The sequence below is a fragment of the Scyliorhinus torazame genome, chromosome 1, assembly GCF_047496885.1.
Source record: "Scyliorhinus torazame isolate Kashiwa2021f chromosome 1, sScyTor2.1, whole genome shotgun sequence".
In the NCBI taxonomy this organism is placed as follows: Eukaryota; Metazoa; Chordata; class Chondrichthyes; order Carcharhiniformes; family Scyliorhinidae; genus Scyliorhinus; species Scyliorhinus torazame.
In genome coordinates, this window is record NC_092707.1 from 99,034,934 (window position 1) to 99,160,187 (window position 125,254).

Below are 125,254 nucleotides of genomic sequence, written 5' to 3' on the forward strand. Positions count from 1 at the left end.
CCCGCTGGCGTCGCCGCACTCGCATGAGACGGGGGTGTCATCTCCCTGGTGCCGGATCTGGGTCTGTCCCTGTCCCGTGGCCGCCCTGGATCGCCCCGGGGGTGCGTCGTATGCCTGATGGGCCGGGTCGCTCCCTGTCCCGTGGCCGCCCTGGATCGCCCCGGGGGTGTGGTATGCCTGATGGGCCGAGTCGCTCCCTGTCCCGTGGCCGCCCTGGATCGCCCCGGGGGTGTGGCATGCCTGATGGGCCGGGTCGCTCCCTGTCCCGTGGCCGCCCTGGATCGCCCCGGGGGTGTGGTATGCCTGATGGGCCGGGTCGCTCCCAGTCCCGTGGCCGTCCTGGATCGCCCCGGGGGTGTGGTATGCCTGATGGGCCGGGTCGCTCCCTGTCCCGTGGCCGTCCTGGATCGCCCCGGGGGTGTGGTATGCCTGATGGGCCGGGTCGCTCCCTGTCCCGTGGCCGCCCTGGATCGTCCTGGGAGCGGTTGGCATCCACGGGGACGGGTGCTTCGACGTTTGGTCCTGCAATACACAATACAGCATGCATGGTTAGACACGCAGACGGGGATCGGGGCAAGGGTAATATGGGGGAAGGGGAAAAGGGGGGCAGGCCATGGGAGTGCTCACTTGGTGGTGAGCCCCTGACCTCTGCATCCGCAACCTCCTGGTCCTCGGGTCCGCCTGTAAGTTCCAGGGCCCTCTCCTCATGGATGGTGAGTGGTCGCAGTTCGGGTGGACCCCCTCCGGTCCTCTCCGCTCCCGGTTGTTGTGTGCGCGCTTCTCCTGTGGTGGGCGGGTATGTGGCAGGGATAAAGGGCAACAGTGTTAGGCAGACACATCCATGCGGACCAGCGGTTGTGTGTATGTTGGCAGAGGTTCACAACCCATCCTGCCACTGCAGCCTGCATGGGTGAGTGCAGCCATGTCAGTTGCACCTCGGGCTGTGCCGCACATCGGAGGTGGGGGGGTACTCACCTTGGCTGCCCTGACTAGGTCATTGACCTTCTTGTGGCACTGGACGCCTGTCCTTGCTTTTACAGCCACGGTGCTGACGGCCTCTGCCACCTCCCTCCACAGGCGCCGGCTGAGGCGTGGAGCGACCCTGCGGCCGTGTCCGGGGTACAGGGCCTCCCTCCTCTGCTCCACTGCGTCCAGGAGCGCCTCGATGTCCCGCTCCTGGAACCTCGGCGCTGTGCGGCGGGCGGCCATTTTGGTGGGTCTCCGGTGGGGGGGGGGGCATCTTTTGTGCTGCGACGCCGCGCGTCCGTGACAGGTGATGCCGTCGCGAATGGCGTCATGCCGCTGCTAGCCCATTCTGGGCCGGAGAATTTGCGACGTTTCAGGGGGCCCGACGCCGGAGTGATTCGCGTCGTTTTTGGAGCCGGGTTTGGGCCATCGCGCCGATTATCAGAGAATCCCGCCCCTCATCCATAACCTTGTAAGAGTATTGTGTGCAAAGGCCTTTCCAGCGCTCTATCATTCAGAATAGGGAGTCGAGAGGGGCTAGAGGGGAAATATGGCAGACATGCTTGCTGCTGGATTTCACCCAGAGCGAATAAAATCTCTTGTTTCTTCATCCACCACCAGCTAGACTCATTGTCGCCCCCTCCCTTCTTTGTACTGGTGAATTTAAATAGCAACTGGTGGAATTTAGGGCAAGGGAAGCTGGCCAGTTTCAATCCCGGCCCTGGGTCTCTGACTGTGTGGAGTTTGCACATTCCCCCTGTGTCTCACCCCCACAACCCAAAGATGTGAGGGGCACGGTAGCACAGTGGTTAGCACAGTTACTTCACAGCTCCAGGGTCCCGGCTTGGGTCACTGTCTGTGCGGAGTCTGCACGTTCTCCCCGTGTGTGCGTGGGTTTCCTCCTGGTGCTCCGGTTTCCTCCCACAGTCCAAAGATGTGCAGGTTAGGTGGATTGACCATGCCAAATTGCCCTTAGTGTTCAAAAAGGGTAGGTGGGGTTACTGGGTTATGGGGATAGGGTGGAGGTATGGGCTTAGGGAGGGTGTTCTTTTCCTAGGGCCTGTGCAGACTCGATGGGCTGAATGGCCTCCTTCTGCACTGCAAAATCTATGATCTATGTGCAGGTTAGATGGATTGGCCAAGCGAAATTGCCCCTTAATTGGAAAAAAAAAGGAAATCTTTGTTGATTGCCTTCAAAACCCACCATTTGGTTCACTAATACCTTATGGGGAATGGAATCTGCTGTCCTTACTTGGCCTGGTTTGAAGTGACTCCAGGTTCACTCTGCAACAGCCTTCAAGGCAGGTCAGGGATGTTTGCCTTTTCCAGTGGTGCCCACATCCCATGAAATAATCACGAAAGGAAGTCCTCTCCCTTTCTCAGCCCCCTATGACTATAATTAATGAAGGCTCAGTCAGATGTCTTTATAACAACTGAAAAGGAAATTCGCTCAGGCGCCTCCCCATCCTGCTGTTGTAGCAATGCTCAGATTTCCTGCCTAGCAGCGGTGGGCCCCCTCTGTGGGGTAGAAATAGTGATGTGGGTCCCAGGTTCAAATCCCACCATGGCAGTTGGTGAAGTTTGATGGCATGGTGGCACAGCGTCAGCAACCTGGGTTGAATTCTGGCCTTGGGTAACTAATTGACTGTGTGGAGTTTGCACATTCTTTCTGTGCTGTGTCGGTTCCCTCTGCGTTCTCTGGCTTTCTCCCACAGGTCAAAGATGTGCAGCGTAGGTGGATTGGCCATGCTAAATTGTCCCAGGGTGGGGGATTGGGCCTATGTGGGGTGCTCTTTCAGAGGGTCGGTTGTGGAAATATTGATTTTTGGCTAAATATAGCCAAGGCATGATGGGATATTTTGCCATAATTGCAGTGCACTCAGAAAACTTCTAACAAGGCAAGAATAATAGTATTCACGACTCCGAGGGTCCCCTTTCCTGTGTATTGTCGTGTCACTTCCTTATCTATGTCCATCTGTTTCCATGATGTGCAGATGCCGTTGGACTGGAGTGAGCACAGTAAGATGTGTTGCTCTTTCTAGCTTTAGTCTCTTTGCTCTGTTTAGGTCACCTTTGCTCATGAGTCGCCAGGTATCTTTATGATACCGCCACGTGGTTCAAGTTCAGGTTATGATTAATAACACAGCACACCGCTTAGTAAGGATTAAAACAACGGTCATTTATTATATACAACAAGCAATATTAATACCCTGATACTACTTTCTACACCTATCACTACTGGCCAATACTTAACTTAGGAAGAGCCCACCAGGTCAGGGAAACGAATGGCTTGTCCAATCAAATCTGGCCCGCGGGATTCAAAAGGCTGCTACAGGTCGGTGGCTAGGTGTCTCTACCGGGTAGCGATCGTTGGATTCAAACTTATACTTGCCGGTGGCTGGTCTTGCGAAGGTCTCGAGCAGGCGAAGAGGAGAGAGAGCGAGATCTGAACTTGGACCTTCACTTTTATAGGGCCCAGGGGCTTCCCGCCTCCCGGGGCGGCCCTTGACCCTGAGTCCCAAGTGATTGGATTCTGTCCCCAATCTCTGGGGTCGATGTGTCCAATGGTGAGGCGATTCCTCGATCGGGGGGTGGTCGCTCACCTGTCTTTGTTTCAGCCACTGCAGGCGCCGACGGGTCTGGCCCGGTACTCAATTGCTAATATGTTGCAATTGTTCCCGGGGATAGCCGATTTAACTGTGGATGTCTGAGTTGATTAGGTGTAAACAGTCCTGAATGCAACTGCGGATACCTGGGTTGATGGGCTGTTGATAGCCCTGAGTATCGATCTGGGCTACGCTCCCAGAGCTGAATATGCAAACCTGTCTGCAGCTGCCTGCTTGTGTCTTCTTGGCTGCTTTTCCCAGCAGTCTTTCGGGTTAGCCATTTTAAACTGGGTTTTGGCCAGATTAATTGGAACGCAGCCATTTTACATGGCTACAGATGTCTTACAACACAAGGCTAAAGTCCAACAGGTTTGTTTCGAATCACTAGCTTTCGGAGCACTGCTCCGTCCTCAGATCTGTTTCCACACATTGTCACACGCACATAGGCATGTATTGAGTGCATCCTGGCACTGCAGGGGGTCACTATTTGAAGTGAAATAAGTTCTTTTAGGATTTTAAGCTGAGAAAGGGTTTTTTTAGGCGCCAAGATTCAAAGTCGTGTGGCACTTGTTTATTCCAGTGTATAAATATCCCAGGATTCCCGCCCTAACCCTTGCTTATGTGCTGTAACTTATAGCAACCCATCAGCTGAACAAAAATGAACTGGACAAAATTGGAACGGATATATTCCATTTTAAAAGGACATGCTGTACAATAAACAGAATCCATGTCTGCAGGCAGACAGCAGAATATACTCCTGAAGACTCAGAATCATCTGATAGGAAACAAAGCAGGGCCATGAACCATGACAGGACCAACGGAAATATTATGCGGGAAGATCCAAATGGCCCGAATTCACTCCAAGAGAAACAATGGGATGTAAATCAGTTTGGCTGTGGCCAGACAAAATCGCACTATACTCATGGAAAAACGATTAAAGTTGTCCCCAGCATCCACTTGAGCCATTTTCAAGAGATCAGCAGTCTCCGGAGTGACATTATGGAACCATCAGTTACATCCTGCCAGCAATTAGCAGGCCTTTGTCCTGGAACTCACCTGTGGGAGGGGCCAGTCACTCCATTCAGGTTTTTGCCCTTAAAAATACAGGACTCAAGGCTCTCGCACTCTCTTGCTTTGTGCTCTCATCACCTACTACGAGGCTGCTACCAGACCACAAGACCGAAGGAACACCAGGACCAAGGCCCAGCAGCCAAACGGACCAGTCATTTTTGAAGAAGAGCCAGAGACATCCGTGTCGGTGAGTATACTCCCTCAGCCCACAGAAACTCCCAATTAGGTTAGATTGTTGAGGTTAGGGTGGGTGAGTGGATATATATATGTTTGTGTGTGTTTAAGTAAATCTGTGTAAAAGTAAGAATTTTTGATATGCCGTTTAGTTTCTTGCTTCCCATAGTATTTTTATAACCGGTGTTTGTGTGGTATAGTCTGAGTTGTGGAGGGCCTAACTTAATTGAATAAATTATTTATTTTTAAATCTATCATTGTTGTAGTGTGATGAACGGTTATTGTATTACTGTACCCTTATCATCATGTAACGTGATGTCCCTTTAAGACTGGACTTGGAACCCTGGGGGACTCCGCCTTCAACTCCGCCCACCTGGGAGTCGTATATAAGGGGCCGCCTTGCAGGCGGCACCCAATAAGCACCCGTCTCGGCACCAGGCTAGTTCTTAGCTTATTAAAGCCTTCTTTACCGTTTTACTCTCTAGCGTCGTTATTGAGGGTACAACAATTTAATAAGCTAAACTACATCAGGATGGACGCAAGCCTAAAACCAGAGAAGCTCAATCTGGAACCACGGACACCGGAGGCAAAGGAAATTTTTCAATACTGGCTCCGATGCTTCGAGGCCTACCTGGACTCCTCAGAGACTCCCATCCTGGGGCCACGCAAGCTGAGCCTACTCCACGCTCGGGTGAGTCACAGAATCTCCGCCACGCTTGAAAAGGCGACCACCTACAATGAGATGGTCGAGATACTACGCAAGCGGTTTGTCAAACCCATCAACGAGGTACATGCACGGCATCTGCTCTCTACCTGCCGGCAGCTCTCGGGGGAAACACTCAACGAATTCGTAGAAAAACTCACCGCGCTCGCCAGGAACTGTAATCATCAGGATGTGACGGGAGAAATCCATATGAACCTGCACATCAGAGACGCTTTTGTATCCGACATCCGCTCGACCTACATCTGGCAGCGACTACTCGAAAATGGGGCAAAAGACATCCAGGACACGCTAACGTTCGCCACCTCCCTGGAAGTGGCCCGACATAATTTAGGCACGTACCCCACGGACCCTGCGAGCCCCCCTCGGACTTCCCCAGACTCGGCCACGTTATGGGCCTGCGCCGCACGGCGATCAGCCCAGACTGGGGGCACACCGTGCTATTTCTGTGGGCAGGTCCAGCACCCACGCCCACGCTCCCCAGCCCACTCCGCCGTCTGCAGCGACTGCGGGAAGAAGGGGCATTTTGCGAGGGTCTGCCTGGCCTGGCCCAAGGGCCAGAAACACAAAGAACAGCAGGCCCGAAAATCAGGCTCACAGGCCCGCGGGCCTCGCAACGCGGCTGCGCATCGATCCGACATGCCCCCTTCTGACGCATCATCTGCCTTGTGCGAATCATGGGGGCAGCCATCTTGGCGGCGGCGATCTTCTCGACCCGACACGTGCGACCAACGGCGGCGGCCAGTTTACGAATCCGACTCGGCTGAGGATTCGGACTACCCGCAACTTGGAGCGATCACCCTCGACCAAACGTGGCCAAAACACCAGCAGAACTCTATGATGCAGGTCCAGGTCAACGGGCGCGACACTCCATGCCTTTTCGACTCCGGGAGCACGGAGGGCTTTATTCATCCAGAAACAGTAAGGCACTGCTCCTTGCGCACCCATCCCATGATCCAAACCATTGCCCTTGCATCCGGGTCCCACTCGGTCCAAATCAAGGGGTATTGTATTGCAGATCTCTCGATCCAGGGCGCTGAATACACCTGTTTCAAACTGTATATCCTCCCTCACCTCTGCGCTCCCCCTGCTGCTCGGACTGGATTTCCAGTGCAGCCACCGAAGCCTGACACTGAAGGTTGGCGGACCCTTGCCCCCCTCACGGTATGCTGCCTTGCGACACTGAAAGCCGCACCCCCCTCTCTATTCGTGAACCTCACTCCCGACTGTAAGCCCGTCGCCACCAGGAGCCGACGGTACAGTGCCCAAGACATGACTTTTATCAAGTCAGAGGTCCAGCGTTTACTGGGAGAGGGGGTCATTGAGGCTAGCATTAGCACCTGCAGAGCACAAGTGGTGGTAGTCCGGTCCGGGGAAAAGAAACGGACGGTCGTGGATTATAGCCAGACCATAAACTGCATCACGCAGCTCGATGCGTAGCCCCTTCCTTGCATAGCAGAGATGGTAAATCGGATGGCCCAATACCGGGTATTTTCCACGGTCGATCTCAAATCCGCCGACCACCAGCTCCCTATCCGACCAAAAGACCGCCCCTATACTGCCTTCGAAGCAGCCAGCGGCTCTTCCACTTCCTCAGGGTCCCCTTCGGTGTCACAAATGGGGTCTCCATCTTCCAGAGGGTGATGGACCAAATGGTGGACCAGTACGGCTTGCGGGCTACATACCCGTACTTGGACAATGTCACCATCTGCGGCCATGACCAGCAGGACCATGGCGTGAACCTCGAAAAGTTCCTCCAGACCGCCCAAGCCCTCAACCTGACCTATAACAAGGAAAAATGCGTTTTCCACACAACCCGGCTAGCCATCCTTGGCTATGTCGTGGAAAACGGGGTCCTAGGTCCCGACCCCGACCGCATGCGCCCCCTTAAGGAACTTCCCCTCCCCCCAGCCTCAAGGCCCTCAAACGGCGCTTGGGGCTTTTCTCCTATTACGCCCAGTGGGTCCCCAAATATGAGGACAAAGCCTGTCCACTCATAAAGACCACGATATTTCCCCTGTCGACTGAGGCCTGATCGGCTTTCAGCCGCATTAAGGCCGACATCATCAAGGCCGCTATGCACGCGGTGGACGAAACTATCCTTTTCCAGGTAGAGAGTGATGCATCAGACATCGCCCTGGCTGCTACCCTCAATCCGGAAGGCAGACCAGTAGCGTTCTTCTCCCGGACTCTCATCGCCTCCGAGATTCGGCACTCTGCAGTCGAGAAGGAGGCACAAGCCATTGTGGAGGCTGTGCGGCACTGGAGGCACTACCTAACCGGTAGGAGGTTCACCCTCGTTACCGACCAATGGTTGGTAGCCTTCATGTTTGATAACCCACAACGGGGCAAAATAAAAAATGATAACATTTTGAGGTGGAGGATCGAACTCTCCACCTACACGTACGATATCAAGTACCAGCCAGGGGAGCTCAACAAGACCCCAGATGCCCTGTCCTGCGGCACGTGCGCCAATGTGCAGGAGGACCGCCTGCAAGCCATCCACAGTGACCTCTGCCACCCGGGGGTTACCCGGCTCGTCCATTTTATCAAGTCCCGAAACCTACCTTACTCAACCGAGGAGCTCAAGGCCATGGTCAGGACCTGCCAAGTCTGTGCGGAGTGCAAACCGCACTTCTAACGGCCAGACAAGGCTCGTCTCGTGAAGGCCTCGGGGCCCTTTGAGCGACTAATTGTGGACTTCAAGGGCCCCCTCCCATCCACCAACCGCAATGCTTACTTCCTCACCATCATCGACGAGTTCTCCCGCTTCCCATTCGCCGTCCCCTGTCCCGACATGACCTCGGCCCCGTGATAAAGGCACTGCACAGCATCTTCACCCTGTTTGATTTCCCTGCTTATAGCCACAGCGACTGGGGTACATCGTTCATGAGCGATGAATTGCGTCAGTACCTGCTCAGCAAAGGCATCGCCTCGAGCAGAACGACCAGTTATAACTCGCGGGGAAACGGGCAGGTGGAGAGGGAGAACGCGACAGCTTGGAAGGCTGTCCTTCTGGCCCTATGGTCGAGAAGTCTCCCAACCACCCGCTGGCAGGAGGTCCAACCCAATGCCCTACACTCCATTAGGTCGCTCCTCTACACAGCCACGAATGAGACCCCTCACAACCGCTTGTTTGTCTTCCCCAGGAAGTCCACCTCCGGGGTCTCGCTTCCACCTTGGCTGACGGCTCCGGGATCTGTTCTTCTCCGGAGGCACGCGAGGAGCCATAAAACGGACCCCCTGGTCGAGAGGTTCCGATTACTATATGCGAACCCCTGATATGCCTACGTCGAATACCCAGACGGCAGGCAAGATACTGTTTCCCTGCGGAATCTGGCACCTGCTGGTTCCCCCGCTACAGACGCCCCCTCCCTTGCGGCTCTCCTGCAGGATCCGGCACCCACTACTTCCCCCCCCGTCCCCTGTCCCACTCCCCGTCGGTGGACACCGACCGCGCGCACCCCCTAGCGCCCCCCTCTACACCCCCCGCCGGGGCCGGCACCACTACACCCAGCCCCAGCTATTTCCCCTGCGCCCCGAGCCCCTACCCCGACCTGGACCAAGGCTCCGACCACCGTGCTTCCGGGCGTACCCTCAACTAAGACGTCTGTGTCCACCGCACCACCGCCCGAGCTGAGGAGGTCGATGAGGACGATCAGACCACTGAAATGAATGGACTTGTGATTCCACTTCACCCCCGCCGGACTCCGTTTTTTTAAACAGGGGGTGAATGTGATGAACGGTTATTGGATTGGATTGGATTGGATTTGTTTATTGTCACGTGTACCGAGGTACAGTGAAAAGTATTTTTCTGGGAGCAGCTCAATAGATCATTAAGTACATGAGAACAAAAGGGAATAAAAGAAAATACGTAATAGGGCAACACAACATATACAATGTAACTACATAAGCACTGGCATCGGATGAAGCACACAGGGTGTAGTGTTAATGAAATCAGTCCATAAGAGGGTCATTTAGGAGTCTGGTGACAGTGGGGAAGAAGCTGTTTTTGAGTCTGTTTGTGCGTGTTCTCAGACTTCTGTATCTCCTGCCCGATGGAAGAAGTTGGAAGAGTGAGTAAGCCGGGTGGGAGGGATCTTTGATTATACTGCCCGCTTTCCCCAGGCAGCGGGAGGTGTAGATGGAGTCAATGGATGGGAGGCAGGTTTGTGTGATGGACTAGGCGGTGTTCACGACTCTCTGAAGTTTCTTGCGGTCCTGGGCCGAGCAGTTGCCACACCAGACTGTGATGCAGCCTGATAGGATGCTTTCGATTGTATTACTGTACCCTTATTATCATGTAAGGGATATCCACTTTAAGACCGGGCTTGGAACCCTGGGGGTCTCCGCCTCCAGTTCCCCCACCTGGGAGTCGTGTATAAGGGGCCGATTTGCAGGCGGCACCCGTCTCGGCACCAGGCTAGTTCTTAGCTTATTAAAGCCTTCTTTACCGTTTTACTCTCTAGCGTCGTTATTGAGGGTACAACATGTAGTCTCATCTTTCTTTCACTGTCCCCTGTGGTTGAGTCACAATAATTGCCAGAACATAATTCTGTAGTCGAGGGCCCAAAATGAATCCGAGCACCTCGAACACACTCACTCAAGAAAGGCTACTGGTTAGGGATAAACAGTGGTCCCTCTTTCTCTCTCTCTTGTGAAGTTGCACTAGTGTGGCACTTCTGGGTGACATTTTACCATCAACAGGAGAGAGACTCACACAGGCGTAGGTGGCAGTCAAGGTAACTGGCGTGGCATAAGGACAAACCCACTGGTTAGGCATAAACAGTGAGACTTGTTCCCTCTCTCTTGCAAAGCTATCCCAGTGCGACAATTTCGGGTTGTGGTTTCAATATCTGCAGGAGAGACACTCACAGTTATCTGTGGCACCCAATACCAATCTGTTGTGGAGTAAAGGAAACCCTTTTACAATGCGGTTTCTCCTTGCTGCAAGTAAATTAAATTAACTATTGATATTAACCTGTATTTTGTTGTCTGATTCTTACTCGGAGTGGGATTTTCAACACGGTGCAGACTCAATGGGCCGCATAGCCTCCTTCTGAACTGTAGGTATTCTCTGATAAGTCTAATGATGACCATGAAACCATTGTCAATTGTTATGAGGACGCATCTGGTTCACTAATGTCCTTTATGGAAGGATAAATCTGCTGTCCTTGCCTGGTCTGGCTGACTTGTGACTCCAGACCCACAGCAATGTGGTTGACTCTTAACTTAACTGTCCTCTCTCAAGCTGCTGTATCAGGCCCCTGTAGCGAGTGTGTCCACAAACCGGCTAAGGTCAGAATATTTCAGGCTGCACCGGGGGACGAGACAGGGGTGTCCCCTGTCCCTGTTGCTGTTTGCGTGGCAATTGAGCCGTTGGCCATTGTGCTCAGGACTTCGGGGGATTGGAGAGGGCTGGTGCGCGGAGGGGAGGAGCACCGGGTCTCCCTCTACGCGGATGACCTGCTGTTGTATATTTTGGACCCGTTAGAGTTGATGGGGGAGGTCATGCAGATCCTGGGGGACTTCGGGAGGTTCTCGAGGGAGAAGTTGAACATGAGGAAGAGTGAGCTGTTTGTGGTCCACGGTAGGGGCCAGGAGGAGAGACTGAGGGAGCTCCCGCTCAGGATAGTGGAGAGGAGCTTTCGGTACTTGGGGATACAAGTGGCCAGGAACTGGGATGCCCTGCACAGGCTCTAGTTAACCCGGCTAGTGGAGTAGATGGAGGGAGAGTTTAAAAGGTGGGATATGCTCCCGTTTTCCATAGCGGGACAGGTGCAGACTGTGAAGATGACGGTTCTCCCCAGGTTCCTCTTCGTATTTCAGTGCTGCCCCATTTTAATCCCCAAGTCCTTCTTTAGCGGGTGAATAGAATTGTTATGGGATTTGTGTGGGCAAATAAAACCCCGCGAGTCAAAAGGGTATTTTTGCCGGGGGGGGGGTGGCGGACTGGCTCTGCCGAACCTCTGCAGTTATTACTGGGCGGCCAATGTGGCCATGATCAGGAAATGGATGATGGAGGAGGGGGTGGCGTGGGGGCGGTTGGAGGCGGCGTCATGCAGAGGCACCAGTCTCGGGGCACTTGTCACGGCTCCGCTGCCGTTCTCGTCGGCGCGATACACCACTAGTCCGGTGGTGACGGCGGCACTGAGGATCTGGGGGCAGTGGAGGAGACACAGGGGAGAGGGGGGGCCTCGGTGTGGACCCCGATACGGAATAACCACAGATTTGCTCCGGGTAGGATGGATGGGGGGGTACCAAGGCTGGTATAGGGCAGGTATTAGGAGGATGGGGGACCTGTTTATAGATGGGGTTTTCCCCAGCAGGTGCTGGAGGAGAGGTTCGGCCTGCCCCTGGGGAATGCGTTCAGGTACCTTCAGGTTCGGGACTTCCTTAGAAAACAGGTGGGGACATTCCCGCGGCTGCCCCCACGTAGGATCCAGGATAGGGTGGTGTCTGGCACCTGGGTAGGGGAGGGGAAGGTGTCGGACATATATTAGGAGATGCAGGAGGTAGAGCAAGCCTCAGTGGGGGAGTTGAAGGATAAGTGGGAGGAGGAGCTGGGCGAGGAGCTGGATGAGGGCCTGTGGGCCGATGCCCTGGGCAGGGTGAACTCCTCCTCATCAGGTGCCAGGCTCGGGTAAATCCAGTTTAAGGTGGGGCATCGGGCGCATATAACGGCGGCAAGAATGAGTAGGTTTTTTGGGGTGGAGGACAGGTGCCCGAGGTGTGCGGGGAGTCCGGCGAATCATGCCCATATGCTTTCGGCATGCCCGGCGCTTAAAGGATCTGGCAGGGGTTTGCAAGGGTGATGTCCAGGGTTTTGGACGCTCGGGTGAAGGCATGGAGACAAAACCCACCTTGTTCCGTTTTTTTTTTAAAATTCTGTTTGTAAGTAGTTTCATTGTAAGCTTTGGGCTATGTTTATTGTTATTTTTTATTACTATCTGTATTTCTATTTTGTTGTGTAAAAGCGCTCATTGGAAAACATTTTTTTTTTTTTAAACTTAACTGTCCTCTGGAATGGTCGAGCAAACCACTCAGTTCAAGGGCAATTAGAGATGGGCAATAAATGCCGGCCCTGCCAACAACGCCCACATCACAGGAATAAAGTTTTTAAAAAGATGAAGCAGCTTTGCGTTTTCTCACATACCGTTCTCATCAAAATTTTGAGATCCAAAGTAGTAGATCATGAATCTGGTTACACCTTTAATGCTAGAATGGTTTTCATTCAATACATTCAACTTTGGCTGAAGGTTTCTCAATCAAGGTGGTAGATTTGACTGTTACTGAGTTAACAAGTTCAATACATTAAGAACTGAAGGTGGTATGAGCAGCAAGACCTAGGCTTCCAATATTTACAGGAGGGTGAAAACAGCCAGCAAATGAGGCTTGGGAGGTAAGCTTCCACGGCACCATGCAAACCCACGGCCTCTACCACCTAGAAGGACAAGGGCAGCAGATGCATGGGAACACCACCATCTGCAAGTTCCCCCCCAGCCTTTACTGTCATTGGGCCAAAATCCTGGAACTCCCTCCCTAACAACGTTGTGGCTGTACCCATGCCACATGGACTGTGACGGTTCAAGAAGGCAGCTCCCCACCACCTTCTCAAAGGCAATTAGGGATGGGCAACAAATGTGGGCCTAGCCAGCGGCGCTCAGATCCCGTCAAAGAATGCATTTTTTTAAAAGCTCAGCAATTGGGGCTTCAGAAAGTGAGAGCTTATCGGGGCTAGAGTTTAATGATTGCTGCAGTGGAGAGAGATGGGGAGATGGTGGTAATGTCACTATGGTGGTGATGTCACTAGATGGTAATCCAGAGGCTTAGCCTAAAGCTCAGAAGAAACAGAACCACGGCAACTGGTGTAATTTAAATTCAGTTGAGAAATGTGGACTACAAAGCTAATCACTAATCTCATAATTTTATAGCCATCATTAAGTGTTGTAAAAACCCATCTGGATCACTTTAGGGAAGGAAATCTGTCGTCCTTACTGCGATCTGACACTAGGCCCACAGCCATGTGGTTGACTTGTGACTGCCAACTGAAATGGCCCCAGCAAGTCACTGAGATGTTCCAAACTGCTTCATGAAAGGATTAAAAAGTAGATGGAGCACCCCACATTAACCTAGGTGCCGGAAATCCAGCTCTGTCGACCATGCAAAGTCCTCCTTACTAACACCTGGTGCTTTGTGCCAAAATTGGGGCGCTGACTCACAGACTAGTCAAACAACAGTCTGACGTAATCACATTCACAGAATCATACCGTACAGATAACGCCCCAGGCACCATTATCACCATCCCTGGGTATGTCCTGTCCCACCGGCAGGACAGGCCCAGCAGAGCTGGTGGCACAGTGGTATACAGTGGGGAGGGAGTTGCCGTGAGACTCCGCAATCTCGATGCCATGAAGTCTCATAGCACCAGGTCAAACATGGACAAGGAAACCTCCTGCTGATTACACGCACACCCTTCCGCCATGATGAACATCTCATGGAAGAGGCACTGAGGGTGGTGAGGGCACGTCCGGGTGGGGGAGCCTCAATGTCCATCACCAAGAGTGGCTCGATGGCCCCACCACACACTGAGCGGGCCAAGTCCGGAAAGACAAAGTTGCTCGACTGGGTGGTGAGGGAACCAACAAGGGTGGAAAATATCTGCTTGATCTTGTCCTCATTAATCTACCTGTCACAGATGCACCTGTCCATGACAGTATTGTTAGGAGTGAACACCAGGGGACTTCCGGTTGCGGCGATGACCAGCTAAGCCGCACGTTTCGGCACCTTCCGTTTCAACGGACTTTTGGGCTCTTATCGGGAGCCCCAACAGAAATTCTTTACGGCCAAACCCAGTGTGAGGTGACAAAGGAAGAAGCCCCCCCGGGTGTGGATGGAAAGAAGCGATAGTAGTGGCCAGGTTGCGGAGGATCCTCTGGAGCAGCGGCAGAGAAGAGAAGGGAGAAGCAAGATGGCGGCTGAGGGAGCCCAGATGGTATGGGGCCCGGAACAGCAGGAGCTCCTCCGACGATGTGTGGAGGAGCTCAAGAAGGAGGTGCTGGCGCCGATGTTGCTGGCGATTGAGGGATTGAAGGAGACGCAAAAGACCCAGGCGATGGAGCTCCGTGGAGTGAAGGCAAAGGCAGCCGAGAATGAAGACGAGATACAGGGCTTGGTGGTGAAGACGGAGACGCGCGAGGCACTACATAAGAGGTGCATAGAAAGGCTGGAAGCCCTGGAAAATAGCTCGAGGAGGAAGCATCTAAGGATTTTGGGTCTTCCCGAAGGGACAGAGGGTGCTGATGTTGGGGCGTATGTGAGTACGATGCTCCATACTTTAATGGGAGCTGAGGCCCCGACGGGCCCCCTGGAAGTGGAGGGAGCATACCGGGTCCTCGTGAGAAGACCAAAGGCAGGGGAAACACCACGAGCAATAGTGGTGAGGTTCCATCGCTACAAGGACAGGGAGATGGTCCTGAGATGGGCTAAGAGGACACGGAGTAGCAGGTGGGAGAACGCGGTGATCCGCATGTATCGGGATTGGAGTGCGGAGGTGGCGAGAAGGCGGGCGAGTTTCAATCGGGCCAAGGCGGTGCTCCACAGGAGGAAAGTAAAATTTGGAATGCTGCAGCCGGCAAGACTGTGGGTTACACACCAGGGCAAACACCACTACCTCGAGACGGCAGAGGAGGCGTGGACATTTATTCAAGAAGAGAAGTTGGACTAGATTTGAGGAATTGATGTTTGGAAAGAAGTAGCGAGGTGGTGGCAAAGAAATGCAAAGGGGGGAGAGGGGGAGGGTTTATCTGTAAAAATGTTAGACGGGAGAATTTTTCTCTCGAGGGGGGGGGGGGGGACACGAAGAAATGTGGGCGCCGGTGGGGAAGGGGAAGGGAGCTGCGCCACTAGGGGCGGGGCCGAGAGGGAAGCGCGGGGGGGTTTCCCGCGCTATGGAAATTGCGGCGGGAAAAGTGGGCGCAGGAAGGAAGGGGGCCTCACACACAGGGAGGCCAAGGGTAAACAGGGGAAGCCGAGGTCAGCCAGAGTTTGCTGACTCCTGGAAGCAATATGGGGGGAGCAATCAAGCTAGAAGGGAATTAAAAAAGGGGATGGCTAGTCAACGATGGGGAGGGGGTAAAGGGCCCCCCAACCCGGTTGATCACGTGGACCGTGAGAGGGCTGAATGGGCCGATTAAGAGGGCAAGGGTATTTGCACACCTAAAGAGACTGAAGGCGGATGTGGTTATGCTTCAGGAGGCGCACCTGAAATTGGCGGATCAAGTCAGATTAAGGAAAGGATGGGTGGGACAGGTATTCCACTCAGGCTTAGATACGAAAAATAGAGGGGTGGCAATACTGGTGGGGAAACGGGTATCGTTTGAGGCTAAGACCATAGTGGTGGACAGTGGGGGCAGGTACGTGATGGTGAGTGGCAGATTGCAAGGTGAGGCGGTGGTGCTGGTGAACGTATATGCCCCGAACTGGGATGACGCGGGTTTTATGAAGCGTATGTTGGGGCGCATCCCGGACCTAGAGATGGGAAATTTGGTAATGGGGGGGGGACTTCAACACGGTGCTGGACCCAGGGCTGGACCGGTCCAGATCTAGGACCGGGAGGAGGCCGGCAGCGGCCAAGGTGCTTAAGGGGTTTATGGAGCAGATGGGAGGAGTAGATCCCTGGAGATTTGCTAGACCGAGGAGTAAAGAGTTTTCCTTCTTCTCCCACATCCATAAGGTATACTCCCGGATAGACGTTTTTGTCCGAGGAAGGGCGCTGATCCCGAAAATGGTAGGAACGGAATATTCGGCTACAGCCGTTTCTGATCACGCCCCACATTGGGTGGATCTGGATCTAGGAGAGGAGAAGGAGCAGCGCCCACTTTAGAAATTAGACATGGGACTGTTGGCGGACGAGGGGGTATGTGGAAGGGTGAGGGAATGTATTGAAAGATACCTAGAGGTCAATGATGATGGAGCGGTCCAGGTGGGAGTAGTATGGGAGGCGCTGAAGGCGGTGGTTAGGGGGGAGCTGATTTCCACAGGGGGAAACAAGAGGGTAAAGAAAGGGAGAGACTGACTGGGGAGATTCTGAGGGTGGATAGGCAATATGCGGAGGCCCCGGATGAAGGGCTATACAGGGAAAGACGGAGACCACAGACGGAGTTTGACCTGCTGACCACGGGTAAGGCGGAGACGCAGTGGAGGAAGGCACAGGGAATACAATACGAATATGGGGAAAAGGCGAGCCGATTGCTGGCCCAACAACTTAGGAAGAGGGGGGCGGCGAGAGAGATCGGAGGAGTTAGGGACGGGGCAGGAAGGATGGAGCAGAGAGCGGGGAGGGTGAACGGGGTGTTTAAGTCATTTTATGAGAGGCTGTATAAGTCCCAACCCCCGGAGGGGAAAGAGGGAATGATACACTTCCTGGACCAGCTGGAGTTCCTGAGGGTTGAGGAGCAGGAGGTGGCAGGTTTGGGAGCGCAGGTTGAGGTGGAGGAGGTGATTAAAGGAATTGGGAACATGCAGGCAGGAAAAGCGGCACGGTGGTGCAGTGGTTAGCACTGCTGCCTCACAGCTCCAGGGATTTGGGTTGAATTCCGGCCTCGGGTGACTGTCTATGTGGAGTTTACACCTTCTTCCCGTGTCTGCGTGAGTTTCCTCCCACAGTCCAAAGATGTGCAGGTTAGGTGGATTGGCCGTGCTAAATTGCACCTTCGTACCCAAAAGATTAGGTGGTGTTACTGGGTTACGGGGTGGAGGCAAGGGCTGAAGTAGGGTGCACTTTCCAAGGACCGGTGCAGACTAGATGGGCCGAATGGCCTCCTTCTGCACTGTAGGGATTCATGATTCATACGCGTTTAATTGATTTAATACCATCCCTCAGAAGGATGGGGTGTGATTGAGGAAGCTGGGCCTGTAGTCTATAGAATCATAGAATCGACGGTATGGAGTTGGGCCCTTCGGCCCAAACTGGTCCATGCCAACTAAAAGCCCATCTAAGCTAACCCAATTTGCCTGCATTTGGCCTATATCCCTCTAAATATTTCCTTTCCATGTATCTGTCTAAATGCCTTTCAAATGTTGTCAATGTCCCTGCCTCAACCACTTCCTCCAGCAGCTCATTCCACATATGTATCACCCTCTGTGTAAAAACATTGCTCCTCAGGCTCCCATTAATTCTTTCCCCTCTCAACTTAAACCTATGTCCTCTAGTTCTCCATTCCCCAACCCTGGGAAAAAGACCGAGTGCATTCAACCTATCATGTCTCCCATGATCTTGAACACCTCCATAAGATCACCCTCAGTCTCCTACACTTCAGAGAAAAAGTCTTAGCCTGTCCAATGTCTCCGTATAACTCAGTCCCTTGTGACCTGGCAACATCCTTGTAAATCTCTTCTGCACTCTCTCCAGTTTAATAACATCTTTCCTATAGCAAGGCAACCAAAACTGAACACAATACTCCAGGTGCGGCATCACCAAGGTCCTGTACAATTGTAACATAACTTCCTAACTTCTATATTAATGCCCTGACTGATGAAGGTCAGTATGTCAAAAGCCTTCTTCACTGCCCTATCTATCTGTGATCCCGCCTTTATAGAACCATGCACCTGAAATCCAAGATCCCTTTGTTCCACAAGACTCCCTAAGGTCCTACCATTCACCCTGAAAGTCCTACCTTGATTTGACTTTCCAATATGCAACACCTCACACTTATCTGTATTGAACTCCATTTGCCATTTCTTGGCCCACTTCATCAAGAACCTGCTGCAATTTTTGATAACCTTCCTCACTATCTACAATACCACCTATTTTAGTCATGATGTGGAGATGCCAGCGTTGGACTGGGGTGAGCACAGTACGAAGTCTTACAACACCAGGTTAAAGTCCAACAGGTTTGTTTCGATGTCACTAGCTTTCGGAGCGCTGCTCCTTCCTCAGGTGAATGAAGAGGTATGTTCCAGAAACATATATATAGACCTATTTTAGTGTCATCCACAAACTTGCTGATCATGCCTTGTACATTCTCATCCAAATCGTTGATATAGATAACAAACAGCAATGGGCTCAGCACTGACCCCTGAGGCACACCACTAGTCACAGGCCTCCAGTCCGACAAGCATCCTTCCACCATTACCCTCTGCTTCCAACCATTAAGCCAATTATATATCCAACTTACCAGCTCTCCCTGGATTCTAACTAACTTCTAGAGTAGCCTACCGTGTGGAACTTTATCAAAGGCCTTACTGAAGTCCATATAGACTACGTCAACCGCCCTGCCCTCATCAACCTTCCTGGTCACTTAATCAAAGAAGTCTAACAAATTTTTAAGGCATGATCTCCCATGCACAAAGCCATGCTAACAAATCAAACCCTGTCTTTCCAAATGCCTGTATATCTTATCCCTCAGAAACCTCTCTTGTAACTTACCCACCACAGATGTAAGGCTTACCGCTCTATAATTCCCACATTTTTCTTTGCAGCCCTTCTTAAATAAGGGCACAACATTTGCTACCCTCCAGTCTTTGGTACCTTACCTCTGGCTAACGATGATTCAAATATCTCAGCCAGGGCTCCTGCAATTTCTTCTATAGCTTCATGCAGTGTTCTTGGATATGCCTGGTCAGGGCCAGGAGATTTATCCACCTTCATACATTTTAATACGTCCATCAGCTCCTCAACTGTAATGCAAACTGTCTCCAATATATCGCCACTAACCTTCCCAGGTTCCCAAGTCTTCATGTCTTTCTCCACAGTAAACACAGAAGAGAAATATTCATTGAGAACCTTGCCCATTTCCCTGCGATTCCATGCATATGTGTCCATCTTGGTCTTTGAGAGGTCCTATTCTCTCTCTACTTATTCTTTTTCCTTTAATATTCTTGAAGAATCCCTTTGGATTCACCTTAAACCACTCAGCCAAAGTTACCTCCTAATTTCCTTCTTAAGGTGAAGGAACCCTTCGCGAGCAGTGACCACAATATGATAGAATTTACCTGCAGTTTGAGAGTGAGAAGCTGGAATCAGATGTAACGATATTACAATTAAATAAGGGTATCTACAAAGACGTGAGGGAGGAGCTGGCCAAGAGTTGATTGGAAAAGGAGCCCAGCAGGGAAGACAGTGGAACAGCAATGGCAGGGGTTTTTGCGGGTTATTCGGGAGGCACAGCAGAAATTCATCCCACGGAGGAGGAAACATGCTAAGGGGAGGACAAGGCACCCATGGTTGATGAGGAAAGTCAAGGCAGCATAAAAGCTCAAGAAAAAGCTTACAAAGTGGCAAGGATTAGTTGGAAGCCAGAGGCTTGGGATTCATTTAAAAGCGAGCAGAGGACAACTAAGAAATCAATAAGGGGAGAGAAGATGAAACATGAGTGCAAGCTAGCTAGTAATATAAAAGAAGATAGGAAGAATTTCTTTCAATATATAAAAGGTAAGAGAGAGGCAAAAATAGACATTGGACCACTGGAAAATGTGGCTGGAGAAGTAATAATAGGAAACAAAGAAATGGCAGACAAACTGAATAGTTACTTTGCATCAGTCTTCACAGTGGAAGACACCAGATGCCAGAGCTCCAGGAGAACTGGGAGGCAGAGGTGAGTGCAGTGACCATTGCTAAGGAGAAGGTTCCAGGGAAACTGAAAGGTTCGATGGTGGATATGTCACCTTGACTGGATGGACTACACCCCAGGGTCCTGAAGAAATTGTGGACGCATTGGTGGTGATCTTTCAGGAATCACTGGAGGCAGGAATGTTCTCAAAAGACTGGAAAGTGGCTAATGTAACACCACTGTTTAAGGAGGGAGGGAGGCAGAAGACGGGAAATTATAGGCCAGTTAGCCTGACTTCGGTCATTGGTAAGATTTTAGAGTCTGTTATTAAAGATGAGATTGCGAAGGACCTGGAAGTGCATGGTAAAGTAGGACTGAGTCAGCACAGCTTTGTCAAAGGGAGGTCATGTCTGACAATCTGTTGCAGTTCTTTGAGGAGGTAACAAGGAAGTTAGACAAAGGAGAACCAGTGGACGTGATTTATTTAGATTTCCAGAAGGCCTTTGACAAGGTGCTGCATAGGAGACTGTTAAATAAGTTAAGAGCCCATGCTGTTAAGGGTAAGATCCTGGCATGGATAGAGGATTGGCTGACTGGCAGAAGGCAGAGAGTTGGGATAAAGGGGGCTTTTTAAGGATGGCAGCCAGTGACTAGTCGTGTGCTTCAGGGGTCTGTGCTGGGACGACAATTTTTCACAATATGTATTAATGATCTGGAAGAAGGTACTGAAGGCACTGCTGCTAAGTTTGCAGATGATACAAATATCTGTAGAGGGACAGTTGTATTGAGGAAGCAAGGGGGCTGCAGAAGGATTTGGACCAGCTAGGAGTGTGGGCAATGAAGTGGCAAATGAAATACATTGTGGAAAAGTTAGGCACTTTAGAAAGCGGAATTTAGGCATAGACTATTTTCTAAATGGGGAAATGCTTAGGAAATCAGAAACACAAAGGGACTTGGGTGTCCTTGTTCATGATTCGCTTAAGGTTAACGTGCAGGTTCAGTCGGCAGTTAAGAAGGCAAATACAATGTTAGCATTCATGTCAAGAAGGCTATAATACAAGACAGGAATGTACTTCTGAGGTTGCATAAGGCTCTGGTCAGACCCCATTTGGAGTATTGTGAGCAGTTTTGGGCCCCGTAGCTAAGGAAGGACGTGCTGGCCTTGGAAAGGGTCTAGAGGAGGTTCACAAGAATGATCCCTGGAAATGAAGAGCTTGTCATATGAGGAACGGTTGAGGACTCTGGGTCTGTACTCGTTGGAGTTTAGAAGGATGAGGGGGGATCTTATTGAAACTTACAGGATACTGCGAGGCCTAGATAGAGTGGACGTGGAGAGGATGTTTCCACATAGGAAAAACTAGAACCAGAGGACACCATCTCAGACCAAAGGGACGATCCTTTAAAACAGAGATGAGGAGGAATTTCTTCAGCCAGAGGGTGGTGAATCTGTGGAACTCTTTGCCGCAGAAGGCTGTGGAGGTCAAATCACTGAGTGTCTTTAAGACAGTAAGAAGTCTTACAACACCAGGTTAAAGTCCAACAGGTTTGTTTCGATGTCACTAGCTTTCAGAGCGCTGCTACTTCCTCAGGTGAATGAAGAGGTATGTTCCAGAAACATATATACAGACAGATTCAAAGATGCTTGACAATGCTTGGAATACGAGCATTAGCAGGTGATTAAATCTTTAAAGGTGACTAAATCTGTAAAGATTTAATCACCTGCTAATGCTCGTATTCCAAGGATTGTCTGGGATCTTTGAATCTGTCTATATAAATGTTTCTGGAACATACTTCTTCATTCACCTGAGGAAGGAGCAGCGCTCCGATATCAAAACAAACCTGTTGGACTTTAACCTGGTGTTGTAAGATTTCTTACTGTGCTCACCCCAGTCCAACGCCGGCATCTCCACATCATGGGCGCGATTCTCCAACCCCCCACCGGGTCGGAGAATCGCTGGGGGCCAGCGTGAATCCCGCCCCCGCCGTGTCGCGAATTCTCCGCCACCGGAGATTCGGCGGGGGCGGGAATCGCGCCACGCCAGTTGGCGGGAATCCCCCGGCAATTCTCCGGTCCACGATGGGCCAAAGTCCCGCCGCTGTCAACCCATGCCAGCCGGCGTGGATTGAACCACCTTTGGGACGGCTGGACATGGCGGCGGGGTGGGCTCCGCAATCCTGGGGGGGCGCGGGGCGATCTGGCCCCGGGGGGGTGCCCCCACGGTGGCCTGGCCCGCCTGGCCCGCGATCGGGGCCCACCGATCCGCGGGCGGGCCTGTACCATGGGGGCACTCTTTTCCTTTCGTCTTCGCCATGGTCTCCACCATGGCAGAGGCGGAAGAGACCCCCTCCACTGCGCATGCGTGGGGATGCCGTGAGCGGCCGCTGACGCTCCCGCGCATGCACCGCCCGGCAAAGTCATTTCCACGCCAGCTGGCGGGGCACCAAACGCCTTTCCCGCAAGCTGGCGGGGCGGAAATCAGTCCGGTGTGGTCCTAGCCCCTCAAGGTGAGGGCTCGGCCGCTCAAGATGTGGAGACTTCCGCACCTTTGGTGCGGCGCGATGACGGACTGATTCGCGCCGTTTTGGGCGCCGGTCGGCGGACATCGCGCCGATATCGGAGAATCCCGCCCCATGTCTTTTTTTTAAAATATATTTTATTGAAAATGTTTTCCCAAACAACAATTTTTCCCCTCTTACAAAGCAAACGCAACAATAACAATACAGAAAATTTTTAACAAAACACAAGTAACAAAACCCCGTTATCTTTTGACCTAAACTAAACTAAACCCCCCCCCCCCCCACCCTCCCCCTCCCCCCCCCCCCCCCCCTTCCCCCTGGGTTGCTGCTGCTGGTCATCTGTCTTCCCTCTCACGTTCCCCTAGGTAGTCGAGAAATGGCTGCCACCGCCTGGTGAACCCTTGAGCCGATCCTCTCAGGGCAAACTTTATCTGCTCCAGTTTCATGAACCCCGCCATACCGTTTGCCCAGGCCTCCAGTCCGGGGGGTTTCGCCTCCTTCCACATGAGTAGGATCCTGCGCCGGGCTACTAAGGACGCAAAGGCCACAACATCGGCCTCTTTCGCCTCCTGCACACCCGGCTCTTCCGCAACTCCAAATAGAGCTAACCCCCAGCCTGGTTTGACCCGGGCCTTCACCACCTGCGAAATCACTCCCGTCACTTCCTTCCAATACCCTTCCAGTGCCGGGCACGCCCAAAACATACGTGCGTGGTTTGCCGGGCTCCCGCCACACCTCCCACATTTGTCCTCCACTCCAAAGAACCTGCTCAATCTTGCTCCCGTTATGTGTGCTCTATGTAGCACCTTAAATTGAATCAGGCTAAGCCTGGCGCATGAGGAAGAGGAATTTACCCTGCTTAGGGCATCAGCCCACATACCCTCCTCTATCTCCTCCCCTAGTTCTTCTTCCCACTTTCCTTTTAGTTCGCCCACCGACTCCTCCCCCTCTTCCCTCATCTCTCGGTAAATCTCTGACACCTTGCCCTCTCCGACCCACACCCCTGAAAGCACCCTGTCCTGTATCCCCTGTGTCGGGAGCAATGGAAATTCCCTCACCTGTTGTCTAGTAAACGCCCTCACCTACATATATCTCAAGAAATTTCCCCGGGGCAACTTTTACTTTTCCTCCAATGCTCCCAAGCTCGCAAAAGTCCCATCTATAAATAAATCTCCCACCCTCCTGATTCCCAACTGGTACCAGCTCTGAAATCCTCCATCCATTCTTCCTGGGGCGAACCTATGGTTGTTCCTGATTGGGGACCCCACCAGGGCTCCCCGCACCCCTCTCTGTCGCCTCCACTGTCCCCAGATATTCAATGTTGCCGCCACCACCGGGTTCGTGGTAAACCTTTTAGGTGAGAACGGTAGCGGCGCCGTCACCAGCGCCTCTAAACTCGTCCCTTTACAGGACTTTCTCTCCAGTCTTTTCCACGCCGCTCCCTCACCCTCCATCATCCATTTACGTATCATTGCCATATTGGCGGCCCAATAGTAATCGCCCAAGTTCGGTAGTGCCAATCCTCCTCTGTCCCTACTACGCTGAAGGAACCCCCTCCTTACTCTCGGAACTTTCCCTGCCCACACGAAGCTCGTGATGTTCCTGTCTATTTTATTAAAAAAGGTCTTGGTGATTAGTATAGGGAGACATTGAAATACAAATAAGAACCTCGGGAGGACCATCATCTTAATTGCTTGCACCCTGCCCGCCAGCGATAGAGGCTGCATGTCCCACCTCTTGAAGTCCTCCTCCATTTGTTCTACCAGCCGTGTCAGATTAAGTCTGTGCAAGGTTCCCCAGCTCCTAGCAATCTGAATCCCCAGGTATCGGAAGTTTCTTTCCACTTTCCTTAGAGACAAGCCTTCTATCTCTCTACTCTGGTCCCCTGGATGTATCACAAATAATTCACTCTTCCCCATGTTTAGCCTATACCCCGAGAAATCTCCGAAGCCCCTCAAAATTCGCATAACCTCTATCATCCCCCCCCGCTGGGTCCGACACGTATAACAATAGGTCATCCGCGTATAACGAGACTCGGTGTTCTTCTCCCCCTCTAATCACCCCTCTCCATTTCCTGGAGTCTCTCAACGCCATGGCCAGAGGTTCAATTGCCAACGCGAACAACAATGGAGACAGCGGGCATCCCTGTCTTGTTCCCCGAAATAGACGGAAATACTCCGATCTATGTCGGCCTGTAACTACGCTTGCCATTGGAGCCCCATAAAGAAGTCTAACCCAGCTAATTAACCCGTTCCCAAACCCAAACCTCCTTAACACTTCCCATAAATACTCCCACTCCACCCTATCAAATGCCTTCTCTGCGTCCATTGCCACCACTATCTCTGCCTCCCCCTCCACTGGGGGCATCATTATCACCCCTAATAGTCGTCGCACGTTAACATTCAGTTGTCTCCCTTTTACGAACCCTGTCTGGTCTTCGTGCACCACCCCCGGGACACAGCCCTCTATCCACGATGCCAGTACCTTTGCCAACAATTTGGCGTCCACGTTCAATAATGAAATGGGTCTATAGGACCCGCACTGCAACGGATTTTTATCCCTCTTCAAAATTAACGATATCGTCGCCTCCGACATCGTCGGGGGTAGAGTCCCCCCTTCCCTGGACTCATTGAACGTCCTCACCATCAACGGGGCCAACAAGTCCACATATTTTCTGTAATATTCCACCGGGAACCCGGGGCCTTCCCTGCTTGCATGCTTCCCAGTCCCTTAATAACCTCGTCCACCCCAATCGGTGCCCCCAGGCCTACCACCTCCTGCTCCTCCACTTTCGGGAACCTCAATTGGTCCAGGAACTGCCGCATCCCCTCCTCTCCCTCTGGGGGTTGAGACCTATACAGTTCCTCATAGAAGGTCTTGAACACCTCATTTATCTTTCCTGCCCTTCGCACCGTGTCTCCCCTTTCGTCTCTAATTCCTCCTATCTCCCTCGCTGCTGCCCTCTTTCGCAATTGATGAGCCAACAGGCGACTAGCCTTTTCCCCATATTCATACCTCCTCCCCTGTGCCTTCCTCCACAGTACCTCCGCCTTTCTGGTGGTCAGAAGGTCAAACTCTGTCTGGAGTCGTCTCCTCTCCCTGTACAATTCCTCCTCCGGGGTCTCTGCAAATTCCCTATCCACCCTTAAAATCTCCCCCAGTAATCTTTCCCTTTCCTTGGCCTGTTTTCCTTTTGTGGGCCCCAATGGAGATCAGCTCTCCTCTGACCACCGCTTTTAGTGATTCCCATACCACTCCCACAGGGACCTCGCCGTCGTCATGGACCTCAAGGTATCTCTCAATACATCCCCGCACTCTTGCTCACACTCCCTCATCCGCCATCAGTCCCACATCTAATTGCCAGAGTGTTCTCTGCTCCCTTTCCTCTCCTAATTCCAGGTCCACCCAATGTGGGGTATGATCCGAAACCGCTATGGCTGAGTACTCAGCTTCTTCCACCCTAGAGATCAACGATCTTCCCAAAACAAAAAAATCTATCCGGGAGTACACTTTATGGACACGGGAGAAGAAGGAAAACTCCCTAGCCCTAGGTCTAAGAAATCGCCATGGATCCACTCCCCCCATTTGGTCCATAAACCCCTTAAGTACCTTGGCCGCTGCCGGCCTTCTTCCGGTCCTTGAGCTGGATCTATCTAGCCCCGGGTCCAGCACCGTATTAAAGTCCCCTCCTAAAATCAAGTTTCCTACCTCCAGGTCCGGTATACGCACCAGCATCCGTCTCATAAATCCCGCATCGTCCCAGTTTGGGGCATATACGTTAACCAACACGACCTCCATTCCCTCCAGCCTGCCAATCACCATTACATATCTACCTCCGCTATCTGCTACGATGTTCTTTGCTTCAAATGCTACCCGTTTCCCCACCAAAATGGCCACCCCTCTATTCTTTGCATCCAATCCTGAGTGGAACACCTGTCCCACCCATCCTTTCCTTAACCTAACTTGGTCCGCCACCTTTAGGTGTGTCTCTTGGAGCATAACCACGTCTGCCCTTAGTCCTTTCAAATGCGCGAGCACTCGGGCCCTTTTTATCGGTCCGTTCAGGCCTCTCACGTTCCACGTGATCAGCCTCACTAGGGGGCTACCTGCCCCCCTCCCGTGTCGACTAGCCATTACCTTCTCTAGGCCAGTCCCATATCCCGCCTCCACGCTCCCGCTCGCTCCCCCAGCGTCGCACACCATCCCCACCCACCCACTCTTTAGCCATTTCCTTTTGGATTTCCGCAGCAGCAACCCTTATGGCGCAGCTCCCTTTCCCCTCCCGCTCCCCTTCCCCATTCTCCAACTATGTCCCGTCTTTCCCCCCTCACCGGCGCCCACATTTCCCCAATGTCTCCCCCCTTCCCAATTTACTTCTCAATTAACTTCAACCATAACATTAACAATAACATTTCCTGCAGCGTCAGTCCCTCAGTTCCGATCCAATTTCTCTTCTTTGATGAAGGTCCACGCTTCCTCCGCCGTCTCGAAATAATGGTGTCTCTCCTGATACGTGACCCATAGTCTTGCCGGCTGCAGCATCCCGAACTTCACCTTCCTTTTATGCAACACCTCTTTGGCTCGGTTGAAGCTCGCCCTCCTCCTCGGCACCTCCGCACTCCAATCCTGGTATACCCGTACCACTGCATTCTCCCATCTGCTACTCCGCACCTTTTTAGCCCATCTCAGGACCTCTTCTCTATCCTTAAGGCGGTAAAATCGCACGATTATCGCCCTGGGTGGTTCTCCCGCTTTTGGTCTTCTCGCCGGAATCCGATTTGCCCACTCCACCTCCAAGGGGCCCGTAGGGGCCTCAGCACCCATCAGTGAGCTCAGCATCGTACTTGCGTACGCTCCACAGTCCACTCCTTCCACACCCTCAGGGAGACCCAGTATCCGAAGGTTCTTCCTTCGCGCTCCATTTTCTAGGGCCTCGATCCTTTCAGTACACTTTTTATGAAGTGCCTCATGCGTCTGTGTCTTAACCGCCAGGCCCAGGATCTCGTCCTCAATATCTGTCACCTTCTGCTCCACCACGCGGAGCTCTGTCTCCTGGGTCTTTAGTGTCTCCTTGAGCCCCTCAATTGCCTGTAGCATCGGGGTCAGCACCTCCCTCTTCAGCAGCTCCATGCACCGTCTCACAATTTCATCCTGCTCAGGCCCCCATGTCGCCTGCGCTTTCTCCGCCGCCATCTTGTACTTCTCTCTTTCTGACCCTTTGGTCGACGATTCCTCGCGCTGCAGCCGCCGCCGCCGGTTTTTTCCTCCTTCGTTTGGGGGGGAATCCCTTCTCACACACCCCACACCGGGTTGCGTCGTCAAAAAATTCCCCGTTGGGGCTCTTAAAAGAGCCCGAAAGTCCGTCGGAGCTGGAGCCGCCGAAACGTGCGGATAGCTAGGCATCACCGCAACCGGAAGTTCGCCCCATGTCTTTAAGAAAGAGATAGATAGGTTCTTGATTAATAAGGGGATCAGGGTAATAAGGGGATGAGAAAATATCAGCCATGATTGAATGGCGGAGCAGACTCGACGGGCCGAGTGGCCTAATTCTGCTCCTATGCCTTATGGTCTTATGAGTATACTCCTGTATCCCCTGTACACCTCCAAGGAATCCCTTGACTCCAGCTGCTTGTACCTAAGCCATGCCTCCTTCATTTTCCTGGCCAAATCCTCAATATGCTTTTGTCATCCAGGGTTCCCTATTCCTACCAGCCTTGCCCTTCACCCTAATAGGAACATATGGACCCTGAACTCTAGCTGTTTCACTTTTAAAGGCCTCCCTCTTGCCGGAGGCCCCTTTGCCCTCAAACAAGCTACTCCAATTAGCCCTTGCAAGAGCCTGCCTAATTCCATCAAAATTTGCCTTGCCCCAGTTTAGAACTTGTACCTGTGGACCAGTTTTATCCCTTTCCAAAACTATTTTAAAATGAATAGAACTAAGTTCACTTGCCCCAAATTGTTCCCCGCACCATCACCTCAATCATTTGCCCTGCCCTATTTCCCAAGAGTAGGTCAAGCTTTGCCCTTTCCCGATTAGGACCCTCCACATAATGCCTGCGGAAACTTTCCTGAACACACTTAACAAAGTCCATCCAATCTAAGCCCATAATGCTATGGAAGTCCCAGTCTATGTTAGGAAAATTAAAATCCCCTACTCTGACAACCCTATTACTCCTGCAAGTCTCCCCAATCTCCCTGCATATTTGGTCTCTTAATTCCGGTTGACTATTTGGGGGCCTACTCTCTTACAGTTTTGAAGAATGAATGGTGAACTCATTGAAACTTCAAAAATTCCTGGAGGGTTGATGTGGGTAGGAGGTTTACACTGGCTGGTGGGCCTAGAATCAAGGGACAGTGTCTCAGAATAAGGGGCAGGCCATTTAGGACTAAGATGAGGAGGAATTTCTTGAATCTTTGGAATTCTCCACCCGCGAGGCCTGTGAAAGCTCAGTCCTGAGCCTATTCAGGACAGAAATCTGCAAAATGCCATTAAGGTAGATGATCAGCCATATTCTAACTCAATGGCATAGCAAGTTCAACGGGCCAAATGGCCTACTCCTGTCCCTATGCTTCTATGTATCAGATCACTCATGTGTCATGAAAAATATACTCCAAAATCAAGCTCAGCCATATTGGAACAGGAACAAGACAAAAGCATAAAAATAAATGAAGGACAACAAAAGGCCACTCAGGTTACCAAGCTCAACTCTCTATTCTTCCAGTTCATCAGTCTTGTCCATAACTAACTGTCTTTTAATTGACTATCTTACAATGTGGAATAAAGCCAAACGTTTGCCAATCTTTGAGAGAAGATGTTTTTTTAATTCAAATTTTACTCATTTAAATTTACAACCTCCATTGGCTTAAAGTAATATTCAGGGTCCACCTCACCTTTGCCACTCCATATTTTACCAGATCCATTTTCTGTGGCCTGATGCCAGGGAATCAAGACCACAGGTGGAATTTCTCCTGAATTGCACTAAATGTAGTATTTATCACATCAGCCACAATGGCGGGATCGTGTCTGAACATCCGCTTCTTGTCTCATTAATTATGCACGCACGGGAACTTCCGGAGGCGGTCATGGAGTGAGTGGTCGCACATTTGTGGCTCCTGCTCGAGGCGGAATTATTTGGCCCTTGTTACCCATTCATGGGTGTTTGCTGGCTCAAAGTACAGGAACAGATAGAGCTAAGGATTTGCCTTTGGGTGGGCATGTCTCAGCCCTATCAAACAAGGAGTGCAACTGTAAAGGGGTAACAGTCAGAGCAGGAGCTTTCGCAAAGTGCGACAGAAGGAAAGGTGGCAGGGAGCTCTGTGATGTCGTTGTCCGCTCAGTGGTCCACAGAACAGTTGATGGAGTTTTTGACAGCCAAGTTCCGGCAGCAAAGGCAGGAGGCCTCTGAGGACCTGGCTAAAGTAGAAGACCTAATTCAGGCAGCCATCGAGAGAATAGAGCAGAGATTGGAGGCACATAGTGTATCGCTCCAAAGCATGGAAGAGTCAGTGGTGGACCACGAGGACCAGTTGGCTTCGTTGGAGGCAGAGGTCAGGCTGGTGGCGGAGGGCCAAAGGAAGCTGAGGGAGAAGGTGGACGATTTGGAGAATCGGTCAAGGAGGCAGAATCTCCGGATTGTAGGGTTGCCCAAAAACATTGCGGGAATGCAGGTCGCCAAGTATAGAGCAAGCAGGTTTGGGAAGCTGGTGGGGGAGGGAGGTCTTTGGCCAACTCCCTGAGGTAGATCGAGCTCACTCAACACTGAGGAGGAGGCTGAAGGCAAGGGAGCAGCCGAGGACGATGGTGGTATGATGGCAGAGATATCTGGGCAAGGAGAAGATTCTGTGGTGGGCGAAGGAGATGATAAAGTGCACCTGGGAAGGCAATATGATTTGGATCTACCAGGATCTGGGTGCAGAGGCTGGCTAAGCGCCGGGCTGGGTTCAACATGGTCAAGGAAGGAGTGAAGTTTGGAGTGCGGTTCCCAGCCCGGTTGTGGGTCATGTACCAGGGCCAGCAGTTCTACATGGACACGCCTGAGGAGGACAGTAGGTTTTTGTGAGACCATAGACTTGGGGACTTGTAAGAACTTTGCACTATTGCGATACCAATAAGGGGAATGTTGGCATTTTTTGGCCGGGTTGAATGTTGTATCATGTGGGTTATTGGGTATAAGTGGGAATGTGGAGGAGTGGGTACAATGGATTGGGTTGGGGTTTGGGAGAAGGCAGTTGCCTCGGTTGGGGGCCACCATGCTAGCGGGTAGGCTAGTTAACGGGAGTGAAGTGGGGGACATATCTGTTGTGGGGGGGGGGGTTCTTTCTCTTTTACTCTGTTCGGGATGGCGGGGGAGAGGGGATGTTGCTGTCGTGGATGGACTTGGTGTGACACAGTTGCTTAGGGGCTGATGGTGATGGCAGCGAACATCTTTGGCAGGCCCTAGGAGGGCGCAGGGTGTGGACCTGGGGGAGCTGGTTAAAGCGGAGATATGGCTGATACAGGACCGGATTTGGCCACAATTTTCTACAGTGGACCAGATCCAAAGTTCCTTGCAAAAACCAGATTGCCGTTTTTACATATGTTGCCTTTCACCAAGTCGTGATATTTCTTTTGGGAAGCTTGTCATACCTCTACCCTCCACCCTAAATTGGGGTACACCAGGTCTAACTGAGTACGAAGGGACAATCCAGTAATAGCTCTGTTAGTGTGACCCCAGTAGTAATATCAGGGGTGGTTTTGTACGAAAAGAGGAAATTAGCCAATGTCAGCCGCAATGGCCTACTTGGTTGTATTTTCATTGCAGATTTAAAAGTTTGCCCGCTCTTTCTGCCAGGCTCTTCTAGGCCAGGTACTAAGGGGCTTTTTGAATGTGCTGGATGCCATTAGTCTGCACAAAATGTTGGATCTCCTCCCCTGTAAAAGGTGTGCCATTATCAGAAATCAATAAGTTTGGAAGGACACGAATGGCAAAAATGCGCTGTAATGTTTCGCTTGTGGCTGCTGTGGTCAGCACTGCTGCCTCAAAGCTCCAGGATCCCAGGTTCGATTCCTGGCTTGGGTCACTGTCTGTGCGGAGTCTGCACGTTCTCCCCGTGTCTGTGTGAGTTTCCTCCGGGTGCTCCGGTTTTCTCCAGTAGTCCAAAATGTGCAGGTTAGGTGGATTGGCCATGCTAAATTGCCCTTAGTGTCCAAAAAGGTTAGGAGTTACTGGGTTACAGGGATAGGGTGGGCTTGGGTGCTCTTTCCAAGAGCCAGTGCAGACTCGATGGGCCGAATGGCCTCCTACTGCACTGTAAATTTTATGATTCGATTGTTCTATGATTGTCGACCCCATTTCCTGGCCATCCAGCCACTTGGAGTGGGCATCCACCAGTATCAAGAATATTATTCCAGTGCAGCATGGTGGCGCAGTGGGTTAGCCTTGCTGTCTCACGGCGCCGAGGTCCCAGGTTCGATCCCAGCTCTGGGTCACTGTTCGTGTGCAGTTTGCAAATTCTCCCTGTGTTTGCGTGGGTTTCACCCCTACAACCCAAAGATGTGCAGGATAGGTGGATTGAACATGCTAAATTGCCCATTAATGGGAAAAACATGAATTGGGTACTCGAAATTTTTAAAAAAAGAATATTATTCCCCCGAAGGGGCCAGCAAAATCAATGTGTCCTGGTCTTCCATGGACCTTGTCCATGGAAGACCAGGCCACACCCATAGATGCATTTGAGCAGCAGGTAGCAAGGTTTACTGTGACACACAGAAGTCACACCAGGTTCTCAATAGCCTCATCTTTGACCCCACACTTGGCAGTTGTTCCTGGGAGGTGGGATCAATCGGTCCTTGGACCCTAGATCTCTGGTCTATCTTTCTGAGGCTCTTTTTCTGGTCCTCCTCTTATCATTGGGTAGCCTTGAAGAATTGTCTCCCTCAAATCCAGACATTCCTCCAAGTAGGTCTCTTCTGAGGAAGTGTTGTGGTGATCTCTGTAGGTGCAGGCACACAAGGGGTTAATGGGTAGATAGCAGCACCACATGGTCACCAGAGGGCTGGACCAACAGGGGTATAACGGTGTTGCTCTTTTTAGCCTTAGTTTTATTAGCTCTAATTCTGTCACCTTTGCTCACGAGTCGCCAGGTATCTTTCTGATACCGCCACGTGGTTCAAGCTCGAGTTATGATTAATAAGTCAGCACACCACTGAGTAAGATTGAAATCAACGGTCATTTATTATATACAACAAGTAATGCTTACACAATAATCCTACTATCTATGTAGATACCTACCACTACTGGCCAATACTTAACTTTAGGAAGGGCCCACCAGGTCAGGGAAACGAAGGGCTTATCGAATCGGATCTGGCCCGCGGGATTCAAAAAGGCTGATACAGGTCGATGGCTCGGAGTCTTTATCGGGTAGCGATCGCTGGAGTCAAACTTACTGTTTCTTTGTTGATGTTCTTGCGAAGGTCTCGAGCAGGAGAAGAAGGGAGAGAGAGAGCGATCTGAACTTGGCCCCTCACTTTATAGGGCCCAGGGGCTTCCCGCCTCTCGGGGCGGCCCTTGACCCTGAGTCCCAAGTGATTGGACTTGTTCCCAATCACTGGGTTCGATATGTCCAATAACGGGGCGATTCCTCGATCGGGGGGTGGTCGTTCACCTGTCTTTGTTTCGGCCACTGCAGGCGCGACAGGTCTGGCCCGGCATTCAATTGCTAATATGTTGCAATTGTTCCCGGGGATAGCCGATTAAACTGCAGATGTCTGGGTTGATGTGCTGCTAATGGTCTTGAGTATCGATCTGGGCCGACTTCCCCAGAGCCGAATACGCTATTCTGTCTGCAGCTGTCTGTTTGTGTCCTGTTGGCTGCTTTTCCCATCAGCCTTTTCGGTTCGCCATTTTAAATCGGGTTTTGGCCAAATTAATAGGGAATCAGCCATTTTAGGTGGCTACAAAGGGCAGCCACACGGGGTCTCTGTCTCTCTCTCGGGTGTGCTGTGAACAGGGAAACATCAGAATCACATAGGTAGTTAGTGGAGTTACATTCAGCTACAATTGTTAAATCTTGTTATCCAATTCCTAGTTCCCATGTTAAGGTAAAGAACTCACGCATTAATAGTTATAGTTACTCAATAAACCTTTGTTGTTACTACACGAGTTTGAGTCTTCTTCAACAAGATTCAGAGGACCTTACCATCAGCCAAGGATTGAGTAACACGTGTTAGCGACCACGCAGGTAACACCACATGGTACCAAGGAGTGTTGGCCTTAACAACGAAAATAGAAACTAGCTAGCTTAGGTACGACAGACAAGAAAATAAAAAATTTTAAAAACTCGGATAAGATATTCGGCCAAGGAATGCATCGCTACACTCGGATCTCTCGGGCACAAACCAGTAAGATGGAATCACTTCCAGAACACCTCAGAACCTCTGGTAATCTCCAGTACAATTGGAAGATTTTCCTGCAACAATGTAATTTGTTTCTGGAAATTAAGGACATGACTGCTGCGCCAGATTTAAAAAAAATAGCATACCTCTTAGCTGCGGCAGGGAAACCGGCCATGGCGATATATAACTCATTTACCTACGCCAAAGGGGAGGACAAGAATAAGTGGGACACAATTATAAAAAAATTCGATACCCATTGCAAATCGGAGGTGAATGAAACATTTGAACGCTTCAAGTTCACCAGGCGTATACAAAGACGAGGAGAATCATTCAGCAGCTTTCTCACTGACTTAAAGCTGCTGGCCCAATCCTGTAATTATGAGACCCTCCGTGACTCCCTCATCAGAGACCAGATTGTCAGTGGCATTTCTGATGAGAGACTCAGAAAATCTCTCCTTAAGCACAAAAATCTTGATGTTGAAATGGCTACACAACTATGTGCTGCTCATGAAATCACTGAAGCACAATATCACCAGTTTACTGACCGGGACCAAGGCCTCCACCACGAGGTTGGAGCAGTCAAAATGGTGGCCCAGGCTTCTCGAAGGCGCTCCTCCACCGGCAATCCCGCGCGCTCGAATCTGCAAGTGGCCCACACACATGCGCAGTTCGCACGGAGACTGGAACCAGCTGAGAACGCTACTGCGCATGCGCGAACGTGCCAGGGCGGTGTCATGACGTGTCATAACTGTGGACACGCCCACTTAAAAGGGCAATGTCCAGTTTATGGCAAACAGTGCCTGAGGTGTGGAAAGTACAACCACTGTGCCTTCAAATGTCGAGCTGTGCTACAGATGACTTCCATGGGACAACAACTAAGACCCTGCGACGTTCGGAACGTGGCATCTATGGACCGCCAACCAATATTCAGTGATTACCTGTCCAAAAATGCTGACCTTGCCTATGATGACCATCATAGAGGGGACCATTTAAAAGGTCGCTGTCTGTGGTGAGGTGAGTACAGATTAACTTGCTTGCCTTGCAGGTCAGCTGTTGAGTTCGGGAGTGAGAGCTGGGACCTTAGAATCAGCGCGGGAATTTGAAAAAGCGCGGGAGCTGCGAGGCAGAGGGGACCGTTTAAAAGGTCGCTGCCTGTGGTGAGGTGAGTACAGATTAACAACTTACTTACCTTGCAGGCCAAGTCGATTTCAGCAGGAGCGGAGCAGGCTAGTCCATTTCAGCGGGGGCAGTGCGGAAGTGATTTCTGGGAGGTAAGTTTCTCCTTTAAATTTTTTTTTTAATTCTAGTGTTTAAGGTGGGAACAGGAAGTCGACCCGCGGATTTCTGGGAAGACCCTCACCAATAAATTCTGGTGGAGAGGAAACCCGAGACACTACACCTGTAGTGTCTCCCACCCGCCCTCCTCCTCTAACCTAATAATAAAACCCTTTCGTGTGAGGTAAGTACCATATTTTATTATTGTTATTAATAATTATTTTTTTTTAATATATAAAAAAAATTTAATTTAGTTGTTAGCCAGATCTTGGTAGAAAGTTAGAGGAATGGCAGGGAAGGGAGTGCAATGTTCCTCCTGCAGGATATTTGAGGTGAGGGATGCCGTTAGTGTCCCTGCTGATTTTACCTGCAGGAAGTGCTGCCATCTCCAGCTCCTCCAAGACCGAGTTAGGGAACTGGAGCTGGAGTTGGAAGAACTTCGGATCATTCGGGAGGCAGAGGGGGTCATAGATAGCAGCTTCAGGGAATTAGTTACACCAAAGATTGGAGATAGATGGGTAACTGTAAGAGGGACGGGGAAAGAACAGTCAGTGCAGGGATCCCCTGCGGTCGTTCCCCTGAGAAACAAGTATACCGCTTTGGATACTTGTGGGGGGGACGACTTACCAGGGGTAAGCCATGGGGTACGGGCCTCTGGCACAGAGTCTGTCCCTGTTGCTCAGAAGGGAAGGGGGGAGAGGAGCAGAGCATTAGTAATTGGGGACTCTATAGTCAGGGGCACAGATAGGAGATTTTGTGGGAGCGTGAGAGACTCACGTTTGGTATGTTGCCTTCCAGGTGCAAGGGTACGTGATGTCTCGGATCGTGTTTTCTGGGTCCTTAAGGGGGAGGGGGAGCAGCCCCAAGTCGTGGTCCACATTGGCACTAACGACATAGGTAGGAAAGGGGATAAGGATGTCAGGCAGGCTTTCAGGGAGCTAGGATGGAAGCTCAGAACTAGAACAAACAGAGTTGTTATCTCTGGGTTGTTGCCCGTGCCACGTGATAGTGAGATGAGGAATAGGGAGAGAGAGCATTTAAACACGTGGCTGCAGGGATGGTGCAGGCGGGAGGGATTCAGATTTCTGGATAACTGGGGCTCTTTCTGGGGAAGGTGGGACCTCTACAGACAGGATGGTCTACATCTGAACCTGCGGGGCACAAATATCCTGGGGGGGGAGATTTGTTAGTGCTCTTTGGGGGGGTTTAAACTAATGCAGCAGGGGCATGGGAACCTGGATTGTAGTTTTAGGGTAAGGGAGAATGAGAGTATAGAGGTCAGGAGCTCAGATTTGACGTCGCAGGAGGGGGCCAGTGTTCAGGTAGGTGGTTTGAAGTGTGTCTACTTCAATGCCAGGAGTATAGGAAATAAGGTAGGGGAACTGGCAGCATGGGTTGGTACCTGGGACTTCGATGTTGTGGCCATTTCGGAGACATGGATAGAGCAGGGACAGGAATGGATGTTGCATGTTCCGGGGTTTAGGTGTTTTAGTAAGCTCAGAGAAGGAGGCAAAAGAGGGGGAGGTGTGGCGCTGCTAGTCAAGAGCAGTATTACGGTGGCGGAGAGGATGCTAGATGGGGACTCATCTTCCGAGGTAGTATGGGCTGAGGTTAGAAACAGGAAAGGAGAGGTCACCCTGTTGGGAGTTTTCTATAGGCCTCCAAATAGTTCTAGGGATATAGAGGAAAGGATGGCGAGGATGATCCTGGATAAGCGCGAAAGTAATAGGGTAGTTATTATGGGAGACTTTAACTTTCCAAATATTGACTGGAAAAGATATAGTTCGAGTACATTAGATGGGTCGTTTTTTGTACAGTGTGTGCAGCAGGGTTTCCTGACACAGTTTGTTGACAGGCCAACAAGAGGCGAGGCCACATTGGATTTGGTTTTGGGTAATGAACCAGGCCAGGTGTTGGATTTGGAGGTAGGTGAGTACTTTGGGGACAGTGACCACAATTCGGTGACGTTTACGTTAAGGATGGAAAGGGATAAGTATACACCGCAGGGCAAGAGTTATAGCTGGGGGAAGGGAAATTATGATGCCATTAGACGTGACTTGGGGGGGATAAGGTGGAGAAGTGGGCTGCAAGTGTTGGACACACTGGATAAGTGGAGCTTGTTCAAGGATCAGCTACTGCGTGTTCTTGATAAGTATGTACCGGTCAGGCAGGGAGGAAGGTGCCGAGCGAGGGAACCGTGGTTTACCAAAGAAGTGGAATCTCTTGTTAAGAGGAAGAAGGAGGCCTATGTGAAGATGAGGTGTGAAGTTTCAGTTGGGGCGATGGATAGTTACAAGGTAGCGAGGAAGGATCTAAAGAGAGAGCTAAGACGAGCAAGGAGGGGACATGAGAAGTATTTGGCAGGAAGGATCAAGGAAAACCCAAAAGCTTTCTATAGGTATGTCAGGAATAAGCGAATGACTAGGGACAGAGTAGGACCAGTCAAGGACAGGGATGGGAAGTTGTGTGTAGAGTCTGAAGAGATAGGCGAGATACTAAATGAATATTTTTCGTCAGTATTCACTCAGGAAAAAGATAATGTTGTGGAGGAGAATGCTGAGCTCCAGGTAAATAGATTAGATGGCATTGAGGTACGTAGGGAAGAGGTGTTGGCAATTCTGGACAGGCTGAAAATAGATAAGTCCCCGGGACCTGATGGGATTTATCCTAGGATTCTCTGGGAGGCCAGGGAAGAGATTGCTGGACCATTGGCTTTGATTTTTATGGCATCATTGGATACAGGAATAGTGCCAGAGGACTGGAGGATAGCAAATGTGGTCCCTTTGTTCAAAAAGGGGAGCAGAGACAACCCCGGCAACTATAGACCGGTGAGCCTCACGTCTGTAGTGGGTAAAGTCTTGGAGGGGATTATAAGAGACAAGATTTATAATCATCTAGATAGGAATAATATGATCAGGGATAGTCAGCATGGCTTTGTGAAGGGAAGGTCATGCCTCACAAACCTTATCGAGTTCTTTGAGAAGGTGACTGAACAGGTAGACGAGGGTAGAGCAGTTGATGTGGTGTATATGGATTTCAGCAAAGCATTTGATAAGGTTCCCCACGGTAGGCTATTGCAGAAAATACGGAGGCTGGGGATTGAGGGTGATTTAGAGATGTGGATCAGAAATTGGCTAGCTGAAAGAAGACAGAGGGTGGTGGTTGATGGGAAATGTTCAGAATGGAGTTCTGTCACAAGTGGAGTACCACAAGGATCTGTTCTGGGGCGGTTGCTGTTTGTCATTTTTATCAATGACCTAGAGGAAGGCGCAGAAGGGTGGGTGAGTAAATTTGCAGACGATACTAAAGTCGGTGGTGTTGTCGATAGTGTGGAAGGAAGTAGCAGGTTACAGAGGGATATAGATAAGCTGCAGTGCTGGGCTGAGAGGTGGCAAATGGAGTTTAATGTAGAGAAGTGTGAGGTGATTCACTTTGGAAGGAAAAACAGGAATGTGGAATATTTGGCTAATGGAAAAGTTCTTGAAAGTGTGGATGAGCAGAGGGATCTAGGTGTCCATGTACATAGATCCCTGAAAGTTGCCACCCAGGTTGATAGGGTGGTGAAGAAGGCCTATGGAGTGTTGGCCTTTATTGGTAGAGGGATTGAGTTCCGGAGTCAGGAGGTCATGTTGCAGCTGTACAGAACTCTGGTACGGCCGCATTTGGAGTATTGCGTACAGTTCTGGTCACCGCATTATAGGAAGGACGTGGAGGCTTTGGAACGGGTGCAGAGGAGATTTACCAGGATGTTGCCTGGTATGGAGGGAAAATCTTATGAGGAAAGGCTGATGGACTTGAGGTTGTTTTCGTTAGAGAGAAGAAGGTTAAGAGGAGACTTAATAGAGGCATACAAAATGATCAGAGGGTTAGATAGGGTGGACAGTGAGAGCCTTCTCCCGCGGATGGAAATGGCTAGCACGAGGGGACATAGCCTTAAACTGAGGGGTAATAGATATAGGACAGAGGTCAGGGGTAGGTTCTTTACGCAAAGAGTAGTGAGGCCGTGGAATGCCCTACCTGCTACAGTAGTGAACTCGCCAACATTGAGGGCATTTAAAAGTTTATTGGATAAACATATGGATGATAATGGTATAGTGTAGGTTAGATGGCTTTTGTTTCGGTGCAACATCGTGGGCCGAAGGGCCTGTACTGCGCTGTATTGTTCTATGTTCTATGACTCCTACGGTGGGGACACGATTACAGTAACAGAGAAACCGGACTTCCGGTTGTGGCTATGCGGAGCTAAGCCGCACGTTCTGCATCTCCCGCTTGGAACGGACTTTTGGGCTCTTTTCAGGGCCCCCAACGGCATTTTTCCGACATTTCCTGGTGTGGGAAGAAGACTGCAACATTCCCCCGACCGTGTATGGCTTGGACCAGGAGTGGCGACTAAAAAAGTGGCGGTGAAGCCAAAGAAAGTGCGAGGGAAGAAGAGCAAGATGGCGGCGGGTGGGGACCAGGCAGCATGGATGCAGTGGGTGCAGGAGCAGCAGGAGGTTATTCAGCACTGCTTCAGGGTGGTCAAAGCAGACCTGCTGGATCCGATGAAGGCTTCTATTGATAAGCTGCTGGAGACCCAGACGGCCCAGGGGATGGCGATCTGCGAGGTCCGACAAAAGATCTCAGATAACGAGGATGAGATCTTGGGCCTAGCGGTAAAGGTGGAGGCGCACGAGGCGCTCCACAAGAAATGTCAGGAACGGTTCGAGGAGATGGAGAATTGGTCGAGGCGGAAGAATCTGCGAATCCTGGGCCTCCCGGAGGGGCTGGAGGGGTCGGATGTGGGGGCCTATGTGGTCACCATGTTGAACTCGCTGATGGGAGCGGGGTCCTTGCAAGGGCCCCTGGAGCTGGAAGGGGCCCATAGAGTGCTGGCGAGGAGGCCCAAGGCCGCGGGCGGTGCTAGTGCGGTTTCATCGGTTAGCTGATCGGGAGTGCGTACTCAGGTGGGCCAAGAAGGAGAGGAGCAGCAGGTGGGAGAACGTGGAGGTTCGAATATATCAGGACTGGAGCGCGGAGGGGGCAAAGAAGAGGGCCGGGTACAACCAGGCGAAGGCGGTGCTGCACAGGAAGGGGGTGAAGTTTGGCATGCTGCAGCCGGCGCGTCTGTGGGTCTCCTACAAGGACCAGCACCATTATTTTGAATCCCCGGAGGAGGCGTGGGCCTTTGTTCAGGCCGAGAAACTGGACACAAATTGAGGGTCGGTCTGGGGGGGTCGGGTGTGGGGATGGTCGGGGATTGTTGTTGTTGTGTTACATTTTCAGGGGGGTTCTTTGTTCTTGTTTATTTTTGGTTCGGTGTGGGTGGTTAGGGTGGGTTGGGCACTGTTTTAGTTGGGTCTGTTGGGTGGGCTCTTGGAGGGGGGGCAAGTAAACGGAGTAGGGGGTGGATGGCCGGTACGGAGGATGGGGCCCCGAGGGGGAGGGGGAGGCCCGAGACGGGGGTGAGGGGACTGGGCCTGTAAAAGGAGCTGCGCCAGAGGAGGCAGGGCCAGGGCGGGGAAGTGCGTTTTTTTTCCCACGCTTGGGATGGAAGGGGGAGGCGGAGAGCCTGCGGGTGGGTAATGGAGGGGGAGGGGAAGTCCCACAATGGGAGGAGTCGAAGGAGAGGCGGGAGCGGCCGGGGTCAGCAGGCGTGCAGTGGGGGAGCAATGCAGCTAGGAAGGGTCCCAGCTGGGGAGGGGGGCGGAACCGGGTTGCTGCTGGTATGGTCAAGGGGGAGCTGGAGCGAGTAGAGGGGGTTGGGACGGGTTGTCTGCCGCCGTGGGGAATGGGCCGGGTGTGGGGTGCGGGCGCGTGGCTGGCCGAGGAGGGGTTATGGCTAGTCGGCGGGGGAGGGGGGCAGGTAGCCCCCTGATCCGGCTGATAACCTGGAACGTAAGGGGACTGAATGGGACAGTTAAGCGGGCCCGGGTGTTCGCGCACCTGAGGGGGCTGAAGGCAGATGTGGTCATGCTGCAGGAGATACACCTGAAGGTGGCAGACCAGGTAAGATTGAGGAAGGAGTGGGTAGGTAAGGTGTTTCATTCGGGGCTAGATGCCAAAAATCAGTGGGTGGCGATCTTGGTGGGAAAGAGGGTGTCGTTCAAGGCGTCGAGCATTGTGACAGACAATGGTAAGTGGTAAGCTGCAAGGGGAGAGGGTGGTGCTGGTCAACGTGTACACCCCGAACTGGGACGATGCGGGTTTTATGCGGCGCATGTTGGGTCGGATCCCGGACTTGGAAGTGGGGGGCCTGATAACTTTAACACGGTATTGGATCCGGCACTGGATCGCTCCAGGTCTAGGTTGGGTAGGAGGCCGGCGGCGGCTAAAGTGCTGAGGGAGTTTATGGACCAGATGGGAGGGGTGGACACTTGGAGATTTGCAAGGCCAGGGGCTAGGGAATTTTCATTCTTCTCGCACATTCATAAGGCCAATTCCCGGATCGACTTTTTTGTTATGAGCAGGGCGCTGATAGCGAGAGTAGAGGATACCGAGTACTCGGCGATAGCTGTTTCGGACCACGCCCCGCATTGGGTAGACCTAGAGCTGGGGGAGGACAGGGACCAGCGCCCATTGTGGCGCTTGGAGGTGGAGCTGTTGCCAGACGAGGAGGTGAGCGAGCGGGTCCGAGGAAGCATAGAGAGATACCTGGAGGCCAACGATAACGGGGAGGTCCGGGTGGGGATGGTCTGGGAGGCGCTGAAGGCGGTGGTTAGGGGAGAGCTGATCTCCATCAGGGCCCACAAGGAGCGGAGGGAGCAGGGGAGAGGGAGAGGCTGGTGGGGGAGATGGTGAGGGTAGACAGGAGATATGCGGAGGTGCCGGAGGAGGGACTGCTGAGCGAGAGGCGTTGCCTCCAGGCCGAATTCGACCTGTTGACCACCAGGAAGGCGGAGGCGCAGTGGAGGAAGGCCCAGGGGGCGATTTATGAATATGGGGAAAAGGCAAGTCGGATGCTGGCACATTATCTTCGGAAGTGGGACGCAGCTAGGGAGATCGGGGGAGTTAAGGGAAGGGAAGGGATTGTGGTGGGGAGTGGGGTTGGCATCAATGGGGCCTTCAGGGACTTTTATGAGGAATTGTATCAGTACGAGCCCCCACTGGAGGAGGGAGGGAGGGATGGGCCGCTTTCTGGACCAACTGAGGTTCCCGAAGGTGGAGGAGGGACTGGTGGCGGGATTAGGGGCCCCGATTGGGCTGGAGGAGCTGCCCAAAGGAATAGGGAGCATGCAGGCGGGGAAGGCACCGGGGCCGGATGGTTTCCCGGTCGAATCCTTGCAAAGAATTGCCAAGTTAGGCATGAATTTAGTTGTGATTGTTCCCAAGATGTCACATTCTTGGACACAGTTGGTCCATTGCAGCATGGTGCGCATTGTGAGGCTGGCGGTGGCATGTTGGTGTTGAAAAGGACAATGTCAGGAGTGGGATTTGAACCCACGCCCCTAGAAAGGGACCAGAGATCACCAGGCTAGGAAACACACTCCTTGAGTCTGGCGCCTTAGACCACTCGGCCATCCTGACAAGTTGCTGCTGTGTCCACAGCTTTTCCACCGTGTGCTGTGTATTCTGTACTCGAACAGGCCTGGAGCACACCCATTTCATTTGTGCACAATCAGGCCACAACCATCAATACATCACACCTGTTTCAACAGGCAGTGGCAAACATTCACCCTTCCCGCACCATAAACAATTTTCAGGCACGCTGCATATGTACGCCAAGAACATTTTACATCATTTTCATTGAACATCTCACTCACTTTTCCATCGACATCTTCAACAAACCCAAGCAACACAGCTGCCATCCAAAACACACCACAATCCAAACATCTTTCCCAATTCACATTTTACACTCTCATTCCCAGACCTTTCTTTCATTCTCAACACATTCACGCGATACATCTGTGAAGCCTGCTCCCCACACAATGAACAGCATGTCCTCATCTTGCCGGTTGTAAACAGTGGCTAGTGGCATTCGTCTGAATATTTTGCCTTGAAAGTCCCAACATTCATGGGCCACAATTCTGGCTAATCTGTGCCTCTGATATGGGAGTGACTTGAAATGTCAGCATCTCTGGTTACCTTGCAAGGAATCGCAGCGAGGTGGGAACAATGCTTTGCTAAGTACGCTGCCTGTGAAATGTAATCTGCATGTTTGATTGGAGCATGCGATTGGGTGCATGATATTTGAGAGAGGCATGTTAGGTTTCAAGTTGTGTGTTGTTTTTATTTGTAAATAAATGAAGTGGTAAAAGGTGGCAGATGTCAATGACAGCAGGGTGTTGCGGAGATTGTGAGGCTGGCGGTGGCATATTGGTGTTGAAAAGGACGTGTCAGGAGTGGGATTTGAACCCACGCCCCTAGAAAGGGACCAGAAATCACCAGGCTTAAACGAGGCAAGGAAACACACTCCTTGAGTCTGGCGCCTTAGACCACTCGGCCATCCTGACAAGTTGCTGCTGTGTCCACAGCTTTTCCACTGTGCTGCTTATTCTGTACTCGAACTGGCCTGGAGCACACCCATTTCATTTGTGCACAATCAGGCCACAACCATCAATACATCACACCTGTTTCAACAGGCAGTGGCAAACATTCACCCTTCCTGCACCATAAACAATTTTCAGGCACGCTGCATCTGTACGCCAAGAACATTTTACATCATTTTCAAAAACATCTCACTCACTTTTCCATCGACAGCTTCAACAAACCCAAGCAACACAGCTGCCATCCAAAACACGCCACAATCCAAACATCTTTCCCAATTCACATTTTACACTCTCATTCCCAGACAAAGAACAAAGAACAAAGAACAAAGAAATGTACAGCACAGGAACAGGCCCTTCGGCCCTCCAAGCCCGTGCCGACCATACTGCCCGACTAAACTACAATCTTCTACACTTCCAGGGTCCGTATCCTTCTATTCCCATCCTATTCATATATTTGTCAAGATGCCCCTTAAATGTCCCTATCGTCCCTGCTTCCACTACCTCCTCCGGTAGCGAGTTCCAGGCACCCACTACCCTCTGCGTAAAAAACTTGCCTCGTACATCTACTCTAAACCTTGCCCCTCTCACCTTAAACCTATGCCCCCTAGTAATTGACCCCTCTATCCTGGGGAAAAGCCTCTGACTATCCACTCTGTCTATGCCCCTCATAATTGTGTATACCTCTATCAGGTCGCCCCTCAACCTCCTTCGTTCCAGTGAGAACAAACCGAGTTTATTCAATCGCTCCTCATAGCTTATGCCCTCCATACCAGGCAACATTCTGGTAAATCTCTTCTGCACCCTCTCTAAAGCCTCCACATCCTTCTGGTAGTGTGGCGACCAGAATTGAACAATATTGTTCAATTCCTTTCTTTCATTCTCAACACATTCACGCGATACATCTGTGAAGCCTGCTCCCCACACAATGAACAGCATTTCCTCATCTTGCCGGTTGTAAACAGTGGCTAGTGGCATTCGTCTGAACATTTAGCCTTGAAAGTCCCAACATTCATGGACCACAATTCTGGCTAATCTGTGCCTCTGATATGGGAGTGACTTGAAATGTCAGCATCTCTGGTTACCTTGCAAGGAATCGCCAAAGTAAGGCAGTTGAATTCAGTTGTGTTTGTTCACAAGATGTCGCATTCTTGGACACTGTTGGCCCGTTGCTGAGAAGCAGCAGTGTGCGCAATGGGATTGAAAGGTAGATTGGTTGAAAGCAATAAGGAATGCAAGGTGGGAACAATGTTCTTTGCTGCCTGTGTAATGTAATCTGCATGTTTGAGCGCAGCAGTGTGATTGGGTGCATAATGTTTGAGAGAGGCATGTTAGTTTTCAATCTTTGTATGTGAATGATACGGATTGCATTGTTGATTTGCAAATAACATTGAAGTCGGAGAAGGTGAATGTCAGGAGTGTCCCTTGAAAGGGACCAGAAATCATCAAGTCCTCAATGGCTGCTTAAGTCTGGCGCCTTAGACCACTCGGCCATCCTGACAACTTATTTATGCAGCTGCTGTTTTCCACTGTGTGCTACGTATTCTGCATTCTAGCTGGCCTGGAGCACACCCAATCCCTTTTTGCAGAAACAACCACAACCATTAATTCAGCGCAACGGATTGAAGTGGCGGTGTTGATCATTCTCGATCATTGTTCACATTCTTGGATATTCTTGGTCCATTGCATCTGTTGGTCCATTGCAGCATGGTGCGCAATGGGATAGAAAGGTGGAGTGGTAGAAAGCAAAGTGGAATGCTGCAGCGAGGTGGGAACAATGCTTTGCTAAGTGCGTTGCCTGTGAAATGTAATCTGCATGTTTGATTGGAGCATGCGATTGGGTGCATGATATTTGAGAGAGGCATGTTCGGTTTCAAGTTGTGTGTTGTTTTTAATTGTAAATAAATGAAGTGGTAAAAGGTGGCAGATGTCAATGACAGCAGGGTGATGCGGAGATTGTGAGGCTGGTGGTGGCATGTTGGTGTTGAAAAGGACAATGTCAGGAGTGGGATTTGAACCCACGCCCCTAGAAAGGGACCAGAAATCACCAGGCTTAAACGAGGCAAGGAAACACACTCCTTGAGTCTGGCGCCTTAGACCACTCGGCCATCGTGACAAGTTGCTGCTGCGTCCACAGCTTTTCCACTGTGTGCTGCTTATTCTGTACTCGAACTGGCCTGGAGCACACCCATTTCATTTGTGCACAATCAGGCCACAACCATCAATACATCACACCTGTTTCAACAAGCAGTGGCAAATATTCACCCTTCCTGCACCATAAACAATTTTCAGGCACGCTGCATCTGTACGCCAAGAACATTTTACATCATTTTCAAAAACATCTCACTCACTTTTCCATCGACAGCTTCAACAAACCCAAGCAACGCAGCTGCCATCCAAAACACACCACAATCCAAGCATCTTTCCCAATTCACATTTTACACTCTCATTCCCAGACCTTTCTTTCATTCTCAACACATTCACGCGAGACATCTGTGAAGCCTGCTCCCCACACAATGAACAGCATTTCCTCATCTTGCCGGTTGTAAACAGTGGCTAGTGGCATTCGTCTGAACATTTAGCCTTGAAAGTCCCAACATTCATGGGCCACAATTCTGGCTAATCTGTGCCTCTGATATGGGAGTGACTTGAAATGTCAGCATCTCTGGCTACCTTGCAAGGAATCGCCAAAGTAAGGCTGTTGAATTCAGTTGTGTTTGTTCACAAGATGTCGCATTCTTGGACACTGTTGGCCCGTTGCTGAGAAGCAGCAGTGTGCGCAATGGGATTGAAAGGTAGATTGGTGGAAAGCAATAAGGAATGCAAGGTGGGAACAATGTTCTTTGCTGCCTGTGTAATGTAATCTGCATGTTTGAGCGCAGCAGTGTGATTGGGTGCATAATGTTGGAGAGAAGCATGTTAGTTTTCAATCTTTGTATGTGAAACCGTATCATTCACAGACAAAGGTTGATAACTAACATGCCTTGTTGATTGTTGATTTGCAAATAACGTTGAAGTCGGAAAAGGAGAATGTCAGGAGTGGGATTTGAACTCACGACCCTTGAAAGGGACCAGAAATCATCAAGTGCTCAATAGTTACTTAAGTTGGGCGCCCTAGACCACTCAGCCATCCTGATAACTTTCGTGTGCAGCTGCTGTTTTCCACTGTGTGCGACGTATTCTGCATTCTAGCTGGCCTGGAGCACACCCAATCCCTTTTTGCAGAAACAACCACAACCATTAATTCAGCGCAACGGATTGAAGTGGCGGTGTCGATCATTCTCCTTTGCTGCACCGCAAACAATCTTCAGCCACACAACTTTCTTTGATTCCCAAGACATATCTGCAAAGCCCGCTCGTCACACAATGAACAGCATTTCGTCATCCTGGACATTGAAAGAGGTGAACATGCACCCGTGGCCGGTGGCATTGATCGAACCATTTCCACCTGATATTCCCAACCTTCAAAGGCATCAATTCTGGATAATCTGTGCCTGTGATAAGTGAATCTCTTGAAATGGCAGCATCTCTGGTGTCCTTGCAAAGAATTGCCAAGTTAGGCATGAATTTAGTTGTCATTGTTCACAAGATGTCACATTCTTGGACACTGTTGGTCCATTGCATCTGTTGGTCCATTGCAGCATGGTGCGCAATGGGATAGAAAGGTGGAGTGGTAGAAAGCAATGTGGAATGCTGCAGCGAGGTGGGAACAATGCGCTGCCTGTGAAATGTAATCTGCATGTTTGATTGGAGTGCATGATATTTGAGAGAGGCATGTTGGGTTTCAAGTTGTGTGTTGTTTTTAATTGTAAATAAATGAAGTGGTAAAAGGTGGCACATGTCAATGACAGCAGGGTGTTGCGGAGATCGTGAGGCTGGCGGTGGCATGTTGGTGTTGAAAAGGACAATGTCAGGAGTCGGATTTGAACCCACGCCCCTAGAAAGGGACCAGAAATCACCAGGATTAAACGAGGCAAGGAAACACACTCCTTGAGTCTGGCGCCTTAGACCACTCGGCCATCCTGACATGTTCCTGCTGTGGCTACTCTTTTCCACTGTGTGCTGCTTATTCTGTACTCGAACTGGCCTGGAGCACACCCATTTCATTTGTGCACAATCAGGCCACAACCATCAATACATCACACCTGTTTCAACAGGCAGTGGCAAACATTCACCCTTCCTGCACCATAAACAATTTTCAGGCACGCTGCATCTGTACGCCAAGGACATTTTACATCATTTTCAAAAACATCTCACTCACTTTTCCATCGACAGCTTCAACAAACCCAAGCAACACAGCTGCCATCCAAAACACACCACAATCCAAACATCTTTCCCAATTCACATTTTACACTCTCATTCCCAGACCTTTCTTTCATTCTCAACACATTCACGCGATACATCTGTGAAGCCTGCTCCCCACACAATGAACAGCATTTCCTCATCTTGCCGGTTGTAAACAGTGGCTAGTGGCATTCGTCTGAACATTTAGCCTTGAAAGTCCCAACATTCATGGGCCACAATTCTGGCTAATCTGTGCCTCTGATATGGGAGTGACTTGAAATGTCAGCATCTCTGGTTACCTTGCAAGGATTCGCCAAAGTAAGACAGTTGAATTCAGTTGTGTTTGTTCACAAGATGTCGCATTCTTGGACACTGTTGGCCCGTTGCTGAGAAGCAGCAGTGTGCGCAATGGGATTGAAAGGTAGATTGGTGGAAAGCAATAAGGAATGCAAGGTGGGAACAATGTTCTTTGCTGCCTGTGTAATGTAATCTGCATGTTTGAGCGCAGCAGTGTGATTGGGTGCATAATGTTGGAGAGAAGCATGTTAGTTTTCAATCTTTGTATGTGAAACCGTATCATTCACATACAAAGGTTGAAAACTAACATGCCTTGTTGATTGTTGATTTGCAAATAACGTTGAAGTCGGAAAAGGAGAATGTCAAGAGTGGGATTTGAACCCACGACCCTTGAAAGGGACCAGAAATCATCAAGTCCTCAAGGGCTGTTTAAGTCTGGCGCCTTAGACCACTCGGCCATACTGACAACTTTCGTGTGCAGCTGCTGTTTTCCACTGTGTGCGACGTATTCTGCATTCTAGCTGGCCTGGAGCACACCCAACCCCTTTTTGCAGAAACAACCACAACCATTAATTCAGCGCAACGGATTGAAGTGGCGGTGTCGATCATTCTCCTTTGCTGCACCGCAAACAATCTTCAGCCACACACCTTTCTTTGATTCCCAAGACATTAACGTGTTATATCTGCAAAGCCCGCTCGTCACACAATGAACAGCATTTCCTCATCCTGGACATTGAAAGAGGTGAACATGCACCCGTGGCCGGTGGCATTGATCGAACCATTTCCACCTGATATTCCCAACCTTCAAAGGCATCAATTCTGGATAATCTGTGCCTGTGATAAGTGAATCTCTTGAAATGGCAGCATCTCTGGTGTCCTTGCAAAGAATTGCCAAGTTAGGCATGAATTTAGTTGTCATTGTTCACAAGATGTCACATTCTTGGACACTGTTGGTCCATTGCATCTGTTGGTCCATTGCAGCATGGTGCGCAATGGGATAGAAAGGTGGAGTGGTAGAAAGCAATGTGGAATGCTGCAGCGAGGTGGGAACAATGCTTTGCTAAGTACGCTGCCTGTGAAATGTAATCTGCATGTTTGATTGGAGCAGGTAATTGGGTGCATGATATTTGAGAGAGGCATTTCAAAAAGGTTTCAAGTTGTGTGTTGTTTTTATTTGTAAATAAATGAAGTGGTAAAAGGTGGCAGATGTCAATGACAGCAGGGTGATGTGGAGATTGTGAGGCTGGCGGTGGCATATTGGTGTTGGAAAGGACAATGTCAGGAGTGGGATTTGAACCCACGCCCCTAAAAAGGGACCAGAAATCACCAGGCTTAAACGAAGCAAGGAAACACACTCCTTGAGTCTGGCGCCTTAGACCACTCGGCCATCCTGACAAGTTGCTGCTGTGTCCACAGCTTTTCCACTGTGTGCTGCTTATTCTGTACTCGAACTGGCCTGGAGCACACCCATTTCATTTGTGCACAATCAGGCCACAACCATCAATACATCACACCTGTTTCAACAGGCAGTGGCAAACATTCACCTTTCCCGCACCATATTTTCAGGCACGCTGCATCTGTACGCCAAGAACATTTTACATCATTTTCAAAAACATCTCACTCACTTTTCCATCGACAGCTTCAACAAACCCAAACAACGCAGCTGCCATCCAAAACACACCACAATCCAAACATCTTTCCCAATTCACATTTTACACTCTCATTCCCAGACCTTTCTTTCATTCTCAACACATTCACGCGAGACATCTGTGAAACCTGCTCCCCACACAATGAACAGCATGTCCTCATCTTGCCGGGTGTAAACTGTGGCTAGTGGCATTCGTCTGAATATTTTGCCTTGAAAGTCCCAACATTCATGGGCCACAATTCTGGCTAATCTGTGCCTCTGATATGGGAGTGACTTGAAATGTCAGCATCTCTGGCTACCTTGCAAGGAATCGCCAAAGTCAGGCAGTTGAATTCAGTTGTGTTTGTTCACAAGATGTCGCATTCTTAGACACTGTTGGCCCGTTGCTGAGAAGCAGCAGTGTGCGCAATGGGATTGAAAGGTAGATTGGTGGAAAGCAATAAGGAATGCAAGGTGGGAACAATGTTCTTTGCTGCCTGTGTAATGTAATCTGCATGTTTGAGCGCAGCAGTGTGATTGGGTGCATAATGTTTGAGAGAGGAATGTTAGTTTTCAATCTTTGTATGTGAATGATACGGTTTGCATTGTTGATTTGCAAATAACGTTGAAGTCGGAAAAGGTGAATGTCAGGAGTGGGATTTGAACCCACGACCCTTGAAAGGGACCAGAAATCATCAAGTCCTCAAAGTCTGGCGCCTTTGACCACTCGGCCAGCCTGACAACTTTTTTGTGCAGCTGCTGTTTTCCACTGTGTGCTACGTATTCTGCATTCTAGCTGGCCTGGAGCACACCCAATCCATTTTTGCACAAACAACCACAACCATTAATTCAGCGCAACGGATTGAAGTGGCGGTGTCGATCATTCTCCTTTGCTGCACCGCAAACAATCTTCAGCCACACACCTTTCTTTGATTCCCAAGACATTAACGTGTTATATCTGCAAAGCCCGCTCGTCACACAATGAACAGCATTTCTTCATCCTGGACATTGAAAGAGGTGAACATGCACCCGTGGCCGGTGGCATTGATCGAACCATTTCCACCTGATATTCCCAACCTTCAAAGGCATCAATTCTGGATAATCTGTGCCTGTGATAAGTGAATCTATTGAAATGTCAGCATCTCTGGTGTCCTTGCAAAGAATTGCCAAGTTAGGCATGAATTTAGTTGTCATTGTTCACATTCTTGGATATTGTTGGTCCATTGCATCTGTTGGTCCATTGCAGCATGGTGCGCAATGGGATAGAAAGGTGGAGTGGTAGAAAGCAAAGTGGAATGCTGCAGCGAGGTGGGAACAATGCTTTGCTAAGTGCGTTGCCTGTGAAATGTAATCTGCATGTTGGATTGGAGCATGCGATTGTGTGCATGATATTTGAGAGAGGCATGTTAGGTTTCAAGTTGTGTTGTTTTTATTTGTAAATAAATGAAGTGGTAAAAGGTGGCAAATGTCAATGACAGCAGGGTGTTGCGGAGATTGTGAGGCTGGCGGTGGCATATTGGTGCTGAAAAGGACAATGTCAGGAGTGGGATTTGAACCCACGCCCCTAGAAAGGGACCAGAAATCACCAGGCTTAAACGAGGCAAGGAAACACACTCCTATGAGTCTGGCGCCTTAGACCACTCGGCCATCCTGACAAGTTGCTGCTGTGTCCACAGCTTTTGCACTGTGTGCTGCTTATTCTGTACTCGAACTGGCCTGGAGCACACCCATTTCATTTGTGCACAATCAGGCCACAACCATCAATACATCACACCTGTTTCAACAGGCAGTGGCAAACATTCACCTTTCCCGCACCATATTTTCAGGCACGCTGCATCTGTACGCCAAGAACATTTTACATCATTTTCAAAAACATCTCACTCACTTTTCCATCGACAGCTTCAACAAACCCAAGCAACGCAGCTGCCATCCAAAACACACCACAATCCAAACATCTTTCCCAATTCACATTTTACACTCTCATTCCCAGACCTTTCTTTCATTCTCAACACATTCACGCGAGACATCTGTGAAGCCTGCTCCCCACACAATGAACAGCATGTCCTCATCTTGTCGGGTGTGAACTGTGGCTAGTGGCATTCGTCTGAATATTTTGCATTGAAAGTCCCAACATTCATGGGCCACAATTCTGGCTAATCTGTGCCTCTGATATGGGAGTGACTTGAAATGTCAGCATCTCTGGCTACCTTGCAAGGAATCGCCAAAGTAAGGCAGTTGAATTCAGTTGTGTTTGTTCACAAGATGTCGCATTCTTGGACACTGTTGGCCCGTTGCTGAGAAGCAGCAGTGTGCGCAATGGGATTGAAAGGTAGATTGGTGGAAAGCAATAAGGAATGCAAGGTGGGAACAATGTTCTTTGCTGCCTGTGTAATGAAATCTGCATGTTTGAGCGCAGCAGTGTGATTGGGTGCATAATGTTTGAGAGAGGAATGTTAGTTTTCAATCTTTGTATGTGAATGATACGGTTTGCATTGTTGATTTGCAAATAACGTTGAAGTCGGAAAAGGTGAATGTCAGGAGTGGGATTTGAACCCACGACCCTTGAAAGGGACCAGAAATCATCAAGTCCTCAAAGTCTGGCGCCTTTGACCACTCGGCCAGCCTGACAACTTTTTTGTGCAGCTGCTGTTTTCCACTGTGTGCTACGTATTCTGCATTCTAGCTGGCCTGGAGCACACCCAATCCATTTTTGCACAAACAACCACAACCATTAATTCAGCGCAACGGATTGAAGTGGCGGTGTCGATCATTCTCCTTTGCTGCACCGCAAACAATCTTCAGCCACACACCTTTCTTTGATTCCCAAGACATTAACGTGTTATATCTGCAAAGCCCGCTCGTCACACAATGAACAGCATTTCTTCATCCTGGACATTGAAAGAGGTGAACATGCACCCGTGGCCGGTGGCATTGATCGAACCATTTCCACCTGATATTCCCAACCTTCAAAGGCATCAATTCTGGATAATCTGTGCCTGTGATAAGTGAATCTATTGAAATGTCAGCATCTCTGGTGTCCTTGCAAAGAATTGCCAAGTTAGGCATGAATTTAGTTGTCATTGTTCACATTCTTGGATATTGTTGGTCCATTGCATCTGTTGGTCCATTGCAGCATGGTGCGCAATGGGATAGAAAGGTGGAGTGGTAGAAAGCAAAGTGGAATGCTGCAGCGAGGTGGGAACAATGCTTTGCTAAGTGCGTTGCCTGTGAAATGTAATCTGCATGTTGGATTGGAGCATGCGATTGTGTGCATGATATTTGAGAGAGGCATGTTAGGTTTCAAGTTGTGTTGTTTTTATTTGTAAATAAATGAAGTGATAAAAGGTGGCAAATGTCAATGACAGCAGGGTGTTGCGGAGATTGTGAGGCTGGCGGTGGCATATTGGTGCTGAAAAGGACAATGTCAGGAGTGGGATTTGAACCCACGCCCCTAGAAAGGGACCAGAAATCACCAGGCTTAAACGAGGCAAGGAAACACACTCCTTGAGTCTGGCGCCTTAGACCACTCGGCCATCCTGACAAGTTGCTGCTGTGTCCACAGCTTTTGCACTGTGTGCTGCTTATTCTGTACTCGAACTGGCCTGGAGCACACCCATTTCATTTGTGCACAATCAGGCCACAACCATCAATACATCACACCTGTTTCAACAGGCAGTGGCAAACATTCACCCTTCCCGCACCATAAACAATTTTCAGGCACGCTGCATCTGTACGCCAAGAACATTTTACATCATTTTCAAAAACATCTCACTCACTTTTCCATCGACAGCTTCAACAAACCCAAGCAACGCAGCTGCCATCCAAAACACACCACAATCCAAACATCTTTCCCAATTCACATTTTACACTCTCATTCCCAGACCTTTCTTTCATTCTGTAAGGTTTTCGGGCAATTCGGCCTTTTTGGAACTGCCCAAGAATAAAAACTCAGAGACTGTAAACTGACTTTTCAGCCAAGAGAACGGAACCAGTTTTCCCAGCAGGCTTGGTCCGCTGAGCTGAGTAGGGACATAAGTAGTTAAGTATTTACAAACCCCCCCTAGGAGCTACAAGGAAGAAGGAGCCAGACAACGAGATAACATCAAAACACAGACAAAGGGCACGGGAATACACAGGAGGCTTGCCTGCAAGCAGGACAATGGGATGGTCATAGCCCCATGCAAATGTAAATGACCTGGCCTCCACCAGAGCAGAATCCAATTAACACCCCATCAACATAGCGAGGTGAGAATAGCAGCCATCTCCGGAGCAGCTGGAAGACACTGAAATTCTCCACAAGAGAGCCTAACCTCGTTATCCTAGAAAACAGACTGTCTGGGTTCAGTATATTGCGCTGGAAAAGCCCCTAGAAGATCAGCGGTAGAGAAAAACCAAGTTGGAGGCGGACCTGGGGGAGGTACTCCAATCTTGACAGAAGCTACCGGCAGAAACTCACTGGGAGGAGGGGGGCGGAGCCAGCGCCAAATTCAAATCGCGAAGGTCTGAAAAAACCAAGTTGGAGGCGGACCTGGGGGAGGTACTCCAATCTTGACAGAAGCTACCGGCAGAAACTCACTGGAAGGAGGGGGCGGAGTCAGCGCCAAATTCAAATCGCGCAGGTCTGCCTAGCTGGAAGGGGCGGACCTGCGAGGAATACCCGGAAACATACAGCTCTGGCCGGCTCAAAGGGGGTGGGACCAGCGGGAACTTTAAAACTTACCTTTTTCAATGCAAAAGGGGCTGGCCGATCACAGAACAAAGTCAGGTAAAACAATATAAAAGGGGCTGTGTTTTCGATTGGGGGGCTCTTGGTTCTTGGCTCGACCTCTGCACCCCTGACTTGACCTCTGCAGCCTGTGACCGTAAGTACCCTGCAGCAGCTTGCGAAACTCCCTTGACTTTAATAGTGGTTGAGGCTTTGGGGAAGGGAACTTGTTTTGTGCCTTGTGCTATTGCTAAAAACTGTGTAATCATAAGAATTTTCGTTGTGTCCGTTATATTACTTTTGAATAGACTTAGTTTGTATTAGAGCATAAGATTTTATTGTATTTCTTCTGTTGATGATTTTGACCTGGGTTTTGCAATAAACCTTGATTTGATGATAATTGGAGTCGTTTAAATTCTTCAATCTTTCACCAGCGATCTCTGACCAAGTCATTGTTAAAATACTCCTCACCTTAATTCCGGGTTCAAGAATCGAGGGTCATCTTGAGCGATTCACTCAGGACAGACTGCTGGTTAGGAAATAAACAGCAGTGTCCTATTCTCTCTCTTGGGAAAGCTACTCTAGCGAAGTAGGAACCGGGTGGGTGTTGCACCACCGGCAAGAGAGAGAATCACCTGGGTATTGGTAGGGGTCTGGAGATCTGTGTGATATAAGCCTCAGGCTGCCGGTTAGGAATAAACGGCAGGCTTGAATCAGTGCTCCCTTCAGTGGAAGTGTCCCAGTGCGACATCCCCTGGCCTCTGAAGTTTCAGTGCCAGCTGGAGAGAGACACACACAGATACTCAAACCCCAGATATCGGCCCAGTAGTGGAGTAGCGGAGATGGCACCCTCTACAATTCTCAACACATTCACGCGAGACATCTGTGAAGCCTGCTCCCCACACAATGAACAGCATTTCCTCATCTTGCCGGTTGTAAACTGTGGCTAGTGGCATTCGTCTGAATATTTTGCATTGAAAGTCCCAACATTCATGGGCCACAATTCTGGCTAATCTGTGCCTCTGATATGGGAGTGACTTGAAATGTCAGCATCTCTGGCTACCTTGCAAGGAATCGCCAAAGTAAGGCAGTTGAATTCAGTTGTGTTTGTTCACAAGATGTCGCATTCTTGGACATTGTTGGCCCGTTGCTGAGAAGCAGCAGTTTGCGCAATGGGATTGAAAGGTAGATTGGTGGAAAGCAATAAGGAATGCAAGGTGGGAACAATGTTCTTTGCTGCCTGTGTAATGTAATCTGCATGTTTGAGCGCAGCAGTGTGATTGGGTGCATAATGTTTGAGAGAGGCATGTTAGTTTTCAATCTTTGTATGTGAATGATACGGTTTGCATTGTTGATTTGCAAATAACGTTGTAGTCGGAAAAGGTGAATGTCAGGAGTGGGATTTGAACCCACGACCCTTGAAAGGGACCAGAAATCATCACGTCCTCAACGGCTCCTTAAGTCTGGCGCCTTAGACCGCTCGGCCATCCTGACAACTTATTTGTGCAGCTGCTGTTTTCCCCTGTGTGCTACGTATTCTGCATTCTAGCTGGCCTGGAGCACACCCAATCCATTTTTGCACAAACAACCACAACCATTAATTCAGCGCAACGGATTGAAGTGGCGGTGTCGATCATTCTCCTTTGCTGCACCGCAAACAATCTTCAGCCACACACCTTTCTTTGATTCCCAAGACATTAACGTGTTATATCTGCAAAGCCCGCTCGTCACACAATGAACAGCATTTCTTCATCCTGGACATTGAAAGAGGTGAACATGCACCCGTGGCCGGTGGCATTGATCGAACCATTTCCACCTGATATTCCCAACCTTCAAAGGCATCAATTCTGGATAATCTGTGCCTGTGATAAGTGAATCTCTTGAAATCTCCAGAGTGCATCTCTGGTGTCCTTGCAAAGAATTGCCAAGTTAGGCATGAATTTAGTTGTCATTGTTCACAAGATGTCACATTCTTGGACATTGTTGATCCAAGTACTTGGATTAGTACTTGGAACTATGATGTTGTTGCCATTACAGAGACCTGGTTGAGGGAAGGGCAGGATTGGCAGCTAAACGTTCCAGGATTTAGATGTTTCAGGCGGGATAGAGGGGGATGTAAAAGGGGAGGCGGAGTTGCACTACTTGTTCAGGAGAGTATCACAGCTATACAGCGAGAGGACACCTCAGAGGGCAGTGAGGCTATATGGGTAGAGATCAGGAATAAGAAGGGTGCAGTCACAATGTTGGGGGTATACTACAGGCCTCCCAACAGCCAGCGGGAGATAGAGGAGCAGATAGGTAGACAGATTTTGGAAAAGAGTAAAAACAACAGGGTTGTGGTGATGGGAGACTTCAACTTCCCCAATATTGACTGGGACTCACTTAGTGCCAGGGGCTTAGACGGGGCAGAGTTTGTAAGGAGCATCCAGGAGGGCTTCTTAAAACAATATGTAAACAGTCCAACTAGGGAAGAGGCGGTACTGGACCTGGTATTGGGGAATGAGCCCGGCCAGGTGGTAGATGTTTCAGTAGGGGAGCATTTCGGTAACAGTGACCACAATTCAGTAAGTTTTAAAGTACTGGTGGACAAGGATAAGAGTGGTCCGAGGATGAATGTGCTAAATTGGGGGAAGGCTAATTATAACAATATTAGGCGGGAACTGAAGAGCATAGATTGGGGGCGGATGTTTGAGGGCAAATCAACATCTGACATGTGGGAGGCTTTCAAGTGTCAGTTGATAGGAATACAGGACAGGCATGTTCCTGTGAGGAAGAAAGACAAATACGGCAATTTTCGGGAACCTTGGATGACGAATGATATTGTAGGCCTCGTCAAAAAGAAAAAGGAGGCATTTGTCAGGGCTAAAAGGCTGGGAACAGACGAAGCCTGTGTGGCATATAAGGAAAGTAGGAAGGAACTTAAGCAGGGAGTCAGGAGGGCTAGAAGGGGTCATGAAAAGTCATTGGCAAATAGGGTTAAGGAAAATCCCAAGGCTTTTTACACTTACATAAAAAGCAAGAGGGTAGCCAGGGAAAGGGTTGGCCCACTGAAGGATAGGCAAGGGAATCTATGTGTGGAGCCAGAGGAAATGGGCGAGGTACTAAATGAATACTTTGCATCAGTATTCACCAAAGAGAAGGAATTGGTAGATGTTGAGTCTGGAGAAGGGGGTGTAGATAGCCTGGGTCACATTGTGATCCAAAAAGACGAGGTGTTGGGTGTCTTAAAAAATATTAAGGTAGATAAGTCCCCAGGGCCGGATGGGATCTACCCCAGAATACTGAAGGAGGCTGGAGAGGAAATTGCTGAGGCCTTGACAGAAATCTTTGGATCCTCGCTGTCTTCAGGGGATGTCCCGGAGGACTGGAGAATAGCCAATGTTGTTCCTCTGTTTAAGAAGGGTGGCAGGGATAATCCCGGGAACTACAGGCCGGTGAGCCTTACTTCAGTGGTAGGGAAATTACTGGAGAGAATTCTTCGAGACAGGATCTACTCCCATTTGGAAGCAAATGGACGTATTAGTGAGAGGCAGCACGGTTTTGTGAAGGGGAGGTCGTGTCTCACTAACTTGATCGAGTTTTTCGAGGAGGTCACTAAGATGATTGATGCAGGTAGGGCAGTAGATGTTGTCTATATGGACTTCAGTAAGGCCTTTGACAAGGTCCCTCATGGTAGACTAGTACAAAAGGTGAAGTCACACGGGATCAGGGGTGAACTGGCAAGGTGGATACAGAACTGGCTAGGCCATAGAAGGCAGAGGGTAGCAATGGAGGGATGCTTTTCTAATTGGAGGGCTGTGACCAGTGGTGTTCCACAGGGATCAGTGCTGGGACCTTTGCTCTTTGTAGTATATATAAATGATTTGGAGGAAAATGTAACTGGTCTGATTAGTAAGTTTGCAGACGACACAAAGGTTGGTGGAATTGCGGATAGCGATGAGGACTGTCTGAGGATACAGCAGGATTTAGATTGTCTGGAGACTTGGGCGGAGAGATGGCAGATGGAGTTTAACCTGGACAAATGTGAGGTAATGCATTTTGGAAGGGCTAATGCAGGTAGGGAATATACAGTGAATGGTAGAACCCTCAAGAGTATTGAAAGTCAAAGAGATCTAGGAGTACAGGTCCACAGATCACTGAAAGGGGCTACACAGGTGGAGAAGGTAGTCAAGAAGGCATACGGCATGCTTGCCTTCATTGGCCGGGGCATTGAGTATAAGAATTGGCAAGTCATGTTGCAGCTGTATAGAACCTTAGTTAGGCCACACTTGGAGTATAGTGTTCAATTCTGGTCGCCACACTACCAGAAGGATGTGGAGGCTTTAGAGAGGGTGCAGAAGAGATTTACCAGAATGTTGCCTGGTATGGAGGGCATAAGCTATGAGGAGCGATTGAATAAACTCGGTTTGTTCTCACTGGAACGAAGGAGGTTGAGGGGCGACCTGATAGAGGTATACAAAATTATGAGGGGCATAGACAGAGTGGATAGTCAGAGGCTTTTCCCCAGGGTAGAGGGGTCAATTACTAGGGGGCATAGGTTTAAGGTGAGAGGGGCAAAGTTTAGAGTAGATGTACGAGGCAAGTTTTTTACGCAGAGGGTAGTGGGTGCCTGGAACTCACTACCGGAGGAGGTAGTGGAGGCAGGGACGATAGGGACATTTAAGGGGCATCTTGACAAATATATGAATAGGATGGGAATAGAAGGATACGGACCCAGGAAGTGTAGAAGATTGTAGTTTAGTCGGGCAGTATGGTCGGCACGGGCTTGGAGGGCCGAAGGGCCTGTTCCTGTGCTGTACATTTCTTTGTTCTTTGTTCTTTGTTCTTTGTTCATTGCATCTGTTGGTCCATTGCAGCATGGTGCGCAATGGGATAGAAAGGTGGAGTGGTTGAAAGCAATGTGGAATGCTGCAGCGAGGTGGGAACAATGCTTTGCTAAGTGCGCTGCCTGTGAAATGTAATCTGCATGTTGGATTGGAGCATGCGATTGTGTGCATGATATTTGGGAGAGGCATGTTAGGTTTCAAGTTGTGTTGTTTTTATTTGTAAATAAATGAAGTGGTAAAAGGTGGCAAATGTCAATGTGTGTTGCGGAGATTGTGAGGCTGGCGGTGGCATATTGGTGCTGAAAAGGACAATGTCAGGAGTGGGATTTGAACCCACGCCCCTAGAAAGGGACCAGAAATCACCAGGCTTAAACGAGGCAAGGAAACACACTCCTTGAGTCTGGCGCCTTAGACCACTCGGCCATCCTGACAAGTTGCTGCTGTGTCCACAGCTTTTGCACTGTGTGCTGCTTATTCTGTACTCGAACTGGCCTGGAGCACACCCATTTCATTTGTGCACAATCAGGCCACAACCATCAATACATCACACCTGTTTCAACAGGCAGTGGCAAACATTCACCCTTCCCGCACCATAAACAATTTTCAGGCACGCTGCATCTGTACGCCAAGAACATTTTACATCATTTTCAAAAACATCTCACTCACTTTTCCATCGACAGCTTCAACAAACCCAAGCAACGCAGCTGCCATCCAAAACACACCACAATCCAAACATCTTTCCCAATTCACATTTTACACTCTCATTCCCAGACCTTTCTTTCATTCTCAACACATTCACGCGAGACATCTGTGAAGCCTGCTCCCCACACAATGAACAGCATGTCCTCATCTTGTCGGGTGTAAACTGTGGCTAGTGGCATTCGTCTGAATATTTTGCATTGAAAGTCCCAACATTCATGGGCCACAATTCTGGCTAATCTGTGCCTCTGATATGGGAGTGACTTGAAATGTCAGCATCTCTGGCTACCTTGCAAGGAATCGCCAAAGTAAGGCAGTTGAATTCAGTTGTGTTTGTTCACAAGATGTCGCATTCTTGGACATTGTTGGCCCGTTGCTGAGAAGCAGCAGTTTGCGCAATGGGATTGAAAGGTAGATTGGTGGAAAGCAATAAGGAATGCAAGGTGGGAACAATGTTCTTTGCTGCCTGTTGTAAGGTTTTCGGGCAATTCGGCCTTTTTGGAACTGCCCAAGAATAAAAACTCAGAGACTGTAAACTGACTTTTCAGCCAAGAGAACGGAACCAGTTTTCCCAGCAGGCTTGGTCCGCTGAGCTGAGTAGGGACATAAGTACATAAATATTTACAAACCCCCCCCTAGGAGCTACAAGGAAGATGGAGACAGACAACGAGATAACATCAAAACACAGACAAAGGGGCACGGGAATACACAGGAGGCTTGCCTGCAAGCAGGACAATGGGATGGTCATAGCCCCATGCAGATGTAAATGACCTGGCCTCCACCAGAGCAGAATCCAATTAACACCCCATCAACATAGCGTGGTGAGAATAGCAGCCATCTCCGGAGCAGCTGGAAGACACTGAAATTCTCCACAAGAGAGCCTAACCTCGTTATCCTAGAAAACAGACTGTCTGGGGTCAGTATATTGCGCTGGAAAAGCCCCTAGAAGATAAGCGGTAGAAAAAACCAAGTTGGAGGCGGACCTGGGGGAGGTACTCCAATCTTGACAGAAGCTACCGGCAGAAACTCACTGGGAGAAGGGGGCGGAGCCAGCGCCAAATTCAAATCGCGCAGGTGTAGATATATCTGTGTGTGTCTCTCTCCAGCTGGCACTGAAACTTCAGAGGCCAGGGGATGTCGCACTGGGACACTTCCACTGAAGAGAGCACTGATTCAAGCCTGCCGTTTATTCCTAACCGACAGCCTGAGACTTATATCACACAGATCTCCAGACCCCTACCAATACCCAGGTGATTCTCTCTCTTGCCGGTGGTGCAACAGCCACCCGGTTCCTACTCCACTAGAGTAGCTTTCCCAAGAGAGAGAATAGGACACTGCTGTTTATTCCCTAACCAGCAGTCTGTCCTGAGTGAATCGCTCAAGATGACCCTCGATTCCTGAACCCGGAATTAAGGTGAGGAGTATTTTAACAATGACTTGGTCAGAGGTCGCTGGTGAAAGATTGAAGAATTTAAACGACTCCAATTGTCATCAAATCAAGGTTTATTGTAAAACCCAGGTCAAAATCATCAAACAGAAGAAACACAATACAATCTTATGCTCTAATATACACTATGTCTATTCAAAAGTAATCTAGCGGACACAACGAAAATTCTTATGCTTACACAGCTTTTAGCAATATCACAAGGCACAAAAACAAGTTCCCTTCCCCAAAGCCTCAACCACTATTAAAGTCAAGGGAGTTTCGTAAGCTGCTGCGGAGTACTTACGGTCACAGGCTGCAGAGGTCAAGTCAGGGGTGCAGAGGTCGAGTCACGAACGAAGAGACCCCCAATCGAAAACACAGCCCCTTTTATATAGTTATACCTGGCTTTGTTCTGTGATCGGCCAGCCCCTTTTGCATTGAAAAGGTAAGTTTTAAAGTTCCCGCTGGTCCCGCCCCCTTTGAGCCGGTCAGACCTGTCGAGATGGGAGTACCTCCCCTAGGTCCGCCTCCAGTCTGTTTTTTTGAGATAACGAGGTTGAGCTCCCTTGAAGATTTTCAAAGACTTCCATCTGCTCCGGAGATGCTGCTATGTTGATGGGGTGTTGATTGGATTCTGCTCTGGTGGAGGCCAGGTCATTTACATTTGCATGGGGCTCTGACCATCCCATTGTCCTGCTTGCATGCAAGCCTCCTGTGTATTCCCGTGCCCCTTTGTCTGTGTCTTGATGTTATCTTGTTGTCTGGCTCCTTCTTCCTTGTAGCTCCTAGGGGGGTGTTTGTAAATATTTATGTGCTTATGTTCCCACTCAGCTCAGCGGGCCAAGCCTGCTGGGAAAACTGGTTCTGTTCCCTTGCCTGGAAAGTCAGTTTACAGTCTCTGAGTTTCTCCAAAAGGGCCGAATTGCCCGAAAACCTTACAGATGCCCCTTCGATACGTCCCTACCTGCTTGGACCGTATCGACACAGGTGAAGGGCAATTATTTCCTTTTGTGTGGACCGTAGGTCCCCCCCCCCCAACAACATGCGAAACTACAAGTCCCAAGACAGTTCCCTTAATCTAGGCTACCCCTGATTTCAATGAAAGGGAAAGACAAGACCATACTTAATTCAAGCAGACAGTAACATATACACATTTCACCGGAACCCCAAACGTAAGGGTCCCTGTACATATATCACACTCAAGTACACATTTCACCGGAACCCCAAACGTAAGGGTCCCTGTACATATATCCCAGTCAAGTAACTGGGACCCGCGAATCCATACAACTATTTACAATTGCATCTGTTTATTTCATCAAGGATCCTCCTTTCTTGGCTGCACTTCGCTTCTTCCCGTTGAGGGCTCTTCATTTATCCTCCATCGTCGATACCTGCAGCTGAAAGGTTTAGTCCAACTGAGGCGGCAGCATAATGTACCCCCTGTACAACATTTCCTTTGTGGGGGCAAACACTAAACCATTCTCAGGCTCCCCCCTGGTGGTGATCGGACAGTTGTGAGGGTCGATCGGTTGGGCTGTGGGCAGGGGTCGCTTTACCTGAACCAGCAGTTCGGTAGCTTCTACAGTCATCCCTTCCCTGGGCGTTACACATCCCTCCCCACTGCGGTCAATTTATCCCGTTCCCTGGGTTCTGCCACCACCTTACAAAAGTGATTAATGCCCCTTGTGGACATGCCTTGGTAGATCCCCATGAACACAAATAAATGCCCTGGTCAGAAGCCCGCCCCTTATCCCCGCAAACGGTGATCCTACCCGGTGACCCCGTGATGGTCCGTTAGGTGTTGTCCAGTCCGTTCCCAGTCCGAGGACCGATCCCTCATGTCCAGCCTCAGCTTCCTGGGCCACCACCGTCTCCCCAAAGGAACGTCCCCCTCACAGGTTGAACACACCCGCCTGCCCTCAGTCACCCTAACCCGGTCAGTCGAAGGACTCTTCTGTCTCGCCTCTGCGGAGTTCTCCCGGTCCCACCATCGCCGAGATCAGCAAACTCCACATCGTCGGGTGCCCCATCTGTAAAAACAAAACACATTCTTGCCTCTACAGCCCTACCTACCTTGAAGTGCATGGGTGCTATCCGGTGGCGGCAGCAGCTCCTGCTTTGAAGTTGCCGCAGCCTGTCTGGGGTTCTGTGTTTACAGCCCGGCTCCCCAGGGTCCTAGTGCCTGCCGCTATCCGGTGGCAGCAGCAGCTCCTGCTTTGAAGTTGCCGCAGCCTGTCTGGGGTTCTGTGTTTACAGCCCGGCTCCCCAGGGTCCTAGTGCCTGCCGCTATCCGGTGGCAGCAGCAACTCCTGCTTTGAAGTTGCCGCAGCCTGTCTGGGGTTCTGTGTTTTACAGCCCGGCTGCACCAGGGTCCTAGTGCCTGGTGCTTCGTCATTTTACCCTTGCACCAGGCGCTTCTGTGTTCCCACGATCCTAAATACTTCACACACAACTACACACTAATTAGAACTAACAGGGGGGGAATGCTATATACAATGCCACCCGTCTCCGGGTGGCCAAATTAAAACTGTGCCCCGCTAAACTGGGGCAGTTCACCTGTTTGGTCCAATGGCTCGGGCCAGACCGTCCCCTCCCGGGGGTTCGGGCTGCCCCTTGCCTCTCCTTTCCCAACAGGGTTCGGTGATCCCTCATCGCTCCCTTCCACTCGGGCCCCCTTACTGCGGGACCGGGTGACAGGGAGGTGTGATGGGGACCATCTTACCGGGGGCTTGGAGACCCGATTGCTCCCTCGTCCCCCGACTGGTTCCCAAGCCCAAGGTGATACCTTCACTTCCTCCGCCTCCTTAGCCTCTATACTAAGGCAGGCTACCTGACCCACAGGTAAGGGCTTGGGAATCGTTCCTGTCCCTGGGCTGGGTGCTTGCAGCACTGTCGGTCTCTTTGGGACTGCCCCTTCGGGACAGCACCTTGTCCCCGGTTGTGTGACCGTGGAGTCAGGGACCTCCCCCACCGTCGTTAATTCTACGGGGGGTTTCTCCACTACCACCCCCCGTCTTCCCCCCACCTTGCTCTTTTTTGTCCTTATGGGGTGGAACAATTTAAATTGACTGATGTGGCGTTCGCATGGGTCCCACCTTAAGGGATTTAAACTGCAAATAGCCCCTGAGGCAGCCTCCAGAATGGGACCCTGCACCTGGACCGGACCAGGGTCTGGGGCTAGAACTACCCCTGCGCTCCCTTTTTCCTGAGGCTGCTCCCTGGGTAGTCATACGGGTTCTTGTGGTGTGGGTGCGGGCAGGCCCTGGCCCGTTGCCATTGCCACCTGTCCCGACCCAGCTGCTAGGCTTTGCAAAAAGGCTAAAAGTTTCTTTACCTCGAAGGTTTCCGGGGCAGCTGCTCCTGCCGCCGGGGTCTGACTCTCTACTGCGGGAGCCCTCTCCTGCTTGCTGGGGTTTTTACATTCCCTCTTGAAATGCCCGGCTTTCCCACACCCGTAGCATACCGGTTTCTTGTCCGAGGTCCGGGTGCCCTCATGCTTCCACTCTCTCTTAGGGGCTGCTGGCACGATTTCGTGCACTTTACCCTTAAGGGGCTTGTCCTCACCCCTCTCCCCATTACGATATGCGAGGGTAAGTTTCCTGAGGACCTCTTCCTCGTTAAGGGCCGGGGTCTGCGGGTCGAACCAGTGTTCGGCTTTTGCCCTAACGTTAGGGAGACAATTGGCAACTAGGGTCTTCAGCCAGTGGGCGGTTCTTTCCCCTAAATTCCGTCTATCCGCTTGAATCCCGCATGCCTCCATATAGACAGTCCACAGTCTGTCTGCGAACATGGTGGGAGATTCCCCTGGTTGCTGCTTGGTTTCCCCCACCCTCATGAAAGGGCTCCCCAGATTCAAGCCCATTGCCTCCAGAACAGCAGTCTGTGCTGCCGCCCAGGTGTCAGGTCTTCCCCCATTCCCAGAGGTCACTGTCCTGCATAGCTGGGCATCTAGGGTTATCAGGAGCATCTTTATTTGCTCCCCTTCGTCGCAGTCATTGATGTTGGCAGCCTGTTCCACCTCCATAAAATGCAGCGACGGATCCCCCTTTGGAGTTAGTCTGGGAACGTGGGCCACCATCCCCCTGAGCGCGGATGCCCCATGAGGAACGATAATGTCGCCCTCAACCGGTCCCCTATTTGCCATCCCCGCCGGGGGACCATACCTCCTTTGCCTGACAGGGCACATCTGCCCTACCTGGGGTTCCTGCTCCTCCTCCCCACTGTCCAGCTCTCCTGCCTCGTTGGGTAGCCCCCCTGTCCCCGGGCTAGCTACCCATATAGGAGACGCCGCTATCTGGGGATACACCACTGACCCCCCTTGGACCTGCCCCTGACCGGGCGGTCCAAACCCTACCTGCTGACCCGGCCCCATCACCGGCATCCCAGGCAGCGGTCTGTCCCCATCCCATGGGGACCCACATACGAAACCAGGCGGACACGCCGCCAGCTGGGGGTACCCTGCCGACCCCCCTTGGACTTGCCCCTGAACGTGCAGTCCGTTCCCCGCCTGCCGACCCGGGCACGATCCCGGTGCCTCAGGAGGCGGTCTCTTCCCCTTGGCCTGTGGGGAATCATCCGCTGCGAGGAGCACCTTGCCCCTTGGGGACCCCCCTGGACCTACCAGGTGTATCTGTCCCCTGACCTTGGACAAGGCCTCCTCCAACTCCGTTATTCGTGCCTGGCACGGCCCATGGGCACAGTCCCCTACTTCCTCGCGAGCCACTCGGTACGCTGCCTGGATGTCCCGGAACTTCCCCTCCAGCTTCCTACACTGCTCTGTACTCCGAGCATAGAGTTCCTGGAGCCTCCGTTCCTTTTCTTTACCCTCCACTATCTGGCAGTGGAGATAGTCCTTCTCACACCGGTTAGACTCGCTTTCCTGTTTCATTTCTGCCATTTCTTCCCGCAGTCGTTCCGCTGCGCTAGCGCTGTCCCCTGCGCTGGCCCTCACTTCTCTCAACTCCTGCTCTAACTCTTCGACCCTATCCTCTGTCTTGACTACCTGCTCGGACAGGCAAACCAGCCAAACTGCCTTCTCCAAGTGCCTTTTGTGCGCCTTGCTTTCTGTCCATGCAGCCGCTGCCATTACCGGTTGCTCCGCATTGATCAATTCTGAGACCCAAGGTTTGGTGAGGTTGACCTTTTGCCACAAATATGAGGATATTCTCTCCTCCATTTTGCTTCGTTCCCTCACCCCCTCTGCCAAGTCACATACTCCAAACCACCGGGCTCCTGCCGTGGTCGCCATTGTAGAGGGTGCCATCTCCGCTACTCCACTACTGGGCCGATATCTGGGGTTTGAATATCTGTGTGTGTCTCTCTCCAGCTGGCACTGAAACTTCAGAGGCCAGGGGATGTCGCACTGGGACACTTCCACTGAAGAGAGCACTGATTCAAGCCTGCCGTTTATTCCTAACCGACAGCCTGAGACTTATATCACACAGATCTCCAGACCCCTACCAATACCCAGGTGATTCTCTCTCTTGCCGGTGGTGCAACAGCCACCCGGTTCCTACTCCACTAGAGTAGCTTTCCCAAGAGAGAGAATAGGACACTGCTGTTTATTCCCTAACCAGCAGTCTGTCCTGAGTGAATCGCTCAAGATGACCCTCGATTCCTGAACCCGGAATTAAGGTGAGGAGTATTTTAACAATGACTTGGTCAGAGGTCGCTGGTGAAAGATTGAAGAATTTAAACGACTCCAATTGTCATCAAATCAAGGTTTATTGTAAAACCCAGGTCAAAATCATCAAACAGAAGAAACACAATACAATCTTATGCTCTAATATACACTATGTCTATTCAAAAGTAATCTAGCGGACACAACGAAAATTCTTATGCTTACACAGCTTTTAGCAATATCACAAGGCACAAAAACAAGTTCCCTTCCCCAAAGCCTCAACCACTATTAAAGTCAAGGGAGTTTCGTAAGCTGCTGCGGAGTACTTACGGTCACAGGCTGCAGAGGTCAAGTCAGGGGTGCAGAGGTCGAGTCACGAACGAAGAGACCCCCAATCGAAAACACAGCCCCTTTTATATAGTTATACCTGGCTTTGTTCTGTGATCGGCCAGCCCCTTTTGCATTGAAAAGGTAAGTTTTAAAGTTCCCGCTGGTCCCGCCCCCTTTGAGCCGGTCAGACCTGTCGAGATGGGAGTACCTCCCCTAGGTCCGCCTCCAGTCTGTTTTTTTGAGATAACGAGGTTGAGCTCCCTTGAAGATTTTCAAAGACTTCCATCTGCTCCGGAGATGCTGCTATGTTGATGGGGTGTTGATTGGATTCTGCTCTGGTGGAGGCCAGGTCATTTACATTTGCATGGGGCTATGACCATCCCATTGTCCTGCTTGCATGCAAGCCTCCTGTGTATTCCCGTGCCCCTTTGTCTGTGTCTTGATGTTATCTTGTTGTCTGGCTCCTTCTTCCTTGTAGCTCCTAGGGGGGTGTTTGTAAATATTTATGTGCTTATGTTCCCACTCAGCTCAGCGGGCCAAGCCTGCTGGGAAAACTGGTTCTGTTCCCTTGCCTGGAAAGTCAGTTTACAGTCTCTGAGTTTCTCCAAAAGGGCCGAATTGCCCGAAAACCTTACACAGGTCTGAAAAAACCAAGTTGGAGGCGGACCTGGGGGAGGTACTCCAATCTTGACAGAAGCTACCGGCAGAAACTCACTGGGAGAAGGGGGCGGAGCCAGCGCCAAATTCAAATCGCGCAGGTCTGAAAAAACCAAGTTGGAGGCGGACCTGGGGGAGGTACTCCAATCTTGACAGAAGCTACCGGCAGAAACTCACTGGGAGAAGGGGGCGGAGCCAGCGCCAAATTCAAATCGCGCAGGTCTGCCTAGCTGGAAGGGGCGGACCTGCGAGGAATACCCGGAAACATACAGCTCTGGCCGTCTCAAAGGGGGCGGGACCAGCGGGAACTTTAAAACTTACCTTTTTCAATGCAAAAGGGGCTGGCCGATCACAGAACAAAGCCAGGTAAAACAATATAAAAGGGGCTGTGTTTTCGATTGGGGGGCTCTTCGTTCTTGGCTCGACCTCTGCACCCCTGACTTGACCTCTGCAGCCTGTGACCGTAAGTACCCTGCAGCAGCTTGCGAAACTCCCTTGACTTTAATAGTGGTTGAGGCTTTGGGGAAGGGAACTTGTTTTGTGCCTTGTGATATTGCTAAAAACTGTGTAATCATAAGAATTTTCGTTGTGTCCGCTATATTACTTTTGAATAGACTTAGTTTGTATTAGAGCATAAGATTTTATTGTGTTTCTTCTGTTGATGATTTTGACCTGGGTTTTGCAATAAACCTTGATTTGATGATAATTGGAGTCGTTTAAATTCTTCAATCCTTCACCAGCGATCCCTGACCAAGTCATTGTTAAAATACTCCTCACCTTAATTCCGGGTTCAAGAATCGAGGGTCATCTTGAGCGATTCACTCAGGACAGACTGCTGGTTAGGAAATAAACAGCAGTGTCCTATTCTCTCTCTTGGGAAAGCTACTCTAGTGGAGTAGGAACCGGGTGGGTGTTGCACCACCGGCAAGAGAGAGAATCACCTGGGTATTGGTAGGGGTCTGGAGATCTGTGTGATATAAGTCTCAGGCTGTCGGTTAGGAATAAACGGCAGGCTTGAATCAGTGCTCTCTTCAGTGGAAGTGTCCCAGTGCGACATCCCCTGGCCTCTGAAGTTTCAGTGCCAGCTGGAGAGAGACACACACAGATATTCAAACCCCAGATATCGGCCCAGTAGTGGAGTAGCGGAGATGGCACCCTCTACAATGGCGACCGCGGCAGGACCCCGGTGGTTTGGAGTATGTGACTTGGCAGAGGGGGTGAGGGAACGAAGCAAAATGGAGGAGAGAATATCCTCGTATTTGTGGCAAAAGGTCAACCTCACCAAACCTTGGGTTTCAGAATTAATCAATGCGGAGCAACCGGTAATGGCAGCGGCTGCATGGACAGAAAGCAAGGCGCACAAAAGGCACTTGGAGAAGGCAGTTTGGCTGGTTTGCCTGTCCGAGCAGGTAGTCAAGACAGAGGATAGGGTCGAAGAGTTAGAGCAGGAGTTGAGAGAAGTGAGGGCCAGCGCAGGGGACAGCGCTAGCGCAGCGGAACGACTGCGGGAGGAATTGGCAGGAATTAAACAGGACAGCGCGAGTGTAGCGGAACGACTGCGGGAAGAAATGGCAGAAATGAAACAGGAAAGCGAGTCTAACCGGTGTGAGAAGGACTATCTCCACTGCCAGATAGTGGAGGGTAAAGAAAAGGAACGGAGGCTCCAGGAACTCTATGCTCGGAGTACAGAGCAGTGTAGGAAGCTGGAGGGGAAGTTCCGGGACATCCAGGCAGCGTACCGAGTGGCTCGCGAGGAAGTAGGGGACTGTGCCCATGGGCCGTGCCAGGCACGAATAACGGAGTTGGAGGAGGCCTTGTCCAAGGTCAGGGGACAGGTACACCTGGTAGGTCCAGGGGGGTTCCCAAGGGGCAAGGTGCTCCTCGCAGCGGATGATTCCCCACAGGCCAAGGGGAATAGACCGCCTCCTGAGGCACCGGGATTGTGTCCGGGCCGGCAGGGGGGGATCGGACTGCACGTTCAGGGGCAAGTCCAAGGGGGGTCGGCAGGGTACCCCCAGCTGGCGGCGTGTCCGCCTGGTTTCGTATGTGGGTCCCCATGGGATGGGGACAGACCGCTGCCTGGGATGCCGGTGATGGGGCCGGGTCAGCAGGTAGGGTTTGGACCGCCCGGTCAGGGGCAGGTCCAAGGGGGGTCAGTGGTGTATCCCCAGATAGCGGCGTCTCCTATATGGGTAGTTAGCCCGGGGACAGGGGGGCTACCCAACGGGGCAGGAGAGCTGGACAGTGGGGAGGAGGAGCAGGAACCCCAGGTAGGGCGGATGTGCCCTGTCAGACAAAGAAGGTATGGTCCCCCGGCGGGGATGGCAAATAGGGGACCGGTTGAGGGCGACATTATCGTTCCTCATGGGGCATCCGCGCTCAGGGGGATGGTGGCCCACGTTCCCAGACTAACTCCAAAGGGGGATCCGTCGCTGCATTTTATGGAGGTGGAACAGGCAGCCAGCATCAATGACTGCGACGAAGGGGAGCAAATAAAGATGCTCCTGATGACCCTAGATGCACAGCTATGCAGGACAGTGACCTCGGGGAATGGGGGAAGACCTGACACATGGGCGGCAGCACAGACTGCTGTTCTGGAGGCGATGGGCTTGAATCTGGGGAGCCCTTTCATGAGGGTGGGGGAAACCAAGCAGCAACCAGGGGAATCTCCCACCATGTTCGCAGACAGACTGTGGACTGTCTATATGGAGGCATGCGGGGTTCCCGGGGATAGACGGAATTTAGGGGAAAGAACCGCCCACTGGCTGAAGACCCTAGTTGCCAACTGTCTCCCTAACGTTAGGGCAAAAGCCGAACACTGGTTCGACCCGCAGACCCCGGCCCTTAATGAGGAAGAGGTCCTTAGGAAACTTACCCTCGCATATCGTAATGGGGAGAGGGGTGAGGACAAGCCCCTTAAGGGTAGGGTGCATGAAATCGCGCCAGCAGCCCCTAAGAGAGAGTGGAAGCATGAGGGCACCCGGACCTCCGACGAGAAACCGGTATGCTACGGGTGTGGGAAGGCCGGGCATTTCAAGAGGGAATGTAGAAACCCTAGCAAGCAGGAGAGGGCTCCCGCAGTAGAGAGTCAGACCCCGGCGGTAGGAGCAGCTGCCCCGGGAACCATCGAGATAAGTAAAATTTTAGCCCTTTTGCAAGGCTCAGGACAGGTGGCAATGGCAACGGGCCAGGGCCTGCCCGCACCCACACCACAAGAACCCGTATGACTACCCAGGGAGCAGCCTCAGGAAAAAGGGAGCGCAGGGGTAGTTCTAGCCCCAGACCCTGGTCCGGTCCAGGTGCAGGGTCCCATTCTGGATGCTGCCTCAGGGGCTATTTGCAGTTTAAATCCCTTAAGGTGGGACCCATGCGAACGCCACATCAGTCAATTTAAATTGTTCCACCCCATAAGGACAAGAAAGAGCAAGGTGGGGGGAAGACTGGGGGTGGTAGTGGAGAAACCCCCCGTAGAATTAACGACGGTGGGGGAGGTCCCTGACTCCACGGTCACACAACCGGTGACAAGGTGCTGTCCCCAAGGGGCAGTCCCAAAGAGACCGACAGTGCTGCAAACACCCAGCCCAGGGACAGTAACGATTCCCAAGCCCTTACCTGTGGGTCAGGTGGCCTGCCTTAGTATAGAGGCTAAGGAGGCGGAGGAAGTGGAAGTATCACCTTGGGCTTGGGAACCAGTCAGGGGACGAAGGAGCAATCGGGTCTCCAAGCCCCCTCTAAGATGGTCCCCATCACACCTCCCTAGAACCCGGTCCCGCAGTAAGGGGGCCCGAGTAGAAGGGAACGCTGAGGGATCCCCGAACCCTGTTGGGGAAGGAGAGGCAAGGGGCAGCCCGAACCCCCGGGAGGGGACGGTCTGGCCCGAGCCGTTGGACCAAACAGGTGAACTGCCCCAGTTTAGCGGGGCACAGTTTTAATTTGGCCACCCGGAGACGGGTGGCATTGTATATAGCATTCCCCCCCTGTTAGTTCTAATTAGTGTGTAGTGGTGTGTGAATTATTTAGGATCGTGGGAACACAGAAGCGCCTGGTGCAATGGTAAAATGATGAAGCACCAGGCACTAGGACCCTGGGGAGCCGGGCTGTAAACACAGAATCACAGACAGGCTGCGGCAACTTCAAAGCGGGAGCTGCTGCTGCCGCTGGATAGAACCCATGCACTTCAAGGTAGGTAGTTCTGTGGAGGCAAGGATGTGTTTTGTTTTTCTTACAGATGGGGCACCCGACGATGTGGAGTTTGCTGATCCTGGCGATGGTGGGACCGGGAGAACTCCGCAGAGGCGAGACAGAAGAGTCCTTCGTCTATGGGTGTTCTGGCGGCAGAGCCCCCCTGGTCACTACCGGACAGGGAAACCAGGTGGCCATAGAGCAGGCCCGCTACTCACACCTGGGGAGGTGGCCTGGGTGGCTGGGGTCGAACTCGACCAGGTACTCCAGCCACCAGAGCTTCACCTATGGAGAGGCCTCTGTACTCTGCGAGGAGATACAGGTGGCGACTGACCGGGTTAGGGTGACTGAGGGCAGGCGGGTGTGTTTAACCTGTGAGGGGGACGTTCCTGTGGGGAGATGGTGGTGGCTCAGGAAGCTGAGCATGGACATGAGGGATCGGTCCTCGGACTGGGAACGAATGGACAATAACACCTACCGAACCATCACGGGGTCACCGGGTAGGATCACCGTTTGCTGGGATAAGTGGTGGGCTTCCGACCAGGGCATTTATCTATGTTTGTGGGGGTCGGCCAAGGCATGTCCACAAGGGGCATCAATCACCTTTGTAAGGTGGTGGCAAGACACCGGGCATGGGATAAATTGGGATCATAATGGGAAGGGATGTGTAACCCCCGGAGGGGAAGAAACCGTGAGAGCTACCGAACTGCTGGTTCAGGTAAAGCGACCCCTGCCCACAGCCCAACCGATCGACCCTCACAACTGTCCGATCACCACCAGGGGGGGCCTGAGAATGGTTTAGTGTTTGCCCCACAAAGGAAATGTTGTACAGGGGGTACATTGTGCTGTCGCCTCAGTTGGACTAAACCTCTCAGCTGCAGGTATCGACGATGGAGAGTAAATGAAGAGCCCTCAACGGGAAGAAGCGAAGTGCAGCCAAGAAAGGAGGATCCTTGGTGAAATAAACAGATGCAATTGTAAATAGTTGTATGGATTCGCGGGTCCCAGTTACTTGACTGTGATATATGTACAGGGACCCTTACGTTTGGGGTTCCGGTGAAATGTGTACTTGATTGTGATATATGTACAGGGACCCTTACGTTTGGGGTTCCGGTGAAATGTGTATATGTTACTGTCTGCTTGAATTAAGTATGGTCTTGTCTTTCCCTTTCATTGAAATCAGGGGTAGCCTAGATTAAGGGAACTGTCTTGGGACTTGTAGTTTCGCATGTTGTTGAGGGGGGGCCTACGGTCCACACAAAAGGAAATAATTGCCCTTCACCTGTGTCGATACGGTCCAAGCAGGTAGGGACGTATCGAAGGGGCATCTGTAAGGTTTTCGGGCAATTCGGCCTTTTTGGAACTGCCCAAGAATAAAAACTCAGAGACTGTAAACTGACTTTTCAGCCAAGAGAACGGAACCAGTTTTCCCAGCAGGCTTGGTCCGCTGAGCTGAGTAGGGACATAAGTACATAAATATTTACAAACCCCCCCCTAGGAGCTACAAGGAAGAAGGAGACAGACAACGAGATAACATCAAAACACAGACAAAGGGGCACGGGAATACACAGGAGGCTTGCCTGCAAGCAGGACAATGGGATGGTCATAGCCCCATGCAGATGTAAATGACCTGGCCTCCACCAGAGCAGAATCCAATTAACACCCCATCAACATAGCGAGGTGAGAATAGCAGCCATCTCCGGAGCAGCTGGAAGACACTGAAATTCTCCACAAGAGAGCCTAACCTCGTTATCCTAGAAAACAGACTGTCTGGGGTCAGTATATTGCGCTGGAAAAGCCCCTAGAAGATAAGCGGTAGAAAAAACCAAGTTGGAGGCGGACCTGGGGGAGGTACTCCAATCTTGACAGAAGCTACCGGCAGAAACTCACTGGGAGAAGGGGGCGGAGCCAGCGCCAAATTCAAATCGCGCAGGTCTGAAAAAACCAAGTTGGAGGCGGACCTGGGGGAGGTACTCCAATCTTGACAGAAGCTACCGGCAGAAACTCACTGGGAGAAGGGGGCGGAGCCAGCGCCAAATTCAAATCGCGCAGGTCTGCCTAGCTGGAAGGGGCGGACCTGCGAGGAATACCCGGAAACATACAGCTCTGGCCGGCTCAAAGGGGGCGGGACCAGCGGGAACTTTAAAACTTACCTTTTTCAATGCAAAAGGGGCTGGCCGATCACAGAACAAAGCCAGGTAAAACAATATAAAAGGGGCTGTGTTTTCCATTGGGGGGCTCTTCGTTCTTGGCTCGACCTCTGCACCCCTGACTTGACCTCTGCAGCCTGTGACCGTAAGTACCCTGCAGCAGCTTGCGAAACTCCCTTGACTTTAATAGTGGTTGAGGCTTTGGGGAAGGGAACTTGTTTTGTGCCTTGTGATATTGCTAAAAACTGTGTAATCATAAGAATTTTCGTTGTGTCCGCTATATTACTTTTGAATAGACTTAGTTTGTATTAGAGCATAAGATTTTATTGTGTTTCTTCTGTTGATGATTTTGACCTGGGTTTTGCAATAAACCTTGATTTGATGATAATTGGAGTCGTTTAAATTCTTCAATCCTTCACCAGCGATCCCTGACCAAGTCATTGTTAAAATACTCCTCACCTTAATTCCGGGTTCAAGAATCGAGGGTCATCTTGAGCGATTCACTCAGGACAGACTGCTGGTTAGGAAATAAACAGCAGTGTCCTATTCTCTCTCTTGGGAAAGCTACTCTAGTGGAGTAGGAACCGGGTGGGTGTTGCACCACCGGCAAGAGAGAGAATCACCTGGGTATTGGTAGGGGTCTGGAGATCTGTGTGATATAAGTCTCAGGCTGTCGGTTAGGAATAAACGGCAGGCTTGAATCAGTGCTCTCTTCAGTGGAAGTGTCCCAGTGCGACATCCCCTGGCCTCTGAAGTTTCAGTGCCAGCTGGAGAGAGACACACACAGATATTCAAACCCCAGATATCGGCCCAGTAGTGGAGTAGCGGAGATGGCACCCTCTACACTGTGTAATGTAATCTGCATGTTTGAGCGCAGCAGTGTGATTGGGTGCATAATGTTTGAGAGAGGCATGTTAGTTTTCAATCTTTGTATGTGAATGATACGGTTTGCATTGTTGATTTGCAAATAACGTTGTAGTCGGAAAAGGTGAATGTCAGGAGTGGGATTTGAACCCACGACCCTTGAAAGGGACCAGAAATCATCACGTCCTCAACGGCTGGTTAAGTCTGGCGCCTTAGACCGCTCGGCCATCCTGACAACTTATTTGTGCAGTTGCTGTTTTCCCCTGTGTGCTACGTATTCTGCATTCTAGCTGGCCTGGAGCACACCCAATTCATTTTTGCACAAACAACCACAACCATTAATTCAGCGCAACGGATTGAAGTGGCGGTGTCGATCATTCTCCTTTGCTGCACCGCAAACAATCTTCAGCCACACACCTTTCTTTGATTCCCAAGACATTAACGTGTTATATCTGCAAAGCCCGCTCGTCACACAATGAACAGCATTTCTTCATCCTGGACATTGAAAGAGGTGAACATGAACCCGTGGCCGGTGGCATTGATCGAACCATTTCCACCTGATATTCCCAACCTTCAAAGGCATCAATTCTGGATAATCTGTGCCTGTGATAAGTGAATCTCTTGAAATCTCCAGAGTGCATCTCTGGTGTCCTTGCAAAGAATTGCCAAGTTGGGCATGAATTTAGTTGTCATTGTTCACAAGATGTCACATTCTTGGACATTGTTGATCCATTGCATCTGTTGGTCCATTGCAGCATGGTGCGCAATGGGATAGAAAGGTGGAGTGGTTGAAAGCAATGTGGAATGCTGCAGCGAGGTGGGAACAATGCTTTGCTAAGTGCGCTGCCTGTGAAATGTAATCTGCATGTTGGATTGGAGCATGCGATTGTGTGCATGATATTTGAGAGAGGCATGTTAGGTTTCAAGTTGTGTTGTTTTTATTTGTAAATAAATGAAGTGGTAAAAGGTGGCAAATGTCAATAGGGTGTTGCGGAGATTGTGAGGCTGGCGGTGGCATATTGGTGCTGAAAAGGACAATGTCAGGAGTGGGATTTGAACCCACGCCCCTAGAAAGGGACCAGAAATCACCAGGCTTAAACGAGGCAAGGAAACACACTCCTTGAGTCTGGCGCCTTAGACCACTCGGCCATCCTGACAAGTTGCTGCTGTGTCCACAGCTTTTGCACTGTGTGCTGCTTATTCTGTACTCGAACTGGCCTGGAGCACACCCATTTCATTTGTGCACAATCAGGCCACAACCATCAATACATCACACCTGTTTCAACAGGCAGTGGCAAACATTCACCCTTCCCGCACCATAAACAATTTTCAGGCACGCTGCATCTGTACGCCAAGAACATTTTACATCATTTTCAAAAACATCTCACTCACTTTTCCATCGACAGCTTCAACAAACCCAAGCAACGCAGCTGCCATCCAAAACACACCACAATCCAAACATCTTTCCCAATTCACATTTTACACTCTCATTCCCAGACCTTTCTTTCATTCTCAACACATTCACGCGATACATCTGTGAAGCCTGCTCCCCACCCAATGAACAGCATTTCCTCATCTTGCCGGTTGTAAACAGTGGCTAGTGGCATTCGTCTGAACATTTAGCCTTGAAAGTCCCAACATTCATGGGCCACAATTCTGGCTAATCTGTGCCTCTGATATGGGAGTGACTTGAAATGTCAGCATCTCTGGCTACCTTGCAAGGAATCGCCAAAGTAAGGCAGTTGAATTCAGTTGTGTTTGTTCACAAGATGTCGCATTCTTGGACACTGTTGGCCCGTTGCTGAGAAGCAGCAGTGTGCGCAATGGGATTGAAAGGTAGATTGGTGGAAAGCAATAAGGAATGCAAGGTGGGAACAATGTTCTTTGCTGCCTGTGTAATGTAATCTGCATGTTTGAGCGCAGCAGTGTGATTGGGTGCATAATGTTTGAGAGAGGCATGTTAGTTTTCAATCTTTGTATGTGAATGATACGGTTTGCATTGTTGATTTGCAAATAACGTTGTAGTCGGAAAAGGTGAATGTCAGGAGTGGGATTTGAACCCACGACCCTTGAAAGGGACCAGAAATCATCACGTCCTCAACAGCTGCTTAAGTCTGGCGCCTTAGACCACTCGGCCATCCTGACAACTTATTTGTGCAGCTGCTGTTTTCCCCTGTGTGCTACGTATTCTGCATTCTAGCTGGCCTGGAGCACACCCAATCCATTTTTGCACAAACAACCACAACCATTAATTCAGCGCAACGGATTGAAGTGGCGGTGTCGATCATTCTCCTTTGCTGCACCGCAAACAATCTTCAGCCACACACCTTTCTTTGATTCCCAAGACATTAACGTGTTATATCTGCAAAGCCCGCTCGTCACACAATGAACAGCATTTCTTCATCCTGGACATTGAAAGAGGTGAACATGAACCCGTGGCCGGTGGCATTGATCGAACCATTTCCACCTGATATTCCCAACCTTCAAAGGCATCAATTCTGGATAATCTGTGCCTGTGATAAGTGAATCTCTTGAAATCTCCAGAGTGCATCTCTGGTGTCCTTGCAAAGAATTGCCAAGTTGGGCATGAATTTAGTTGTCATTGTTCACAAGATGTCACATTCTTGGACATTGTTGATCCATTGCATCTGTTGGTCCATTGCAGCATGGTGCGCAATGGGATAGAAAGGTGGAGTGGTTGAAAGCAATGTGGAATTGCGGATAGCGATGAGGACTGTCTGAGGATACAGCAGGATTTAGATTGTCTGGAGACTTGGGCGGAGAGATGGCAGATGGAGTTTAACCTGGACAAATGTGAGGTAATGCATTTTGGAAGGGCTAATGCAGGTAGGGAATATACGGTGAATGGTAGAACCCTCAAGAGTATTGAAAGTCAAAGAGATCTAGGAGTACAGGTCCACAGATCACTGAAAGGGGCTACACAGGTGGAGAAGGTAGTCAAGAAGGCATACGGCATGCTTGCCTTCATTGGCCGGGGCATTGAGTATAAGAATTGGCAAGTCATGTTGCAGCTGTATAGAACCTTAGTTAGGCCACACTTGGAGTATAGTGTCAATTCTGGTCGCCACACTACCAGAAGGATGTGGAGGCTTTAGAGAGGTTGCAGAAGAGATTTACCAGAATGTTGCCTGGTATGGAGGGCATAAGCTACGAGGAGCGATTGAATAAACTCGGTTTGTTCTCACTGGAACGAAGGAGGTTGAGGGGCGACCTGATAGAGGTATACAAAATTATGAGGGGCATAGACAGAGTGGATAGTCAGAGGCTTTTCCCCAGGGTAGAGGGGTCAATTACTAGGGGGCATAGGTTTAAGGTGAGAGGGGCAAAGTTTAGAGTAGATGTACGAGGCAAGTTTTTTACGCAGAGGGTAGTGGGTGCCTGGAACTCACTACCGGAGGAGGTAGTGGAGGCAGGGACGATAGGGACATTTAAGGGGCATCTTGACAAATATATGAATAGGATGGGAATAGAAGGATACGGACCCAGGAAGTGTAGAAGATTGTAGTTTAGTCGGGCAGTATGGTCGGCACGGGCTTGGAGGGCCGAAGGGCCTGTTCCTGTGCTGTACATTTCTTTGTTTCTTTGTTTGTTTGTTGGAATGCTGCAGCGGTGTGGGAACAATGCTTTGCTAAGTGCGCTGCCTGTGAAATGTAATCTGCATGTTGGATTGGAGCATGCGATTGTGTGCATGATATTTGAGAGAGGCATGTTAGGTTTCAAGTTGTGTTGTTTTTATTTGTAAATAAATGAAGTGGTAAAAGGTGGCAAATGTCAATGACAGCAGGGTGTTGCGGAGATTGTGAGGCTGGCGGTGGCATATTGGTGCTGAAAAGGGCAATGTCAGGAGTGGGATTTGAACCCACGCCCCTAGAAAGGGACCAGAAATCACCAGGCTTAAACGAGGCAAGGAAACACACTCCTTGAGTCTGGCGCCTTAGACCACTCGGCCATCCTGACAAGTTGCTGCTGTGTCCACAGCTTTTGCACTGTGTGCTGCTTATTCTGTACTCGAACTGGCCTGGAGCACACCCATTTCATTTGTGCACAATCAGGCCACAACCATCAATACATCACACCTGTTTCAACAGGCAGTGGCAAACATTCACCCTTCCCGCACCATAAACAATTTTCAGGCACGCTGCATCTGTACGCCAAGAACATTTTACATCATTTTCAAAAACATCTCACTCACTTTTCCATCGACAGCTTCAACAAACCCAAGCAACGCAGCTGCCATCCAAAACACACCACAATCCAAGCATCTTTCCCAATTCACATTTTACACTCTCATTCCCAGACCTTTCTTTCATTCTCAACACATTCACGCGAGACATCTGTGAAGCCTGCTCCCCACACAATGAACAGCATGTCCTCATCTTGCCGGGTGTAAACAGTGGCTAGTGGCATTCGTCTGAATATTTTGCCTTGAAAGTCCCAACATTCATGGGCCACAATTCTGGCTAATCTGTGCCTCTGATATGGGAGTGACTTGAAATGTCAGCATCTCTGGCTACCTTGCAAGGAATCGCCAAAGTAAGGCAGTTGAATTCAGTTGTGTTTGTTCACAAGATGTCGCATTCTTGGACACTGTTGGCCCGTTGCTGAGAAGCAGCAGTGTGCGCAATGGGATTGAAAGGTAGATTGGTGGAAAGCAATAAGGAATGCAAGGTGGGAACAATGTTCTTTGCTGCCTGTGTAATGTAATCTGCATGTTTGAGCGCAGCAGTGTGATTGGGTGCATAATGTTTGAGAGAGGAATGTTAGTTTTCAATCTTTGTATGTGAATGATACGGTTTGCATTGTTGATTTGCAAATAACGTTGAAGTCGGAAAAGGTGAATGTCAGGAGTGGGATTTGAACCCACGACCCTTGAAAGGGACCAGAAATCATCAAGTCCTCAAAGTCTGGCGCCTTTGACCACTCGGCCAGCCTGACAACTATTTTGTGCAGCTGCTGTTTTCCACTGTGTGCTACGTATTCTGCATTCTAGCTGGCCTGGAGCACACCCAATCCATTTTTGCACAAACAACCACAACCATTAATTCAGCGCAACGGATTGAAGTGGCGGTGTCGATCATTCTCCTTTGCTGCACCGCAAACAATCTTCAGCCACACACCTTTCTTTGATTGCCAAGACATTAACGTGTTATATCTGCAAAGCCCGCTCGTCACACAATGAACAGCATTTCTTCATCCTGGACATTGAAAGAGGTGAACATGCACCCGTGGCCGGTGGCATTGATCGAACCATTTCCACCTGATATTCCCAACCTTCAAAGGCATCAATTCTGGATAATCTGTGCCTGTGATAAGTGAATCTATTGAAATGTCAGCATCTCTGGTGTCCTTGCAAAGAATTGCCAAGTTAGGCATGAATTTAGTTGTCATTGTTCACATTCTTGGATATTGTTGGTCCATTGCATCTGTTGGTCCATTGCAGCATGGTGCGCAATGGGATAGAAAGGTGGAGTGGTAGAAAGCAAAGTGGAATGCTGCAGCGAGGTGGGAACAATGCTTTGCTAAGTGCGTTGCCTGTGAAATGTAATCTGCATGTTGGATTGGAGCATGCGATTGTGTGCATGATATTTGAGAGAGGCATGTTAGGTTTCAAGTTGTGTTGTTTTTATTTGTAAATAAATGAAGTGGTAAAAGGTGGCAAATGTCAATGACAGCAGCGTGTTGCGGAGATTGTGAGGCTGGCGGTGGCATATTGGTGCTGAAAAGGACAATGTCAGGAGTGGGATTTGAACCCACGCCCCTAGAAAGGGACCAGAAATCACCAGGCTTAAACGAGGCAAGGAAACACACTCCTTGAGTCTGGCGCCTTAGACCACTCGGCCATCCTGACAAGTTGCTGCTGTGTCCACAGCTTTTGCACTGTGTGCTGCTTATTCTGTACTCGAACTGGCCTGGAGCACACCCATTTCATTTGTGCACAATCAGGCCACAACCATCAATACATCACACCTGTTTCAACAGGCAGTGGCAAACATTCACCTTTCCCGCACCATATTTTCAGGCACGCTGCATCTGTACGCCAAGAACATTTTACATCATTTTCAAAAACATCTCACTCACTTTTCCATCGACAGCTTCAACAAACCCAAGCAACGCAGCTGCCATCCAAAACACACCACAATCCAAACATCTTTCCCAATTCACATTTTACACTCTCATTCCCAGACCTTTCTTTCATTCTCAACACATTCACGCGAGACATCTGTGAAGCCTGCTCCCCACACAATGAACAGCATGTCCTCATCTTGCCGGGTGTAAACTGTGGCTAGTGGCATTCGTCTGAATATTTTGCCTTGAAAGTCCCAACATTCATGGGCCACAATTCTGGCTAATCTGTGCCTCTGATATGGGAGTGACTTGAAATGTCAGCATCTCTGGCTACCTTGCAAGGAATCGCCAAAGTAAGGCAGTTGAATTCAGTTGTGTTTGTTCACAAGATGTCGCATTCTTGGACACTGTTGGCCCGTTGCTGAGAAGCAGCAGTGTGCGCAATGAGATTGAAAGGTAGATTGGTGGAAAGCAATAAGGAATGCAAGGTGGGAACAATGTTCTTTGCTGCCTGTGTAATGTAATCTGCATGTTTGAGCGCAGCAGTGTGATTGGGTGCATAATGTTTGAGAGAGGCATGTTAGTTTTCAATCTTTGTATGTGAATGATACGGTTTGCATTGTTGATTTGCAAATAACGTTGAAGTCGGAAAAGGTGAATGTCAGGAGTGGGATTTGAACCCACGACCCTTGAAAGGGACCAGAAATCATCAAGTCCTCAACGGTTGCTTAAGTCTGGCGCCTTTGACCACTCGGCCAGCCTGACAACTTGTTTGTGCAGCTGCTGTTTTCCACTGTGTGCTACGTATTCTGCATTCTAGCTGGCCTGGAGCACACCCAATCCATTTTTGCACAAACAACCACAACCATTAATTCAGCGCAACGGATTGAAGTGGCGGTGTCGATCATTCTCCTTTGCTGCACCGCAAACAATCTTCAGCCACACACCTTTCTTTGATTCCCAAGACATTAACGTGTTATATCTGCAAAGCCCGCTCGTCACACAATGAACAGCATTTCTTCATCCTGGACATTGAAAGAGGTGAACATGCACCCGTGGCCGGTGGCATTGATCGAACCATTTCCACCTGATATTCCCAACCTTCAAAGGCATCAATTCTGGATAATCTGTGCCTGTGATAAGTGAATCTATTGAAATGTCAGCATCTCTGGTGTCCTTGCAAAGAATTGCCAAGTTAGGCATAAATTTAGTTGTCATTGTTCACATTCTTGGATATTGTTGGTCCATTGCATCTGTTGGTCCATTGCAGCATGGTGCGCAATGGGATAGAAAGGTGGAGTGGTAGAAAGCAAAGTGGAATGCTGCAGCGAGGTGGGAACAATGCTTTGCTAAGTGCGCTGCCTGTGAAATGTAATCTGCATGTTGGATTGGAGCATGCGATTGTGTGCATGATATTTGAGAGAGGCATGTTAGGTTTCAAGTTGTGTTGTTTTTATTTGTAAATAAATGAAGTGGTAAAAGGTGGCAAATGTCAATGACAGCAGGGTGTTGCGGAGATTGTGAGGCTGGCGGTGGCATATTGGTGCTGAAAAGGACAATGTCAGGAGTGGGATTTGAACCCACGCCCCTAGAAAGGGACCAGAAATCACCAGGCTTAAACGAGGCAAGGAAACACACTCCTTGAGTCTGGCGCCTTAGACCACTCGGCCATCCTGACAAGTTGCTGCTGTGTCCACAGCTTTTGCACTGTGTGCTGCTTATTCTGTACTCGAACTGGCCTGGAGCACACCCATTTCATTTGTGCACAATCAGGCCACAACCATCAATACATCACACCTGTTTCAACAGGCAGTGGCAAACATTCACCCTTCCCGCACCATAAACAATTTTCAGGCACGCTGCATCTGTACGCCAAGAACATTTTACATCATTTTCAAAAACATCTCACTCACTTTTCCATCGACAGCTTCAACAAACCCAAGCAACGCAGCTGCCATCCAAAACACACCACAATCCAAACATCTTTCCCAATTCACATTTTACACTCTCATTCCCAGACCTTTCTTTCATTCTCAACACATTCACGCGAGACATCTGTGAAGCCTGCTCCCCACACAATGAACAGCATGTCCTCATCTTGTCGGGTGTAAACTGTGGCTAGTGGCATTCGTCTGAATATTTTGCATTGAAAGTCCCAACATTCATGGGCCACAATTCTGGCTAATCTGTGCCTCTGATATGGGAGTGACTTGAAATGTCAGCATCTCTGGCTACCTTGCAAGGAATCGCCAAAGTAAGGCAGTTGAATTCAGTTGTGTTTGTTCACAAGATGTCGCATTCTTGGACATTGTTGGCCCGTTGCTGAGAAGCAGCAGTTTGCGCAATGGGATTGAAAGGTAGATTGGTGGAAAGCAATAAGGAATGCAAGGTGGGAACAATGTTCTTTGCTGCCTGTGTAATGTAATCTGCATGTTTGAGCGCAGCAGTGTGATTGGGTGCATAATGTTTGAGAGAGGCATGTTAGTTTTCAATCTTTGTATGTGAATGATACGGTTTGCATTGTTGATTTGCAAATAACGTTGTAGTCGGAAAAGGTGAATGTCAGGAGTGGGATTTGAACCCACGACCCTTGAAAGGGACCAGAAATCATCACGTCCTCAACGGCTGCTTAAGTCTGGCGCCTTAGACTGCTCGGCCATCCTGACAAATTATTTGTGCAGCTGCTGTTTTCCCCTGTGTGCTACGTATTCTGCATTCTAGCTGGCCTGGAGCACACCCAATCCATTTTTGCACAAACAACCACAACCATTAATTCAGCGCAACGGATTGAAGTGGCGGTGTCGATCATTCTCTTTTGCTGCACCGCAAACAATCTTCAGCCACACACCTTTCTTTGACTCCCAAGACATTAACGTGTTATATCTGCAAAGCCCGCTCGTCACACAATGAACAGCATTTCTTCATCCTGGACATTGAAAGAGGTGAACATGAACCCGTGGCCGGTGGCATTGATCGAACCATTTCCACCTGATATTCCCAACCTTCAAAGGCATCAATTCTGGATAATCTGTGCCTGTGATAAGTGAATCTCTTGAAATCTCCAGAGTGCATCTCTGGTGTCCTTGCAAAGAATTGCCAAGTTAGGCATGAATTTAGTTGTCATTGTTCACAAGATGTCACATTCTTGGACATTGTTGATCCATTGCATCTGTTGGTCCATTGCAGCATGGTGCGCAATGGGATAGAAAGGTGGAGTGGTTGAAAGCAATGTGGAATGCTGCAGCGAGGTGGGAACAATGCTTTGCTAAGTGCGCTGCCTGTGAAATGTAATCTGCATGTTGGATTGGAGCATGCGATTGTGTGCATGATATTTGAGAGAGGCATGTTAGGTTTCAAGTTGTGTTGTTTTTATTTGTAAATAAATGAAGTGGTAAAAGGTGGCAAATGTCAATGACAGCAGGGTGTTGCGGAGATTGTGAGGCTGGCGGTGGCATATTGGTGCTGAAAAGGACAATGTCAGGAGTGGGATTTGAACCCACGCCCCTAGAAAGGGACCAGAAATCACCAGGCTTAAACGAGGCAAGGAAACACACTCCTTGAGTCTGGCGCCTTAGACCACTCGGCCATCCTGACAAGTTGCTGCTGTGTCCACAGCTTTTGCACTGTGTGCTGCTTATTCTGTACTCGAACTGGCCTGGAGCACACCCATTTCATTTGTGCACAATCAGGCCACAACCATCAATACATCACACCTGTTTCAACAGGCAGTGGCAAACATTCACCCTTCCCGCACCATAAACAATTTTCAGGCACGCTGCATCTGTACGCCAAGAACATTTTACATCATTTTCAAAAACATCTCACTCACTTTTCCATCGACAGCTTCAACAAACCCAAGCAACGCAGCTGCCATCCAAAACACACCACAATCCAAACATCTTTCCCAATTCACATTTTACACTCTCATTCCCAGACCTTTCTTTCATTCTCAACACATTCACGCGAGACATCTGTGAAGCCTGCTCCCCACACAATGAACAGCATGTCCTCATCTTGCCGGGTGTAAACAGTGGCTAGTGGCATTCGTCTGAATATTTTGCCTTGAAAGTCCCAACATTCATGGGCCACAATTCTGGCTAATCTGTGCCTCTGATATGGGAGTGACTTGAAATGTCAGCATCTCTGGCTACCTTGCAAGGAATCGCCAAAGTAAGGCAGTTGAATTCAGTTGTGTTTGTTCACAAGATGTCGCATTCTTGGACACTGTTGGCCCGTTGCTGAGAAGCAGCAGTGTGCGCAATGGGATTGAAAGGTAGATTGGTGGAAAACAATAAGGAATGCAAGGTGGGAACAATGTTCTTTGCTGCCTGTGTAATGTAATCTGCATGTTTGAGCGCAGCAGTGTGATTGGGTGCATAATGTTTGAGAGAGGAATGTTAGTTTTCAATCTTTGTATGTGAATGATACGGTTTGCATTGTTGATTTGCAAATAACGTTGAAGTCGGAAAAGGTGAATGTCAGGAGTGGGATTTGAACCCACGACCCTTGAAAGGGACCAGAAATCATCACGTCCTCAAAGCCTGGCGCCTTTGACCACTCGGCCAGCCTGACAACTTTTTTGTGCAGCTGCTGTTTTCCACTGTGTGCTACGTATTCTGCATTCTAGCTGGCCTGGAGCACACCCAATCCATTTTTGCACAAACAACCACAACCATTAATTCAGCGCAACGGATTGAAGTGGCGGTGTCGATCATTCTCCTTTGCTGCACCGCAAACAATCTTCAGCCACACACCTTTCTTTGATTCCCAAGACATTAACGTGTTATATCTGCAAAGCCCGCTCGTCACACAATGAACAGCATTTCTTCATCCTGGACATTGAAAGAGGTGAACATGCACCCGTGGCCGGTGGCATTGATCGAACCATTTCTACCTGATATTCCCAACCTTCAAAGGCATCAATTCTGGATAATCTGTGCCTGTGATAAGTGAATCTATTGAAATGTCAGCATCTCTGGTGTCCTTGCAAAGAATTGCCAAGTTAGGCATGAATTTAGTTGTCATTGTTCACATTCTTGGATATTGTTGGTCCATTGCATCTGTTGGTCCATTGCAGCATGGTGCGCAATGGGATAGAAAGGTGGAGTGGTAGAAAGCAAAGTGGAATGCTGCAGCGAGGTGGGAACAATGCTTTGCTAAGTGCGTTGCCTGTGAAATGTAATCTGCATGTTGGATTGGAGCATGCGATTGTGTGCATGATATTCGAGAGAGGCATGTTAGGTTTCAAGTTGTGTTGTTTTTATTTGTAAATAAATGAAGTGGTAAAAGGTGGCAAATGTCAATGACAGCAGCGTGTTGCGGAGATTGTGAGGCTGGCGGTGGCATATTGGTGCTGAAAAGGACAATGTCAGGAGTGGGATTTGAACCCACGCCCCTAGAAAGGGACCAGAAATCACCAGGCTTAAACGAGGCAAGGAAACACACTCCTTGAGTCTGGCGCCTTAGACCACTCGGCCATCCTGACAAGTTGCTGCTGTGTCCACAGCTTTTGCACTGTGTGCTGCTTATTCTGTACTCGAACTGGCCTGGAGCACACCCATTTCATTTGTGCACAATCAGGCCACAACCATCAATACATCACACCTGTTTCAACAGGCAGTGGCAAACATTCACCCTTCCCGCACCATAAACAATTTTCAGGCACGCTGCATCTGTACGCCAAGAACATTTTACATCATTTTCAAAAACATCTCACTCACTTTTCCATCGACAGCTTCAACAAACCCAAGCAACGCAGCTGCCATCCAAAACACACCACAATCCAAACATCTTTCCCAATTCACATTTTACACTCTCATTCCCAGACCTTTCTTTCATTCTCAACACATTCACGCGAGACATCTGTGAAGCCTGCTCCCCACACAATGAACAGCATGTCCTCATCTTGTCGGGTGTAAACTGTGGCTAGTGGCATTCGTCTGAATATTTTGCCTTGAAAGTCCCAACATTCATGGGCCACAATTCTGGCTAATCTGTGCCTCTGATATGGGAGTGACTTGAAATGTCAGCATCTCTGGCTACCTTGCAAGGAATCGCCAAAGTAAGGCAGTTGAATTCAGTTGTGTTTGTTCACAAGATGTCGCATTCTTGGACATTGTTGGCCCGTTGCTGAGAAGCAGCAGTTTGCGCAATGTGATTGAAAGGTAGATTGGTGGAAAGCAATAAGGAATGCAAGGTGGGAACAATGTTCTTTGCTGCCTGTGTAATGTAATCTGCATGTTTGAGCGCAGCAGTGTGATTGGGTGCATAATGTTTGAGAGAGGCATGTTAGTTTTCAATCTTTGTATGTGAATGATACGGTTTGCATTGTTGATTTGCAAATAACGTTGTAGTCGGAAAAGGTGAATGTCAGGAGTGGGATTTGAACCCACGACCCTTGAAAGGGACCAGAAATCATCACGTCCTCAACGGCTGCTTAAGTCTGGCGCCTTAGACCGCTCGGCCATCCTGACAAATTATTTGTGCAGCTGCTGTTTTCCCCTGTGTGCTACGTATTCTGCATTCTAGCTGGCCTGGAGCACACCCAATCCATTTTTGCACAAACAACCACAACCATTAATTCAGCGCAACGGATTGAAGTGGCGGTGTCGATCATTCTCCTTTGCTGCACCGCAAACAATCTTCAGCCACACACCTTTCTTTGATTCCCAAGACATTAACGTGTTATATCTGCAAAGCCCGCTCGTCACACAATGAACAGCATTTCTTCATCCTGGACATTGAAAGAGGTGAACATGAACCCGTGGCCGGTGGCATTGATCGAACCATTTCCACCTGATATTCCCAACCTTCAAAGGCATCAATTCTGGATAATCTGTGCCTGTGATAAGTGAATCTCTTGAAATCTCCAGAGTGCATCTCTGGTGTCCTTGCAAAGAATTGCCAAGTTAGGCATGAATTTAGTTGTCATTGTTCACAAGATGTCACATTCTTGGACATTGTTGATCCATTGCATCTGTTGGTCCATTGCAGCATGGTGCGCAATGGGATAGAAAGGTGGAGTGGTTGAAAGCAATGTGGAATGCTGCAGCGAGGTGGGAACAATGCTTTGCTAAGTGCGCTGCCTGTGAAATGTAATCTGCATGTTGGATTGGAGCATGCGATTGTGTGCATGATATTTGAGAGAGGCATGTTAGGTTTCAAGTTGTGTTGTTTTTATTTGTAAATAAATGAAGTGGTAAAAGGTGGCAAATGTCAATGACAGCAGGGTGTTGCGGAGATTGTGAGGCTGGCGGTGGCATATTGGTGCTGAAAAGGACAACGTCAGGAGTGGTATTTGAACCCACGCCCCTAGAAAGGGACCAGAAATCACCAGGCTTAAACGAGGCAAGGAAACACACTCCTTGAGTCTGGCGCCTTAGACCACTCGGCCATCCTGACAAGTTGCTGCTGTGTCCACAGCTTTTGCACTGTGTGCTGCTTATTCTGTACTCGAACTGGCCTGGAGCACACCCATTTCATTTGTGCACAATCAGGCCACAACCATCAATACATCACACCTGTTTCAACAGGCAGTGGCAAACATTCACCTTTCCCGCACCATATTTTCAGGCACGCTGCATCTGTACGCCAAGAACATTTTACATCATTTTCAAAAACATCTCACTCACTTTTCCATCGACAGCTTCAACAAACCCAAGCAACGCAGCTGCCATCCAAAACACACCACAATCCAAACATCTTTCCCAATTCACATTTTACACTCTCATTCCCAGACCTTTCTTTCATTCTCAACACATTCACGCGAGACATCTGTGAAGCCTGCTCCCCACACAATGAACAGCATGTCCTCATCTTGCCGGGTGTAAACTGTGGCTAGTGGCATTCGTCTGAATATTTTGCCTTGAAAGTCCCAACATTCATGGGCCACAATTCTGGCTAATCTGTGCCTCTGATATGGGAGTGACTTGAAATGTCAGCATCTCTGGCTACCTTGCAAGGAATCGCCAAAGTAAGGCAGTTGAATTCAGTTGTGTTTGTTCACAAGATGTCGCATTCTTGGACACTGTTGGCCCGTTGCTGAGAAGCAGCAGTGTGCGCAATGAGATTGAAAGGTAGATTGGTGGAAAGCAATAAGGAATGCAAGGTGGGAACAATGTTCTTTGCTGCCTGTGTAATGTAATCTGCATGTTTGAGCGCAGCAGTGTGATTGGGTGCATAATGTTTGAGAGAGGCATGTTAGTTTTCAATCTTTGTATGTGAATGATACGGTTTGCATTGTTGATTTGCAAATAACGTTGAAGTCGGAAAAGGTGAATGTCAGGAGTGGGATTTGAACCCACGACCCTTGAAAGAGACCAGAAATCATCAAGTCCTCAACGGTTGCTTAAGTCTGGCGCCTTTGACCACTCGGCCAGCCTGACAACTTTTTTGTGCAGCTGCTGTTTTCCACTGTGTGCTACGTATTCTGCATTCTAGCTGGCCTGGAGCACACCCAATCCATTTTTGCACAAACAACCACAACCATTAATTCAGCGCAACGGATTGAAGTGGCGGTGTCGATCATTCTCCTTTGCTGCACCGCAAACAATCTTCAGCCACACACCTTTCTTTGATTCCCAAGACATTAACGTGTTATATCTGCAAAGCCCGCTCGTCACACAATGAACAGCATTTCTTCATCCTGGACATTGAAAGAGGTGAACATGCACCCGTGGCCGGTGGCATTGATCGAACCATGTCCACCTGATATTCCCAACCTTCAAAGGCATCAATTCTGGATAATCTGTGCCTGTGATAAGTGAATCTATTGAAATGTCAGCATCTCTGGTGTCCTTGCAAAGAATTGCCAAGTTAGGCATGAATTTAGTTGTCATTGTTCACATTCTTGGATATTGTTGGTCCATTGCATCTGTTGGTCCATTGCAGCATGGTGCGCAATGGGATAGAAAGGTGGAGTGGTTGAAAGCAATGTGGAATGCTGCAGCGAGGTGGGAACAATGCTTTGCTAAGTGCGCTGCCTGTGAAATGTAATCTGCATGTTGGATTGGAGCATGCGATTGTGTGCATGATATTTGAGAGAGGCATGTTAGGTTTCAAGTTGTGTTGTTTTTATTTGTAAATAAATGAAGTGGTAAAAGGTGGCAAATGTCAATGACAGCAGGGTGTTGCGGAGATTGTGAGGCTGGCGGTGGCATATTGGTGCTGAAAAGGACAATGTCAGGAGTGGGATTTGAACCCACGCCCCTAGAAAGGGACCAGAAATCACCAGGCTTAAACGAGGCAAGGAAACACACTCCTTGAGTCTGGCGCTTTAGACCACTCGGCCATCCTGACAAGTTGCTGCTGTGTCCACAGCTTTTGCACTGTGTGCTGCTTATTCTGTACTCGAACTGGCCTGGAGCACACCCATTTCATTTGTGCACAATCAGGCCACAACCATCAATACATCACACCTGTTTCAACAGGCAGTGGCAAACATTCACCCTTCCCGCACCATAAACAATTTTCAGGCACGCTGCATCTGTACGCCAAGAACATTTTACATCATTTTCAAAAACATCTCACTCACTTTTCCATCGACAGCTTCAACAAACCCAAGCAACGCAGCTGCCATCCAAAACACACCACAATCCAAACATCTTTCCCAATTCACATTTTACACTCTCATTCCCAGACCTTTCTTTCATTCTCAACACATTCACGCGAGACATCTGTGAAGCCTGCTCCCCACACAATGAACAGCATGTCCTCATCTTGTCGGGTGTAAACTGTGGCTAGTGGCATTCGTCTGAATATTTTGCATTGAAAGTCCCAACATTCATGGGCCACAATTCTGGCTAATCTGTGCCTCTGATATGGGAGTGACTTGAAATGTCAGCATCTCTGGCTACCTTGCAAGGAATCGCCAAAGTAAGGCAGTTGAATTCAGTTGTGTTTGTTCACAAGATGTCGCATTCTTGGACATTGTTGGCCCGTTGCTGAGAAGCAGCAGTTTGCGCAATGTGATTGAAAGGTAGATTGGTGGAAAGCAATAAGGAATGCAAGGTGGGAACAATGTTCTTTGCTGCCTGTGTAATGTAATCTGCATGTTTGAGCGCAGCAGTGTGATTGGGTGCATAATGTTTGAGAGAGGCATGTTAGTTTTCAATCTTTGTATGTGAATGATACGGTTTGCATTGTTGATTTGCAAATAACGTTGTAGTCGGAAAAGGTGAATGTCAGGAGTGGGATTTGAACCCGCGACCCTTGAAAGGGACCAGAAATCATCACGTCCTCAACGGCTGCTTAAGTCTGGCGCCTTAGACCGCTCGGCCATCCTGACAAATTATTTGTGCAGCTGCTGTTTTCCCCTGTGTGCTACGTATTCTGCATTCTAGCTGGCCTGGAGCACACCCAATCCATTTTTGCACAAACAACCACAACCATTAATTCAGCGCAACGGATTGAAGTGGCGGTGTCGATCATTCTCCTTTGCTGCACCGCAAACAATCTTCAGCCACACACCTTTCTTTGATTCCCAAGACATTAACGTGTTATATCTGCAAAGCCCGCTCGTCACACAATGAACAGCATTTCTTCATCCTGGACATTGAAAGAGGTGAACATGAACCCGTGGCCGGTGGCATTGATCGAACCATTTCCACCTGATATTCCCAACCTTCAAAGGCATCAATTCTGGATAATCTGTGCCTGTGATAAGTGAATCTCTTGAAATCTCCAGAGTGCATCTCTGGTGTCCTTGCAAAGAATTGCCAAGTTAGGCATGAATTTAGTTGTCATTGTTCACAAGATGTCACATTCTTGGACATTGTTGATCCATTGCATCTGTTGGTCCATTGCAGCATGGTGCGCAATGGGATAGAAAGGTGGAGTGGTTGAAAGCAATGTGGAATGCTGCAGCGAGGTGGGAACAATGCTTTGCTAAGTGCGCTGCCTGTGAAATGTAATCTGCATGTTGGATTGGAGCATGCGATTGTGTGCATGATATTTGAGAGAGGCATGTTAGGTTTCAAGTTGTGTTGTTTTTATTTGTAAATAAATGAAGTGGTAAAAGGTGGCAAATGTCAATGACAGCAGGGTGTTGCGGAGATTGTGAGGCTGGCGGTGGCATATTGGTGCTGAAAAGGACAATGTCAGGAGTGGGATTTGAACCCACGCCCCTAGAAAGGGACCAGAAATCACCAGGCTTAAACGAGGCAAGGAAACACACTCCTTGAGTCTGGCGCCTTAGACCACTTGGCCATCCTGACAAGTTGCTGCTGTGTCCACAGCTTTTGCACTGTGTGCTGCTTATTCTGTACTCGAACTGGCCTGGAGCACACCCATTTCATTTGTGCACAATCAGGCCACAACCATCAATACATCACACCTGTTTCAACAGGCAGTGGCAAACATTCACCTTTCCCGCACCATATTTTCAGGCACGCTGCATCTGTACGCCAAGAACATTTTACATCATTTTCAAAAACATCTCACTCACTTTTCCATCGACAGCTTCAACAAACCCAAGCAACGCAGCTGCCATCCAAAACACACCACAATCCAAACATCTTTCCCAATTCACATTTTACACTCTCATTCCCAGACCTTTCTTTCATTCTCAACACATTCACGCGAGACATCTGTGAAGCCTGCTCCCCACACAATGAACAGCATGTCCTCATCTTGCCGGGTGTAAACTGTGGCTAGTGGCATTCGTCTGAATATTTTGCCTTGAAAGTCCCAACATTCATGGGCCACAATTCTGGCTAATCTGTGCCTCTGATATGGGAGTGACTTGAAATGTCAGCATCTCTGGCTACCTTGCAAGGAATCGCCAAAGTAAGGCAGTTGAATTCAGTTGTGTTTGTTCACAAGATGTCGCATTCTTGGACACTGTTGGCCCGTTGCTGAGAAGCAGCAGTGTGCGCAATGAGATTGAAAGGTAGATTGGTGGAAAGCAATAAGGAATGCAAGGTGGGAACAATGTTCTTTGCTGCCTGTGTAATGTAATCTGCATGTTTGAGCGCAGCAGTGTGATTGGGTGCATAATGTTTGAGAGAGGCATGTTAGTTTTCAATCTTTGTATGTGAATGATACGGTTTGCATTGTTGATTTGCAAATAACGTTGTAGTCGGAAAAGGTGAATGTCAGGAGTGGGATTTGAACCCACGACCCTTGAAAGGGACCAGAAATCATCACGTCCTCAACGGCTGCTTAAGTCTGGCGCCTTAGACCACTCGGCCATCCTGACAACTTATTTGTGCAGCTGCTGTTTTCCCCTGTGTGCTACGTATTCTGCATTCTAGCTGGCCTGGAGCACACCCAATCCATTTTTGCACAAACAACCACAACCATTAATTCAGCGCAACGGATTGAAGTGGCGGTGTCGATCATTCTCCTTTGCTGCACCGCAAACAATCTTCAGCCACACACCTTTCTTTGATTCCCAAGACATTAACGTGTTATATCTGCAAAGCCCGCTCGTCACACAATGAACAGCATTTCTTCATCCTGGACATTGAAAGAGGTGGACATGAACCCGTAGCCGGTGGCATTGATCGAACCATTTCCACCTGATATTCCCAACCTTCAAAGGCATCAATTCTGGATAATCTGTGCCTGTGATAAGTGAATCTCTTGAAATCTCCAGAGTGCATCTCTGGTGTCCTTGCAAAGAATTGCCAAGTTAGGCATGAATTTAGTTGTCTGTACGCCAAGAACATTTTACATCATTTTCAAAAACATCTCACTCCCTTTTCCATCGACAGCTTCAACAAACCCAAGCAACGCAGCTGCCATCCAAAACACACCACAATCCAAACATCTTTCCCAATTCACATTTTACACTCTCATTCCCAGACCTTTCTTTCATTCTCAACACATTCACGCGAGACATCTGTGAAGCCTGCTCCCCACACAATGAACAGCATGTCCTCATCTTGCCGGGTGTAAACTGTGGCTAGTGGCATTCGTCTGAATATTTTGCCTTGAAAGTCCCAACATTCATGGGCCACAATTCTGGCTAATCTGTGCCTCTGATATGGGAGTGACTTGAAATGTCAGCATCTCTGGCTACCTTGCAAGGAATCGCCAAAGTAAGGCAGTTGAATTCAGTTGTGTTTGTTCACAAGATGTCGCATTCTTGGACCCTGTTGGCCCGTTGCTGAGAAGCAGCAGTGTGCGCAATGGGATTGAAAGGTAGATTGGTGGAAAGCAATAAGGAATGCAAGGTGGGAACAATGTTCTTTGCTGCCTGTGTAATGTAATCTGCATGTTTGAGCGCAGCAGTGTGATTGGGTGCAGAATGTTTGAGAGAGGAATGTTAGTTTTCAATCTTTGTATGTGAATGATACGGTTTGCATTGTTGATTTGCAAATAACGTTGAAGTCGGAAAAGGTGAATGTCAGGCGAGGGATTTGAACCCACGCCCCTAGAAAGGCACCAGAAATCACCAGGCTTAAACGAGGCAAGGAAACACACTCCTTGAGTCTGGCGCCTTAGACCACTCGGCCATCCTGACATGTTGCTGCTGTGTCCACAGCTTTTGCACTGTGTGCTGCTTATTCTGTACTCGAACTGGCCTGGAACACACCCATTTCATTTGTGCACAATCAGGCCACAACCATCAATACATCACACCTGTTTCAACAGGCAGTGGCAAACATTCACCTTTCCCGCACCATATTTTCAGGCACGCTGCATCTGTACGCCAAGAACATTTTACATCATTTTCAAAAACATCTCACTCACTTTTCCATCGACAGCTTCAACAAACCCAAGCAACGCAGCTGCCATCCAAAACACACCACAATCCAAACATCTTTCCCAATTCACATTTTACACTCTCATTCCCAGACCTTTCTTTCATTCTCAACACATTCACGCGAGACATCTGTGAAGCCTGCTCCCCACACAATGAACAGCATGTCCTCATCTTGCCGGGTGTAAACTGTGGCTAGTGGCATTCGTCTGAATATTTTGCCTTGAAAGTCCCAACATTCATGGGCCACAATTCTGGCTAATCTGTGCCTCTGATATGGGAGTGACTTGAAATGTCAGCATCTCTGGCTACCTTGCAAGGAATCGCCAAAGTAAGGCAGTTGAATTCAGTTGTGTTTGTTCACAAGATGTCGCATTCTTGGACACTGTTGGCCCGTTGCTGAGAAGCAGCAGTGTGCGCAATGGGATTGAAAGGTAGATTGGTGGAAAGCAATAAGGAATGCAAGGTGGGAACAATGTTCTTTGCTGCCTGTGTAATGTAATCTGCATGTTTGAGCGCAGCAGTGTGATTGGGTGCATAATGTTTGAGAGAGGCATGTTAGTTTTCAATCTTTGTATGTGAATGATACGGTTTGCATTGTTGATTTGCAAATAACGTTGTAGTCGGAAAAGGTGAATATCAGGTGTGGGATTTGAACCCACGACCCTTGAAAGGGACCAGAAATCATCACGTCCTCAACGGCTGCTTAAGTCTGGCGCCTTAGACTACTTGGCCATCCTGACAACTTATTTGTGCAGCTGCTGTTTTCCCCTGTGTGCTACGTATTCTGCATTCTAGCTGGCCTGGAGCACACCCAATCCATTTTTGCACAAACAACCACAACCATTAATTCAGCGCAACGGATTGAAGTGGCGGTGTCGATCATTCTCCTTTGCTGCACCGCAAACAATCTTCAGCCACACACCTTTCTTTGATTCCCAAGACATTAACGTGTTATATCTGCAAAGCCCGCTCGTCACACAATGAACAGCATTTCTTCATCCTGGACATTGAAAGAGGTGAACATGAACCCGTGGCCGGTGGCATTGATCGAACCATTTCCACCTGATATTCCCAACCTTCAAAGGCATCAATTCTGGATAATCTGTGCCTGTGATAAGTGAATCTCTTGAAATCTCCAGAGTGCATCTCTGGTGTCCTTGCAAAGAATTGCCAAGTTAGGCATGAATTTAGTTGTCATTGTTCACAAGATGTCACATTCTTGGACATTGTTGATCCATTGCATCTGTTGGTCCATTGCAGCATGGTGCGCAATGGGATAGAAAGGTGGAGTGGTTGAAAGCAATGTGGAATGCTGCAGCGAGGTGGGAACAATGCTTTGCTAAGTGCGCTGCCTGTGAAATGTAATCTGCATGTTGGATTGGAGCATGCGATTGTGTGCATGATATTTGAGAGAGGCATGTTAGGTTTCAAGTTGTGTTGTTTTTATTTGTAAATAAATGAAGTGGTAAAAGGTGGCAAATGTCAATGACAGCAGGGTGTTGCGGAGATTGTGAGGCTGGCGGTGGCATATTGGTGCTGAAAAGGACAATGTCAGGAGTGGGATTTGAACCCACGCCCCTAGAAAGGGACCAGAAATCACCAGGCTTAAACGAGGCAAGGAAACACACTCCTTAAGTCTGGCGCCTTAGACCACTCGGCCATCCTGACAAGTTGCTGCTGTGTCCACAGCTTTTGCACTGTGTGCTGCTTATTCTGTACTCGAACTGGCCTGGAGCACACCCATTTCATTTGTGCACAATCAGGCCACAACCATCAATACATCACACCTGTTTCAACAGGCAGTGGCAAACATTCACCTTTCCCGCACCATATTTTCAGGCACGCTGCATCTGTACGCCAAGAACATTTTACATCATTTTCAAAAACATCTCACTCACTTTTCCATCGACAGCTTCAACAAACCCAAGCAACGCAGCTGCCATCCAAAACACACCACAATCCAAACATCTTTCCCAATTCACATTTTACACTCTCATTCCCAGACCTTTCTTTCATTCTCAACACATTCACGCGAGACATCTGTGAAGCCTGCTCCCCACACAATGAACAGCATGTCCTCATCTTGCCGGGTGTAAACTGTGGCTAGTGGCATTCGTCTGAATATTTTGCCTTGAAAGTCCCAACATTCATGGGCCACAATTCTGGCTAATCTGTGCCTCTGATATGGGAGTGACTTGAAATGTCAGCATCTCTGGCTACCTTGCAAGGAATCGCCAAAGTAAGGCAGTTGAATTCAGTTGTGTTTGTTCACAAGATGTCGCATTCTTGGACACTGTTGGCCCGTTGCTGAGAAGCAGCAGTGTGCGCAATGAGATTGAAAGGTAGATTGGTGGAAAGCAATAAGGAATGCAAGGTGGGAACAATGTTCTTTGCTGCCTGTGTAATGTAATCTGCATGTTTGAGCGCAACAGTGTGATTGGGTGCATAATGTTTGAGAGAGGCATGTTAGTTTTCAATCTTTGTATGTGAATGATACGGTTTGCATTGTTGATTTGCAAATAACGTTGGAGTCGGAAAAGGTGAATGTCAGGAGTGGGATTTGAACCCACCACCCTTGAAAGGGACCAGAAATCATCAAGTCCTCAACGGTTGCTTAAGTCTGGTGCCTTTGACCACTTGGCCAGCCCGACAACTTTTTTGTGCAGCTGCTGTTTTCCACTGTGTGCTACGTATTCTGCATTCTAGCTGGCCTGGAGCACACCCAATCCATTTTTGCACAAACAACCACAACCATTAATTCAGCGCAACGGATTGAAGTGGCGGTGTCGATCATTCTCCTTTGCTGCCCCGCAAACAATCTTCAGCCACACACCTTTCTTTGATTCCCAAGACATTAACGTGTTATATCTGCAAAGCCCGCTCGTCACACAATGAACAGCATTTCTTCATCCTGGACATTGAAAGAGGTGAACATGCACCCGTGGCCGGTGGCATTGATCGAACCATTTCCACCTGATATTCCCAACCTTCAAAGGCATCAATTCTGGATAATCTGTGCCTGTGATAAGTGAATCTATTGAAATGTCAGCATCTCTGGTGTCCTTGCAAAGAATTGCCAAGTTAGGCATGAATTTAGTTGTCATTGTTCACATTCTTGGATATTGTTGGTCCATTGCATCTGTTGGTCCATTGCAGCATGGTGCGCAATGGGATAGAAAGGTGGAGTGGTAGAAAGCAAAGTGGAATGCTGCAGCGAGGTGGGAACAATGCTTTGCTAAGTGCGTTGCCTGTGAAATGTAATCTGCATGTTGGATTGGAGCATGCGATTGTGTGCATGATATTTGAGAGAGGCATGTTAGTTTTCAAGTTGTGTTGTTTTTATTTGTAAATAAATGAAGTGGTAAAAGGTGGCAAATGTCAATGACAGCAGGGTGTTGCGGAGATTGTGAGGCTGGCGGTGGCATATTGGTGCTGAAAAGGACAATGTCAGGAGTGGGATTTGAACCCACGCCCCTAGAAAGGGACCAGAAATCACCAGGCTTAAACTAGGCAAGGAAACACACTCCTTGAGTCTGGCGCCTTAGACCACTCGGCCATCCTGACAAGTTGCTGCTGTGTCCACAGCTTTTGCACTGTGTGCTGCTTATTCTGTACTCGAACTGGCCTGGAGCACACCCATTTCATTTGTGCACAATCAGGCCACAACCATCAATACATCACACCTGTTTCAACAGGCAGTGGCAAACATTCACCCTTCCCGCACCATAAACAATTTTCAGGCACGCTGCATCTGTACGCCAAGAACATTTTACATCATTTTCAAAAACATCTCACTCACTTTTCCATCGACAGCTTCAACAAACCCAAGCAACACAGCTGCCATCCAAAACACACCACAATCCAAACATCTTTCCCAATTCACATTTTACACTCTCATTCCCAGACCTTTCTTTCATTCTCAACACATTCACGCGAGACATCTGTGAAGCCTGCTCCCCACACAATGAACAGCATGTCCTCATCTTGTCGGGTGTAAACTGTGGCTAGTGGCATTCGTCTGAATATTTTGCATTGAAAGTCCCAACATTCATGGGCCACAATTCTGGCTAATCTGTGCCTCTGATATGGGAGTGACTTGAAATGTCAGCATCTCTGGCTACCTTGCAAGGAATCGCCAAAGTAAGGCAGTTGAATTCAGTTGTGTTTGTTCACAAGATGTCGCATTCTTGGACCCTGTTGGCCCGTTGCTGAGAAGCAGCAGTGTGCGCAATGGGATTGAAAGGTAGATTGGTGGAAAGCAATAAGGAATGCAAGGTGGGAACAATGTTCTTTGCTGCCTGTGTAATGTAATCTGCATGTTTGAGCGCAGCAGTGTGATTGGGTGCAGAATGTTTGAGAGAGGAATGTTAGTTTTCAATCTTTGTATGTGAATGATACGGTTTGCATTGTTGATTTGCAAATAACGTTGAAGTCGGAAAAGGTGAATGTCAGGAGAGGGATTTGAACCCACGCCCCTAGAAAGGCACCAGAAATCACCAGGCTTAAACGAGGCAAGGAAACACACTCCTTGAGTCTGGCGCCTTAGACCACTCGGCCATCCTGACAAATTGCTGCTGTGTCCACAGCTTTTGCACTGTGTGCTGCTTATTCTGTACTCGAACTGGCCTGGAGCACACCCATTTCATTTGTGCACAATCAGGCCACAACCATCAATACATCACACCTGTTTCAACAGGCAGTGGCAAACATTCACCTTTCCCGCACCATATTTTCAGGCACGCTGCATCTGTACGCCAAGAACATTTTACATCATTTTCAAAAACATCTCACTCACTTTTCCATCGACAGCTTCAACAAACCCAAGCAACGCAGCTGCCATCCAAAACACACCACAATCCAAACATCTTTCCCAATTCACATTTTACACTCTCATTCCCAGACCTTTCTTTCATTCTCAACACATTCACGCGAGACATCTGTGAAGCCTGCTCCCCACACAATGAACAGCATGTCCTCATCTTGCCGGGTGTAAACTGTGGCTAGTGGCATTCGTCTGAATATTTTGCCTTGAAAGTCCCAACATTCATGGGCCACAATTCTGGCTAATCTGTGCCTCTGATATGGGAGTGACTTGAAATGTCAGCATCTCTGGCTACCTTGCAAGGAATCGCCAAAGTAAGGCAGTTGAATTCAGTTGTGTTTGTTCACAAGATGTCGCATTCTTGGACACTGTTGGCCCGTTGCTGAGAAGCAGCAGTGTGCGCAATGGGATTGAAAGGTAGATTGGTGGAAAGCAATAAGGAATGCAAGGTGGGAACAATGTTCTTTGCTGCCTGTGTAATGTAATCTGCATGTTTGAGCGCAGCAGTGTGATTGGGTGCATAATGTTTGAGAGAGGCATGTTAGTTTTCAATCTTTGTATGTGAATGATACGGTTTGCATTGTTGATTTGCAAATAACGTTGAAGTCGGAAAAGGTGAATGTCAGGAGTGGGATTTGAACCCACGACCCTTGAAAGGGACCAGAAATCATCAAGTCCTCAACGGCTGCTTAAGTCTGGCGCCTTAGACCACTCGGCCATCCTGACAACTTATTTGTGCAGCTGCTGTTTTCCCCTGTGTGCTACGTATTCTGCATTCTAGCTGGCCTGGAGCACACCCAATCCATTTTTGCACAAACAACCACAACCATTAATTCAGCGCAACGGATTGAAGTGGCGGTGTCGATCATTCTCCTTTGCTGCACCGCAAACAATCTTCAGCCACACACCTTTCTTTGATTCCCAAGACATTAACGTGTTATATCTGCAAAGCCCGCTCGTCACACAATGAACAGCATTTCTTCATCCTGGACATTGAAAGAGGTGAACATGAACCCGTGGCCGGTGGCATTGATCGAACCATTTCCACCTGATATTCCCAACCTTCAAAGGCATCAATTCTGGATAATCTGTGCCTGTGATAAGTGAATCTCTTGAAATCTCCAGAGTGCATCTCTGGTGTCCTTGCAAAGAATTGCCAAGTTAGGCATGAATTTAGTTGTCATTGTTCACATTCTTGGATATTGTTGGTCCATTGCATCTGTTGGTCCATTGCAGCATGGTGCGCAATGGGATAGAAAGGTGGAGTGGTAGAAAGCAAAGTGGAATGCTGCAGCGAGGTGGGAACAATGCTTTGCTAAGTGCGTTGCCTGTGAAATGTAATCTGCATGTTGGATTGGAGCATGCGATTGTGTGCATGATATTTGAGAGAGGCATGTTAGGTTTCAAGTTGTGTTGTTTTTATTTGTAAATAAATGAAGTGGTAAAAGATGGCAAATGTCAATGACAGCAGGGTGTTGCGGAGATTGTGAGGCTGGCGGTGGCATATTGGTGCTGAAAAGGACAATGTCAGGAGTGGGATTTGAACCCACGCCCCTAGAAAGGGACCAGAAATCACCAGGCTTAAACGAGGCAAGGAAACACACTCCTTGACTCTGGCGCCTTAGACCACTCGGCCATCCTGACAAGTTGCTGCTGTGTCCACAGCTTTTGCACTGTGTGCTGCTTATTCTGTACTCGAACTGGCCTGGAGCACACCCATTTCATTTGTGCACAATCAGGCCACAACCATCAATACATCACACCTGTTTCAACAGGCAGTGGCAAACATTCACCCTTCCCGCACCATAAACAATTTTCAGGCACGCTGCATCTGTACTCCAAGAACATTTTACATCATTTTCAAAAACATCTCACTCACTTTTCCATCGACAGCTTCAACAAACCCAAGCAACGCAGCTGCCATCCAAAACACACCACAATCCAAACATCTTTCCCAATTCACATTTTACACTCTCATTCCCAGACCTTTCTTTCATTCTCAACACATTCACGCGATACATCTGTGAAGCCTGCTCCCCACCCAATGAACAGCATTTCCTCATCTTGCCGGTTGTAAACAGTGGCTAGTGGCATTCGTCTGAACATTTAGCCTTGAAAGTCCCAACATTCATGGGCCACAATTCTGGCTAATCTGTGCCTCTGATATGGGAGTGACTTGAAATGTCAGCATCTCTGGCTACCTTGCAAGGAATCGCCAAAGTAAGGCAGTTGAATTCAGTTGTGTTTGTTCACAAGATGTCGCATTCTTGGACACTGTTGGCCCGTTGCTGAGAAGCAGCAGTGTGCGCAATGGGATTGAAAGGTAGATTGGTGGAAAGCAATAAGGAATGCAAGGTGGGAACAATGTTCTTTGCTGCCTGTGTAATGTAATCTGCATGTTTGAGCGCAGCAGTGTGATTGGGTGCATAATGTTTGAGAGAGGCATGTTAGTTTTCAATCTTTGTATGTGAATGATACGGTTTGCATTGTTGATTTGCAAATAACGTTGTAGTCGGAAAAGGTGAATGTCAGGAGTGGGATTTGAACCCACGACCCTTGAAAGGGACCAGAAATCATCACGTCCTCAACGGCTGCTTAAGTCTGGCGCCTTAGACCACTCGGCCATCCTGACAACTTATTTGTGCAGCTGCTGTTTTCCCCTGTGTGCTACGTATTCTGCATTCTAGCTGGCCTGGAGCACACCCAATCCATTTTTGCACAAACAACCACAACCATTAATTCAGCGCAACGGATTGAAGTGGCGGTGTCGATCATTCTCCTTTGCTGCACCGCAAACAATCTTCAGCCACACACCTTTCTTTGATTCCCAAGACATTAACGTGTTATATCTGCAAAGCCCGCTCGTCACACAATGAACAGCATTTCTTCATCCTGGACATTGAAAGAGGTGAACATGAACCCGTGGCCGGTGGCATTGATCGAACCATTTCCACCTGATATTCCCAACCTTCAAAGGCATCAATTCTGGATAATCTGTGCCTGTGATAAGTGAATCTCTTGAAATCTCCAGAGTGCATCTCTGGTGTCCTTGCAAAGAATTGCCAAGTTAGGCATGAATTTAGTTGTCATTGTTCACAAGATGTCACATTCTTGGACATTGTTGATCCATTGCATCTGTTGATCCATTGCAGCATGGTGCGCAATGGGATAGAAAGGTGGAGTGGTTGAAAGCAATGTGGAATGCTGCAGCGAGGTGGGAACAATGCTTTGCTAAGTGCGCTGCCTGTGAAATGTAATCTGCATGTTGGATTGGAGCATGCGATTGTGTGCATGATATTTGAGAGAGGCATGTTAGGTTTCAAGTTGTGTTGTTTTTATTTGTAAATAAATGAAGTGGTAAAAGGTGGCAAATGTCAATGACAGCAGGGTGTTGCGGAGATTGTGAGGCTGGCGGTGGCATATTGGTGCTGAAAAGGACAATGTCAGGAGTGGGATTTGAACCCACGCCCCTAGAAAGGGACCAGAAATCACCAGGCTTAAACGAGGCAAGGAAACACACTCCTTGAGTATGGCGCCTTAGACCACTCGGCCATCCTGACAAGTTGCTGCTGTGTCTACAGCTTTTTCACTGTGTGCTGCTTATTCTGTACTCGAACTGGCCTGGAGCACACCCATTTCATTTGTGCACAATCAGGCCACAACCATCAAAACATCACACCTGTTTCAACAGGCAGTGGCAAACATTCACCCTTCCCGCACCATAAACAATTTTCAGGCACGCTGCATCTGTACGCCAAGAACATTTTACATCATTTTCAAAAACATCTCACTCACTTTTCCATCGACAGCTTCAACAAACCCAAGCAACGCAGCTGCCATCCAAAACACACCACAATCCAAACATCTTTCCCAATTCACATTTTACACTCTCATTCCCAGACCTTTCTTTCATTCTCAACACATTCACGCGAGACATCTGTGAAGCCTGCTCCCCACACAATGAACAGCATGTCCTCATCTTGCCGGGTGTAAACTGTGGCTAGTGGCATTCGTCTGAATATTTTGCCTTGAAAGTCCCAACATTCATGGGCCACAATTCTGGCTAATCTGTGCCTCTGATATGGGAGTGACTTGAAATGTCAGCATCTCTGGCTACCTTGCAAGGAATCGCCAAAGTAAGGCAGTTGAATTCAGTTGTGTTTGTTCACAAGATGTCGCATTCTTGGACACTGTTGGCCCGTTGCTGAGAAGCAGCAGTGTGCGCAATGGGATTGAAAGGTAGATTGGTGGAAAGCAATAAGGAATGCAAGGTGGGAACAATGTTCTTTGCTGCCTGTGTAATGTAATCTGCATGTTTGAGCGCAGCAGTGTGATTGGGTGCATAATGTTTGAGAGAGGAATGTTAGTTTTCAATCTTTGTATGTGAATGATACGGTTTGCATTGTTGATTTGCAAATAACGTTAAAGTCGGAAAAGGTGAATGTCAGGAGTGGGATTTGAACCCACGACCCTTGAAAGGGACCAGAAATCATCAAGTCCTCAACGGCTGCTTAAGTCTGGCGCCTATTGACCACTCGGCCAGCCTGACAACTTTTTTGTGCAGCTGCTGTTTTCCACTGTGTGCTACGTATTCTGCATTCTAGCTGGCCTGGAGCACACCCAATCCATTTTTGCACAAACAACCACAACCATTAATTCAGCGCAACAGATTGAAGTGGCGGTGTCGATCATTCTCCTTTGCTGCACCGCAAACAATCTTCAGCCACACACCTTTCTTTGATTCCCAAGACATTAACGTGTTATATCTGCAAAGCCCGCTCGTCACACAATGAACAGCATTTCTTCATCCTGGACATTGAAAGAGGTGAACATGCACCCGTGGCCGGTGGCATTGATCGAACCATTTCCACCTGATATTCCCAACCTTCAAAGGCATCAATTCTGGATAATCTGTGCCTGTGATAAGTGAATCTATTGAAATGTCAGCATCTCTGGTGTCCTTGCAAAGAATTGCCAAGTTAGGCATGAATTTAGTTGTCATTGTTCACATTCTTGGATATTGTTGGTCCATTGCATCTGTTGGTCCATTGCAGCATGGTGCGCAATGGGATAGAAAGGTGGAGTGGTAGAAAGCAAAGTGGAATGCTGCAGCGAGGTGGGAACAATGCTTTGCTAAGTGCGTTGCCTGTGAAATGTAATCTGCATGTTGGATTGGAGCATGCGATTGTGTGCATGATATTTGAGAGAGGCATGTTAGGTTTCAAGTTGTGTTGTTTTTATTTGTCAATAAATGAAGTGGTAAAAGGTGGCAAATGTCAATGACAGCAGGGTGTTGCGGAGATTGTGAGGCTGGCGGTGGCATATTGGTGCTGAAAAGGACAATGTCAGGAGTGGGATTTGAACCCACGCCCCTAGAAAGGGACCAGAAATCACCAGGCTTAAACTAGGCAAGGAAACACACTCCTTGAGTCTGGCGCCTTAGACCACTCGGCCATCCTGACAAGTTGCTGCTGTGTCCACAGCTTTTGCACTGTGTGCTGCTTATTCTGTACTCGAACTGGCCTGGAGCACACCCATTTCATTTGTGCACAATCAGGCCACAACCATCAATACATCACACCTGTTTCAACAGGCAGTGGCAAACATTCACCCTTCCCGCACCATAAACAATTTTCAGGCACGCTGCATCTGTACGCCAAGAACATTTTACATCATTTTCAAAAACATCTCACTCACTTTTCCATCGACAGCTTCAACAAACCCAAGCAACGCAGCTGCCATCCAAAACACACCACAATCCAAGCATCTTTCCCAATTCACATTTTACACTCTCATTCCCAGACCTTTCTTTCATTCTCAACACATTCACGCGATACATCTGTGAAGCCTGCTCCCCACACAATGAACAGCATGTCCTCATCTTGCCGGTTGTAAACTGTGGCTAGTGGCATTCGTCTGAATATTTAGCCTTGAAAGTCCCAACATTCATGGGCCACAATTCTGGCTAATCTGTGCCATGAGGTCATGTTACAGCTGTGCAAAACTCTGGTGCGGCTGCATTTGGAGTATTGCGTGCAATTCTGGTCGCCGCATTATAGGAAGGATGTGGAAGCATTGGAAAGGGTGCAGAGGAGATTTACCAGAATGTTGCGATTTCGGCGGCGGCGGTGCGCAGGGGCCTTCTGGGAGGTGAGTAGTGAATTTTAAAACTCTTACCTTTACAGGAGCAGCCCTTTGGATTTCGGCGGCAGCGGTGCGCAGGGGCCTTCTGGGAGGTGAGTAGTGAATTTAAAAACTCTTACCTTTACAGGAGCAGCCCTTTGGATTTCGGCGGCAGCGGTGCGCAGGGGCCTTCTAGGAGGTGAGTAGCGACTTTAAAACCACTTACCTTTACAGCAGCAGCCCTTTGGATTTCGGCGGCAGCGGTGCGCCGGGGCCCTCTGGGAGGTGAGTAGCAACTTTAAAACCACTTACCTTTACAGGAGCAGCCCTTTGGATTTCGGCGGCAGCGGTGTGCAGGGGCCTTCTGGGAGGTGAGTAGCGACTTTAAAACCACTTACCTTTACAGGAGCAGCCCTTTGGATTTCGGCGGCAGCGGTGCGCAGGGGCCTTCTGGGAGGTGAGTAGTGAATTTAAAAACTCTTACCTTTACAGGAGCAGCCCTTTGGATTTCGGCGGTAGCGATGCGCAGGGGCCTTCTGGGAGGTGAGTAGTGAATTTTAAAACTCTTACCTTTACATGAGCAGCCCTTTGGATTTCGGCAGCAGCGGTGCGCAGGGGCCTTCTGGGAGGTGAGTAGTGAATTTAAAAACCCTTACCTGGTCCCGTGTCTGTTCTTTTCTGTTTTATTTGTTTTTACATAAGGCGGGAACTGGAAGTTCGACCCGTGGACCACTGGGAAGTCCGTCCCCCCCCCCCCCCCCCCAACCAATAAATTCTGGTGGAGAGGAAACCCGAGACACTACACGAGTAGTGTCTCCCACCCGCCCTCCTCCTCTAACCTAATAATAAGACCCATTGGTGTGAGATAAGTGCCATATTATAGTATTATATTATTAGCATTGTGCAGGTCAAGGTTCGGAGGTGGAGGAGCAGTCTCTGTCAGCGAGAGAACCTGAGAACATCTAAGACACTCAGAAGGTAAGAAGGTAAGTAAGTGATTTTTGCTTATTTTTACTTTTATACCTTTTTTCAAATTGTGTGTGTCGGGGGGGAAACTGAAGTGACATCACAGAAAAGCTGTGGCTAGTATTTGGTAACTAATTAAACATAATAACTTAATTATAATTTAGAGGGATATCTAAGCCAGAGATCGGAGAGTACTATAGTTAGCTATCGCATTTCTATTAGAAATCTAGTGCTAGGAAACAGATAGTTGACAGTAACTTTGAATTTTTTTTTATAATATATTTTTTTAAAAAGACAAATTTTAATTTTAATTTTAATTAATTGATGCAATGTCATTTAGAGGGGTGCTGTGCTCTGACTGTGAGATGTGGCAGGTCCGGGAGGCTTCCAGCGTCCCGGATGGCTTCATCTGCAGAAAGTGCACCCAACTGGAGCTCCTCACAGACCGCATGGGTCGGTTGGAGCAGCAATTGGATGCACTTAGGAGCATGCAGGTGGCGGAAAGCATCATAGATCGCAGTTATGTAAATGTGGTCACACCCAAGGTGCAGGCAGAGAAATGGGTGACCACCAGAAAGAGCAGGCAGTCAGTGCAGGAATCCCCTGTGGTTGTCCCCCTCTCGAACAGATATACCCCTTTGGATACTGTCGGGGGGGATAGCCTATCAGGGGAAAACAGCAGCAGCCAGAGCAGTGGCACCACGGCTGGCTCTGATGTTCAGAAGGGAGGGTCAAAGCGCAGAAGAGTAATAGTAATAGGGGACTCTATAGTTAGGGGCACAGATAGGCGCTTCTGTGGACGTGAAAGAGACTCCAGGATGGTATGTTGCCTCCCTGGTGCCAGGGTCCAGGATGTCTCCGAACGGGTAGAGGGCAACCTGAAGGGGGAGGGCAAACAGGCAGAGGTCGTTGTACATATTGGTACTAACGACATAGGCAGGAAGGGGCATGAGGTCCTGCAGCAGGAGTTCAGGGAGCTAGGCAGAAAGTTAAAAGACAGGACCTCGAGGGTTGTAATCTCGGGATTACTCCCTGTGCCACGTGCCAGTGGGGCTAGAAATAGGAAGATAGAGCAGCTAAACACATGGCTAAACAGCTGGTGTAGGAGGGAGGGTTTCCATTATCTGGACCACTGGGAGCTCTTCCGGGGCAGGTGTGACCTGTATAAGAAGGACGGGTTGCATCTAAACCGGAGAGGCGTAAATATCCTGGCCGCGAGGTTTGCTAGTGTCACACGGGAGGGTTTAAACTAGTATGGCAGGGGGGTGGGCACGGGAGCAATAGGTCAGAAGGTGAGAGCATTGAGGGAGAACTAGGGAATAGGGACAGTGTGGCTCTGAGGCAGAGCAGACAGGGAGAAGTTGCTGAACACAGCGGGTCTGGTGGCCTGAAGTGCATATGTTTTAATGCAAGGAGCATTACGGGTAAGGCAGATGAACTTAGAGCTTGGATTAGTACTTGGAACTATGATGTTGTTGCCATTACAGAGACCTGGTTGAGGGAAGGGCAGGATTGGCAGCTAAACGTTCCAGGATTTAGATGTTTCAGGCGGGATAGAGGGGGATGTAAAAGGGGAGGTGGAGTTGCGCTACTTGTTCGGGAGAATATCACAGCTGTACTGCGAGAGGACACCTCAGAGGGCAGTGAGGCTATATGGGTAGAGATCAGGAATAAGAAGGGTGCAGTCACAATGTTGGGGGTATACTACAGGCCTCCCAACAGCCAGCGGGAGATAGAGGAGCAGATAGGTAGACAGATTTTGGAAAAGAGTAAAAACAACAGGGTTGTGGTGATGGGAGACTTCAACTTCCCCAATATTGACTGGGACTCACTTAGTGCCAGGGGCTTAGACGGGCGGAGTTTGTAAGGAGCATCCAGGAGGGCTTCTTAAAACAATATGTAGACAGTCCAACGAGGGAAGGGGCGGTACTGGACCTGGTATTGGGGAATGAGCCCGGCCAGGTGGTAGATGTTTCAGTAGGGGAGCATTTCGGTAACAGTGACCACAATTCAGTAAGTTTTAAAGTATTGGTGGACAAGGATAAGAGTGGTCCGAGGATGAATGTGCTAAATTGGGGGAAGGCTAATTATAACAATATTAGGCGGGAACTGAAGAACATAGATTGGGGGCGGATGTTTGAGGGCAAATCAACATCTGACATGTGGGAGGCTTTCAAGTGTCAGTTGAAAGGAATTCAGGACCGGCATGTTCCTGTGAGGAAGAAAGATAAATACGGCAATTTTCGGGAACCTTGGATGACGAGTGATATTGTAGGCCTCGTCAAAAAGAAAAAGGAGGCATTTGTCAGGGCTAAAAGGCTGGGAACAGACGAAGCCTGCGTGGAATATAAGGAAAGTAGGAAGGAACTTAAGCAAGGAGTCAGGAGGGCTAGAAGGGGTCACGAAAAGTCATTGGCAAATAGGGTTAAGGAAAATCCCAAGGCTTTTTACACATACATAAAAAGCAAGAGGGTAGCCTGGGAAAGGGTTGGCCCACTGAAGGATAGGCAAGGGAATCTATGTGTGGAGCCAGAGGAAATGGGCGAGGTACTAAATGAATACTTTGCCTCAGTATTCACCAAAGAGAAGGAATTGGTAGATGTTGAGTCTGGAGAAGGGGGTGTAGATAGCCTGGGTCACATTGTGATCCAAAAAGACGAGGTGTTGGGTGTCTTAAAAAATATTAAGGTAGATAAGTCCCCAGGGCCTGATGGGATCTACCCCAGAATACTGAAGGAGGCTGGAGAGGAAATTGCTGAGGCCTTGACAGAAATCTTTGGATCCTCGCTGTCTTCAGGGGATGTCCCGGAGGACTGGAGAATAGCCAATGTTGTTCCTCTGTTTAAGAAGAGTAGCAAGGATAATCCCGGGAACTACAGGCCGGTGAGCCTTACTTCAGTGGTAGGGAAATTACTGGAGAGAATTCTTCGAGACAGGATCTACTCCCATTTGGAAGCAAATGGACGTATTAGTGAGAGGCAGCACGGTTATGTGAAGGGGAGGTCATGTCTCACTAACTTGATAGAGTTTTTCGAGGAGGTCACTAAGATGATTGATGCAGGTAGGGCAGTAGATGTTGTCTATATGGACTTCAGTAAGGCCTTTGACAAGGTCCCTCATGGTAGACTATTACAAAAGGTGAAGTCACACGGGATCAGGGCTGAGCTGGCAAGGTGGATACAGAACTGGCTAGGTCATAGAAGGCAGAGAGTAGCAATGGAGGGATGCTTTTCTAATTGGAGGGCTGTGACCAGTGGTGTTCCACAGGGATCAGTGCTGGGACCTTTGCTCTTTGTAGTATATATAAATGATTTGGAGGAAAATGTAACTGGTCTGATTAGTAAGTTTGCAGACGACACAAAGGTTGGTGGAATTGCGGATAGCGATGAGGACTGTCGGAGGATACAGCAGGATTTAGATTGTCTGGAGACTTGGGCGGAGAGATGGCAGATGGAGTTTAATCCGGACAAATGTGAGGTAATGCATTTTGGAAGGTCTAATGCAGGTAGGGAATATACAGTGAATGGTAGAACCCTCAAGAGTATTGAAAGTCAAAGAGATCTAGGAGTACAGGTCCACAGGTCATTGAAAGGGGCAACACAGGTGGAGAAGGTAGTCAAGAAGGCATACGGCATGCTTACCTTCATTGGCCGGGGCATTGAGTATAAGAATTGGCAAATCATGTTGCAGCTGTATAGAACCTTAGTTAGGCCGCACTTGGAGTATAGTGTTCAATTCTGGTCGCCACACTACCAGAAGGATGTGGAGGCTTTAGAGAGGGTGCAGAAGAGATTTACCAGAATGTTGCCTGGTATGGAGGGCATTAGCTATGAGGAGCGGTTGAATAAACTCGGTTTGTTCTCACTGGAACGAAGGAGGTTGAGGGGAGACCTGATAGAGGTATACAAAATTATGAGGGGCATAGACAGAGTGGATAGTCAGAGGCTTTTCCCCAGGGTAGAGGGGTCAATTACTAGGGGGCACAGGTTTAAGTTGAGAGGGGCAAGGTTTAGAGTAGATGTACGAGGCAAGTTTTTTACGCAGAGGGTAGTGGGTGCCTGGAACTCGCTACCGGAGGAGGTAGTGGAAGCAGGGACGATAGGGACATTTAAGGGGCATCTTGACAAATATATGAATAGGATGGGAATAGAAGGATACGGACCCAGGAAGTGTAGAAGATTGTAGCTTAGTCGGGCAGCATGGTCGGCACGGGCTTGGAGGGCCGAAGGGCCTGTTCCTGTGCTGTACATTTCTTTGTTCTTTGTTCTTTGTTGCCTGGTGTGGAGGGAAGATCTTATGAGGAAAAGCTGAGGGAGTTGAGGCTGTTTTCGTTAGAGAGAAGGTTAAGAGGTGACTTAATTGAGGCATACAAGATGATCAGAGGATTGGATAGGGTGGACAGTGAGAGCCTTTTTCCTCGGATGGTGATGTCTAGCACGAGGGGACATAGCTTTAAATTGATGGGAGGTAGATATAAGACAGATGTCAGAGGTAGGTTCTTTACTCAGAGAGTAGTAAGGGCGTGGAATGCCCTGCTTGCAACAGTAGTGGACTCGCCAACACTAAGGGCATTCAAATGGTCATTGGATAGACATATGGACGATAAGGGAATCGTGTAGATGGGCTTTAGAGTGGTTTCACAGGTCGGCGCAACATCGAGGGCCGAAGGGCCTGTACTGTGCTGTAATGTTCTATGTTCTATGTTAACTGCGGATAACACGGCCATGTTCACGAAAAGGAAGGGGACCTATTCCATGAACATTCAGGTGGTCTGTGACCACCGCATGATGATCCTGCACGTCTGCGCCCGGTACCCGGGCAGTGTACATGACTCATTCGTATTGGCGCAGTCTTTCATCCCCACCATGTTCGAGGGACACAGCCCCCCCCCCCACACCCCGGCTGAAGGGCTGGTTGCTGGGCGACAGGGGTTACCCATTGCGGTCGTGGCTGATGACGCCTATACGGAGGCCACAGACTGACGCGGAGATCGGCTACAATGATGCCCATGCAGCGACCAGGGGTGTGATAGAGAGGTGCTTTGGGCTGCTGAAGATGCGTTTCAGGTGCCTGGACCGCTCTGGAGGGGCCCTCCAGTACCCGCCAGATAGGGTCGGCCTCATCGTTGTGGTCTGCTGTGTCCTGCACAACATAGCCCAGCAGTGGGGCGATGAGCTGCAGGCAGAGGAGGAGGAAGGGGAGGAAAAGCAAGACGAGGCGCAGACCTCCCCAGATGAGGAGGATGGGGGCAATGGTCAGGATAGATGGGCTGTACATGGGCGGGAGGCTGCCCACCCTTACCGGCTGGGCCAGCGGGCACGGGACAGGCTGATAGCCGCCAGCTTCACATACTAGGGAGGAGTGGGAATCGCCAAGTATGGGCACAGACTGCACACTACGGCACTGGCCGACCACCCTCACCCCATCCACCCACCCACCACCAACCACCCTCAACCCACCTACCGACCCACCACCACCACCCTCACCCCCCCCACCCACCCACCACCAACCACCCTCATCCCACCCGCATGCACACCATCCCTCCATTGTACATCCACCTGCAGCACAACAGGCCGGGCTCACACGGTCGCTGGTGGAGGCGTGTCTATTGCAGGCCATGGAGCTCCGTGCTCTACATCATTGGACAATGCCTGACCCATGGCCACAGTACCACCCTCCACCTGGACCGTCCCTGCATGCGGCCGTGACAGTGCAGCGCACGGTCCCGCCGTCTGCCCGGGGGGATGGCGAGGGTGACTCGGGGGGAGAGGGGGCACATTCACCTGAGGCCGAGGTTCTATCACCCCTCACACACCCACTGGCGCTCACCTCACACCACATCCCCGCACGCATCGGGCGACTCGGGGGGAGGGGGGCACACTCACCTGAGACCGACGTTCTATCACCCCTCACACACACACTGGCGTTCACCTCACACCACACCCCCGCACGCTTCGGACAGAGCACAAAGGCAGCTTCTGTAAGTGTGAAAGTGATTTTAATAACAAACAGTTCATACACGTGCCCTAGCCCCTATAACTAATCTGTGCCCTGCACCCGTGCGAACTTACTCAGTGTCTAATTGTTTGGCCTTACGGGCCCTTTGACTACGTCTGGGTGGTTCCCCAGATGGTACAGCAGAACTGGAGGTGGACTCCTGTGATACCTGCCCTCTGACTCGGGACCCCTTTGGCGGCCGTTTTCTGCGGCGTCCCAGCCTAGATGGGCCAGGCTGCGGCTCGGGCGACTGGGATGGCGAGCTGCCAGCCTGTCCTGCCCGTTGCCCACCAGGCGCACCTGGGACGGAAGGGGGGGTGTCAGAGGTGTCGCGGTGTTCCGGGACCTCCCCTACTGTGGGACCCGGGACGGGCCCCAGCACCTCCTCCTCCCTTGGGTGCACGATGGCCCCCGGGCCTCTACATGGATCGGGGATGCGAACGAACCGACCATCCGACGCCCCCCCCGACACCTGGCGCTGCCAGTCCTGGAAGCCCGCCCTGGTATCAACAAGGGTCTGCAAGTTTGCAGCCATGGAGCTCAGGGAGTTGGCCAGCCCTGTCTGTGCCTGGGCGACGCCGGCCAGCACCTAGGCAATGGCGCCGTGCCCTCAGCGATGGCCTGCTGAGACTGGGCCATTTCCTGCTGAGACTGGGCCATTGCCTGCTGAGACTGGGCCATTGCCTCCTGAGACTGGGCCATTGCCTGCTGAGACTGGGCCACGGCGGTGAGCGCCTCTGCGATCTGCTGCTGGCTCATGGCTTCCTGTGAGAGGGCAGCCATGTCCTGGGCCACAGACGCCGCCTGCACGGAAAGCACCAGGCCTTGCATACTGTTCCCCATGTCTGACACCGTCACACCCATTGCCTCCACCGCGGTTTCGGCCTAGGTGGCACGCATGACCGGCTCCCTGCTCCTGCATGCGGGTGGACTCCTCCACCTGCGTCTGCAGCCGCCGCAAGCTGGCCGTTACCCACTTCGATCGTCCCTGGGTCCGTGACAGCCTCGGCTCTATGGGTGGGTGTGGTAACTCCAGGAACCCGGGACCCATCTGGGTGGCAGATGGTTGCTTGCGCCAGGCTGCCCTCTGACCGCCCGGCCACTCGGCTGCTCCTGCCTCCACCTGCTATACCGGGACGGCTGTGTTGTATGCACCAGTTAGTGTACCAAATGCCTCATCACTAAAGTGCCCAACCGAGGTGAGTGTCTCTGTGATGGTGGAGGGTGTAGGAGATAGCAGTGGCGTAGTGTCGTGCTCCTCATCCGACCCAAAGTCCATGGTCCCCTGGAGTGGTGGTTCTTGTCCATCCGTCCCCTGTGCGTCAGTGTCCTGTGCGTCAGTGTTCTGTGCATCAGTGTCCTGTGCGTCAGTGTTCTGGGTAGATGTGTCATGGGTAGATGTGTTCTAGGTAGATGTGTCCTGGGTAGATGTGTTCTGGGTAGGTGTCTCCTGGGTAGGTTTGTCCTGGGTAGGTGTGTCCTGGGTAGGTGTGTGCTGGATAGGTGTGTCCTGGGTTGGTGTGTCCTGGGTCGGTGTGTCCTGGGTTGGTGTGTCCTGGGTTGGTGTGTCCTGGGTCGGTGTGTCCTGGGTTGGTGTGTCCTGGGTTGGTGTGTCCTGGGTCGGTGTGTCCTGGGTTGGTGTGTCCTGGGTAGGTGTGTCCTGGGTTGGTGTGTCCTGGGTCGGTGTGTCCTGGGTTGGTGTGTCCTGGGTTGGTGTGACCTGGGTCGGTGTGTCCTGAGTTGGTGTGTCCTGGGTCGGTGTGTCCTGGGTCGGCTGCGACGGGGGCCTGTTCCTGTGACAAATGTGATATAAAATAGTTACTTTAGAGATATTAGTTACTGTAATGTAGAGATAGGCCAGTCTCATTCTGGTGAGTTCACAGACAAAGGATTTCAGACCGCATGGCAAAGCAAGGAGGAGGTGTGTCCACCAAAGGAGGAGAAAAGGATGCTGGGTAATAAGGGGGCCAGAGGAAGGGATGAGAAGTGAGCCAATCAGAATGTATGACCAGGTCAGGAGGGGTATAGGATGACCTATGGGAATCGTGTATGTGAAACTTGATACCATTTGAATGTATTTGCAGAAATCGCTTTGTCTCCTTGTTCATTCGCTTTCCGGGGTGTAGGAGACTGGATGTGTCCTATGCCTCTGTGAAATGAATCAGGCTTGCAAGTCAAATAAAATAACTAATGCTGTACCTGCAAATCCATCTCGACTTTTATTGAGGCCAGACTGACGGGTAAAGAAATTTATATTTGTCACCTGTGGCTGCCCCCCTCGTCACTGGATCTGGCCCGCTGGCGTCGCCGCACTCGCACGAGACGGGGGCGTCATCTCCCTGGTGCCGGATCTGGGTCTGTCCCTGGCTCGTGGCCGCCCTGGATCGTCCGGGGTGCGTCGTATGCCTGATGGGCCGGTTCACTCCCTGTCCCGTGGCCGCCCTGGATCGCCCCGGGGGTGTGGCATGCCTGATGGGCCGGGTCGCTCCCTGTCCCGTGGCCGTCCTGGATCGCCCCGGGGGTGTGGTATGCCTGATGGGCCGGGTCACTCCCTGTCCCGTGGCCGCCCTGGATCGCCCCGGGGGTGTGGCATGCCTGATGGGCCGGGTCACTCCCTGTCCCGTGGCCACCCTGGATCGCCCCGGGGGTGTGGTATGCCTGATGGGCCGGTTCGCTCCCTGTCCCGTGGCCGCCCTGGATCGTCCTGGGAGCGGTTGGCATCCACGGGGACGGGTGCTTCGACGTTTGGTCCTGCAATACACAATACAGCATGCATGGTTAGACACGCAGACGGGGATCGGGGCAAGGGTAATATGGGGGAGGGGAAAAGGGGGGCAGGCCGTGGGAGTGCTCACTTGGTGGTGAGCCCCTGACCTCTGCATCCGCAACCTCCTGGTCCTCGGGTCCGCCTGTAAGTTCCAGGGCCCTCTCCTCATGGATGGTGAGTGGTTGCAGTTCAGGTGGACCCCCTCCGGTCCTCTCCGCTCCCGGTTGTTGTGTGCGCGCTTCTCCTGTGGGGGGCGGGTATGTGGCAGGGATAAAGGGCAACAGTGTTAGGCAGACACATCCATGCGGACCAGCGGTTGTGTGTATGTTGGCAGAGGTTCACAACCCATCCTGCCACTGCAGGCTGCATGGGTGAGTGCAGCCATGTCGGTTGCACCTCGGGCTGTGCCGCACATCGGAGGTGGGGGGGTACTCACCTTGGCTGCCCTGACTAGGTCATTGACCTTCTTGTGGCACTGGACGCCTGTCCTTGCTTTTACAACCACGGTGCTGACGGCCTCTGCCACCTCCCTCCATAGGCGCCGGCTGAGGCGTGGAGCGACCCTGCGGCCGTGTCCGGGGTACAGGGCCTCCCTCCTCTGCTCCACTGCGTCCAGGAGCGCCTCGATGTCCCGCTCCTGGAACCTCGGCGCTGTGCGGCGGGCGGCCATTTTGGTGGGTCTCCGGTGGGGGGGGGGCATCTTTTGTGCTGCGACGCCGCGTGTCCGTGACAGGTGATGCCGTCGCGAATGGCGTCATGCCGCTGCTAGCCCATTCTGGGCCGGAGAATTTGCGACGTTTCGGGGGGCCCGACGCCGGAGTGATTCGCGTCGTTTTTGGAGCCGGGTTTGGGCCATCGCGCCGATTATCAGAGAATCCCGCCCCTCATCCATAACCTTGTAAGAGTATTGTGTGCAAAGGCCTTTCCAGCGCTCTATCATTCAGAATAGGGAGTCGAGAGGGGCTAGAGGGGAAATATGGCAGACATGTTTGCTGCTGGGTTTCACCCAGAGCGAATAAAATCTCTTGTTTCTTCATCCACCACCAGCTAGACTCATTGTCGCCCCCTCCCTTCTTTGTACTGGTGAATTTAAATAGCAACTGGTGGAATTTAGGGCAAGGGAAGCTGGCCAGTTTCAATCCCGGCCCTGGGTCTCTGACTGTGTGGAGTTTGCACATTCTCCCTGTGTCTCACCCCCACAACCCAAAGATGTGAGGGGTACGGTAGCACAGTGGTTAGCACAGTTACTTCACAGCTCCAGGGTCCCGGCTTGGGTCACTGTCTGTGCGGAGTCTGCACGTTCTCCCTGTGTGTGCGTGGGTTTCCTCCTGGTGCTCCGGTTTCCTCCCACAGTCCAAAGATGTGCAGGTTAGGTGGATTGACCATGCCAAATTGCCCTTAGTGTTCAAAAAGGGTAGGTGGGGTTACTGGGTTATGGGGATAGGGTGGAGGTATGGGCTTAGGGAGGGTGTTCTTCTCCTAGGGCCTGTGCAGACTCGATGGGCTGAATGGCCTCCTTCTGCACTGCAAAATCTATGATCTATGTGCAGGTTAGATGGATTGGCCAAGCTAAATTGCCCCTTAATTGGAAAAAAAATCTTTGTTGATTGCCTTCAAAACCCACCATTTGGTTCACTAATACCTTATGGGGAATGGAATCTGCTGTCCTTACTTGGCCTGGTTTGAAGTGACTCCAGGTTCACTCTGCAACAGCCTTCAAGGCAGGTCAGGGATGTTTGCCTTTTCCAGTGGTGCCCACATCCCATGAAATAATCACGAAAGGAAGTCCTCTCCCTTTCTCAGCCCCCTATGACTATAATTAATGAAGGCTCAGTCAGATGTCTTTATAACAACTGAAAAGGAAATTCGCTCAGGCGCCTCCCCATCCTGCTGTTGTAGCAATGCTCAGATTTCCTGCCTAGCAGCGGTGGGCCCCCTCTGTGGGGTAGAAATAGTGATGTGGGTCCCAGGTTCAAATCCCACCATGGCAGTTGGTGAAGTTTGATGGCATGGTGGCACAGCATCAGCAACCTGGGTTGAATTCTGGCCTTGGGTAACTAGTTGACTGTGTGGAGTTTGCACATTCTTTCTGTGCTGTGTCGGTTCCCTCTGCGTTCTCTGGCTTTCTCCCACAGGTCAAAGATGTGCAGCGTAGGTGGATTGGCCATGCTAAATTGTCCCAGGGTGGGGGATTGGGCCTATGTGGGGTGCTCTTTCAGAGGGTCGGTTGTGGAAATATTGATTTTTGGCTAAATATAACCAAGGCATGATGGGATATTTTGCCATAATTGCAGTGCACTCAGAAAACTTCTAACAAGGCAAGAATAATAGTATTCACGACTCCGAGGGTCCCCTTTCCTGTGTATTGTCGTGTCACTTCCTTATCTATGTCCATCTGTTTCCATGATGTGCAGATGCCGTTGGACTGGAGTGAGCACAGTAAGATGTGTTGCTCTTTCTAGCTTTAGTCTCTTTGCTCTGTTTAGGTCACCTTTGCTCATGAGTCGCCAGGTATCTTTATGATACCGCCACGTGGTTCAAGTTCAGGTTATGATTAATAACACAGCACACCGCTTAGTAAGGATTAAAACAACGGTCATTTATTATATCCAACAAGCAATATTAATACCCTGATACTACTTTCTACACCTATCACTACTGGCCAATACTTAACTTAGGAAGAGCCCACCAGGTCAGGTAAACGAATGGCTTGTCCAATCAAATCTGGCCCGCGGGATTCAAAAGGCTGCTACAGGTCGGTGGCTAGGTGTCTCTACCGGGTAGCGATCGTTGGATTCAAACTTATACTTGCCGGTGGCTGGTCTTGCGAAGGTCTCGAGCAGGCGAAGAGGAGAGAGAGCGAGATCTGAACTTGGACCTTCACTTTTATAGGGCCCAGGGGCTTCCCGCCTCCCGGGGTGGCCCTTGACCCTGAGTCCCAAGTGATTGGATTCTGTCCCCAATCTCTGGGGTCGATGTGTCCAATGGTGAGGCGATTCCTCGATCGGGGGGTGGTCGCTCACCTGTTTTTGTTTCAGCCACTGCAGGCGCCGACGGGTCTGGCCCGGTACTCAATTGCTAATATGTTGCAATTGTTCCCGGGGATAGCTGATTTAACTGTGGATGTCTGAGTAGATTAGGTGTAAGCAGTCCTGAATGCAACTGCAAATACCTGGGTTGATGGGCTGTTGATAGCCCTGAGTATCGATCTGGGCTACGCTCCCAGAGCTGAATATGCAAACCTGTCTGCAGCTGCCTGCTTGTGTCTTCTTGGCTGCTTTTCCCAGCAGTCTTTCGGGTTAGCCATTTTAAACTGGGTTTTGGCCAGATTAATTGGAACGCAGCCATTTTACATGGCTACAGATGTCTTACAACACAAGGCTAAAGTCCAACAGGTTTGTTTCGAATCACTAGCTTTCGGAGCACTGCTCCGTCCTCAGATCTGTTTCCACACATTGTCACACGCACATAGGCATGTATTGAGTGCATCCTGGCACTGCAGGGGTCACTATTTGAAGTGAAATAAGTTCTTTTAGGATTTTAAGCTGAGAAAGGGTTTTTTTAGGCGCCAAGATTCAAAGTCGTGTGGCACTTGTTTATTCCAGTGTATAAATATCCCAGGATTCCCGCCCTAACCCTTGCTTATGTGCTGTAACTTATAGCAACCCATCAGCTGAACAAAAATGAACTGGACAAAATTGGAACGGATATATTCCATTTTAAAAGGACATGCTGTACAATAAACAGAATCCATGTCTGCAGGCAGACAGCAGAATATACTCCTGAAGACTCAGAATCATCTGATAGGAAACAAAGCAGGGCCATGAACCATGACAGGACCAACGGAAATATTATGCGGGAAGATCCAAATGGCCCGAATTCACTCCAAGAGAAACAATGGGATGTAAATCAGTTTGGCTCTGGCCAGACAAAATCGCACTATACTCATGGAAAAACGATTAAAGTTGTCCCCAGCATCCACTTGAGCCATTTTCAAGAGATCAGCAGTCTCCGGAGTGACATTATGGAACCATCAGTTACATCCTGCCAGCAATTAGCAGGCCTTTGTCCTGGAACTCACCTGTGGGAGGGGCCAGTCACTCCATTCAGGTTTTTGCCCTTAAAAATACAGGACTCAAGGCTCTCGCACTCTCTTGCTTTGTGCTCTCATCACCTACTACGAGGCTGCTACCAGACCACAAGACCGAAGGAACACCAGGACCAAGGCCCAGCAGCCAAACGGACCAGTCATTTTTGAAGAAGAGCCAGAGACATCCGTGTCGGTGAGTATACTCCCTCAGCCCACAGAAACTCCCAATTAGGTTAGATTGTTGAGGTTAGGGTGGGTGAGTGGATATATATATGTTTGTGTGTGTTTAAGTAAATCTGTGTAAAAGTAAGAATTTTTGATATGCCGTTTAGTTTCTTGCTTCCCATAGTATTTTTATAACCGGTGTTTGTGTGGTATAGTCTGAGTTGTGGAGGGCCTAACTTAATTGAATAAATTATTTATTTTTAAATCTATCATTGTTGTAGTGTGATGAACGGTTATTGTATTACTGTACCCTTATCATCATGTAACGTGATGTCCCTTTAAGACTGGGCTTGGAACCCTGGGGGACTCCGCCTTCAACTCCGCCCACCTGGGAGTCGTATATAAGGGGCCGCCTTGCAGGCGGCACCCAATAAGCACCCGTCTCGGCACCAGGCTAGTTCTTAGCTTATTAAAGCCTTCTTTACCGTTTTACTCTCTAGCGTCGTTATTGAGGGTACAACAATTTAATAAGCTAAACTACATCAGGATGGACGCAAGCCTAAAACCAGAGAAGCTCAATCTGGAACCACGGACACCGGAGGCAAAGGAAATTTTTCAATACTGGCTCCGATGCTTCGAGGCCTACCTGGACTCCTCAGAGACTCCCATCCTGGGGCCACGCAAGCTGAGCCTACTCCACGCTCGGGTGAGTCACAGAATCTCCGCCACGCTTGAAAAGGTGACCACCTACAATGAGATGGTCGAGATACTACGCAAGCGGTTTGTCAAACCCATCAACGAGGTACATGCACGGCATCTGCTCTCTACCTGCCGGCAGCTCTCGGGGGAAACACTCAACGAATTCGTAGAAAAACTCACCGCGCTTGCCAGGAACTGTAATCATCAGGATGTGACGGGAGAAATCCATATGAACCTGCACATCAGAGACGCTTTTGTATCCGACATCCGCTCGACCTACATCTGGCAGCGACTACTCGAAAATGGGGCAAAAGACATCCAGGACACGCTAACGTTCGCCACCTCCCTGGAAGTGGCCCGACATAATTTAGGCACGTACCCCACGGACCCTGCGAGCCCCCCTCGGACTTCCCCAGACTCGGCCACGTTATGGGCCTGCGCCGCACGGCGACCAGCCCAGACTGGGGGCACACCGTGCTATTTCTGTGGGCAGGTCCAGCACCCACGCCCACGCTCCCCAGCCCACTCCGCCGTCTGCAGCGACTGCGGGAAGAAGGGGCATTTTGCGAGGGTCTGCCTGGCCTGGCCCAAGGGCCAGAAACACAAAGAACAGCAGGCCCGAAAATCAGGCTTACAGGCCCGCAGGCCTCGCAACGCGGCTGCGCATCGATCCGACATGCCCCCTTCTGATGCATCATCTGTGGAGCGATCACCCTCGACCAAACATGGCCAAAACACCAGCAGAACTCTATGATGCAGGTCCAGGTCAACGGGCGCGACACTCCATGCCTTTTCGACTCCGGGAGCACGGAGGGCTTTATTCATCCAGAAACAGTAAGGCACTGCTCCTTGCGCACCCACCCCATGATCCAAACCATTGCCCTTGCATCCGGGTCCCACTCGGTCCAAATCAAGGGGTATTGTATTGCGGATCTCTCGATCCAGGGCGCTGAATACACCTGTTTCAAACTGTATATCCTCCCTCACCTCTGCGCTCCCCCTGCTGCTCGGACTGGATTTCCAGTGCAGCCACCGAAGCCTGACACTGAAGGTTGGCGGACCCTTGCCCCCCTCACGGTATGCTGCCTTGCGACACTGAAAGCCGCACCCCCCTCTCTATTCGTGAACCTCACTCCCGACTGTAAGCCCGTCGCCACCAGGAGCCGACGGTACAGTGCCCAAGACATGACTTTTATCAAGTCAGAGGTCCAGCGTTTACTGGGAGAGGGGGTCATCGAGGCTAGCATTAGCACCTGCAGAGCACAAGTGGTGGTAGTCCGGTCCGGGGAAAAGAAACGGACGGTCGTGGATTATAGCCAGACCATAAACTGCATCACGCAGCTCGATGCGTAGCCCCTTCCTTGCATAGCAGAGATGGTAAATCGGATGGCCCAATACCGGGTATTTTCCACGGTCGATCTCAAATCCGCCGACCACCAGCTCCCTATCCGACCAAAAGACCGCCCCTATACTGCCTTCGAAGCAGCCGGCGGCTCTTCCACTTCCTCAGGGTCCCCTTCGGTGTCACAAATGGGGTCTCCATCTTCCAGAGGGTGATGGACCAAATGGTGGACCAGTACGGCTTGCGGGCTACATACCCGTACTTGGACAATGTCACCATCTGCGGCCATGACCAGCAGGACCATGGCGTGAACCTCGAAAAGTTCCTCCAGACCGCCCAAGCCCTCAACCTGACCTATAACAAGGAAAAATGCGTTTTCCACACAACCCGGCTAGCCATCCTTGGCTATGTCGTGGAAAACGGGGTCCTAGGTCCCGACCCCGACCGCATGCGCCCCCTTAAGGAACTTCCCCTCCCCCCAGCCTCAAAGCCCTCAAACGGCGCTTGGGGCTTTTCTCCTATTACGCCCAGTGGGTCCCCAAATATGAGGACAAAGCCTGTCCACTCATAAAGACCACGATATTTCCCCTGTCGACTGAGGCCTGATCGGCTTTCAGCCGCATTAAGGCCGACATCATCAAGGCCGCTATGCACGCGGTGGACGAAACTATCCTTTTCCAGGTAGAGAGTGATGCATCAGACATCGCCCTGGCTGCTACCCTCAATCCGGAAGGCAGACCAGTAGCGTTCTTCTCCCGGACTCTCATCGCCTCCGAGATTCGGCACTCTGCAGTCGAGAAGGAGGCACAAGCCATTGTGGAGGCTGTGCGGCACTGGAGGCACTACCTAACCGGTAGGAGGTTCACCCTCGTTACCGACCAATGGTTGGTAGCCTTCATGTTTGATAACCCACAACGGGGCAAAATAAAAAATGATAACATTTTGAGGTGGAGGATCGAACTCTCCACCTACACGTACGATATCAAGTACCAGCCAGGGGAGCTCAACAAGACCCCAGATGCCCTGTCCTGCGGCACGTGCGCCAATGTGCAGGAGGACCGCCTGCAAGCCATCCACAGTGACCTCTGCCACCCGGGGGTTACCCGGCTCGTCCATTTTATCAAGTCCCGAAACCTACCTTACTCAACCGAGGAGCTCAAGGCCATGGTCAGGACCTGCCAAGTCTGTGCGGAGTGCAAACCGCACTTCTAACGGCCAGACAAGGCTCGTCTCGTGAAGGCCTCGGGGCCCTTTGAGCGACTAATTGTGGACTTCAAGGGCCCCCTCCCATCCACCAACCGTAATGCTTACTTCCTCACCATCATCGACGAGTTCTCCCGCTTCCCATTCGCCGTCCCCTGTCCCGACATGACCTCGGCCCCGTGATAAAGGCACTGCACAGCATCTTCACCCTGTTTGATTTCCCTGCTTATAGCCACAGCGACTGGGGTACATCGTTCATGAGCGATGAATTGCGTCAGTACCTGCTCAGCAAAGGCATCGCCTCGAGCAGAACGACCAGTTATAACTCGCGGGGAAACGGGCAGGTGGAGAGGGAGAACGCGACAGCTTGGAAGGCTGTCCTTCTGGCCCTATGGTCGAGAAGTCTCCCAACCACCCGCTGGCAGGAGGTCCAACCCAATGCCCTACACTCCATTAGGTCGCTCCTCTACACAGCCACGAATGAGACCCCTCACAACCGCTTGTTTGTCTTCCCCAGGAAGTCCACCTCCGGGGTCTCGCTTCCACCTTGGCTGACGGCTCCGGGATCTGTTCTTCTCCGGAGGCACGCGAGGAGCCATAAAACGGACCCCCTGGTCGAGAGGTTCCGATTACTATATGCGAACCCCTGATATGCCTACGTCGAATACCCAGACGGCAGGCAAGATACTGTTTCCCTGCGGAATCTGGCACCTGCTGGTTCCCCCGCTACAGACGGCTCTCCTGCAGGATCCGGCACCCACTACTTCCCCCCCCGTCCCCTGTCCCACTCCCCGTCGGTGGACACCGACCGCGCGCACCCCCTAGCGCCCCCCTCTACACCCCCCGCCGGGGCCGGCACCACTACACCCAGCCCCAGCTATTTCCCCTGCGCCCCGAGCCCCTACCCCGACCTGGACCAAGGCTCCGACCACCGTGCTTCCAGGCGTACCCTCAACTAAGACGTCTGTGTCCACCGCACCACCGCCCGAGCTGAGGAGGTCGATGAGGACGATCAGACCACTGAAATGAATGGACTTGTGATTCCACTTCACCCCCGCCGGACTCCGTTTTTTTAAACAGGGGGTGAATGTGATGAACGGTTATTGGATTGGATTGGATTGGATTTGTTTATTGTCACGTGTACCGAGGTACAGTGAAAAGTATTTTTCTGCGAGCAGCTCAACAGATCATTAAGTACATGAGAAGAAAAGGGAATAAAAGAAAATACGTAATAGGGCAACACAACATATACAATGTAACTACATAAGCACTGGCATCGGATGAAGCACACAGGGTGTAGTGTTAATGAAATCAGTCCATAAGAGGGTCATTTAGGAGTCTGGTGACAGTGGGGAAGAAGCTGTTTTTGAGTCTGTTTGTGCGTGTTCTCAGACTTCTGTATCTCCTGCCCGATGGAAGAAGTTGGAAGAGTGAGTAAGCCGGGTGGGAGGGATCTTTGATTATACTGCCCGCTTTCCCCAGGCAGCGGGAGGTGTAGATGGAGTCAATGGATGGGAGGCAGGTTTGTGTGATGGACTAGGCGGTGTTCACGACTCTCTGAAGTTTCTTGCGGTCCTGGGCCGAGCAGTTGCCACACCAGACTGTGATGCAGCCTGATAGGATGCTTTCGATTGTATTACTGTACCCTTATTATCATGTAAGGGATATCCACTTTAAGACCGGGCTTGGAACCCTGGGGGTCTCCGCCTCCAGTTCCCCCACCTGGGAGTCGTGTATAAGGGGCCGATTTGCAGGCGGCACCCGTCTCGGCACCAGGCTAGTTCTTAGCTTATTAAAGCCTTCTTTACCGTTTTACTCTCTAGCGTCGTTATTGAGGGTACAACATGTAGTCTCATCTTTCTTTCACTGTCCCCTGTGGTTGAGTCACAATAATTGC

The 125,254-nt window shown here is 49.9% G+C and overlaps 41 non-coding genes across 41 annotated transcripts; all 41 read right to left on the reverse strand.

Annotated features, from left to right (window-relative positions):
* Nucleotides 1–42,654: 42,654 nt before the first annotated feature.
* trnal-caa (transfer RNA leucine (anticodon CAA)) lies at nucleotides 42,655–42,762 on the reverse strand. The gene is made up of 2 exons: nucleotides 42,725–42,762; nucleotides 42,655–42,700 (listed from the first exon to the last, which is right to left on the reverse strand). It is a non-coding gene; the product is annotated as a tRNA-Leu (tRNA).
* Nucleotides 42,763–43,569: 807 nt separating this feature from the next.
* Nucleotides 43,570–43,688, reverse strand: trnal-caa (transfer RNA leucine (anticodon CAA)). Its single transcript has 2 exons — nucleotides 43,651–43,688; nucleotides 43,570–43,615 (listed from the first exon to the last, which is right to left on the reverse strand). It is a non-coding gene; the product is annotated as a tRNA-Leu (tRNA).
* A 2,030-nt stretch (nucleotides 43,689–45,718) lies between these two features.
* On the reverse strand, nucleotides 45,719–45,837 carry trnal-caa (transfer RNA leucine (anticodon CAA)). Its single transcript has 2 exons — nucleotides 45,800–45,837; nucleotides 45,719–45,764 (listed from the first exon to the last, which is right to left on the reverse strand). It is a non-coding gene; the product is annotated as a tRNA-Leu (tRNA).
* A 1,792-nt stretch (nucleotides 45,838–47,629) lies between these two features.
* On the reverse strand, nucleotides 47,630–47,748 carry trnal-caa (transfer RNA leucine (anticodon CAA)). The gene is made up of 2 exons: nucleotides 47,711–47,748; nucleotides 47,630–47,675 (listed from the first exon to the last, which is right to left on the reverse strand). It is a non-coding gene; the product is annotated as a tRNA-Leu (tRNA).
* Nucleotides 47,749–48,662: 914 nt separating this feature from the next.
* On the reverse strand, nucleotides 48,663–48,768 carry trnal-uaa (transfer RNA leucine (anticodon UAA)). Its single transcript has 2 exons — nucleotides 48,731–48,768; nucleotides 48,663–48,708 (listed from the first exon to the last, which is right to left on the reverse strand). It is a non-coding gene; the product is annotated as a tRNA-Leu (tRNA).
* Nucleotides 48,769–49,578: 810 nt separating this feature from the next.
* On the reverse strand, nucleotides 49,579–49,697 carry trnal-caa (transfer RNA leucine (anticodon CAA)). Its single transcript has 2 exons — nucleotides 49,660–49,697; nucleotides 49,579–49,624 (listed from the first exon to the last, which is right to left on the reverse strand). It is a non-coding gene; the product is annotated as a tRNA-Leu (tRNA).
* Nucleotides 49,698–50,574: 877 nt separating this feature from the next.
* On the reverse strand, nucleotides 50,575–50,670 carry trnaq-uug (transfer RNA glutamine (anticodon UUG)). Its single transcript is given in 2 exon segments — nucleotides 50,575–50,620; nucleotides 50,633–50,670. It is a non-coding gene; the product is annotated as a tRNA-Gln (tRNA).
* Nucleotides 50,671–51,464: 794 nt separating this feature from the next.
* trnam-cau (transfer RNA methionine (anticodon CAU)) lies at nucleotides 51,465–51,584 on the reverse strand. Its single transcript has 2 exons — nucleotides 51,547–51,584; nucleotides 51,465–51,510 (listed from the first exon to the last, which is right to left on the reverse strand). It is a non-coding gene; the product is annotated as a tRNA-Met (tRNA).
* Nucleotides 51,585–52,461: 877 nt separating this feature from the next.
* Nucleotides 52,462–52,557, reverse strand: trnaq-uug (transfer RNA glutamine (anticodon UUG)). The gene is given in 2 exon segments: nucleotides 52,462–52,507; nucleotides 52,520–52,557. It is a non-coding gene; the product is annotated as a tRNA-Gln (tRNA).
* A 794-nt stretch (nucleotides 52,558–53,351) lies between these two features.
* trnal-caa (transfer RNA leucine (anticodon CAA)) lies at nucleotides 53,352–53,470 on the reverse strand. Its single transcript has 2 exons — nucleotides 53,433–53,470; nucleotides 53,352–53,397 (listed from the first exon to the last, which is right to left on the reverse strand). It is a non-coding gene; the product is annotated as a tRNA-Leu (tRNA).
* A 2,552-nt stretch (nucleotides 53,471–56,022) lies between these two features.
* Nucleotides 56,023–56,128, reverse strand: trnal-uaa (transfer RNA leucine (anticodon UAA)). Its single transcript has 2 exons — nucleotides 56,091–56,128; nucleotides 56,023–56,068 (listed from the first exon to the last, which is right to left on the reverse strand). It is a non-coding gene; the product is annotated as a tRNA-Leu (tRNA).
* A 3,644-nt stretch (nucleotides 56,129–59,772) lies between these two features.
* trnal-caa (transfer RNA leucine (anticodon CAA)) lies at nucleotides 59,773–59,891 on the reverse strand. Its single transcript has 2 exons — nucleotides 59,854–59,891; nucleotides 59,773–59,818 (listed from the first exon to the last, which is right to left on the reverse strand). It is a non-coding gene; the product is annotated as a tRNA-Leu (tRNA).
* Nucleotides 59,892–75,517: 15,626 nt separating this feature from the next.
* trnal-uaa (transfer RNA leucine (anticodon UAA)) lies at nucleotides 75,518–75,623 on the reverse strand. Its single transcript has 2 exons — nucleotides 75,586–75,623; nucleotides 75,518–75,563 (listed from the first exon to the last, which is right to left on the reverse strand). It is a non-coding gene; the product is annotated as a tRNA-Leu (tRNA).
* An 803-nt stretch (nucleotides 75,624–76,426) lies between these two features.
* Nucleotides 76,427–76,545, reverse strand: trnal-caa (transfer RNA leucine (anticodon CAA)). Its single transcript has 2 exons — nucleotides 76,508–76,545; nucleotides 76,427–76,472 (listed from the first exon to the last, which is right to left on the reverse strand). It is a non-coding gene; the product is annotated as a tRNA-Leu (tRNA).
* Nucleotides 76,546–77,427: 882 nt separating this feature from the next.
* Nucleotides 77,428–77,533, reverse strand: trnal-uaa (transfer RNA leucine (anticodon UAA)). Its single transcript has 2 exons — nucleotides 77,496–77,533; nucleotides 77,428–77,473 (listed from the first exon to the last, which is right to left on the reverse strand). It is a non-coding gene; the product is annotated as a tRNA-Leu (tRNA).
* A 1,714-nt stretch (nucleotides 77,534–79,247) lies between these two features.
* On the reverse strand, nucleotides 79,248–79,366 carry trnal-caa (transfer RNA leucine (anticodon CAA)). Its single transcript has 2 exons — nucleotides 79,329–79,366; nucleotides 79,248–79,293 (listed from the first exon to the last, which is right to left on the reverse strand). It is a non-coding gene; the product is annotated as a tRNA-Leu (tRNA).
* Nucleotides 79,367–80,248: 882 nt separating this feature from the next.
* On the reverse strand, nucleotides 80,249–80,344 carry trnaq-uug (transfer RNA glutamine (anticodon UUG)). The gene is given in 2 exon segments: nucleotides 80,249–80,294; nucleotides 80,307–80,344. It is a non-coding gene; the product is annotated as a tRNA-Gln (tRNA).
* Nucleotides 80,345–81,138: 794 nt separating this feature from the next.
* On the reverse strand, nucleotides 81,139–81,257 carry trnal-caa (transfer RNA leucine (anticodon CAA)). The gene is made up of 2 exons: nucleotides 81,220–81,257; nucleotides 81,139–81,184 (listed from the first exon to the last, which is right to left on the reverse strand). It is a non-coding gene; the product is annotated as a tRNA-Leu (tRNA).
* Nucleotides 81,258–82,134: 877 nt separating this feature from the next.
* On the reverse strand, nucleotides 82,135–82,240 carry trnal-uaa (transfer RNA leucine (anticodon UAA)). The gene is made up of 2 exons: nucleotides 82,203–82,240; nucleotides 82,135–82,180 (listed from the first exon to the last, which is right to left on the reverse strand). It is a non-coding gene; the product is annotated as a tRNA-Leu (tRNA).
* Nucleotides 82,241–83,034: 794 nt separating this feature from the next.
* trnal-caa (transfer RNA leucine (anticodon CAA)) lies at nucleotides 83,035–83,153 on the reverse strand. Its single transcript has 2 exons — nucleotides 83,116–83,153; nucleotides 83,035–83,080 (listed from the first exon to the last, which is right to left on the reverse strand). It is a non-coding gene; the product is annotated as a tRNA-Leu (tRNA).
* An 882-nt stretch (nucleotides 83,154–84,035) lies between these two features.
* trnal-uaa (transfer RNA leucine (anticodon UAA)) lies at nucleotides 84,036–84,141 on the reverse strand. Its single transcript has 2 exons — nucleotides 84,104–84,141; nucleotides 84,036–84,081 (listed from the first exon to the last, which is right to left on the reverse strand). It is a non-coding gene; the product is annotated as a tRNA-Leu (tRNA).
* Nucleotides 84,142–84,950: 809 nt separating this feature from the next.
* Nucleotides 84,951–85,069, reverse strand: trnal-caa (transfer RNA leucine (anticodon CAA)). Its single transcript has 2 exons — nucleotides 85,032–85,069; nucleotides 84,951–84,996 (listed from the first exon to the last, which is right to left on the reverse strand). It is a non-coding gene; the product is annotated as a tRNA-Leu (tRNA).
* Nucleotides 85,070–85,951: 882 nt separating this feature from the next.
* Nucleotides 85,952–86,047, reverse strand: trnaq-uug (transfer RNA glutamine (anticodon UUG)). Its single transcript is given in 2 exon segments — nucleotides 85,952–85,997; nucleotides 86,010–86,047. It is a non-coding gene; the product is annotated as a tRNA-Gln (tRNA).
* A 794-nt stretch (nucleotides 86,048–86,841) lies between these two features.
* Nucleotides 86,842–86,960, reverse strand: trnal-caa (transfer RNA leucine (anticodon CAA)). Its single transcript has 2 exons — nucleotides 86,923–86,960; nucleotides 86,842–86,887 (listed from the first exon to the last, which is right to left on the reverse strand). It is a non-coding gene; the product is annotated as a tRNA-Leu (tRNA).
* Nucleotides 86,961–87,842: 882 nt separating this feature from the next.
* Nucleotides 87,843–87,948, reverse strand: trnal-uaa (transfer RNA leucine (anticodon UAA)). Its single transcript has 2 exons — nucleotides 87,911–87,948; nucleotides 87,843–87,888 (listed from the first exon to the last, which is right to left on the reverse strand). It is a non-coding gene; the product is annotated as a tRNA-Leu (tRNA).
* An 809-nt stretch (nucleotides 87,949–88,757) lies between these two features.
* On the reverse strand, nucleotides 88,758–88,876 carry trnal-caa (transfer RNA leucine (anticodon CAA)). Its single transcript has 2 exons — nucleotides 88,839–88,876; nucleotides 88,758–88,803 (listed from the first exon to the last, which is right to left on the reverse strand). It is a non-coding gene; the product is annotated as a tRNA-Leu (tRNA).
* Nucleotides 88,877–89,753: 877 nt separating this feature from the next.
* On the reverse strand, nucleotides 89,754–89,859 carry trnal-uaa (transfer RNA leucine (anticodon UAA)). The gene is made up of 2 exons: nucleotides 89,822–89,859; nucleotides 89,754–89,799 (listed from the first exon to the last, which is right to left on the reverse strand). It is a non-coding gene; the product is annotated as a tRNA-Leu (tRNA).
* Nucleotides 89,860–90,653: 794 nt separating this feature from the next.
* trnal-caa (transfer RNA leucine (anticodon CAA)) lies at nucleotides 90,654–90,772 on the reverse strand. The gene is made up of 2 exons: nucleotides 90,735–90,772; nucleotides 90,654–90,699 (listed from the first exon to the last, which is right to left on the reverse strand). It is a non-coding gene; the product is annotated as a tRNA-Leu (tRNA).
* An 882-nt stretch (nucleotides 90,773–91,654) lies between these two features.
* Nucleotides 91,655–91,760, reverse strand: trnal-uaa (transfer RNA leucine (anticodon UAA)). The gene is made up of 2 exons: nucleotides 91,723–91,760; nucleotides 91,655–91,700 (listed from the first exon to the last, which is right to left on the reverse strand). It is a non-coding gene; the product is annotated as a tRNA-Leu (tRNA).
* Nucleotides 91,761–92,569: 809 nt separating this feature from the next.
* On the reverse strand, nucleotides 92,570–92,688 carry trnal-caa (transfer RNA leucine (anticodon CAA)). The gene is made up of 2 exons: nucleotides 92,651–92,688; nucleotides 92,570–92,615 (listed from the first exon to the last, which is right to left on the reverse strand). It is a non-coding gene; the product is annotated as a tRNA-Leu (tRNA).
* An 877-nt stretch (nucleotides 92,689–93,565) lies between these two features.
* On the reverse strand, nucleotides 93,566–93,671 carry trnal-uaa (transfer RNA leucine (anticodon UAA)). The gene is made up of 2 exons: nucleotides 93,634–93,671; nucleotides 93,566–93,611 (listed from the first exon to the last, which is right to left on the reverse strand). It is a non-coding gene; the product is annotated as a tRNA-Leu (tRNA).
* Nucleotides 93,672–94,821: 1,150 nt separating this feature from the next.
* On the reverse strand, nucleotides 94,822–94,940 carry trnal-caa (transfer RNA leucine (anticodon CAA)). Its single transcript has 2 exons — nucleotides 94,903–94,940; nucleotides 94,822–94,867 (listed from the first exon to the last, which is right to left on the reverse strand). It is a non-coding gene; the product is annotated as a tRNA-Leu (tRNA).
* A 1,792-nt stretch (nucleotides 94,941–96,732) lies between these two features.
* On the reverse strand, nucleotides 96,733–96,851 carry trnal-uaa (transfer RNA leucine (anticodon UAA)). Its single transcript has 2 exons — nucleotides 96,814–96,851; nucleotides 96,733–96,778 (listed from the first exon to the last, which is right to left on the reverse strand). It is a non-coding gene; the product is annotated as a tRNA-Leu (tRNA).
* A 1,777-nt stretch (nucleotides 96,852–98,628) lies between these two features.
* trnal-caa (transfer RNA leucine (anticodon CAA)) lies at nucleotides 98,629–98,747 on the reverse strand. Its single transcript has 2 exons — nucleotides 98,710–98,747; nucleotides 98,629–98,674 (listed from the first exon to the last, which is right to left on the reverse strand). It is a non-coding gene; the product is annotated as a tRNA-Leu (tRNA).
* An 882-nt stretch (nucleotides 98,748–99,629) lies between these two features.
* On the reverse strand, nucleotides 99,630–99,748 carry trnal-caa (transfer RNA leucine (anticodon CAA)). Its single transcript has 2 exons — nucleotides 99,711–99,748; nucleotides 99,630–99,675 (listed from the first exon to the last, which is right to left on the reverse strand). It is a non-coding gene; the product is annotated as a tRNA-Leu (tRNA).
* An 877-nt stretch (nucleotides 99,749–100,625) lies between these two features.
* Nucleotides 100,626–100,731, reverse strand: trnal-uaa (transfer RNA leucine (anticodon UAA)). The gene is made up of 2 exons: nucleotides 100,694–100,731; nucleotides 100,626–100,671 (listed from the first exon to the last, which is right to left on the reverse strand). It is a non-coding gene; the product is annotated as a tRNA-Leu (tRNA).
* Nucleotides 100,732–101,530: 799 nt separating this feature from the next.
* On the reverse strand, nucleotides 101,531–101,649 carry trnal-caa (transfer RNA leucine (anticodon CAA)). Its single transcript has 2 exons — nucleotides 101,612–101,649; nucleotides 101,531–101,576 (listed from the first exon to the last, which is right to left on the reverse strand). It is a non-coding gene; the product is annotated as a tRNA-Leu (tRNA).
* An 882-nt stretch (nucleotides 101,650–102,531) lies between these two features.
* On the reverse strand, nucleotides 102,532–102,637 carry trnal-uaa (transfer RNA leucine (anticodon UAA)). Its single transcript has 2 exons — nucleotides 102,600–102,637; nucleotides 102,532–102,577 (listed from the first exon to the last, which is right to left on the reverse strand). It is a non-coding gene; the product is annotated as a tRNA-Leu (tRNA).
* An 809-nt stretch (nucleotides 102,638–103,446) lies between these two features.
* On the reverse strand, nucleotides 103,447–103,565 carry trnal-caa (transfer RNA leucine (anticodon CAA)). Its single transcript has 2 exons — nucleotides 103,528–103,565; nucleotides 103,447–103,492 (listed from the first exon to the last, which is right to left on the reverse strand). It is a non-coding gene; the product is annotated as a tRNA-Leu (tRNA).
* An 882-nt stretch (nucleotides 103,566–104,447) lies between these two features.
* trnal-uaa (transfer RNA leucine (anticodon UAA)) lies at nucleotides 104,448–104,554 on the reverse strand. Its single transcript has 2 exons — nucleotides 104,516–104,554; nucleotides 104,448–104,493 (listed from the first exon to the last, which is right to left on the reverse strand). It is a non-coding gene; the product is annotated as a tRNA-Leu (tRNA).
* A 794-nt stretch (nucleotides 104,555–105,348) lies between these two features.
* trnal-caa (transfer RNA leucine (anticodon CAA)) lies at nucleotides 105,349–105,467 on the reverse strand. The gene is made up of 2 exons: nucleotides 105,430–105,467; nucleotides 105,349–105,394 (listed from the first exon to the last, which is right to left on the reverse strand). It is a non-coding gene; the product is annotated as a tRNA-Leu (tRNA).
* Between the last annotated feature and the right edge of the window lie 19,787 nt (nucleotides 105,468–125,254).